The sequence below is a fragment of the Aquila chrysaetos genome, chromosome 4 (assembly GCF_900496995.4).
Source record: "Aquila chrysaetos chrysaetos chromosome 4, bAquChr1.4, whole genome shotgun sequence".
Classification (NCBI taxonomy): Eukaryota; Metazoa; Chordata; class Aves; order Accipitriformes; family Accipitridae; genus Aquila; species Aquila chrysaetos.
The window spans coordinates 15,585,248-15,729,426 of NC_044007.1; the positions used below are offsets into that span (position 1 = coordinate 15,585,248).

General features: G+C 41.8%; 1 protein-coding gene and 1 long non-coding RNA gene across 2 annotated transcripts in view; both read right to left on the reverse strand.

Annotated features, from left to right (window-relative positions):
* Positions 1–48,328: 48,328 nt before the first annotated feature.
* Positions 48,329–73,283, reverse strand: SLC30A8 (solute carrier family 30 member 8). Its single transcript, XM_030011954.1, has 9 exons — positions 73,199–73,283; positions 64,872–65,076; positions 60,818–60,956; positions 56,801–56,954; positions 56,097–56,286; positions 55,587–55,692; positions 53,157–53,291; positions 51,923–52,112; positions 48,329–48,997 (listed from the first exon to the last, which is right to left on the reverse strand). The coding sequence occupies exons 1-8, from the start codon at positions 73,276–73,278 to the stop codon at positions 51,967–51,969; spliced, it is 1,155 nt and encodes a 384-aa protein (XP_029867814.1). The 5' UTR covers positions 73,279–73,283; the 3' UTR covers positions 48,329–48,997; positions 51,923–51,966.
* Positions 73,284–140,902: 67,619 nt separating this feature from the next.
* Positions 140,903–144,179, reverse strand: part of LOC115340411 — a 5,111-nt gene continuing 1,834 nt past the window's right edge. The window contains exon 2 of the long non-coding RNA XR_003923046.1: positions 140,903–141,501. This is a non-coding gene — a long non-coding RNA (uncharacterized LOC115340411). The remainder of the gene's footprint in view (positions 141,502–144,179) is intronic.

Here is a 144,179-nt window from a genome sequence, read left to right on the forward strand (position 1 = left end):
CACTGTTTCAGCTCATATTTTCTTCTCCAGCTGTGCAACCTCACTATGAACAAAATTACATTCAAACCAAGGGGTTCTTAAAAGTAATGACAGTTGAACAACATTATAAGAGTCTTCCAGCAAAAAAACCATCAACCTTGGGAAACATGGGGACACTCTTTATCCAGAAGATTGGGATATAGCACTGTTTTGCTAAATATACAGGAATGTGTGCTTCAGGGAGCTGACGTAGCTGGATGCATTGGGAAGGCCCACAGTGAGTGGAAAGCGGTGGGCTCTTAGAGAAGACAAAGATGCTCTTCAGAGCAGAAGCCTGACTGAGGAACTCCAAATTAAGCTCTGGAGGGGTTTTTTCTTCTCATACTCCTCTTTCTTTAAGGAATTCAATTGATGCACCTAAATTAGGAGTTTTCTTGGGCTCTCCTTACACTCAGAGGAGAGGAGGCACCTGCAGAGGGGATTCAGACAAACTGTGAGGTTTTTTTTCCCTCATGGATTAAAGTGTTGAAAATTACCTGAATGGTTTTATGTTGCTGGCTTCAGTTCTGCTAAGCAAACTCTCCTCTGTGATCTCACAGTGAGTTTTGTAATATCCTAGGACTGTGGTACATTGAAAAAAGTACTTTTTAATAAAGTTCCACTCCTATGGTTTTTTTTCTTTTCTATCAGCTATAATAGGAATAAGCAGAGGAATTAAAGTACACTTGTGCATCAATCTTTATGGTGGAACATGGGGAAAATCCTATTTAAAGGGCACTTTTTATTTGAAATCACATTGTGGCCTTTAATAGACAGAATCTCCTAAGGAGAAAGTTATCTCTGATACAACTTGTGAAACCCAGGAGCAGTAAATCACATGGACTGACTGATACTCATCCAAGGATTTGAAAACAAACAAAGCATTAAACAGGAGCAACATTGACAATGATGTATTACAGTCTTTACAGCAAGGAGGCCTGAAAACTTAAAACTCATTAGCATGATGCTTATCTTCAAAATGAGGCTCGGGACCATCTGAGGCTTTACAGATCAGTGAACTTTATTATGATAGCAGGGAACCTGATTGAGGGTTCAATTAGGGATAGAATAGCACAATGCTCGGATAAGTATAGCTTCTCAGGATCAAAGCAGTACCGCTTCTCTAAGAAAAAAATATGTGCTTCTCTACCTTGTTAGAGCTCTTTTGAGTGTTAATACAGGCGACCCAGTGGAAACAGCATACTTGGATTTTCAAAAGACTTTTTGATAAGAGCCCTCATAAGGGACTATTAAAGTATAATTGAGAACCGTCAGGTAATGCACATTAGTAAAAATAGGCTAAACTTGTGATAGGCTGATGGGCTTAGGTTTTTCAAGGTCTCTCTGAGGAGAGAGAAATAAAAGTCATCATGCAGAGCTCTGAGCAGAGGTGTGCAGCAGTAGTTGAAAAGTAAAGAGGGGGCTGGAAAGAAAATCATACAAGGACACTGGGCTACACTTGGAAAACTGACACTGAATTCCGGTGGGTCAGACTGCTCTGTGCCCTCTTTCCTAATACACGTAACCGTGAGCCAAATTGGTACAAGATTGAAAAAATGTTTTCCCTGTTCTTTCGCTCCTGCCAGCTTTCCAAGGATGCGAATTTATGGGTCAAGAGGGGGATGTACATAGGGAAATGGGAGGAAGAACCAGGGAGCAGCTTCTGGGCTTGCTCCCAGCGGGAATGCTGGCCACGCTGTATTTAGAGCAGCTCCAAGGAGAATTATACCTCAGCAAATTGTAGGTTAGCAATAGGCAATATGATTCCTAGGAGTCTGTAAGCAGAAATGCTTCAAGATGTGCTTGCCGACTAGGCCAGAGTAGTTTTTGGCATATTTGTATCTCATGGTGGTCAATTCCACATTTCCAGGAGTATTATGTTTGTTGGCCCGTTCTTTTTAACAAGCTATGTTTTGTGCAGTTTAAGCACAGATTTCCATCAGTGTTTTTTTTTAACAGTGTGGGATCAAGGCTTGTGTTTCTTGTGGATTGACCATATTAAAAAATCATAATAATAACATATTGTTTATATATGACATTATTAAGTAATTCTGGGGAGGCCTGATGTAATAAGCAAGAAATCCAAGTGGGGAGGTTGGGAAAATTCAAATTAATTCAATGGCTTATTAATTTTCATTACTTTAAATAATAGCAAAACCAAATATCACTATTTCTTAATCAGTGTAACCCCAGTAGATCTTAAAATGCTTCTAAAGGAGGAAGAGCTCATTATCCTGTCTTACTGGTGGGAAAACAGAGGCACAAAATAGCAATTCCTACAAGTAGAAATTAAGCCTTTGTATTTTGGGTCCCAGGGCTGGGAGCTACCTGATAAGCTGTATCTCATAGACACTTTTCCCCCCAAATGTCTGTGGATGCAAGATACATTGTTAATATAGTCCTTCTACAGATGTATTAATTTGGATTTAGTGATGTTATATTTTTCTAGCTTAAAGCTGAAGTCTAGAATCAGGCAAAAATCCCAGCATCAATGGGAACTAAATGCAGTTTCCTGGTAATGATTTCTGGACAGGACCTCTGTTCAGTGCACTGCAAAGTCAAATGGTATTAGAGCTTGCCAAAACCCATGTTTCTGCATTGTAAGGAATTTCATTTGTTGAAAGTCTGAATTTGAAAAGAAACATTTAAATTTCCAAGCTTTCTGTGAATGGTGCCTTCCCACACCCTGTAGGCATCTAGTGAAGTTGGTGTGCTGCTTGATTTCAGCAGATAACAACTCTAATGAAGTTGTCAAAACTGTTAGTTTTATTGAACACCCTGATACCAGTGATGCCACAGCTTCTAAGATACCTAACCTGAGGACAGACCAGCAGGAATTAATTTGATGAAAGTCTGAAAAGCCTGAAATGTTTCAAATTAATTCTTCCCACTCCATAAATCTGCATTTTCTGATGAAAAGTTGTATTGCTGGAAAACTTCTGGTCAACTCTAAACATTCTACTGTCCCTTATGGAGCCAGGTGTCTGGAGGTTATGGTAAGAGACTTTGTTCAGGATGAAGAACTTTTTATGTCTTTGTTTATTTTGAAGTTTCTTTAATAAATATTTTTTTTTGTAAGCTGATTCAACTATAAGAAGTTAATCACAGTTCTAATGCACAGTAGAAATGTGTGGACTGAAGAAAAAAAATTCTCTTTTGCATGAGCCAAAATTCAGTTCATATGTATATACATGTCTGAGCATAACTCAGGATGCTATGAAGACTCAAGATATCAATTAGATATGGGATAAAGATCTTAAGGTGTTGCTTCTAAAGGTTATGCAGGAAAAGACTGGCCCGAAAACTAACTAAGATGACTATAAGAGTCAAATATATGAATGTATCTTAAAATTCTTTATATGTTTCATTTAATATAATGATCATCATAAAAATGGGAAAGAAAAGGCATCTCACCTAAATGACTTAAACAACTTTAGTCTCCCTATGATCTCCTGCTAGGCTGAAGAGAACAATAAATATTTTTCATTGTTATAGGATAGGCTGGTCCCCCAGCCTAGTACTTCTAATTCTGCCTGATAACCCTCTCTCCTGTCAAAATTCATTAAGTTACTTACTGTGGGTAGAAGTCTGCAATTCCCACATTCTTAGGTAGGGCTACTGTATCCTCAGTGTCATTTGCATGTCTCTCTCTGAATTTAAGAGGTTCTTCACCTGCAGGCAATCATACACAGCATGCAAACAGCCTCCTGGAAACCAAGCTAGTAATTATATTGCTACATAGGCAGAGCTTATTAAAAGAAAAAAGTTGTAAAAAATCAAAATATTCTACACAGTTTCCATCATGCTTGCAACCCTACAGTACCTTGAGGTGAGTCATAAATAAGTGCCATGAGTTAGAGGCCCTTTTCTAAAATGCTATAAAGTGTGTTCTGTTTTCCTGGGCTTTGAGCAGTCCTGAACACTCAGCAGGAGAGTAAGCTAATATCTCGGCATCCTCAACAGCTCTGAAAAGTTTGACAAGAGGCAGTTTTTCTCAAGACACAGCTGAGGTTGGATGGCAGCTCTGGAGATCGTCTAGCACAACCTCACTGCTCAGAGCAGGGTCAGCTACAGTGGGTTTCTCAGGGTCATGTCCAGTCAGGTCTCCAAGGATGGAGACTCCACAACCTCTCTTGGCAACCTGCTGCAGTGCTCAGTCATTCTCACAGTAGAATACTTTTTTCTAACTTTTAAGTGTAATTTCCTGTATTTCAATTTGTTGTGTTGCCTCTTTTCCTCTCACTGGGCACCACCAAGAATAGCTTGGTTTGGTGTTCTTTACTCCCCCATCAGATATTTGGGAAGACTTCTCTTCTCCAGGCTGAACAGTCACACCTCTCAGCCTCTCATCATATGACAGATGCTCCAGTCCCTTAATCATCGTCATCGCCCCATGTCTCTTTTGTGCTGGGGACCCCCAGTGCTGGACATAGCACCCAGATGTTTCTCACCAGTGCTGAGCAGAGAGGAATGATCACCTGCCATGACTGGCTGCCAATGCTCTGTCAGCCCATTTCTTCAGTCTGTCAAGGTCCCATCCTCGTGATGCCAGAAGTCAGCAGTTTCCCGCCTTGGTCATTGTGGGAGTCTCCCATTTCCCAGCCAGACAAGCTCAGACTCTCCCTGTGTCTCCTTCAGTACCGCTCCTTTCTTGGTGAGCAGAAAGGCCCTCCACCGGCACATAGCTCCTGCAGGCAATGAGCCCACGTCCCACCCAAGCCCCAGCCCCAGCCCCAGCAAGAGGCCCCAGGCACCCCTGCAGCCCCAGGCTGCAGGGCTGTGTCCTCCGTTGGGAGCTTCACCTGGGCCAAGACCCTGATGGTACGGGGACAGATGCTCCGGCGGCTGCTGGGACCCTGCCCTGTGACGCGTCACCACCACCGCTCAGCCCGCGGACGCTGCCCTCGGCAGAGCTCCCGGCTCCCTTCTGCAAGGACTGCCGCCTCTGGTAGCGGCATGCTGTTAGGCAGCTCTCCGTGCCTTTCCTTCGTGCTGCATCCCAGACTTCCCGCTATTGTACTAGCCCTCTGCAGTCACATTGCAAACACCTCGGAGGGCTAATGGACGCTATTCACAACTGATTGCAGAACAGCTCCACATTTATAGTACTGAATGAGTGGGTAGCACCCCACTGGGACTGCAGGAAAGGATTCGTCCAGACAAGTAACTGTCTCGTCTGGCCAATTTTGAGCTATAAAATGAGGGAAATGTTTTCTGTAAAGAAAAAAGGAAATCGCAATAAAAGAGCAAAATTTGTTAGGAGCGAACTTCTGATCATTCCGTTTCCAACAGGAGTAATGAAGGCAAAAGAAAACTTTATCAGACAAAGATTTGAAAGTGTTGAATATGAACAAAGGAAAACCCTGCAAACTTAAGTGGTACATTCTGTTACATATTAATACAATATGCTTGCTAGAGACTGAAAAAGCTTGAGAAACCTCCGTGAAGTGGAACAGAATGTGATTTATGCAGGCTAACATGGAATTTGCTTGAAAATTTCCTGACATGGGAGCTAAAGACGTTTTGAATCTTGGTTCATGTGCTCATGGAAAGTGGTGTAAGTGACATCTTATTCCAAAATGCAGTCAGAAAAGCAATGAGAGACCAGTGAAGTACAGTTGGTTATGTAATACACAAAATTGACACTCATTCATACTCCACAAAAGCTCCTGCGACAATTTTTAGAAGTTCCCATTATTAATATTTGGCTATGGGGTTCAGTTTTGAACTACGTTTTAGGATAACAAACTCTCACCTAACTGTCTATGGAAATAGATGCAAGGGCTGAAATACAGGAGACGACTTAGAGAGCAAGTAGGAAACAGGGATTGTTTAAACACCTAAGAAATTTAGGGACAACAGTCTGAGCAAAAACCTTTGTGCTCCAGATTCATTTAGCTTTCAGAACTGGAACTAAACCTGCTTGAAGCACTGGGGCGTCCTTGTTTTCTTCTCTTTATACCTGCTCTCCATTCTCAGAGGAGGTTAGTTTTAAATGGCCTTGTCTAAACCTAATTGCAGTTTTGTAATGGCTAATTCCCAGGCTATTTAGGCCCTGAAGAATCAATTCTGAGACATGTCTATGAGGGGTTTGTTAAGGGATGGAGGATGCTGCTGAGATCAATCAGCTTCCTAGTTTTTAAATCACATAGGAAATTCAGGTTAAAATCTCCGTTCTGCTTGATTGATCCCATGTCTCAGGGAAGTGCCTTCGCTAACTGCCTTTATTCTTGCAAATTTGTGACTCTGTAAATTAATGAAATGTGCACTGGGTGAGAAAGGAAGACTCGTGTTGAAACCCTGACTCACATTACCCTGTGGTGTGGGGACTAGAATAAGGACTTCTGCCCTGGTGTCCCACATCTCAGATGAGGGCTCCAGCCACCGGCAGTTCCAGGTGGGACACACATAACTTTCTACTGGTCATTTCAGGCACCACTACTCCGTGCACACACCTACGGGATTGTACCTAGCTGGGAGACAACTCCTAGTTTGAGAATCTGGCTGGAAGGTCAATGCCCCAAAAGGCTAGCTGGTGAGGGGGGAGCAGATGGATTTCTCACATCACCAAAAGCCTCTCCAGCTTGGTGGAGATGGGAAGACAGCAGGTGAACCACTGGTGGCCAGAACAGAGGAATGGGAATTGAGGACAGGAGAACATACGTGCTTTGCAAGACTGGAATCAAAGTGTCTTTACTGACAGCATGAAGAAAAGTTTGTGACTGCTCCTGCAACTGAGCCAATCCCTCCTGCATCTTACATTAACCTCACAAAATTACATTTTTTTTAATGCTTGAAAAATCAACAAGCTGAGGGTTGGGAGCAAGGAAAGAAAGGCTCAGGCTAAGGAATGTTTAAGTTTGGCTATTCAAAGGTAGTTATATTTGTTAGCATGTGTATTTATTGGATGTAGAGCAGGGGAATGGAAAATTGTTCAAAGCGGGATTCAAGATAACTGATGGCTGGGCCAAGATTCCTTCCTCGAGCAGACTGCCTATGTCAATGCTGGATTTTAAAGGAGTGATGGGGAATGCTTCACACATGCAAAGCTGGGCTAGAGAATTGAAATTCTTTGCTAGATTATCCTGAATTAGCCTAGTCACAAGAAGCTTCAGGACTGGTTAACGTTTTGTCTGTACTCAACAGACTTTTTAGGGAGAACAGGAAAAGAAAATTGTAACAGGGAAAAGTCAAGTAATCTGCCAAGAACATGGGAGATTTTAAAGTTACCGTTGTAATGCTACCTCTAGGAAGCATTTCTGGGGTCAAACAAGGAGGTGGTCAAACACTGGAACAGACTTCCTAGAGAGGTGGTCAATGCCCCAAGCCTGTCAGTATTTGAGGCATTTGGACAATGCCCTTAATAACATGCTTTAACTTGGTCAGGCCTGAACTGGTCAGGCAGTTGGACTAGATGATCACTGTAGGTCCCTTCCAACTGAAATAGTCTATTCTATTCTATTCTATTCTATTCTAAAATGTCAGTATGTTGTTCACTGCTCTATCAATGCTCTGCTGTTTACAAACATGCTGAGTACAACTGCAGCTTTCTGCTCTAAGTTAGGTACACACTGAAGTGACTCTGTAAAGGGATAGGTATTCAACGCTTGATTCAAAGTCAACCAACAGACATACTGCCCTTGAATTCAGTCAGAATTGGAATGGGGCCTGCCTAGAGATAACCAAGTGTTACTAGTCTATCACCTATTTACATTTTTTATACAGTTGAAATAGTTCATTGTACTATGAGAAACAAGGAACATTTTTACTTTAAATTATCTCTTTTCTTTTTACAAATGCTTCCAATAACTGAAGTCCAGAGGAATGATGTCACAGGTTGATTTCCGTCTGTCCAGCACTTGGCAGATAGTATGAAAGAAGGCAAATAACTGCATGATAACAGAGTAACTATAGAAATTTAAGTGAGACATGTCTGCAAGAAATGGATATCCACCAATCCCATTTCCATTTACTGCTGCTCAGTCCTTCATTTTTTAATTTGTGAGCAGAAGGCAATTCCCCTGTAACTGCATAAATTAGAGTGAAATAGCAAAATTTAGTCAGTCTTGCACTGCAGAGCTCCAGGTCAAAAGAATTCAACCATGTCATGTAAATCAACATGTAAGGAAATTCAAGTCCCATCAGAGTGTGATTAGATTAAGCCCAAAAGAAAAAAAGGTGCTCTCATCTCTTATCATAAATAATTATCCCTTTAAATATAGCTATAGATATTCTCATTAGCAATATAAATATATATCTAATTCAAAGCTCTTCTGGTAAGAAAGAAGAGAATAAGAGAAATGAAATCATGAAGCCCAGTTTTTAATCATTTTTCCCAGCCTCTGCCAAGAGTGGTTTCGAAGTCCACCATACCGTGGTAGCATATTCTGAAGGTGCTTTTATGATTTTTCTCCCTGTTGAGCAGTAGTCCCAGGTGTGTCCTTCTAGCCCTGCCTGGATAATTTCTGTGCTAGTTCTTGGCAAAAATTGGGCTGTACACCACAGAGAGTTTCTGGGGATGGATAAGAATAAATTTCCTTCAATTTATCAATCACTTCAGTCTTTTAAAGTAAAATTGGGAGTGAGAAAAATTTATCAGTAGTTTCTTAATAAAATTCCTTTCATGGTTTCCATGAAGAGCAGTTAGCACTGCATGGAAACCCAGGAGAATTGCTTCCATTTTAAAACTCTGACTGGCTCACTTGTTCATGCGTACACAGTATTCATTTACCACTAGAAAAAGTAGCAGGACCGAAAATCATAGAAGCCATCATATTTACTAGTCTAGCATGGGACTTGAATATAGTTGCAGGTATCCTGTTTGATCAAGAACTAGCTAACTGTTGCTTACTTGTTCAAGAAACAAAATAAGCAAGAAGCCATGAAACCTTAATGTGTGAGATACTTGCATCATTTGTTTAAGGAGAGAAAATAAATTGGTGAATTATAATTTGAAGGAAATATCTCATGAAAAACTAAAAAACTAGTAGGTGCTTTTCCCGTTCCCCATTTTCAAGGAAGAAAAAAAAAAAAGCATAGTTTTGTTTAGTACTGCTTGCACATTTTTACTACAACTAAGCATGGTGCTTAGCTCATACTGGGAGAATAGCTGGTTATACCAATTGCCTGGAGCTCTGTGAATGCTTTTCATTGCATTATGCGCTATACCGTGCCTCACATGTCCCACTTTCTTAACTCTGTGTTCACATTCTCAATATGCAGTAGGCTGCAGGCACATTTTTACACCTATAATGAGTTATCTTCTCTCTGTGAGAATAAAAGCAGTGTACAGAGTGTTCCTTCAGTCATGTCGCTAATCTTTCTGGAGAGGAGGAGAGATGATTAAACTTACTCTCTATCACCATATGGATGTTGAAAGACGTTCTTTTCTTTGACTTCTGGTTTGTCCCAGAACAAGCCAGCAACTGAATGTGAAGCTCTCTCATCACGTAGTTAAAAAATAAAAATCCACGTTGATGCTTCCCTAACATCTAGTAATGGGGTGGTTGTTATTATAAGGTTGTTTATTGCCTGCTAATCAGCCGCTTGGCTCCTGTAGAAATGCTTGTGAAGCAGAATTGTTAGTCTTTGTCAAATGGCTGTGTAAACTGTTTATTGAAGTGAATTCTTTTCCAACCATGAAAACAGCTATTTTTGCTCTGGTCCCTGTGACAGCATGTAGCGTTGCTCAGGTCACACTTGTGTCCATGCATGTGATTTCTATGAGTACGGTGTATGCTGGAACTGCTTGGTGGAAGTTTGCAAATGAAGCAGCCTATGCTGTAAATGATAAGAATGAAGTGGCTGAAGATAATTTTATCCTATTTCTGATTTGATGCACTTAGTTTTTCTGTCAGATTTCCAGAAATTCACACTGGCAGATTATTTGGATAAACTAAGTATTAAAAAAAATTTAAATCACAAAGCTATTTTTCTTCTTTGTAGAAGTGTTTGCTTCAAAGGTTACTGAATAACATCCAATTTTCCCTACTTCTGTGTTATAAATACTGATTTTTCCCTCCAGTCTAAAAACCCAGTCTCCAATCTTAAAACTGAGCTGAGCTTTTGTTCAGATTTGCAACATTATCAACAACCCCCAGTCAGCCAATTTGGTTTATGGATATGGTGTCAGATTGTACATATTAGTGTGGTTACAGTTTCTGTGAATATAAGCTTCCAGCCTGACTTTCAGAAATTAAGGGGAAGTTTCAATACCTTAACTTGGAACTTGCATAAATATGATTCTTCAAGACAGCGTAAACCCAAGACACAGAGGGATAAATTTGCATAGTCATATGTACTATCTCAAATCAGTAAATAGTCTAGTTTGAGACTGGTATATTAAGAAAAAAGGTGTTCCATTATAGGAGTAGTTAAATGCTGGAGCAGCCTCACTCTCCGGAAGAATTGTGAAATCCCATTCACTGGGGGTCTTTTAAAGCAGCTAAACCAAATATCTGTCAGGCATGTCTGGCATAATTTGCCCTGTCTCAGAGCAAGAGGAGAGACGAGGCGACCCCCCAGGGTCTCTCTCAGCCCTATGTATCTGCAGTTCTGAAATGGCATGTCATTCATTAAAAAAAGAAGTTTGTTTATAATGTACGTCTGCTATTTCCATAGACCAGAAACAGTGGCAAGTTCTCGAGGTCTGCTATACCAGCAAGAGGTTTATAATGATGTCATGCCTGTAGAGCTGACACCCTGCTGAAAAGCGTGCATGCAAAAATTATTGTAGCAGCAGACAAGTGTTCTTTCCAGCCTGCTCATGCAGTTTCAATTTACGATCAGTTGAATTGTCTTACTCTTAGCGATAGATATTTTGAATTCACTTGCAGGTTCTAATATTGTTTGCCAAATACAACAGTTGCAGTTCAATGTTCTTTTGACTATGACAAAGAAAAGACCTATGAGGGGATTTTCAGCAAGTATTTCATGCAGTTTAGCCTCTAGCACTTTACGGATAGAAAAGCTTTAACGAGAAACCTGTATTGCTTTTTTATATGTTGTGCCTTCCTGATACATATTTCAGAGCTTTGTGAAGTAACTCTGGCAAGTTAATTAGCTTTCAGAGTGACCACAGCACAACTCTACTATCTTATTTTTACAGTTGTGCAAGTGAATATTTTATTTTGTGCTGGCAGTTATTATTATTTGAGTTCTTTGGAAAATCTACAGCATTTATTCCAGGGAATGACAAAGTTTGGGGCTAGGTGCTTTTTCAGACTCCTGTATTGCTTAGAGTAAGAGTCACTTGTTCTGATTTCTTACACTCCCATATTTTAAACCATAGGGACCTATGGATTAATCAAGCTAGTGCAGTCAAGTAATGAATACTGCAATAGCTATGTGTATCTGTGATTAATACAGTACTTTTTATATGGTCATATCTAATTATCTGGAAGCTGATGTTTTTCTCTTTGTCTGTTTCAGTAGTCTCCAGGATTTTTTGATTTGTAGACCCCTGGCAAGCTACCAGTGAAGTTCAGCCTTCTGAAATAAGCTTCTCAGTCCTAACGTGGACCTTTTAGTTCCCAGCTGTCAGGGGGTCCTTATCTACTTCCTTATCTGCTGATTTTAGCTGTCCCCCTTTCACATCCCTGATGGAAAGGCATGGAAAGGAATCAGTTTTTACAAGAACTGCACAGTTTTCCCAGACTAACAACACTAATATTTTTCTCTCGTAGCACTGTTATTCGTAATACAGATAGAGGAAGAGCAGCACGTGGTTTCCACAGTCTGTCTAATAGCTGAGTAGAGGTAAGGAGTTTCCAAAAAACCCTCTAAAAGAAGATGAATTCTCTTCTCTCCACGATAAGAAGGCTCACAGTCATCCCCACTTAACTTTTCTTTCTGTCCAAGACAGTTTCTGACACACGTCTTCACTTTGCAGAGCTGGTGCTGATTTTATAGTTGTGTAACACTACTTACTCTAGGTTCTGGGGAGAATGCACATGCTCATGGAAGAGAAACATGGACCACATAGAAACCTATGTTTGGATTAGGATGTCCTGTGCTGACACTGCCTGCAGTCTGGCAGAATAATAGCGGGAAATACGATACATGCTTCCTGCGTTCTTACTTTTCCCCAAGTCTCTGTTTATGGCTGCTGTTAAAGAGAATATATTGGGATAGGAAGACCTTTGGTCCAACCAAACGCTGCTTTTCTTCTGTGTTTAGCAGTTGTGCCAAAAAAGGCATTACCAGTGCACATGTCATGCAATGTAAGAAGAATTTTTCAGCCTTTTTTTAGCAAAGTGGGAGCAACCTCTGCAAAAGATTATGGGCCCCAAACCTCAGGAGAATCTGCATCCTATCTTTGAAGAACCTAAATTGCATGCCTATGTAATGTTTAGATGCTGTCCGTAGCAGTGAGTGAGCTAAACCATCCAGGTGGACTGTCAGAGCAGGATCTTCCTTTGGGTATTTTGAGTAACCTGTGGAGAAGCTTTTTGCTTTTCACTAACTAGGGGGAACCTATGGGGCCTAATTGGGGCTGAGAGCTACAGGTGTGAATGTCCCTGTGAGGGCCACATTTGGCTTTCATGTACGATGAGACATTGAGACTTGCTTGCAACAAACTAGGGTCAAAGGGGCCTGGCTGACTCCATGGCTTGTGTGCAGAGAGGTAATGCAAAGTTAATGCTGAAGTCCATGAATCAAGGCAGTCAGAAAATTCCTTTCTGTTTTTATTTTGTCTTCTTTTCACTGCACCTTCTCTTCACCCTCCCCTGCACAGAACTGACCCCAGGACTCAGTCTTGTACCACTGAAATTAACAATAGGACTTTAATCAACTTCAGGGAATATCATGCCCCATGTTCATTTAAGTCTATGGCAGTTTGAATATCCATCCTGCCCTGTGAAATCATGTACTGTTTCCATCCAATTTCTTACAGAGGCTGCAGGGGCTCTTTCAAGTTGCTACTCTCAGATCCGTTCCATTTCATCTCTGTTTTCTTGCCACTGTTGAGTTCCTTTCCCAGAATACCACTCCAACACAGTTACAGTGGCTTTTCCAATGCTAATCCCATCATTGCCATCCAGTAAAAGACCATTGTAACTTTAAATGATAGAGTTCAGAGTGTGTCTGCTCAGTTTTTGTGTAAAGTATATCCAGAGCTCTTCTTTACCATAATGATTCACCTTTATGTCAATCCAATGCATTTAAAATCTGCCCCCAGATAATGGACTCATGGTGCCAGGTCATTATCTGGCCTCAGAAAGCCCTGATACTTCATATTCCAAGGGAAGAGTCTTTGCCACCTAACAAAACAATCAAGTCAAGTGCTTAAAAATGTATTTTTGATCCCTTGTGGTTCCCTCGCAGCCCCCATCCCTCTAGTTTGTGGTTTCACCACATGAGGTATGGAGAACGTATTGTTCTCAAACAACTCCTCGGATATCTGTTAACTAATTAATTCTACAGCCATAATAAGAAAATGAAATTATCTGTGGCCACAAAAGTCTTTCAAAGAGTTATCTGGATTTGCTACAAACACTTAGAAGAGATTTCTTGGAAAAGTTCACTGCAGTCTAAATCTCTCAACCTAAATTTATTGAAGCTAGCATTAGCCAAGACTGACCCTTTTATTAGAAACTGTGAGACTCACAATTTACATTGCTCTGTCAGGTCAGTCCTGAGAACCAACCATGCTGTTCAAACATCAGGCACTGAGGGCAGCTCCAGGCATGATGCTTGGGGCATCCCATGTGATAACATGTACCCCAGAACCCCCTGCAGTAGTCCTCATCCCAAACCTTGATTCTCCATCTCAAACTTTATGATATAGTCTCCCCTGCCAGGGGAATAATCTCACCTTTAAGAGCCTCAAAGGAGAAGGGGTGGGCAGCCCAGAACCAGAGCTCACACTTTATTCCTGGTAAGAACCTAAATATGTTAGTGTGTGAGGTCAGTCACATAGGCCATAGGCAAACAACAGACCCCATAGTCTGTCCCCAAAGAACAGCGCTTGCATAACCATAAAAGTACCCAAAGTCCTGGAAAGACCGGACTCTATCTTTTGGGGGTGTGTGAGGGAGGGTATGTGCAGTTGGGCATTGGGAGGGGAAAATCAAGTTAGGGTTCAGACATTGAGGTTTGCTTGCCTCCATATGTTCAGTTCTGTAATATTTCAGAAAGTTTCAGGGAACACCGTCATGAGAATACCTGTACCTGTGGCTGTACAGAAACCCCCAATAGAAGAGTTCTCTCGTACAGGCACCTGGAGAAGACAAAGACCTCTCACCGGGATACCCACACTGCAAGGCTGTGCCTCACTGGCAAGTCTTTTTCAGGAAAAGATGCTTCTGCAGGGAACCCTTGCGGACGCCAGGCTGGGGAAGGCAGGCTGGCCTCTGGAGGTGCGGCTGAGGGGAAGGCAGCACGGAGCGGGTGGTGCAAGCAGCCTCAACCAGACAATGAGCTGGCTCGGGAGTGGGGCATCTCCATGTGGGTCCTGGCTGTTTTCCCTTTTGCCTGGCACTGCAGCATGCAGGAAGGGAGAATGAAAGGTCAAGCTGTTGGCAGCAACAGAGATGGAAAGCTTGAGGCATCACGGATGTTGGGCTCCGAAAGAAAAATGTTTTCTGTCCTACTAAAGACAGATCCTGTTTGAAATATGTGTATTCATGAATTGCGAGTGTTATCTCTGTGCTATATAGTGCCAAAAGGGCAATATAGTGCCTTCTCCACCTGGCTTCTGCTCTCTGATGGTGGAGGACCTTGGTTAGTACTCTAGGCAGGCTGGAGGTTTGGTCTTGGGGAGTGGGTGTGGACATTGCCCTTCTGCAGAGATAGTCTGGTGTGGGATGCTTCCATGGTGTGGAGGACCTACCATCTGGGAGGGCTGCCTGTGTGATGGTGCAGTCAGACCAATATGAGAGATGACTGAGCACCCCGCATGGACCCTGTAGCTTTACAGAGAGCAACCACACATGGTTGCCAGGGTGTGATGTGACAGTGTGAACACGCAGGAAATTTGATCCTGCGGATACTTGCTGGAGAGCAGCCCAGATACAGTATGAACCAAAGAGTCCAGGGAATTAGACCACCCTCCTCGCTCCAGTGTTTGAACCATGTGCAGCCTGAGGCACCCATGATTACCAAAATGTGGGAGTGAAGAGGAAATACCCTGTGAGAGAAGACAGCTATGAGTGGTGATATGAGGGGAAAGTGTTGGCACAGCACCAGCCTACTTCTGTATCTGATCCTAGTCTTGTCAGCAGGACTTATTAGCTTGGGCACCGCGCCACACTAATGCTGCTTTTGGACCCATGCTAGATTGTATCTGGCCATTTCAGAGTGTTAGCAGAGGGAGTATGGTTCAGTTTGCTCCTTCCTGCATAGACATGCCCTAAGGGGCTTGGAATAGAGTCACTCCTTGTGGTGGAATTTGCTCAGGAGACTGTTAAGTTTTAATCACAGAAATCTACCAGATTATATTGACTAGTAAGTGGTATAGCTCACTTCTGACTGAAATTTAGTGGGGCTAGTATCTTTTTAGCAAGTCCAAGGACACTTCAGTTAGTTTCAGTCAAGCAAAAAGTTCATTAATGTCCAAGAACCACACACGTATGTGATTTACAGTGTGGTATATTAAGCTTGAATATCAAATGCTCTAGGCACATACTGAATGCAGCACTGAACCTTGCAAGGGATTGACATAAAACAGTACAGAGGTCAAGTAGTTATACAATGCAGCTCCCTAAGAACAATGCAGCTCACCATGAATTCTTATATTTATTTAAAATCTTCAGTCATCCATTCTTTAATATCTTTAAAAAAATGTATCAATCTGCTAGCAATTCTCCAAAGAATAAAGATGCATTTGTCTTAAGGCAATCTCAGGCATATGGTGCCATTGGGAGGGAAAGGGATCAGTTTAGAACACCAAAAGCAAGTGTTTCAAATTATGGGTTGAAAGACAAATTCACAGGGGGGAAATGTAAGAGGGCAAATGTGTACAATAGGGCAATTAAACAAGATGTTCACATTTAAAGAAGTAGAGGTAGTACCAATGTATTCTAGTCATGCTTGACATCTACATATCTGGGGTGACTGAGTTTGCGTCTAATGCCAGAATTTCATCTACAGTGTCTTCATATATGTAAATGTGCAAACAACTCTGTGTCCTAGTACCAGCAAACTCGCTAACCCTCTGGGACTGACCAGTTGTGCAACGGATCCAGCAGGAATTCAAGCAATGTGTTTCTATTTTAGAGGTTGCATTAGGACAGCATAAGTATTCCAAATCCAGTAACTGCAAGTATTGCAAGTACTCCAAAGGGTGCTGGAGATGGCTGAAATACAAGACTTCTGGTCCAGAAGGTGGTGCTGGATGAAATATGTCAAATTCAGTAAGTTGGCCCTTTTTTTCAGTGAAATGCTCTAAAAAATGCATTACAGTTAGCTTTCTGTTTTCTTATATCAAATACCAAGTTTTGGAATCCTTCCTCACCATCTTCACAGTGAGTGCCTTAGATAACTAGACTTATTCACTTATGTTTTCTGTATAAATGTACTTGGTAAGGCAGTCCAGAGGGAAACAACAAAAGATTTTTCTTCCCACTTTAGTTGGGGAAGGAGTCAAATCATTGTCTCTCCTCCAAGAAGGTAAACTCATTGGAAAAAAGCAGAACAAAGTGGAGCCACCACCCACATGGGCCACCATGGAGCCCAGGTGCTTACACTTCTCTGAAAATGTCCTTCAAGTAAGATAGATAAAGGATTAAAAATGTGGATCCTGAATGGGTTTAGAAGTGAGGTGGGCCTCAAGTTAAGCAGTACTGTCTGAACTGAGCTGCCTTTGGGATGAGGACTTTGGTGTCTAAACCATGACCTCATTCTCCTGGGGTCAGCTGGAATATGAGGTGGTCATTACTGTGATGTTCCTGAGAGTCACACCCTTCAGCAGAGCAACACAAGATGACAGGCAGGCCTGGCTTGCCATCTCCTTTTGTGACTATTTTACCTATTGTACAGCACTCTCATACTGTTTTCCAGATGATTCTGTGTTTTATCACAGATTTATTGTGGATCAAGTAAAGCATTGCTCCAGGGAGTATGTGTGGATTGCAGAGCTCTAAGACAGCACAGGGAACAATAGAAAGATTTGGAGACTGGTCTTTGGAAAGAGCTCACTGCAAGAATGAAATTGTTACTTAGCAGCAGCAAATAAACTAATAAAATGAACAAGGATACAGTTAACAAGCCAAGGCCAAGAAAAAGAAAAGATGCCAAGAACAGAAAACTTAAACAGAGGGAAACGTCACAAGAATCAATAAAATGGGCCAGAGAACTGTGTCTTTCTGCATTAAGTGATGCAGACAGTGTGAAACAGATGCTATTTCAATGTCATCAGCAACTTGACAAGCTGGATAAATAATTGTTGCCAAGAAAAATGAAAGCATGTGCTGTCAGTGTGGGTGGTTGCCATGATTGCTGTGGCCTTTGGTTCAAATGCAGTTACAGAGATGATGAAAAAGAAAATAAATATGGAAGTGGCTGAGGAAAAACAATTAGCTTCCCACAGATGGGCCTTCGGCATACCATAAATTGTAGCTGCCTTTTTCATCATGAGTTTGGGTGACAACCTGGGAAATAATAAAAAGTGGAGAATTATGGGTACAGCCATTTCCTGAGTCCTTCCCATAAAAGGGGAGACACTGTTGGTGTGGAAGGAGAATTGTTATGAGGAAACTGCAACAGGCATTTCAGCTGCAAAACAGCTAGACACCAAATTCCCACCCAGCTGCTACTGAAGATATCAGTACCTTCACTCTGCAACCACGTGCCCTGGGGTTACTGATTTGTTATCAGTAAGGTCTCTTAGGGACCTCAAAGTCTTCTTCCAGGCTTTTCTACACTTGAACCTAGCAGTGCGATGTGGTGAGGGGCTCGGTTCATGCATAAGCCCCCTGAGGATCCATGGAGAAGGTACTTCAATGCCTTAGGATATCCTTCTCAGACAATATGAGGACATCAGCTGTTCATGTAACACATAACAGGAGGAAGAACAGTAATTATTTTTTTTCATTGGAGAGCCCTTGCTCAGGTCACTTGCTCTAGAGATGTTGGCTCCATTCCCATCTTTGTCTAAGGAGAATAATACCACTTCTACAACCTCTTGGGTGAAAATAGGGCCATCTTCTATGCAGAATCATAGACAGGATCACCTGAATATCTCTGTTCATTCTCTATACACATCCTCTAAATCTTGTAAGAACTGAGAACCAGAGCCAGATTTATGTTCATGTCAATCCCACTTAAATCTTACTTTAGGAAGGTGAGAGACAGGAAAGATGTGCATTGAGTCAGTCACTTGCATGTCTTGTCTGTATCTCAAGGACAAACAATGTGTTTTTATACCTTCTCTGTCTTCATTTTCAATTCCTTAAGCATTTCAGCCATTGAAAATCTTCATCTCAGTCTCTGAGCAATTTCACTTTCATAAATACAGAAGTGGATGTCAGTATCATTTGCTACAGTCCCAAATAATCTGTAGGGTAAATTGTCAATAACAAAACAATCAGTGAGTGCTCATCAAATAAATAGCAACGTTGTTCTTTACTCATGACACTTTGTGTAAGAAATCAAGTCTGGCTGCAATTACTTGGGATGCTGATTTGTGATGTGTACTGAATGATGGGTGAAGGAAGAGAGTATAAAACTGTAGACTACCGACATGATTCATCCAGTTAAAATACATGCCTTGCCTACAACCTTATAAAAATAACATAGTAATAAGCATCAACAATGCTGACATAGCTAGAACAGTGATAGAAAAAGTTAAACTCTCTGCTTTAGGATTTGGTGTAAGACAAAATTTCAAGCTGTTTGTTGATTCTTGATCTGGGACTGAAATCCACTGAAGCTGGGTTTATGTATTTTGACTAGAAGGAAGCCCAACCACAAACCATACATCCAAATTGTCAGTGTGGCTTTGTCCTACATAGGACAAATCTGCTGGCTTGGCTGGGCCACCCTTGGCAAAAGAGCAGATGTGGTACAAGTATGAGCCCTGGTTAGAGTCTGGGGTCCCTGGCAGGATGGAGCAGCTGGCAAGTGGCTTGGCTTTCTGGTGCCACCCTGATGCAGGCAGGAGTGTGGTAGTGCATTCTCCCTTTCACGACGAGGAGGTGTAATTTTCAAATGTTCAAAAGATATTACCAGTTTTAGGCTTGTCTGAAATTTCTTAACGTTTACACCTTTAGTCATTTTTCTTTTTAAGAAGAGAGCTGAAACCTCTTATGGGAACGCTTTCGACCTTCAGCATCCAAAATCCAAGTTCAGGGTTTAGCTTCACCCCCGTTCCCACATGGATATGATGACCTTGCTCCATCCTCAATGTAGATGAAATCTCATATCCAAGGTTGGCTCAGATCACAGGTTTTGGTTTGCTCTCTGGTTTTGTTCCCAGACCAAGCAGAACTGTCAAGTGTTTTGTTTCAGAACTTTGCTCTAACATCAGTAGAATAAAACCAAAGCTCCAACAGTAACACCTATTGTTCTCTTTGATGATTTAAAAAGAGTAATTAATACTCATTTCATGAACAGAGCAGGCAAAGAGGCATATTTAGTGGTCAGCTGGGAACAAGGAGGGTCTCAGAAGATTTAGGGGAGGACAACTGATCCCTGTCTACTGCTCCTCAGAAGCCACTGTTTCACACAAGGCGGTATGGTTAATGCCTCTCCGATTCTTGAACGCCTGCCCAGTTTCTCTGTGTGATCCTATCACTAACGTTGATAAATAGGTCTGCCTAAAGCAATAAGGCCACAACATATTCGCTTCTTTGAACTAGAGTAATTCTGCTGCCAAACCAGAGCTCCTAACTTTTCAAGGTTCAGCTAGCAGTTACATGTATATTGACATTTCTTTTTACCTCAGGCCAGATGAGGGAAAAATGGTTTCTTACTTTGTAAAGCACTTTTCTTCCCACTGTGTGACAGCTTTTGATACTGCATTTGGGAAGGAGAGTGAAGGTGGTTTCCACAGAGATAGAGAGATCTTCAAACTTTTCTGTTCCCAAAGAGGCAAGCCACACTTCATTCAAATAAACAGGACTAGAAACACTTTTAAACTTGCTTTTTCAGCAACCTGCAGTGCCATTCCTTTGAGAGCTGCTTTCTGGACTTAATCAAGATCCTTCCTAGCCTGTTTGCAGATTCCTCCATGCAGGAGAACAGCTCTCCTTAATGCATTGCTTTGGTATACGTTACTTTTTCATATCAGATCATCCAAGAGTTTTTGAAAAGGACTTATGAAAAAAACTAATATGTGTGTCATGGAAACACAGAAGGAAACTGTAGTCCATTTCACCATCTGCTGTTCAGAGGATTTAGTCGTAATACTGCAGACAAAGGTTTATGTGTTATGAAAGCTTACAGTTTTGCTATGTTTCTCAACAGGTTTAATTCTATTTTATGCAACTTTATTTATGTGGAAAGAAATCTAGGTCAGGCTTCTTTCTCAGAAGAGTAAATTCTCCGTAACAGCCTGAATCTGATGTCTGCCTAAACAAGCATTTTTATCTTATAGTATAAAATAGATACTTATATGCCTATGAATTCTGGTCTTGGTGACAATGTGCATGATATGTTATATTCCCTATTATTCAGCAGAGCTAATTTCAAGTAGATTTACCTACCAAAGGTCTGACCTCCTCCCAGCCCTTACTCCCAGCAAAGCAAATACCTTTTTAATGAAAGGCTGATGCAGAGTGAACAGTGTTGTATCTCTTCACCTTTCCTTATCTCACTAGAACTTTGGGGATCTTCTTTTTCTTTTTGTGCATTTTTACTGAAACATTAGGGAATTAGGAATTTCAGCATTAGAAATTTTAAGCAGAGTCTGAGAGAACATGCATAACTATCAGAAGAACTATATGCTCTTTTCATATAAGCTTATTCACTATATCTATATTAAAGGTGTTCTATCTGAAATAATTTTGATCTCTTGAGTTTAATGCCAAGGCAGAGACAAGCAGAGTGGAGTCCACAGTGTAGTTCATTCTAGTCTCTGTCAGAAAGGGGATGCATCAGAGATGTGCTAATTTCACTTTATTTTAATCCCTTAGTTATAGCATATCAGCAGTTAGAAGTGGAATAGACCTACCAGGTCTTGCTTCTAATCTGTACCCATGGACCAACACAGGGTGTTTATAATACATTTCTCGAGTCTTGTCCTCTCAAATTTTAAATATAGCTTGATAGGCGGCTAAATGTTGTCACTTGTCACATTTTTAAGAGTTGTTAGGGGCAACAGCAATTACACAGGGGAACTGCATTTTAGAAACCTGCTGAAAATGCTTCTATTTTGGGCTCCAGTAGACTTTCTCCCCTAAAGAGGTAGAGGAGATTGGCAGTATGGAAGAACAGTTGTAAAGCCGGAAGAAGGTGTTGGAAGATCCAGATTTGTTCTTGTAAAACCTGTCAGTTCAAGAGATTGATGTTTTCTTTCAAAACAAGCTCCACAAAGCTGTTAGTAGTGTCTCTCTTTTATAGCATAGCCATGTGGTCTTGAGAAAGAAAGAGAACCAGTGAAACATGGAATATAGCTAAAGACTTATATACACTCCAACACCATGGCATAGTTTAGCTTTACACAGTCCATTCCTCTGCTTAAAGGGAAGAACTCAAAACTGAGTCAATCGATCTAAAAGTGTAGCCTTTGTACATGGAACTTTAAGGACTAAATAGTGCAATAGTTTTTCTGAGTAAAGACAGTTTCATGGACATGAATGGCACATTCTTAAATCTTTAGATGAATTATTTTGATTTATTTTGAAGTAATTTATTTTGAAATGTGACCACACAATCACACATCTATTTACAGTGTGCTGTTTTCTCAGATCTAAAGGCACAAGCATGACCACATAGCAGTGACTCTGCAAGGAACCCTGACCGAGGGCTATGCATGGGCATTTTAGAAAAGTTCATTTAGAAAAGAGCTTGAATGCTCTTGCATATTGTGAGCCCCTGTTGGGGGCTAAATAGGTCAGGCATTTTATAGCTGGTCTGTGTGCATCCCTCTGTAATCTCATGCCTCTCATGCCATGTTTCACAGACTCTTTTTGGTTCTAACACCTACAAACTGTCTGACAGCAACGTGATTAGCACTCAGTGCTGTGGCCAGGTTTACCTTCTGACGTGTGCTGGGTTTCTTGTCCTCTACTCAGTCAGAAAACACCTCCTAGGGTGTATGAGATGGGAGGAAGGATGTGGCTGGCTTTTCCCCAGGGCATCAAGACCTCACTAAGGCATGCCCAGGCATGGGAAGAAAGCTTCACTGCAGTTAATGTAGCTGTAACATCAGTCACTGGTTCCTCTGGGCTTTCCAAATATGTGCTTGGTTTTAGGGATTAAAGTAGAACTACCCTTGGCTTAGATTAAGCATGTGCTGAAGAGTGCTGTTGGTGCACAGAGTATTCAGTTCTCCATAACACCGAGACTGAAAACAGTAAGATATTTTAGCACGTAAGTCCAAAGGACTTCAAGGGACCCATTCATATGATTAAAGGTAGGTGCATGCTGAAGTGCTTTGCTGAATGAGGGCATTTTGAAATATTTTTTCATATCTCTTGCACTTGAAAAATTGATAAGCATAACTGAGAAGCCCAAGAAGTAAAAAGAAAAAAAAAAAAAAGAAAGAAATATGTAGGGATATTTGGAATTCTAGACATAAAGTATCTGTAGCACCTATTTTATGCAGCCGTGACAATTCGTGTGTGTATAAACCAGGATTTTTTTTATTGTATTTTATGAATTGACTGTAGACTATGTGATACAAATGGAACATAAAAGAATAATGAAAAGAACAAGAAATGACTAAGTAAGTCCTCTAAAAGTTTTTTATGGCCTTTGTCAGGAGAACAAACCCCCCATCCCTTACTTTCTGACTGTCATTACCTTCACATAAAGATGCAACATGAGAACAAAATCTGTTCAGAAAATTCTTTCACTCCATCCCCACAACAACAAAAACATTAGAATCAGTCACAAAATGAATTCAATGACGTTGCTTACAAGCAACACAAACTGACTATTCATATTGATAACTAAAAAGGGAGCTTGAAAGGGTAAAAAAATTAATTCTTTTCCATGTCAGGTATAAATTCCTGCACCTTGTTAATATTTTACTACTACTTTACTTGGATAACCCTGTAATGATGCAAAGATAAATGGTTAGAGTATGCTGGCTGATGAACATACAAAGAGCTAATGCTCTGAGAGGTGTACAGCTTGGGGAGAGGTTTGCTCTAATGCCAACTACCTTCTGTGGCATTTGTGTATAAGTCCATTTGGTAGAAAAAAAGGCCATCTTCACCACAAAGCCATTTTAGCTTTGCCGGATACGGGAGCAGTTGAATGATTTGTATGATATAGACAGAATACTCTATGATAAAAATGAGGTATTGATTCAAGGAGATTTTAATTTAGATTAGTTCACTTAAAATGAGTAATAAATTGAAATGAACTCTACAGAGATTATGTTCAGAATGAATTATCTTGCTACCTCATTGAAACCTTAGGCAAGGAATAATTCTAGTTATGGCCCTAACCCAAATCACCAATTTTAAATAAGAACTGTACAAATAATTTGGACAAGAGAATGACAGATGTGATATCTGATTTGTAAATGAATTCTAGGGAAAGGAAAAAGAAGAAAAAATTGTTTTCCTAAAATAAATCAGAAGGAAAAATGTAAGTAATTTCAGTACTATGCTTTAATATTAACAGTTTTTCATGTGTCAAATGCTGTGTTAATATTTAATAAAATCTTGCATATTGCTACTAGTATTTCTTTCCAAGAATACTTTTTTCCCCCTCTTTCCTCCCACCATCTTTCTGGATAGGATTTTTAATGAGTTATTCCTACACTGAAGCCCTTTACAATAGCTGACAGTTCTGTTTGCTGAGATGTCTTGTGCTATTTAACCTATTTTGCTTTACATATTGTTTATCCATGCATGTAAACAATAGGCATACTTAGCACCCACACTCAGGCTGTTGATGTATATAAGCATACATTCACACACTTCAATATATGATTTCCTCTTGACTCATTTTTAAAGCCTCCAGTTCCTTGCCCATTCTTTTTACTATAGTTCTGATTAAGATTTATTTTCTTCATTCACTTCCCTATATATTGTTGAATTCATTTTCTACATGGGTTAAATTAGGAATACAAGTTCTAAAATAGATAACAGAATTGAACGAAAATGGGATGTATTTTGCTTCTACTTTTTCTGTAATAATAGCTTGCTGTTTAATCTCCACCTTATTTTATGGGATATCATTTTTTTGTTAGCATTTTTAATAATAAGTTTTCATCTTAGAACTGGTGGTCTTTGTTCAAGGCTTAGCTTGCTAGACATTCTGGGGATCCTTTTAGGCATCTAAACTCAATGATTCTACACTCTTTCCAAGTGACTATGAGTTGTCCAGAGAAGATGTCTTGCTTACGATGAGCAGATCTTCTGGATTTATCACACACTAAAGTGTCCTTTGAATGGCAGCATTCATACTCAACATTTCAAACAAAGGCATGCAGATGTTTGTCTCTTAAGTGCTACAGAATATCTCACATAACAGGTAGGATCTTTGATAGCCAAGCTATTATCTACATCAAAACACAGCATTCTTGTTTAGATATGCAAAGCTAAGACCAATGTACATATTCCGCTGTCCATAGCACAGCTACTTCAGTCTGTTGTTGCCTGTGCATGGTCACCCTCAGCTCCCAGCTCATCTCCCTTTGTGGAGCTGCCCTGCTCTTGCTGCTCCCTGAAAATGGGACTGGAAGGTGATTTACTTTAAAACAAAACTGATTTCACTCATGCGCTCTCACACTCCCCCAAAACAAGCGCCAGGACATGTGTATACACAGGCAGCCTGTCCAGCATCAAAGATGCCTGAATTCAGGCCTGTCCGGGCTTCCTAGTGGAGGACAGGACACCTTCTGTCGAGTCCTCATCTTGTCTCCTGGTTTGGGAACCATGTGCTGATTTCTGCACATGCCTTTCTGTACCCTTTTAGGCCTGATGGTGATTAGTGTCTCCACCCCATCCCACCTCCATGAGCTGTCAGGACTTACTCACTGTCCTTTGTCTCTGACCTGGGTGTCCTGAGAAGCTACACTTCGCTGCATGCTAGGATTGTGATGAGCTGCTAATTGCCAGGTGTTTTCAAAACATGGTCAGACATTTCCATTCGTTCCCCATTCACACCAGTTGCAACATTGCTATTACTTTTCTCTACACATTCTGCACAGGTTTTTCATGCACTGAACGCTTCCGGTGGTGGTCAGTTCTAAACATGTATCAGCGTGCCCCTTCTCTTTCCAGGGGAATAAATCAAATAGTACTAGCAAATTTTAGACACTTTAATTTAAGAAGAGATACATTTCCAGAAGCAGAGATAAAGGGGAAATTAATACATTTTCTCCATGTCATAAAATAAATTCAGGTCTAGACTTAGAATTGATTGCATCTGGCAACAGAAAAATACCTGTCTTTACTGTCTGGTTCAAAGGCTAGTGGGCAGAAAGAAGCAAGGATTCTGGATGGGAAAAAAACCACTAGCTCTTTGATAGCAGTTTCTGTGCTGCAGATGTAATTATCCATGTAAAACAGCAGCGTTGCAAAGAAAGGCATTTGGAAAAAATAGGGCATTCACTTTCAACAAGATTTAAAATTGGGATCCAGTACAATTCAGTCCTTTCTGTCACCCTAATGTGTTTGTAGCTTCTGCAGCCAGTGAGAAGACCCTAAAATTGCTTATTGCTATCAGCCAAATTTACAGTTTGTATTATTTCTGGAGAGAGACATGTTTCCCTGAGAAGTTTGTGACCACACAGGTAAATTAAATATGTCCAGGACTGTTCTCCAGTGCTGAGGCCAACTGGTATGCCATAGCCTGCACCCATCAGTCCCAAAACAGGTTAACCATATGCAGACCGCCCATGGGAATGACTGTTTGGCCATGCCAACTTTTGAACCTTGCCTGGGAAATATTTAGGAGGGAATTAACTGTCTTGGGGCAAAATCATGCCAGGGTTTGTTTTAAGAGTTTACCACTGTAAATGAATGAGTTATCATTCCGAGGACCTTTGGCACAGTTTAATTTAGCAGTATGGACATAGCCAATGCAGACTAAGTTATTTGAAAAAATACAACATATCCCAGCATTTAGAGTCAGAGAGGGGAAAGACATGCACTGCACTGTCCAGATGTCCACACTTCTACTGTGTCCAGATGTATTGTGTCTAGATGGTTTTTCTTTTTTTTTCTTCTCCATGTCTGCTTCAGTTATATTATCTCCAGAGTTGGTATAACAGTATTTAATCTTCCTTCTAACTTTCTTCCAGGAGATTATGTAGATATTATTTAGATAATAATTAGATTTTATCTAATATTAGATCAGATGCAATGTTAGTAGATATAACTTTGATTTTAATAAGAAAATATTTCTCTTTCATAGGTAGAACCAGCTAATTAGTAGGGGGGTCATAAAGTCAATGCATTTAAGTCCCTTCCTCAGATTTGATTAAATGCTAATTGCAGGACTGCCATTTGCTCATGACAGTTAACAGGATATTTAACCTTGCATGTTTCCTAAAACGTTAAGCTTTTCTTATTTTTTTTCTGCTTCTTTTCCTTCCAGCCTGATTCTTAGCTACGGGCAGTTAATCTCCATTCTATTGCATTCATCATTTAACAGAGAAACAAGAGGATCTGAGATTTTTCAGATCTGTATTTGACAAGTAATTCTTTTTCCTGGTGATAGCCTGAAAAGTGTTTTGAGAGTGATTTGGAGACAGGGGCAATGCTTTGCCTGAGACTGGGGAAAGAACATCTGTTTTCTTTCTTTTTTCTTCCTTTTGTTCAATTGCTCTTTTTAAACTTCCACTCCTCTTAAATCACAAATTGGGGATTACTGGATTTACTCATCCTCCTGTCTCCCAGTGCCTCAAACAGTTCACGGATGTGCTTCTTAACAGAATAAATTCTTGTTTCGTGGTAGTTTTCCTCCAAAATTCACAACATCAGCAACAAGGAATGTATAAAGTCCTTGCAATTGCTAGGTTCCCGTCAGTGATGGGAGCAATAGGCTCCACATGTGTGGCAATTAGAACAGCACTAGAAAATGAGATTAGTTACAGAAAAGAAGATCTGTTCAATCTCTTCAAGCGGTGTGAGTTGCCAAATATAAAATAACTAATGCAGTTGCCAAGTTACCAGGATCAGGTCATGATTCATACAGCAGACAGCCGTATTAGGAAATACCTTTAGAAATAACTACAATCTGAGGGAGGGCCATTTTTATGTATACTTTAATAATAAAACAACTGGTCTGCTTGTTATTTACCCTGAATGATTTGCTAAAAGACTCCAGCTTTCTGTCAGAATAAAGCAGACAAAGTTATATATATAGTCAGTTCACAACAGTCATCCATGAATGGAAGACTGACATCCCATGAGGAGAATCAGGTGTCTGGATAAATCTAGTGGAATCTAGCACCTTCCTATTGATTCCCCTACATCTGGTAAGATTTTTTGCATGCATGTGGATATACAACTTCATAGATGTTGTGTCTGCACACCGAGATTCATTTGTACAAGATGTACAAGAGAAAAATAACAAGCCACTCTGATCATCCAAAAATAAAAGATACATATTGTCGATCAAGGATTTATAAATAATATGCCAATTCAGTGTTCACGTACTAGGGAGCAGATCCGCAGCTGCACTAAAGATCTGCTCAGCAACTTCTAGTGCTAGCTGTGCATTAACTAGTTTGAACACCTGCTGTGCTGTGCTCAGGGATTAACGGCCTTTTGGGATGGCTTCTTGCATTGGTTTGCTGCAGGGTCGATGACGAGTATGGTGACCACCCTGCAGGCAATGCAGTGGAAGGGCTTGTGGTGCAGTTGTATTTTGAGCCAGCTGAATTAGTAACTCCCAGACTTTGCAAAAGCAGCTCCTCAGCCGTGTGGACACTGCCTGGTGAGAAGCTGCCGGGCACGGACAAACATCACAACTGACTGCATCATTTACAAATGAGGCATTTAGGCAGCTGTGTTCTTCCCATGGCCAGTGGCAAGACAGAAGCGCTGGAGGAGGCTGAGCTGTGCCCTGTCTCTTGGAGCTCTGTCGTCAGAGGGGAGGAATGAGATGCTGCTCCTGGCCTCAGGAGCCCCACAGCCTCCTGGCTGCAGCGCTTGGGGAGTATTGTGGGCAGGTTTGCCCACTTGCTTGAGCTGTTCTGGTACTTTCCACTTGGCATCTTATGCCGACCACTTCTGGAGACACGGTACAGGACTAGGTGACCTGTTTGCCTCTCCCTGTTCTTAGATTTTCATTTACTTCCAAATTACCTTTGGGATTTCTGTCCGTTTCCATTGATTTTATATGGCATTGAAATGACTAGCTTAGACTAGATGCCTTAGTTCTAGATAAAGTTAAATTATATGACCTCTTCCTTAAAGTATTAACATTTCTACTTTGGCAAAAGCAAACACACAAAAGGTTTTCACCCCTTATCCTGCAAGTAAATCTATAACATCATTGGGACTCGGCATGCGTTTAAAGGTTCATTAGTGCCTTAATAACTAAAATGATACTGAACCATTTTGGCAATTATGATAACACAACGGTGCATGAATAGAATATTTTTCACCGCACTATGATGTGAGCTACTATATGCTTACAAAGTAAACCTGCAAATACCTGCTGCTTAGCCTTTCTTGTCTCTGAAATTTGTAATTAATTCAATCAGGGACTTTTCTGTTTGCTTGAACTGGCTTTGATTTGAACACTAGTTAAGATAGCATTATGCAAATTCATGGCAGATGTGCAGAAAATGATTTTTTTGTTAATAATTTTGTCCAATCCCTGTCTTCCTAGACAATGCTTCTACAAAAGATCTATTTCCTTTTTAAATACTACTTTTGCTTTCCTAGCCCCCTAGATACATTTGAAAAGAGTGAGAGGATTTGCTTTTAGCTAGGAAAATACTTTCCTCTTCCCTACCCTTCAAAACACCTGAAATGCTGGTCCCTCAGCTTCCTTTAAAAAAGTTCCTTGAGACAGAGCCCCCCTTCTCAACATTTGACATGGAGAAGAGGAAATTCCTGCAATCTGGTTGTCAGAGATCTGTCCTGCTTCTGCAGTTACAACAGGGATGTTGCATCATGACAAGAAATGTCATTTTCTATTTAGAGGTAGAACAAAAAGTCTAAATCCTGAGTTAGTAATCAAAATGAGTAGGTTAGAAACTCCTTCATATGATTAGTTTAGGCAGGTAGTCTTCATGGATTTGTATGCAGTTCATACTCACACTGCTTAGTAAAAAATTTCAGTCAATGGGAATTAATGCTCAACTATTACTATTAATTGGACACTTTCATTCTTTAGCTATTTTTTAAATCAATTCCCATATGTCTAGGTAATGAAATGTCATTCTGCCAACCAAAGCAGTTGTTATACTGCAATGCAGTGGAGGAAATATATAACACTCTGGTGTCAGGAAAATTTGTCTGGCTTTACCTTCCTCTTCACTCAAAGTTTTGAAAAAATTGCACAACAGTTCTAATAAAACTCCAGGGTTATAATGCAGATACAATACCTCCAGAGGTGCTCTCATTCCAGTATTACAAGTATTAATACATGTGAAATAATTGGAAATCTTGGAAAAAGAAAACCAATTGAACATGGATGTGAACTTACTTTGCTTCTATTGCATCTCTGCTCTATTTTCATCAAGCTGTTTCCTTGCATACTACAAAAAAAGCATCTGCAGGATAATCTTTTTCCCTGGCCTATTTTTTCCAAGAGTCCTGAGAAGATTCTTTCTGATGTTTCTCCTTTTTTAACAAAAACAGCTTTCTAGTACAACAGAAACATTCATGGAAAACATCTGCTTTCCCTCAAAGCCTGTTTTTTGTCAGGAAATGAAATCCACACTCAGAAACCTTTAATCCAGAAATCCAAAGTTCATCTGATTTATGCTGGCATATATTTACACAAAGTTAATATACGTAGGTTTAAGACACTGCATAAGCACTCAATATTAACATGTCCCATGGAATTAGCAGCCTCATTCCTGTTTATTCATGGCACATGGGAATGAGGCATCTTTACTTCTGCAGCTTCTGTCATTGTAAACTTTGATTGCTGCTTTCTGCCATATCTTCTTGTTATTTTCTTGCTGTCATCTATAGTCAACATTCCATCCATCACCGTTGCTTTGATGATTGCCAGGGCCCCTGCATCAAGACCACACTGTCAGCTTGACATCCTGCATGTGGAATAACCTTCCCACTGCAGTAGGGATTTCTAGCAGCTCAAGTGCAAGGGGACAGGCTGTTCTTTGGAGCTGATAAGCATGCAGATGAAAAAAAACTCTTACCTTTCCTGGTTTTACAATTTTTTTTTTTTTGATTGTCTGTTTTGATTTGTCTTTTTGGTCATTCTGATTTCTCTCCGATGCTTGTGTTGGTGCTTTGACACAATCTCTTATTAAGGAATACCTTTTGAGAGAACTGAACATAATTTTATTTACTCTGGTGGACCACAGTTAGCAGGAATGCATCACACTCTCTGTATTAGGTCTGATTTCTCAGTAAATACCAGCAAAATGGTGCTGTGAATGCTAACTCTCCTGAGTTTTCCTTAGTTTGCATCAAAACAGTTTTAAACAGCATGTTTTAAACTGGGAAACAGTATGTTTGCTTTCATCTTTTCCCATATGTGTAACCACCCCCCCACACACCTGTATGCACAAAACCATCGAGTTATATACATAAAGCAGGATAAAGCAAGTCAGATTCAAGGCATGAACAGAGCTGACGTGGAGGTAACCATGCTATATCCCATGGCATGGTATAGCTTTTGAAGTGGCTGTGTGTCCTTGCATAGCTGGGAATTCCTTGGTGAAGGAACAGCATGGACGCCGTCTCTCTACCAAGTTTATACAGCCTGGGACATGCAAGCAGGCTCAGAGGGTTTCTATTTTAATCACTCATAGTCAGTTAGTATAGTTATGTCTTTCATTACATTCTTTGATGAAAAAAAAACCACAGAGAATTTTTTTAACTTATATTTTGGTATAAAATGTGTCCTTTTTCTTCTCCCAAATGCATACTTGTGCTCTCGAGTGTCTTATCTTGAACAGCTTTTTCTTGTACTCAGAGACTTGTACTATTAAACCGCCTAATTGGTCAGTCCCACAGCATGGGAAAAAAACATCCCAGAGCATAGGATCCTGCAAAAGATCTGTTTCAAGAGCATCTTCCCTTGTTGCATATTTGTTGTATTTTTCATTGATGTAGTCCAGGACTGCTAAGGCAACAAAATGTTCCTGTTTTGATGTTTGGGGAATGATGTTGCCGCAAAGGATTTGCATATTCCCTACCGTAGCGGAGGTTTTCCTGATTGTAGTCAGCATGATGCATGCACAACAATGAGGAGACTTACCATTTTTCTTACTTCAGAGGAATCAGCTAATGCATGTAAAAAGCAAGGAAGCTTGAACATCTGCTCAGAGATGATAAAAATAAAAGTTATATTGGGATAAGGCTTTGCTTTCTACTTTCTATTATTAAAAATTATTGTATTTTTCATGAGAAATCAGGAGGCACTCTCCTCATAGTTACAGTAAATGGACAACTAGTAGAGCAAATACTTGCTCAGTTTATAGTTTTCCAGGTACAGCTGCAAATGGAAAGGCAAAGTCCTCCAAGTAACAGAAAGTGTTAAAGAGACTACTAAGCAGCTTCTGTACAATCTTGAAGACAGCATTTGACACAGCATAAAGATGAAAATGTCTCCAGAATTGGAGGAAAAATATTTTGGAAAGGAGCCTCAATCCAAATTTTGAAGGAAACTTAATTATACAAAGTGTTAATGAATACAATTTAATGCAACTATCAGAAAGGAAAATTACATTTAATATCTCCATGGCAGAAATTGCACCAGAAAATAAAGGGAAAACTGCACTTCATTACTGGAAAAATAAGCAGGCTTTGTTTCCTGAAGGCAATCAATTCCTGAACTGCCAGTAAGTGGTCTGCCTGTGCCCATGGTGTCCACACATGTCAGGAATTCATCAGTTCCTCTCAGAAAGTTTATGACTAAGTCTGCCATTATTTGGTCAGATAAAATCCAATTTTGGTAAATATGTGTCATTCAAACATATGAAATTGACAAACAAAAAAACCCAAACCCATAAGCAGCAATTAATTTAAACATGAATATCCAGAATCATAGCTGTCAGTTTTCAGTAAAGTTAAATGTCAGTCTCTCCCAATGCTAATTTTAAGCTGGTGTGTCCAATATTGGCTAAACCATCCGTTGTCTTATGAGGAAGGTTCCCAAAATAGTTTAGATGCTTTTTTTAGAGGCATGCAAAACACTCCCCAAAGGAGAGTGTTACACAGGCCTGGAGCAGGGATCTACACAGGTGCAAAGGGTGGGAGCAGAGATAGAAGTAATGAGATGAGGACAACCCCCCCCACCACAGCAGGAGCAGCCCCTTACTCTGGTCTGGCTTTGTGTGTAAGCAGAGCTGCATGACTACCAGAAGAAGGAAACTACAAGAAGAGAGGAGAAATTAAATCAGAAGAAAGAAAATGGGTATCTCCAGTGCAATTGTCTGGACTTTCCTGTTTCTTTTAAATATAATTGTTGCATTAAATGCCTCATGGGACAAGGATAGGCTGCCAGCTTGGAAGAGAAATTACCCTCAGAAGAACGAAAAGGACAGAAGGGCATTACCTTTTGTCAAAGACGACTTTATTATTGCCCATCCCCAAGCATTCAAAGGTCACACTCAAGCTCCAAATAATATAAGACTGGCTTGAAACTCACAAGATTGAATGAAAGGTTAGATTTATTCTATTTACTATCCAATTCCTGAGCCTGGTAGTAAGGAGGCATTTGTGTTGCATTTTCAAATTTCCCAGTGACCATTAGGGTTGGACCTTGTGGCTACTTTTTTTTCTTTTAGCAAAAGGAGCTGAGATTGGCACCGAGTCACGTATTTCCAGAGGTAAATTTCCAGAGATAAACCATAAAGTATTGCAAGAATCAATGAGATACTGACAGTTGTCAGCACCAGGTATACTAAAAAGTGGCAGTAATCTGACTTTGGCTTTGCAGAAATAAATAATACGAAGAGCAATTTCAAAGCAAGCAGGACTGGGGGCAAGAAAGGCTTTTGTCAGATTCATGTTCTCATTTCCCTATGGCTCTCTCCCACTGCTCAGATGGCTGCATTTCCCAATGCCTGTCTTAAACTCTTCTACTGGTCACAGGATTGTTAGGGTAGTTTGAGGAAGAATATTCTCCTTTATCAGCAAGTTTTTCTGGCCAGGTGTCTTTTGCTGAGGAATTTTTGCAATCTAAAAGTTTCTCTGTGTCTACAGAAGTTATCTTACAGAGGAAGATGTTTTGTTTTACAGAAATGCTACCATAGACTTATGAGTCTAGACTTAATTTGGTGTCTAGTAATCCGACAATAATGGTATTTCACAGCCTCTAGGACAGAAGACGGCCCTGACAGAGTAATACTTTTTTCCGTCCCCATTATTTACATTACAAGGGCATGTAGTGATAGGACAAGGGGTAACAGTTTTAAACTGAAAGAGGGCAGATTTAGGTTAGATGTAAGGAAGCAGTTCTTCACTGTGAGGGTGGTGAGGCACTGGAACAGGTTGCCCAGAGACACTGTGGATGCCCCATCCCTGGAAGTGTTCAAGGTCGGATCAAACAGGGCTTTGAGCAACCTGGTCTAGTGGAACGTGTCCCTGCCCATGCAGGAGGGTTGGAACTAGGTGATCATTAAGGTGCCTTCCAACCCAAACCATTCTATAATTCTATGATATGGCCCAGATACAGGCCAAGGTCTATTTTCAATGATGATGGTCTGAGGCCAAAACAGTTTTGCTGAAGTGAAATGCAGTGATGTGCGAGTGTGAAGGAAGGCATTTCAACTCGCTTCCCATTCATCTATTAATCTCTTGTTTTTACATTTCTTTGTTCTATTCTTTTCGGATGCTTGTCAGCGTGACTGCGGCCCTCGCAGAGTCCTGCTGATGCGCTGCAGCAGGAGTTTCACCAGAGCAGTAGCTCTGCATGGCAGAGCCCAGCGAGGCACTGAGGTCCACCCGCACGCCGGCCGAGCTCCCTCTGCCCAGCTGCTGTGGATGGGGTCAGTCAAAGGGCAGGGCTGAGACAAAAGGTTTATTAAAGTTTAAACGACCCAGTTGCTGTGAAGATATCTTTTATTTGTTCTGACATCTCCACTGTCAGGAGGAGTGACAAAGTGTTCATCACTCACCTGCTTTCTCTAGGGCTGAGGGAAATTGAAATCTGGAAGGGTTTAGCTGGGGCATCCAGTCAAGAAGAGCCACAGGGTTTGATGGTGTTATGGCAAACGTTAATGAACAGGCAGGGCAAGGGTTGCCAAGAGGAAGCTTAAAGGACACGAAGAGACCTTCACTACTGATGTCCCCAAGGTGCTCTTATTAGGGAAACTTTGCAGCATGTGGTGAGGGCCTCCAAGCAAGAATCCGTTTTGGACCTGCTAGGAGAGAATGAGCTCTCCAAAAGGCAACCTGGTCCCTAATTCTCACTGAAACCTGTGGCTCTGAGGATCAAGACCTGAATTCTCAGTGCTAGGACTGAGTTGCAAAAGGCTGACTGCAACTGTGACAGTATAAAACAATGTCAGGTTTTTTTCATGTCCTTTTTACACTTCCCTACATTCTTGGTTACCATAGTGTTACCTCATTCTCATCCAGTTCCTCACCAAGAGGTTTCCTGAGGTGCTCAAACACATTCGTCAAGCTTTCTGAGGTAGAAGTATAAAATTGAGGTCATCAGGATGGCCTTTAGGCTATGTCTCCTCTGAACTAAATAGAGCATCTGTGAAAGAGAAATTAATCTGCCTTTCTGTTAAGGCTCAGGGGCTGAAGAGGAATTCTCCTGCCTTACCCCCAGGCTTTCTCTCTTCAAGGGTTTGCAAGTCAGTAAGTACCACATCACTCCTAGCTCCAAAGTTTTTGCTAGATCACAGCAAGGACATCTGAGGACTAATAGGAGTTTCCTTGTCTCTAGCAAAAGATGCTTCTTGCTCCCAGTCACAAAAAGCTGCTGGCAAAAACATGTAGCTTCGGTAGATGGCCATCCAAATGCAGATGTCAGAGACTGGGTCTTGTAAGGCAGAGATCTTCATTATGGGCTTCTTTTCTCTTGTTTCTCACTAAGTGCCAGGAGTGAAACTACAGCCTTAAATTGATCGATATTTTGTCATCACCTTGAGGAAAGTAAAGATTTCACCTGCAGAGTTTGAGACTTTTCTTTTCTGCTAATGTGTGCAGAGAGGGCAAGGGTAGGCTTCCTGGGGAACCAAAGTGAAGAAAGGCTTTCCATTAAAAAAAAAAGCTTCATTTTATAAAGCTAATTTTAGTCTCCTGTTTGATACCCTGTCCAAGGAAAGGACAAAGCAGTGACTACTGTCTGTTTAACGCTGCTAGTTTAGAACTGAAATAACTTTTGTTAGAAGTAAGTGACTTTAGGCAAGGATTTTTATAGTGATAACAGAGTATGTACTAGTTACTTGGGATGTCTTAGAAGTAGATCAGACAAAGCTAGGATAATCTTGGATGTTGACCCTAGTTGTTTGGTTTTGTAAGAGTTAAAGACTTTAATACTTTTTTTATTATGTTCTAATAAATAACTAATATTTTGGATTGCATCACAGTTACTGTATGAGCATTGTAGATGACCTTTTATTTCTCTTCATTAAGACACCGGTCATATTTGACTGTAACTTATTGAGATCAATAAATGCTTAATGTGTTAACTTCTCAGTCTAATTTTATGTGACACCTTGCTGAGCCAGCAAAAGGAATGGAGGACAGATTGGGATGTGCAGTGGTATCTGAGAGGTATTTATATACAATAGCTATGGATTTGTGGCATGTTTGCCAGGATTATTAAACTGTTTTCACATCGGTACGTCCTCTACCTACCTGTCCATAAAATGAAGAAAGGGTCATCTTGCAGTTCAAATGCAGAACTTGGTTTCAATAGATCAGGATTTAGTTCCTATCCATGCCATAGATTTTGACTGTGACCTTGGGCAAATCACTTATTCTCCCTGCCTGTCACTTCTCTCTAAGCTGAAGTAGGTATAATAACTTCGTAAAGGTGAGAATGAATATGTCAGCGTTCATATGGCACTCACACGGTTATTCAGCTCAGAGTCCTACCTCTGCCTTGAGCTAAGATGGAGTTGATTAAATTGTATTTCACCAACAGTTTTTTCCAAAAGTGAATTTCTTGCTCTTTTAATGTTCAGACACAGTCATAGATGGTGACTGGGCTGAGACTGTTCCCAAAATGCTCAGTCTGTACCCTGATAGATTTGAAGACCTTTGTTCATCCCGTCTTTGGTGCGGAGTCCCCTCTTTGTTTGTCCTGTCTTTGGTGCAGAGTCCCCTCTACGTTCCTAAACATTAAGCCAGATTCTGCCTTGATCTAACTCATTTCAGAAACTGAAGGCTTTCTGGGCACCCAGCATTGCCACACAGCCAGTAGTATGACTTCATTTCATCAGTGTAACAAGGCACAGTTGGAAGGGAAAGACAACCCTGGATAAAGAATTTGTTGTTTTTTCTTCGAGGGCCATTATACATTGATAATGATTTACATAATTCAGTCTGGGCTACAGCATGCTAGGGGGCATGAGTATCTGCTTGTCTGCACAGCAGTTGGCCAAGGTAGCCAGCAAACACATAACTCAGTTATGTTTTGCTAACAATGAAGATCTAATCATCTTCCAGTACACTCTGGATGGCCAACAGTTTGCTGTTGAAAAGATTATCAAAAGGCCTTTGTATAATTGTGGTGTGTTATGCGTAATCACTAGGATACATTCAGTGCTGTGGTGTGGTTCTTTGCCATTTACAGCTGTTGCGGGCTCATCTGTCTCCCCTTTACACAAAGTTGTTTTCATGATCTTATGCATCTGGCACAGGACTTGTTTAGTGTCAGTACGTCACAGGGCATGGAAGAGACCTAGGAAAGGTCATAGCTGTGCCCTTCTCTCCCTTTCTTGCCCCATACTTGACAAATGGCTCATACAGATTGCTTCTTTTTTCCTTCCCCAATGGACATGTTCCAAGAGGCATTTGGGTAAAATCAGCAAAATTTCTCCGTGGCGCCGGGGTCCTAAACTCCCACCACATGATAGCTACATGGTACAAGCCACAGCAAACCCCCAGATTTGCCATATGCTATTGCCTATCAGCGATGGTTAGATGCAGTGATAAAGCAAATAATAGTATGTTGTGTTCTGCATTTAAAATCCTAGGAAAGCATCCAAGGCAGTAAGAAACATGTTGCTCTGATACTGTGAACAAAGTAATTGCCATCTCCTCTCCATCACAAATGCCAAACCACTCTGGTTACCCATTGGATCAGCCCTTATGCTACCTGAGGTGCTAGCAATTAAAATCACTGCACTCTGAACTGAAGTGAAGTTGCCTTTCTCTTAATGCCAGAAAAAAGAAAAATAAAATTTAAAAAAAGCAAAAGTCATACTGAATCTGCCAGCCAGCTTTTGAATACAAGTACACAGAAAATTCCCAGTAGACATGGGATCAGTGCAGAGAGCAGCACTGGAATTACTGAATATAGCTGGCAAACTATAAAAAAGAAAAATAGGAACCAGTTCTGTCTGCGTTATCTCAGATGAAACCATCTTTTCTATTGGAGAAACAAACTATCTTAAAATGAAAACAAAGATAAAAAAAAAGATATATTAGGCAAGAAATGGGCACCATTCTTTTAAGTTGTGTCAAGCGTACTTAATCCTGAAATGGGAACCATGATGAATAATTGTTTGTTACTGGCAGCTTAAGTTTTTAAAATAGAATCAAAATCCCATTTTGTTGGATTCATAAAGGGAAACAGAGAGCTTAGAGCTGTCCTGAGGCGCTGCCGTGGTCTGCCTCAGGGGAAGTCTTTAAATGTGCCCTTAAAATTAAAGAGAAAAATACTTCCTTGGAGAGGGTTTTTTACATTGAAGGGGACAAAGGGTATGTTGAAACTGTTCAGATTTACAGAATGCAGTGTAAAAGAAAAGGTCATGAAACCCAAATATGAACCAACAAGCACAGTTTACCAAGGGTGAATGAGATGTTTGGTCAGCTCCAACCTGTGCCAGGACTCTCAGAGAGGCAATCCCTACATCCTTTTGTGTTTCTTAAGCTGTAACACATAACAGTGACCTTGCTACTTGCATGTAAGCTGTACATTGATGAAATTGCTAATAGTATTAGTGAGAAAAGTCAAAACTGCATCTTCTGAACAAGTACCCTTCAAAATCAGCCTGTGCCTTACAAAAGCAGACACAGCATGCATGCTGCATCAGGCTCCTTCTAGTCCCATCAGTAAATTTGTGACTGGAAAAGACTCTGCCCTCATCTGTGAATAGGTTGCCTCAGTTAAGCTTGGAAGAATAGAGATAATGAAGCTCTGCATGCATGTTGTGTCCCCTGAGGGAGAAGGGCTGATTCACATAAGAGGATTAGAGAAACAACTTCAGTGAATTGATGTGGGTTACATTCGTCTTTGTATTAAACTTTACATTAAGGCCCTAATTTCAGCTCCAAGTGAGAATTCATGGGTAAGGTTGGTGTTTCTTGAAAGTCTGTACTCCAAAGTGACAAACTAATTTTAATCTGTAAAGATCTTAGTGCTAAGAAGGGTATGTCCTGATAGAAGACTAAAGAAAATTTTGACATGGGGCCCCAAAGTTCCTGCTGAAATTTCATTATTCTTTAATGGCTGATTCCTTTGGTCAAGGACTTGTTTGTGATTATGATTTCAGACTCCCCAGTACAAGAAAAGCATTGACAGACTGGAGCAACTCAATGGACAGGCCACCAAGATGGTCATGGGCTGGAGTATGTGATGTAGGAAAAGAGGCTGAGAGCTGGGTTTGTTCAGCCTGGAGAAGAGATGGCTCAGGGAGATCTTACTGCTGTGTGCAACTGCCTAATGGGAGGGTGCAGAGAAAACGGAGATAGGGTCTTCTCAGAGGTGCGCAGGGACAGGATCAGAGGGCAACAGACCCAATATGAAATTTGGGGATTTCCTTTCTGATATAAAGAAAACTTTTACCGTGACAGTGATCAAATATTGGAATAAGTTGCCCGGAAAGGTTGTGGAACATCCATCCTTGGAGAGATCTAAAAGTCAACCAGAGTTGAGCAGCCTACTCTAATTAGGCCTGTATTGATCAGTAGGTTGGACTAGGCGACCTCCACAAGTCCCTTCCAACCTAAATTATTCTGTGAGTTTATGAGTCAGGTCAACAAGATGTTTTCATTGGTTGATTCAATGGCTTGTGGTTTCCACACTTTGAGATACTGTCTTCCTGAAGTATCAGCAGAGAGGAAATCAGAAGGTGAAGAAGTAAGCCTTGTTCCCAGCTTCTGCTACAGTGTGTACCATCACAACCTGCTTGAGTCTTCATAGCCCTGAGCAATACCTGGACCACACTCAGGCAGAAGGAAGGGACTGAATGACACCACCATTGATGATGGCTAAATCCAGCATTTGGAACATAAAAGCTTTGTTTCTGTGCTATGCTCCTTAAGGTTGTTTTTTTTCAAGTGAAAGGATAAGGTCTTTGGAGGTCTTGGGAAATGCTGTGTGTTTCAGCCACAGCTGCTGGTTCAGGCCCTTAGGAGGAGCAGAGAAACTGATTAAGGCCATTTGGGGCAACCATAATAAAATAAAAAATTATAAAAACTCTTCTGTGACCAAACCGACTTCTTCTGAAGTCTGAGGGAAATACAACAGTGAGGTAAATGGGAGTAGATAAGGCCTGAGAGCATTTCACCTGGGTTTTCCTTTAAGAACTAAGCAATGCTCTGTTTTTCAGGTTAACCTTGGTGCTTCATCTCATTCCACACCAGCATGCTTGCAGCTGAAGGAAATATTTATACAGCAGAATAATTCACAGCACTCTTTTCCCTTCTATATGAACCTACTTCTTATTCTATTCTTTTTTTCCACACTCCCCATGCACATTCACCAGCCCAAATTGTGTTTGTTACATAAGCTGTCACGTTATCTGTGTAATGTTGTGTTAGGGATTTAGCCAGAGAAACAAATTCCCTTGGTGTGTGAGTAAGATTAGAACAGCATGTGTATGTGATGGATTTGTGGACTAAAAACTCATTCAATTTTAGTTTGATTATGAAGGCAAGGTTAAATGCGAACAATATTAGCAGAAGTATAGGCCTGACTCTTCAAAAACCCATGAACTTTAAAATCGCTGCAAAACTGTTTGGTGCAGCAACATCTCATTAAAGTTGGCATGTCTTTCCTCTTTAGTTTCTATTTCTTCCCTTAAGCAACTAAAATTACTAAATACTTCAGCAATCAGCTTTCATAGCCCCACTTATTTTTCTCAAGGCCAAATCTTCTGGATGCCCTCACAAGAAGAGTACTCCCAGGTTCATGTGCACTTTTTGGAAGAGTAGAGATAGCAAGACAAAACTCTCACTGACGCCACGACTAGGTGTGCGTGATACCACTGCCACAGAGGCACACCGAAACATCCCGAGCAGTGCTCCATGCTCTGCTGTCTTGCCTGGACATGGCAAAAACATAGGCTGGTGCAAGGGGCTATGCAGCAGCAGTGAGTCTGAAGCTCACTGAAAATGCCCTCCAGCCCCTGTCTCCTCTCTCTGCCTTTGGAGCAGTCAGGAAACACAAGCCAGGGAGGACAGGCTTAATGTCATGTTTCCACTGTGAGATTTGTTACCCACAGCCATTGCCAGACCAAAGGCACCCTGAGCATTGAGAGGCCACTAGGGCCAGCTGTGAGTGGGGCATGTGAGACTGAGTGCAACACACTTCCCATGCAAATCTCATGTCTATAAAGGAGATCAGTGTAATCACTGAGCCTGCCACACTGTATTTCATGGTGTTTTCAGACTCAGAAACAAGTTAGCTGGGGTGGTTTCCTAAGCCTAAATTCCTCACGAGTCTGCTGATGAACTGACTAAAATTAGAGGAAAGTCTGGATTTGATTTCACTGTAGAAAGAAGTAGGTATGGATAGGTCATTTTAAAGAGGCCCTTGCACATAACCAGCATCAATGAATCCAGCCTGCTGGCTGTTGCTACTTAAGTTACTTTCTCCTAGGTGTTTACCTCTAAATAGCAGCGTGCATTTCTCTGTTAGAGAGCAACACTACCACTGAAACAGACTTCAAACATCTTTCACATATTCCACCACAAGAAAAGCGAATGAATAAATCAATGTTTATAGCCTGACGGTGGCCCATAGCCTTTCCTGTGTGTACTCTTGTTATTAATCAACAGAATGATGGTAAAACAATTAGCAAGCAAACTGAGTCCTGAAGTCTTCTCCCTGCAAACCTTCTCTCCTAGGTTTCTGTGGGAACTAGACACACAAACACTGCATTGAGCAATGTGGCTGTTGGAATAAAAGCCAACACCATTTGCAGTTGCACTTCCAACCACGCCAGTCAGAGGAGTCAGCGAAGTTGGCAACACTACAGTGAAATGTTAGATCTGTTATATCTCTTTTATCTCCTGCTCTTGTGGTGCAAGGAATTATTTGTAAACTGGAATTGAACATCGGCAGCCCCAAAATTTCTGCCCAGTGTGCTAACTGCTTTGCCTTGTTATCTATATTCTGTGATGGCAGACATTTCAATCTCCCCTACTTGTCAGAAAGTTTGGTTGTCTGTAGAGAGGGAAAGACATGATGCATACGTCGGTGTGGATTTACCATTATGCTGTGTCACAAAGCGCTGTGTTTTGAAATACCACCTATTGGTCCTGGAGGTTGAGGGCAGATTCGCATGCCTTCATACTACAGATTGTGCTTAGGTAAAGCAGCTTTGTTAAACACAGTATTTTAGCAGAGAACATATAATTTATGACTACTACAGCTCTTCTACCAAGTGGGGTAAGTGTTAAGCATCAAGGGAGCAAAGCCTGCTCTGAAACAACAGCCTGTCCTCTGGCATCAGTGGGTGCAAGAGATGCAAGTTCCTTCAAGTTCTGTTACACACCTGGGGGATGCTAAAAGCAAGAGAAAGCTCTGCCTGATGTCTCAGGTACTGGCAATTGTGAGACAGGCAAAACAGATTTTCCAGGTCATCTCTGACTGGACACTAAAAGGTAGCTTGACACATAACATGAAGCTTCAGCATCATCAAAAGTGAAGCTACAAAAACATCACTTTGAGCAACCAAAGATCTAGAACTCAACCCTCCTCATCAGTATGGTTTTTCCTCATTACTAGCAAAACCCAGACCTCATTCGTGCTACGAATTGGATGAAGTTTAAGAAATGTTGACATCTCAACAGCTATTCAAGATTCTAACATTTAAATCATAATAAATTAGTCATGACATTTTCAGTCTCTTCTGGTCAGCCTTATATTCTATTAAGAGTATGAGAATTCAAGGACTCATCAGCAGAGCTTTTCAACAGCACACCAGGGTTGTGAATACCTATGTTTTTGAGTAGTGTGACAGAATTCAGAGACACAGGCTACTTTTTGTTTAAGAAGTAAGAGCAATATTAGGTTGTGCTTTCTCAGTTTATCAGAAGGTTTCTAAACCCCAGAGAATTAAAGGCAGAGGTGTTGCTGGAATGCAGCAGACTTTTCTCCTTATCATTTGTTTTAATAGAACAAAGCAAAGCCACAGTTTAAGCTAAAACTGCAAGCAAAAAATATCTCCCCCTTATTTAACCAAAGATGCCTCCTCTGGTACCAGTAATGTTATAATCCTGTTTATTCTCCAGTGAGTTTAGCTTGTAGGTTCTTTCAGGGAAAAAGACTTTCCTAAAGTAAAAATAAAACCAAGAGGGAAAAATCCACCTTTTTATTCCCTAAACAAAAAAAGATAAAAACCCCAGACTTCTCCCCTTTTGCAAATTGTCTTTGAAATAACCCAGTGAATTAAAAAGGTTTAATGGTTCAAACTGAGAACAAACATATACCCAGTTACTCTTTTGAATGGACATGTAAAACATAGCGCTACAGTGATAAGGTAAGGTTACTGAGACACTTTGTACTTACCAGAGCTTTAGCCTCTATTACTTGATGGACTCCTAACCAGCTTTGACTTTTCATTGACTTTCCTCACCTTTAATTTAAGACTGCATTGACTTTTCCTGTCACCTTAATCCATTTCTAGCATTGAATTGCTGCACAGCTAGCTATAATGCTACTCAGTATTGATTATATTCTTTCCTCTCAATAATGTTTTGTTACATAAATTGAAAAATAATCAAAGAAGCTTCCTAGTGCTTTGCTGCTTATTAGTAGTTAATAATTCCACTGATTTTTTAAAAAATGTTTTTTTCAGCGTTTCATTGCTCACTTAACCGAGGTCAGTGTTTTGGAGAAGGGAAAGCTGTAAACGAGATGTGGTGCAGTGGATATTCAGAACATATTTGATCACTGGGGTTCGCTGTAAATGACAGCTGCATGAGAGGAAGTCCTTACCAGGTCCTGGTGGTGGCTTTCCAAGAAGCTGAAATCTTGTTCCACAGCGGATGCCCAAGTTGTTTCCAAGCAGGGTCACCACAAAAGGAGGGGGTGATAAGGAGGAATGAAAGCTGCCTCGGTCTCAGGACTTCCCAGCTGTATAACCCACCAACAGGGAAAACAAAACACCCCCGGGACTGGGGGTTCATACTTAAGACAGTCTGAGCACCCTCCACTAGTGACCACCTACAGGTGAGCTCCTCAGGGATGCAGCCACGCCAGAGAAGCAAGACCTGTCCATGTGCAAGGTTTGCACAGACAGCACGTGGAAAGCCAGACTAATTTCCTCCACGCCCTTGCCCTAAAATGGTGGCAATATTTCCTTCTCACGCAGCTCTCCCTTGCAGGGAATGTGGGTTTTCACGCCAAGGTGCTCAGTAGGGGGTCACCTCCATTACAATAACCCAGGCCTGATTAAAAGGTATTTCTATGTTACAGAAGAATTGGAATTACAGAAGTGAAAAGATGAAACAAAATATAGTATTCTACAGGCAAATACTGTATGGAATAACACTGTATTAGCTGAGGCTTAAAATACTCTGGGGAAATTTGGAAGTTGCTTGAAGAATTACACAAGGAAAGATAAAATAGTTTTTTCCAGCCTCAGGATTTAAGCTTGAATTTATTGTTCCATGACAGGGTGTCTCCTCTCACCATTTAGTGGATCATAAAAAGAAAACTTCATTTTTCTTGTTTCTAGTAAAAAGTTACTCATGCTTGCAGCCCGGGCTCAGTAATGTGCCTGGCTGGTTAGGTCTTCAACATTTTTTTGGTAGAGAAGGGAAGGGACAAATCCATGGTAAATATAAAATGTTTTTTATATTGTTTGGATGAAGACAAGTACTGTGTTCATTCCTGTCTGTCTCCTTGACTAACTGTGTTGTCACTACGCAGGCTCACTCCTTTGCTTGGACTTTATACAGGAGATGTAACACAGAGCTCATGGAAAGCAAATCTCTTCTCCCGTAAGACTATCTTCTCTCCCAAGGCAAAAAGGCATGCCTTTGGTTGTCCTCAAAGTCAGCCTGCTTAAGTGGACACATTACTAAAGAATAAACTATAGACTTTAAAGAAAACGAAGGTGATGTGTTCCAATACACACTTCTAGTAGCAGCTTTAAAAGAAGCTTTTGGTTTTTTTCTCCTTGTGTCTTGTGTTTGGTGTCTCTTTTTGTTAAGGATGGGTCCTCTCTGATTTTCTTTTCTTCTTTCCCTCAATATTAAAGTAGCTGTTTAATGCAACCCAGTGTGTACAGGTAAGTGCTGACAGGTATGATTGTGTGTCTGTTCCTGGGCAGGGCATTAAAGCACGCACAGAGAAAGCTGGTTTGTGTAACAGCCTCCACCACAGACCTCGGATGTGTCCTCAGAAAAATCACTCTGATTTTCCCCATCACGTTGCCTCTCCCACCCCTCGTCTGTCCAGTCCTGGTAGAGCAGAGCCTTCTGGGGGCCGAGACCATCTCTTTCCACACGAACCTGAGCTGTGCCTGCTACAAACTCTACGTGCTAGCAGAATACAAATTAATGACATTAAACTACTGTTGAAAAGCTTTATTGACTCACGTCTTTTATACAGTATTGAAGCCTATATGGTTCTTAAGCCTCTCTGTCACAGTTAATACCAGCTTTCAGTCATATCTTTACAATTGAAACTCAGCAGGGGACTAATGGATGACCAACTATTTTCTGCTAATATACAGTAGAAATGAGTGTGCCTGATCAATTCTTAGAAACACTCACAGTGAAGAAAGTACTCAGAGAAAGTCAAAACTCTATCCTTTTTAAGAGAACATTTTTTTTTATGATCCCTGATTCTGCATTTAATTCTGTAAGAGTAGTTTAAAGGGCAGAGGGAGTTGTTAAATTTCATTTCACATTCACACTCGTCTCCAGTTGGCACTCCTGTGGAATTGTTACTGCTGCTCATGCATATTGAGGGGGAATGCACCCCTTTGCAGGCAGGGTACAGCTCTGTAGCTCATTCCCAGCCATTTCCCAGATGCTTGGCACTGTGATAGCATTGAAGCCCACAGTATTTCCCATTTATGCCCTTATCATTTTTTCTTGCTTCCTACAAAGTATCTGCTTTTGCAAAAACCGTCTCTGTGGCAGAAGGGGGCCGGATACGACGTCCTCATAAGCTCATCAGCAGTTTCTGCTGCTCCTTCAAAGTGCACCACATCCTTCAAAGCACAGCATATCCTTCAAAGCACTTCTAACACTTGCCTGTCAGCAAATGAGAAAGCAGGGCAGGAGCCAAAAGTTAAAGATCCAGGTTGCACACTGCTGCTGGGAAGCACGCTGGTTCCAAGCGTTTTGACATCAGAATTACTGCCTAGACTGGGAGCTAGCCCAGAGTGCCTTGTGCCTCTTTGTGTATTAGCAGGTTGTGCCATGATTAATGAATTCCTGCTCTTTCTCATTTAGACAGAAGCTACATGAACTGTTCCAGTCAGCTTCAGTCTCCAAGAGGAAAATTAGTACAGAATAGAACTACACGGCAGGAAAAAAGAAGTCAGTGCTTCACCAAAGCCCGGATGATCGGTCTGCCCATGAAATTCAGGAGGAGCCCCCATAGCTGAGAAGCTTGTAGCTATAGCATACAAGGAGTCATATGGCACATGTCACAGCAGGACATCTTTCATTGCATGCCGTGGCAGTTTCTATGGTCTGTGGTAAGGAGAGAGAGCACATCATGGCAGAGCATGTGGCAGTGCAGTTTGGGAGACAAAGCTACGGAGCCCTGCTGTTAGAGAGGAGTGCAAGCCGTGGGGTAAAATGCCTCTGATGCCACCAGGAATGTTTCACAATACAACCCTTCTAACTTCTGTTCATTCATTTCGTTTCATCCTTTTTTTTAAAAAAATCAAAAGTCAAACCCCAAGATTGTAGTGAAAAGCAGACATGTTTCTCATCAACATAACACCTGGGATGGAAAATTCTGAATGTGCACTAATAACCATGTAAAAAAACCCTCTGTTGTGTTTCCATTCCAGCCACTGTTCTCACTGGGCTGCTCTCCAAAGCTTCCTCTGCTGCAGTGCATTCTTGCTAGACACTGACTGTCTGACACAAAGTCCAAGCAGAGAGGAGTTGAAGGAGGCAGTTAAGCAACTGGATGTCTCTAATTCCTGTCTTGCTTAAACTGTGTGTACTCAGGTGGGAAAGCATTTTATTTTTCTTAGCTGAAAGAGATTATCAGCAGGCTTGAGAACGTGAAAGAGTACCTTAAGCTGGAGCCAGCTCAGATAATTTTTTGGCTGCGAAAGTTCTAAATAACTTTAATACAAAGTAAATATATAGTGGTGCTTGACACGGACCAATATGTGATCTCCGGAATGGCTGTTCTTTGTTTTTATTAAGTCCCTGTTATTATTGTGCTGTCAAATGAAAAAAAGGAAAAAAGATGGTTCACTAGACCATGTTTTCAACAAACATGGAGCAAAAGGCAGTTTCTTTCTGAGGACCTTTTATCTAACTACACAGGTTGAAGCAGAATGGGAAGGGCGGTAAGCTGAAAGGATATGTGATAAATATCATTCTGGCATTGAAATTTGAATAGGCGGCCGGTTGAGGGATTGCTGAAAAAAGACAAATGGGAAAAAAATAGAAAAGCAGAGACTAGAAGGAAACAATAGTTGAAGGCGATGAAAAAGGAAGGAAAGCACATCTGCTGTGGCTGCAGAGAAGGCACTGAGGAAGGTGTGTCAGAGCATGCTATCTTTTACAGTAAAGGAGAAAACGCTCAGAGCCAAATTTTTTTTATATAACCTCTTGACATTGGTAAGAATGATATTGCAGACCTACACAGTCCTTGTTGCTTAGGCCACCAATTGCTGCCATGGACAGGACAAGGACATCTTGTTTGGCCTTCCTCTGGAGATGATGAATTACTGTCATGATGTCTCTCACTAAGTGGGCAATATAATCCTTGGTTGCATGCACAATTCTCATAATCACTTCGCATTTCAAACAGGACAACACAGGATAATGTCTTCAACTATAGTTACAGTAAGGGACTATTCCATTGATGCTAATGACAGATTTGTGCCTTAACCGTTTCCAGTTTGGATAATTATAAATATTTCTGTCATTTTTGATGGTCATCTGTCCTGGTTTCAGCTGGGGCAGAGTTGATTTTCTTCCTAGTAGCTGGTATAATGTTGTGTTTTGGATTTAGTATGAGAGGAATGTTGATAACACACTGATATTTTCAGTTGTTGCTAAGTAATGTTTAGCCTAAGTCAAGGATTTTTCAGCTTCTCATGCCCAGCCAGCAAGAAGGCTGGAGGGGCACAAGAAGTTGGTGGGGGGCACAGCCAGAACAACTGACCCAAACTGGCCAAAGGAATATTCCATATCATATGATGTCATGTCTGGTATATAAACTGGGGGGAGTTGGCCAGGAGGGGCAGATAACCGCTCCGGGACTGGCTGAGCATCGGTCAGCAGGTGGTGAGCAATTGCATTGTGCATCACTTGTCTTTCTTGGGTTATGTTTCACTCTCTTTTTATCTTCCTTTTCATTATTATTATTATTATTATTATTATTATTATTATTGTTGTTATTATGTTTTATTATTTTGTCTGTGTGTCAGTTATTTCAATTATTAAACCGTTCTTATCTCAACCCTCCAGTTTTACTTGTTTTTGATTCTCCTCCCCATCCCAGCAGGGGACAGGGAGAGGAGTGAGTGAGTGAGTGGCAGTGAGGTGCTTAGTTGCTGGCTGGGGTTAAACCATGACATCATCTCAGCATAATATTGGCACTTAGGCCCTTTGTCAGTGCTGAATGAGGAAAGTTTAGCTTTGCTTGCCCATTTCATGGTTTCTACTCCAAAAAGCCTTGAGCTTCTACAAACACCTTATCCTCAGGATCTGCTCAATGTGTTAGATTTTGGTTGTGAAAAGTGAAAGAGTGCTTTTTGGGGAACAGAGAATGTTATAATTTACAAGCTGCAAAATGACTACATTAAAATTTAAAGGAAGATTAATATACTTATGTACATAAAATTTCAGTGTTAGCCAGTAAAGCCAGGTACTTGCCCATGTGAACTGAACTCCACCAAAAAACAGTCAGACATGGAAAACAGATAATTTATGTGACAAACACTTTTCTGTTTCACAGTAGTTCCAAGAATAATTTAGAGATAGCAATTTTTTGTTAATTTTCTTATAGTTATTCTGCAGACAATCAAAAGGATGTAAAGTTAATAAAAGCAGAGAAGTCTAGAAATTGTCTCTGAAGTTCTCAGCCCTGACCTCTGTGCATCGCAGTAGCATTTCTGCAAAAATCTTCCCCAGCCAGTCAGACAGTATTCAGAAAACAACCTTGTACCAAGATAATATCCCTGAGGATCAGACTAGACAGGAATGAAGAACAAATATACATTTTACATTCATATACATACCGGGAGCATTAAAGATTCAGCTCCTTATATCAATATTCATAACAACAGGTAAATATTTGCTCTAAATTCATCTTCAATCTATTATATTTAGGTAAAATTTCCTTACGTTTTCATAAGCCATTGCATTACTTTTGCTACAGTGGTCTGCTAGAGTAAATGCCACCACAGGAAGTAGAGACAATTGCACTGTCTCTAGCTTTTGCTAAAGATACGTGGTTAAATTCTTTCACGTGAAATACAAGGTCTACTGCTGCTAACAAACCCAAATTTCTCTTCTTCCTCCCCATTCCTGCCCTGCCCTTTACTACTCACATACCCAGGCTACCATTCTGAGAGTCTGATGGATCATCTGGATTCTTTGTGGCTGGTAGCTGCTACCTCAATTCCTTCTTAAACCTTCTTTTTTACAACTTTCCCCCACTCTCTTTCATTAAGGATCATTATTTTGGATTACCTCCTTCTTTCCTCATGTCTCTATATTTCACTGCTCCTTTTTCCAAAACATAATGAAAGACCTCCCCATCCTTTCAATTCATTTGCACAATAGCCTCATCAGTCTTGGTCCTGGCTGCTGAATCTTCTTTTTTCCAGCCCCTCTTGTGTTGCTTCCATCCAGCTTTCCACAGCTCTGCTACTTAGTGTAGCTTTCTTGGTAGATCATGTCACTTGTCTGTTTATATTTTTTTCCAAGATCAACACTTGGTCTTAAAATTCTGGTCTTTATCTCCACCTCAGCCTAAATCTCAGAACTGAACCTGTGTCCTATAGGGATGCTTCTGTCACCCACTCATCATCTTTTACATTGTCCTTGACCATAGAACTGTTCCTCAAAATTCCCTATTATATCCAGGTCTGTGTCCTCATCTTATTCAAAATATTTTGAAAGACTTTTTTTTCATATGAAGACAACACTATTAACTTGTCCTCCCCAACTAATGACAAAGATGCTCAGATTACTTAACAAGCACAGCTGAATTGTCTTTGGTAGGAGGCAACTATGCAAAATTATACCAGCAGAGAAACTGGCCAAAATACAAGTGAATTTCTTCATTTAGGGTTTCTTACTGTACTTTGATTTATGTGTCTTATCTTCTGGAGTTTCAGCTGTAAAGGGCAAGAATTGTCTTTATCACTGTACTGAATACCACTGCTATGTTCTCAGTTCTTTCAAGCCAGTAAATAATGAGATACTCATGAATTTCTTAGCGCGTGTTGTGTTTTAATACCTTATCTGATTTCAGTGGGAGGTTACCTGACTAAGATCTTCTGGGATGCCTCCACAAAGCAGAATAATTTCTTGTTACCCCTACTAGATAACAAGTGCAAGCTTAATACATCAATCTATCATCACATAGTTATGTATTATCCATAACCAAAAGCCCCTAATAATAAAATCTAATCTCCTTAGGATGATAAAGTAGAAAACTAATGTGAACCTATTGCAAATAAAACTGAATTCTCTAAATAGCAAGGCCTTTTTATACCTTAATAACACAATGCTCTTTCCAGCTGTCAGCCTAGAAACGCAGTACCACTCGGTATTGCATACTTTATTCTGTTCTAACAAACCTGTTAATAAAATGAGCCCTATAGCTGTGGGAGTGAGGATTGTGAAGTGGGAAAACATTACGTCTAGTTCTGCATGGAAAGTGAAGCTGCACTATAATGGCCAAGGGCAGAATTGAAGTTGTTTTGTGAAGAAGCAGTTGAGCATGCATTTTGAAGTGCAACCCTTGTTTTTGCTAACAGGTGAGAGTTTAATTCAGTTGATTGGACAAAAACAGAGGCACTGCAGCGAAACCTGACTCTTTGCTCCCAGTTCTGCAGTAACCATTGCCAGGTATGCAGAAGAGGAAGATTTAACACATCCTGTTAAGGAATCTGAGAATTAGCTGACTGAAGGGGAGGCACGTCCCTTCCCAGTACACTGAATGGCTGTGTGATATGCCAAAGGGTTTTTTAATTATCTGATATAACTTCAGGGATGTAGCATTACTGTGTAACTCCCCACAGGCCATACCATGAAGGACACTAGATGTGATGTTCACAATGGCCCACAGTCTTTTCTTGTCCTAATTATTTTTTCCTTTTCTAGAAGCACCTGGTCTGTTTTACTGTCACGACCCAGTGGTAACTTGTGACACAGACACCCAAAAATCCACTACAAATGTTCCATCACAACATATCATGATGTAATGCAATACAAGTTATGGGTTGTCTTGATAGTAGAAAATACTGCCCATGTCTGGCAGAAAAGAGTTTGGCTGAGGGCTAGCTGAAAAATAGATAGGGCTAGCTAAAAAACAAAAAGCTATTTGCCAAATGTGAATGGAGTGAATCCTCTTGTGATCCACACTGCAGAATATGGTGCACATCTGATACTTCCCTTACTATGCAGGAGGAGGAGTGTCTGCCAAAAGGCAGGGAAAGAACATGCCACCATCTCTTTCTTTCCCAGATCTCTTCATCCCATGTGCTAATTTAAATTTTCTCTTTTATCCTCAGTAAGTGTTGAGCTTTGCTAACACGAAACTTACATTTCATTACATTTTGTGATAATTGGTCTGCTGGTAATTTGAAGGTTGATTAGTTTTTTGTTACCTGTGATTACAAACAGGCATTCTTAAATGTTGCTTTAGTGCCAATCTGTTGCTCTAGTCAAGAATAATTTAGATACTTTCTCTTGTAATTGAAAGTAGCCACTGATGGACAGGTAATCTAGCTGATGGATGGGCCTAATACATGTTCTCTCCTGGTAGATGTTACCAACAAATAAAGGTCCCTGCACTGCTTGCAGTGGCAGGGCTTTTTAGTTCAGTTAATTACCATTTGTTGTTAATCAGTCACATACAACCAGCACATACAGCCTCCATTGACCTGTAAGAGGGGTGATCGTTATTTTGCATAGCAAACTGTTCCCTTTAATCCCTGGGCTCTTGACAGAAGAAGCAGTCTCGTTTCTGATCCTCTCCTGATTCAATCTGAATGGTGATGGAGTGGAAGCTGTAGTGCTCAAACAGGGCTTGGGTAATATCTCTCAAAATCTTCTGGCTGTCCACTGCATCTGCTATAGATAGCAAGCAGAAAATAACCAAAATGCATATAATATAATACTTCAAAGAACAGTAAGTGTTTACTGACAGAAACTATTCACAAACTTCTAACAAGAAGTTTGTTTGGAGAAGTGTTTTTTGTCCTTCTTATCCTCCTTTCAGGAACCTGCATGTCAGCAAAAGTTTGTTCATTCAAATGTGGTCGGAATATGCAATTTTGGCAAGAGCTGAGCTAAGAGTAATCACCAAAGAAATTCGGTTTGGCAGAAGGCTGGAGGAAAGCAGGAATACTTAATAAAGATTAGTTCATCCAGTCAGGGAGTAGCAACAGTGCCAAGTGATTCTGGTGGCTGATAGACCCACTCTTTTGGGGAAGCGAGGACTCCATGGAGGACTTCGCCTCTGAACCCGTTCTTGGCCAAACACAGGTGGAATTTTTTTCTTACATAAATCTTAACATGTACAAAGCAAACAGATAAACAAGAAAATTGATCTCGGTAGTGGACAGTTTGTCAACAGGGATAAGGACTACATTTAAAAATATATTTTTAAAGATGAACTGTTCCCCTGCACTCCAAGATACCTCTACACACTGTAGAGTTACCTCTACACTCCAAGCTATGCTTTAAAGATTGTTTTACAGCTAGAGATGCATCAGGAATGCAGATTTGCCCTGTAAGTTTTTCTCACAGGGAACAAGAGTTTTCAAGTTTGACAAATCCACTCCAAATTCTATTTAATATTGTGAGAAAAATCCAGCCTGGGTCTAATTCTTCTAATTTATTTAAAATATCTTTTAGTTTACTTCCTTGCTCCACAACCTCTGCAGTTTTCAAGTTTTGGGCTAAACAGAGGTCCCTGTTGTTTTGGCAAGATTTCTGGGAGGAGGATATGAGAGCTTTTGTTGTTGTTGTTGTTGTTGTTATTTTTCCAACAAAATGATGACATTTGTTTTAACAAGCAACAAATATACAGTCAGTTGTATCCCAATCAGGAGAGACTGACCTTTACTAGGCAGCAGCTGAATACTTACTCCCTGTTTGCAGAAATTTACTGACCTGTGGCAACATGAGCAGATAGAATAGTTTGATTCATTGTCAGAGACCAAAGATGAAGGTTGTGAACAGACTCCACTTTCTCAACTGCTAAAATTCTCGCTTTCACTGCATCATAAGCAAATCCTTTTGATATTCCTTAAAAGGAGAAATTGATGGGAAAAAAATATTTTGAAGAGATAAGAATGATGATTATCAGAGGAAAAATGTATCGTGAACCTTTGTTCAGTTAGATGTATAAATTTTATAAAAATATTCAATGCTTTGGAAAACCTGTCTATTTCAGAGTTCACTGAAATTTAATCCTATCCCTTATTTTATACTTCTCCACAGAAGAATGAGACTCATGCATGTCTTAGGAGATACTCTGAGAGTCCAGTTTACATAGGGAAGTGAGCTATTTAGCCAGATCATGTCCTAGTTTTGCACCAACATCTTTTGTGAGTGCAGATTTTATGGCATCACCTGAACACCTCTGAGGGATTCTGTCCTCAATACATTTACACAATAGAGAAGCGTCTGTTTAGTAGAGAGGGAAAGACAAACATAAAGATTAAAATGGTTTGACTCAGGAATATTTGATGAAATTAGATCCCAGGTCTAGTTATCGAGTACATCAGTGACTGTTTTCCTAGATGAGCCTTCTCACAAAAGATGATGATGGTGATGACCCTCGTTCAGGGTGAGGGCAATTGTGATGGGGTGAGTTGCAACATGAAATTCAGATTTTAATGTAAATCCAGATTTGACCAAGGAATTTAACTACAGATCTTCCCTGAAGTGAGACTTGGCAGTTTGGAAATGCAAACCACTCTATGCCCACGTGAACAGCTATGGTCAGCATGCTTCACTTGGATCAGTAAACTGAAAAATATTTTTAATGCCACCAGTTATGAAGTATAATAATGATAAGCACAGTATTGGTTAATTTTGTCTGATAATTATTTGTAATCATTAATGACCTCAGTGTTGTATGCTTTGACCTATCTGTTTATTACAGGAATGATATGCTATATGGAGTACCGACTTAGTAGAATATGACACTGACATGCACATGCTCTTTAGAGAAAACCATGGACAGTCAGTGCCTGCATGACACAGTCGGTTGCAGGGGCTGTCGGGCTGGCACCCCGGGACAGACTGGATGCACAGGGCAATAGCCACCTCCCATACCAGCTCAAACATCCAATTTCTCTTTAGAAAATTCTGGGCAGTATATGGTATTAGGAGGTAGGAAACTGGCTTTAGAGACCTCCCCAGAAGGACAGTGTAAAAGGGCTTGCAGCAGAGGGGATCAGAACATTGCCAATTTTGGCATGTCAGCACTGCTTATGGAAGCTGGGAATCACTGCTCTGAGAAAGAGAGCTCCGAGTGTCAGGGGCTGCCAGGCCTTCCTGGTAGTTTGATTTTTTTTCAGTAAAAAAAAAGATCAAGAGATCTTCTTATTTTCTGGCAGCCAAGATACAGCCAGATGCCGCATTCTGTCTAGGTACACTTCTACACAAATGTATCTCTACCTCACAATCACTGAAAGCAAACCAACCCCAGAATGAAGCTTTACTGTAAAACAATATTGGAAATTTTCTTTCTTGAAATAGAAGTAGGTGCAAAGTGAGAGAGAGAAGTAAATAGCCATGCAGACAGTCACAAAGTAAATTTTATCAATTCAAAACCTACACCGTTAGAGCTACTTTTCCCTTTAATTCTTATGTCTTCATAGCTGAGAAAGAGGTTGCATTATATTATTCAGTGTAAGGAAAGCAAAACCATGCATCTATGACTGCTCAAGTCATTTGGCCTTGCAAATCAAATGTTCAGCCCCATAGCTGACAGGATTAAATATTGCTAAGCCTAGTCCTTCTTGCTGCTGATGTGTTGAGAATTGTCTACTCCCTTGCACCTGAACGTGACTGGAAAGCTCCATCAGCTTGCTTTTCTGGACTGGCATAACTAAAAATCTTTTAAACTTCTGCCTCTTGCACTCAGCCTATTTCACAGACACAGTTCAAAGCACAATCTTTTTCTTTGGGTTTTTTTTGGCAAAGACTTGAATTTCACATGGGTAAAAGAATTACACAATGAACAAGGTGAGTAGACATCTCATACGCCAAAGGGGTGATAAAAAGCAATGTTACACATACAACATACAAAAGCAACTCATTTTTAGGAACACATTGGGAGTTCATTAGCAAAACACCAGTACACAGATTTTTATGAAAACTGGCATATGTATAAAGCTTCTGGTGCAGTGGGGGGAAACAGTTTTGATTAAAATTGTAATTAGGTTTAAAGTATGATCAGAATTATAAGAATATTGGAAACTGATACAGAAGTGTGCTATTATACTTTTGTCAGCGAGTATAAGCATTATGGAGAAAAAAGAGAGAAAAAACCCAAAATATAACTGTATTGATTCTGGAATCAGGTCCTACCTTCCATTAACACAATCAAAATATCCCTTAAAATGGTGATGGTGGTTGCCAAAACAAAGATGGAAAACACAAATGTGCAGATTGGGTCAGCTATTTTGTATTCTGGCTAGAAAAATATGAACACATCACTTTGTTAATTTCATTATTGTTGGTTATTGCCATTTTTAATTAGTTAATCTCAAAGAATAATATATTCCATTCATCTAGTACAGAATGAGTGCTGGCCTCCTTTGCCAGTTAGGGAGCCTCAGCACAGGGAATGAAGGTGCTACAGATGAAGAAAGGGAGAGACACCAAAGTATCCTCCTTGCAATTGAAACACCAAGAAGCAAGTGTTGCACGTTCAACAGCCATTTCAATTCCCAAGAATAAGTATAATTGTCTTTCACTAAATTACAATGTATATCATTAAGACAGAGAAAATATTTACATAGTACCTAGTGTCACAATGCTATGAAAATAACTGTTATCCTTAATTGCAAGGAAGGCAAGTGAACTAATAAAACTAACCTTAAAGAAGATGATAAGTGCGCTAATTAGCACACTAATACTCTGGAACAGATCTCCGATGGCGTGCACAAAGGCTGCCCGCAGACTGGCATTGCTCAGAGCTGCCTTTTCTGGAGGGGCCGACACATGTTCCCTGGCTTGTGCCCCATGGCTGTGCTCGTGGCCAGTCTGGTGCAGGATCAGGCTTAATCTGCAAGAGACGTAAAGCTGCAAATATCAGCAGGGTTACTGCATCTCTGAAAGCAGTGATGTCACACATGTCATCAATTCTTTCACTTCTGAATGCTGAACAGTAAAATCAGGCAAATTAGGTTAAAAAGAGTGGATAAGCAGATAATTCCCAGGTGATTCAGTGTTTTTTACACAAACAAGAAAGTCTGTGAACAGGGGAATTAATGAGGCCTCATTTTCTATAGAGTTCTTGAATATTCTGACATTTGATAAAAAGTGAGATGGAAATTAATCTTTTCCTGCAGTTTGTGCATTCATAATTTCCCTTCCCAGTGTGGCAGCTGACAGAAAGGAAGAGAGCAACTGCAACCTTCAATGAGAAGCAGGATCTCTTTTCTCTACCCCTTTCCATATCCTCATGAAACTCATAAACACAATATTTTTGAGGCCAATATCTCTATCATTTTTTATTGAAATATAGCAGCAGGTTCAAGGTTCAAAATTTATATGGAGAGGAAACCAACGTAACTTACAGGATGTTGGCGAGCACGGCACAAGCAGAGGTAATGAGCATCACTGTAGCATCAATATCATAATCGGGGTGTAGCAGCCTCATGCTAGCCAAATATGTCAACACACCAGTCACCATCCAAATGATTACCATAGACATCAAAGCTCCCAGAATTTCTAGGAATTAAAACAATCTGATTTTAACAGGAGTCATAACAGAAATGCAAGAAATTTTAAGAGACTGATGGTAATAGTTCCAGGTTTGTGAGCTTTATAGCCAGGAGATTTACTTCTTGTGTGTTGGCAGCCTTCATGCTCACAAAGAATGGGCCAAACCCCTTTCTGGCCATAGCAAATCCAGTGGCTGCCCAGGGCAGCCCTCTGCGTGTGGTGGCCTGACCCTGTTCTACCTGCTCCTACTTTCCAGTGTTGAGTTCATGCGGCATTTGGAGAAATTGGAGAGATGGAAAAGATCATTTGGGGATTTTGGGGAGGAGCAAAAGGAGCTGTAATGGGAAGAGAGCATAAAAGAGCAATTCTTTTACATCTTATGTAATTGCCTGACTCTGCCAGTATGGTGTGAAGACCCCAGGAACCAGCCCTCTTTCCCCAACAAGATTATCTTGGTCACAGGAGCACAGGTTGGAGGGAAGGAGAGAGGCACAGCTCACCCAAACCCACTGGCAGACATAATCCCCTCCAATAGCCTCCCTTGCTCCTGCACACCTCTTATCCCTTCACACTTCAGAAAGGCAGTGACAGCCCCCAGCGAGGTCCTGCCAGCAAAACCTCTCCTTCCTCTCTCCTGGGACTCATCCTGCCAATGCCACAAAATCATTTTTGTGCCACCAGCAGTGATGAGGACGAAAGAAGTTATTTTTTCCTGGGGCAGCAAAATTTAATTTTGTCTCTATTGGCTCTGAGCTGGGCTCAAATAAATCCAGTCCCCAAGGCCACCTTTTATTGCATTGCCATAGGAGAGGTCCGAGGACGTTTGTATGAACGTGCAGCATACTTTTAATAGGATGTGGGACTAGTAATTGCCATGTGACTTGACTGGGTAAATGTGGCACTTTATGAGCACAACTGAGACAATACCAAGGAAAATGAAAGCTCACAGTAAAGTGAAAGGCGGTAGATAGCCAGAAAGAGCAAAGCACTTGCACAGACCTCCACTGTCAGTCCATGAAAGCAGATGAAACTTAACATATGATTTTGAATATATTTTTATGAGGGTCACAGCTTTTGCAGCAGTCCAGGCTTCAGATGCCTATCAAAATAAACATTTTATGTAAAGCTGACAAATAACAAATGGAAGTGCACTGTCAGGGAAATCTAGTTTTGCTTAAAAGTAGATAGAGAGAAGCTAACATAAAGCATACCTGGTGTTTGTATTTTCTGCAAGTTACAGGTTGAAATCCTGCAAGCTTGGCCCAGCTGAATGTGTTGATGGCTATGCTATCATTGGCGTGAAAGGAGCCAACAGCTTTTCTGAACACCTGTATGAATATCTGCATGCATGTGTGCGCATACTCCACAATGGAATATGTAAGAGGTCATCTTTACCTACATAGGTGAAAATGCATATTACTTTTCAATGTCATATCTTAGCAAAAGTTTAGCTAAGCTTACAGACCAGTTCAGTAGTCCTAAATGTTTAACTCAAGATGTTCTCGGTTACGTTTCTTCAGAACCACGAGCACTAACAAGGTGCAGCAAACAATAGTGTAGGGTTGTTTGGGAATCTCTGAATCATACCAGAGATGATAAAGAAATTGAGGTTGAAGAGAGCTTTCCTACCTGGCAGTAGGTCTGGCTCACACTATCAGTCTCATTCAATATTGTGCTTCAAGCCATGGTGCTGAAAGTAAGCTGCACACCCAAGGGATTGCATTGAACTGCTGTCTCGACTGGTTCTGCTGCCTGGTTCTGGCTTAGAGGACAGGAGGCATTCAAATGGCTTCTGCTAAACCTAAGCCCTGTTGTACACAGTCTTTGTGTGACAAACCCTATCTATCAGTCTGAGCGAAGCACTGAAAAAACAGCTTCCAGTGTCATGGAGGGCTGCAGCTGCAAGACCTTGGTAGTCAGTGCACAGTGATTCTGCCACCCACCTGACTGCCCTCAGCTACTCTATTAAGGCACCCACCTGCATATTAAACTGGAAATATATCTGGGAAAAGAAGCAAGAAGCAGCATAACTATCATGGAATGCAATTAAATAGCCACTGACATTCGATGCAAGGCTCTCTTTGCTACCAGCATAAAAAGGTAATAAAAGATTGGGTTTGAAGTTCTGCACTGCAATGACAAAAAACCTAAAAAATCTAACAGACTGAGGGTGAAGCTACATGATGTGGCTGAACCTGCCAACGTCAGCAAGAGAGAAGTCTCTCTTTCACTTTCCTTTCTTCCCAGGCTAAGAGACCATAAACAAAAAAAGTAATTATGGATCAACTGATGGTAAGTAGTTTGCTAAGGCTGCAAAATTCAGCTGTGTGTTGTCTACATAATTCCAGCCACGCTTCAGTCATACTAAACCTCCCCCTCATCCAGCAGACTGTTTCCAGCAAAGCTGGTAGAATATGCTTAGGGAGCAATATAAAGATAGGATGAGTATGACATATGTCTTCCCCGGTACAATCTGCAGCTACAAGCAACCTTGGCCTACAGACATCCTGAGTCAGAAGCTGCTTCTGGACCTTCATATTGAACATCCTTGAAGCATTTATCATGTGAGTCCTCAGTTCAGGTGCATAGGTGTCTAAAGCCATTTGAGATTCACTGGTATTACCATGTATGGCTTGATACAAAGTGTATGGATGACCCACAGACTTCCAGAGTGGCAGCTGGAGACTTTGTGGAACATGTTAGGGCATTTCAAACAGCATTAATCACTTACATATAAGCAATTAAATTGAGCCCTAAGACACCCAGCACGGGATTCATTTCCAGACCGAGACAACTAAATTAATATGCCTACATGTAAGTGTGAACTAAGTGTCTAAGCTCCCTTTGTGGACAATGGACATCAAATTAATGGTGATTCACACAGCAACCTGTTCCATTCACTGACTGGGAACACATCCTAGTTTATTAACTTGGAGTGTCTGGTGGCATTTGAGATGCCCTGGTCTTGTGCTTGGCATCCTGTGCAGCCTCCTGTGGGTCTCGTGCAATAGCTGCCATTCCCATGTGTAAGTCTCAGACACCCTAGGGATGTAGCGCTAGACTTTTATGTTTAGGTAGCTGAATGGAGTCTAGATTTCTGTTGAACGTATCAGAAACTTGGACCCTGTGCTTATATGTGTTCATGTATGTGTAGACATTGATACTTAGGTGTCTAAATCTTGAACGGAAACACAAACCCAGAAAATTTTTCTCAAAGTTAATATTTTGCTGGTGTCTTGTCTTTTGTAAAAGCACCTGTGTTTGATTGTAAAGCTTTTGGTATTAGGTGTCATCTGTAAATATATTGATTTTGGTTGAGGACAGAGAACTTTAAAAACCTGCCAGTACTTCCATCTGATAAAAAACAGCAATGATAAAGAGATATGCAGGGAGAGGATTTAGAAAATGGTAAATGTTAAAGGAGCTCACTTTTCTACAAGAATAACATAATTTTTTTTTAATTAATTATTTGCTTTCTCATTCTATAAATTGAGTAGACCCTCATTTTTATGGGTATTGCTGCTTTTATAGAAACTTGTGTTTCATAGTAGATTGAGGACTTGGTCCTCCTCACACTCGGGTCACTGAGGGAAGTTGCTGTTATCTCAACCAAAGCTAGCACCAGCCCAAAACTATATTAAATTATGAACTGAAAGAGATGTTTGTGGATAAGAGATGACTGTGCTCTTTACTACTTTGAAGCTCACTGGCTTGCTCTATTTGTCATGTATCCCGGGGGCTTTGAGTGCATTAGTGCGCTATCTCTAAATATCTGCACACCTTTGTCGGACATCAGCAGTTTTCCAGTCCCTGGCTATGATGACTTCCCTTTCCCATTCCACATGTTCATACTGTGACACATTTGCTACCTGCTCGGTGCCACCCGAAAGTTAACTGTTTGGTGGGAGGTTTGGAGCCAAGCCACAGTGAGAAGAGGCTGATCAGGAAGCTTGTCAGGTCCACCAGGATGTGTGCCGCATCGGTGATCACCGCCAGGCTCCCGGCAATCTGCCCACCTGTGTGAAACACATGTCCGTATCAAGGCTCTGGTCAAAAGTTTGAGTCGACTAGATCAAACTTGAGACCTGCTTTGCTGTGAATCAAAGGGGACACTCAATTTTCAGTGATCATACACACAACTCAAAAGTCTTCTGCAAAGATAGTTTCATTTTGTACCTCATTCATGCAGTGAAAGGTATGAATTAATAGAAAGAAATAAGCTAAATTTCTTTGTCCGAGAGAAAGACAGTCCTAAGGACAATAAGAGCTGTGATACATTAGTGCTGTGGTTATACTACTATTGGACTGTTTTACTGTGACTATTTTAATATCAGATTTCTTCGTGAAAAGCAGTATTAGGGATCACATTTCCAGTATCCTCCCACTATCTTTTCATGGATCACTGATATTTTTATGTATGTGCAAAAACTCAGAGACTTAGCTTATGGGATTAATTTCCTGTTTGTTATAGGAAAATATGCATGTTATTCCTGAGTTTTGGATGGCTGGATGACAAACTGTTTATTTGTCACAGGCAACACTAAAACAAGTATAAAAGGAAAGGTCCCAGTAGAAGAGCTGTGATAACCAACCATTTTGGTGAGAGCATAGAGAAAAATGTTCTGTTCACAGGACTAATCTACTATTTTGCATCTGTAATGCATGATTTAATTTTCCTGCTAGAGCTGGAAAAAATGAGTCTGAATGTCATTTACTTTGGGGGGTTTTGGTTTCATGTGAATTCTGAAAAAAAGCCCAAACCCTAACCATTTTAGGCTATCTGAAACCACATTTCTTTTACCCAGTAAGCCAAATATCATTAATTTGCCAAATTCTTCTAACCATGTCTCAGGGCTAAAGGCAAATCCAAAGAAACTAAAAGATTGCTTTAAACTACCCCAGCTGCTGGTGGCTGTAGAAGACAAGGACCACAGACAGGAAGCTGTCCTGCCAACTTGTTGGGGAATCTTTTCATTGGAGTGGATATGTAGAAAAATGGAAATGTGAAATAATAGAGCCAAAACATCTAGTTTCTGCATTTGGCAATATATTTCCATCCTTCATCAGTTGTTTAATTAATTTCAGCTCACCTGTTTCTCCTGACCACAACCCATATGAGAGTCAACGAATCCTGAAAAACATTGTAAAATGCTTCATTCAAATCTTTGACAAGATACCACTGCCGAAGGGACATATCTCTTGTTTCCTTATAGATGGAAAGTCTTCATGCCAGCAGGATGGACTGTCTGTTTAATTTCCTCCCATATGCAGAATTTAGATTAGAATACCTAATACTGTATGATTTGTCACCGCAGGAGAACGTATATTGCACGTATAGGGCATATATTATTTTCCTCTGTTGCCTCCCTATACATCCCATTTACAGCTGCCTGAAACTTACTTCCCAAAAGGGATTAAGCATGACTGCAGAATTTGGGTGCATCTCATTCCTTGCAGTAAAATGAAAAATTCAACAGAAGAGGGATTTCCCAGAGCATGTGCAGGTGTAAATGCATATAAACTTTTTGGTCATGACACAGCTTAGACTTTCACTGTTTGCAGGGTAGCTGTTTCTCAAGTTGGAAGCAATTTTGCATAGCAGAGGGAAGCAGGCTTGTCTGACAGTGCACAGATGTTAACAACCAAGGCATCAGCTATCTTTCAACAAACAAATATGTAGAGCACAAGCTGCCTGCAAAACCCTATTGCATTTCAGATACTGTATTTCCATGTTCTGTGGGACAGCATTACAAAAGCTTGCTTCTAGCCTGCTGTCTTTGAAGAATATTGGCAAATTATTATTTTGTGTATTGCTGGCATAACTAATGCCTTGGGTGAGTTTCTGAGATATCGGTCTGCTTATCTTAGCAACCCAGTGAAGTCTTTACATTCCTTTTTGACGTGAGGACACATGCGGCGTTTTGTCTCTCTTTCTAGTGCCCCAATGGATATAAAGTACTTTGAAATCCACATTTGGTTCTTAGCCACTAAAAATCGTTGGAAAGCGCTTTTATATCAGGGTTGTACACAGGGTGTCATCAGTTTGACTGATATCTCCAAACCTATGGAGACTGTGATGGATCTGCATTAGAAGAAGAGAAGATAATTGTCTTTCGGAGGCAGTTGGTGCACTAGGCTCAGCCAACAGTGCCCCTTTTGGGAGAGCAGTAAGGGCCAGCACAGATGGCTTGAGCAAAAATATCACAGGAAAATTCTAGGGATTCAAAGAAGCACAACTTTTCAACCTCTTTGAGAGTGGTGCAGCTTTGTTTCTTCTGTTTAGCATAATAATGCCCACGGAAGCTGTTTGCCCTTAAGAGGAGAAGGAAGGGGAACTTATTCTTTATTTTCAATAGTAAAGCTTGTGTAATAGTTATAGGCTTTTCTTGCTTTGTATCAATACTCCCAACAAGAGGCCGTTATGACTTACTGTTACCCACAATGGATGTTTATAGCTTTGTATACCACAAAACAGTAGAAATTGTCAGTCACGCAATGGTCAATCATCAGGCATAGGCAGTCTAGCCTAACGATTAAAAAAATTAAATGTATGGTTCATAATTACAAAAATCTCCATAGACTGCTGTCTGTAACTGCAGTTAATAACTGGTTTGTCAAAGTTTAATGGTCTGAAGCAAAATGGTCTTCAAGCCTGTTACTTAAGCTGTCACTGCAAAAAAGCTGTATGATTCATTAAGCAAAATGAAACATTTAGTTAACATATCATCTGTCCTTCCAATTATCCTCTAGCATTGCCGCATTCACCAAACTTAAGCCTACTGATTATATGGTTTTGTTAATAATGCATTACTTCTGGCACTGGAAATTACTGCATGGAGATTAGTGGTATGCACCGGTTTTCATGGGGGAAATGCACGTGACCTACAAACAACGGGGCTTCATGCAGATGAAGCGCGTGGGAGGGAAGAGTTGGAGAAGTCCCTGCTGGGTCTGGCAGGCAGGGGAGTAGGCAGATATGCAGCGGCTCTTTCAGTGCCTCCGCTTCTTACCTGTGGGGAAGACGAAACCTTTCTATTTCATTTTCATGGGGCTCCAGAGATGCTGAAACTGGGAAAACCTGGGTTTCGGAGGCCTTCCTGGCTGATTTTTGTTACCTCCCCTGGGGCACATGTGGCAAAAGTCTGTGGGATTCCTCATGCCTTACCTTACCTCACCTCACTGCGGAGGAGGGGAAATTAAAGAGCCAGGTGGGTATAAATATCACAGAAGCCATGCGGAGAACAGATCAGTGGGACAAAATGAAAGCTAATGCTCTACAAGCAAGCCAAATACTTAAATTGGATATTGTAGGATGGGTCCAGAAGTGAAAGCTAATTAGACAGGGGGATAATCTTCCATTGATCCAGAGACACACCAGCAGGCCAGTTTAAAAGATAAACGTGCCCTGATATAAATACATTGACTTAGCTGAAGAAAAGCAGATGGTGAATCTGGCCCTGGATTTCCCTGGATTTTGTAAAGACTGTTGCATTTAATATCAGATCCTGCTGCTAGCAGCCTTCATCAGTGCCGAGGTCTCATTGGCCTGGATAAACATGTAAAATCTTTTAATCTTTTCCAAAAAAATGTAACCCAATTTATTAGAAACCTTTTGTGACATGATGCTAAGACATCCTAACCACTTTTAGCCGAGCTTAAAGACCTGGGAGAACAGTTCAGACCATTAACTGATCTTTGTATTCCTACCCAGATGCAATCCTTAAATGGATATGTAAAAATATTTTGATAATTATTTCACTTAAAAAAACCCCACAATTCTTTTAAAGGCTGGAGAGAAAGGAGAGTGATTTTATCCCAGGTGGGTTCACCTCAGTGCATCGTGGGTCCCTGCTGTCAGAGTGCGTACAAAAGGGCATGAATACGGCTGTGCTGGGCACCAAACTGAGATCTCTTTGAGCAAACATACTCCCCTGTAATCTCAGCAATCATGAAGAAGATGCAAATTACTGATGCTACACAGAGCTTCCTCCTGGCTTGGTGCTGTTCCCTTTTTCTGTTCTCATAGGCCTGTGAGTAGCCGTGACAGTGATACGCTGGATTAGCTTCAGTAACTTCTGCTTCCTGCTGCTGCCTCTCTTCATTTAAATTCTTCTGATGCCACCTCATCCTTCGGGATTGAAAGAAACAGAAGGTTAAAAAAGAAAAACCGTGGTTATATGTGCGTCTAGCCCTGCAGCCCCAGAAACTATGTAATTAATGCTTTTGAAGGATAAAAGCAGCGTTAGGAACAGCGGAGCAGGTCATAGAAGAGGCTTGCTTGCACAAGCAGGGCTCTGTGGGGGGAGCTGCACATGAAATGACAGCTCTGGCTGTGTTTCCTAGCTCTTTGGGCTCTCCTACATCATTTAGCAGTCTATGAAGCATAGGGTGACCTTCCTAGGCTGTGCATTTTATGCATACCATATGATTTTCAAAAAGTTACACCTCATGCAAATAGTGACAAAATTCAGCATAGCATGGAGACAATTCTACCAAAAACTCCCCAGTTTTTTATTCCCAACAGCTTTGTCAGGAAGACTATTGGGAAAAAAAAAAAAAAATCTTCTTTTTCTCAAATATAATTGAATAAAGATATTTCTCACCTCTCTTTGCATGCAGAACTATTTATCTTAAATTTCCACATATGTACAAAAACTATCAATTTTCCAGCATGGCCTGAGCATAGAAAATATTAACCCAAAATTTTCAAAGGCACTTAAAAAATCAAAGAAATCAATTCTCCATAGTATGCTGACGCCTTTGTGCCACTGATTTCATAGAAAGGCGAGAAGTTCAGCAGAAGTGGCTCATTGAGTATCACTCCATCACAGGGTGATTTCCGAGCCAGATCTGCTCTGCCACAAAACCTCAGTGCTGTCCTTCTCAGGGCTCCTGCGTAGAAAATGTGGGATGGGGGTAGAGAGGTCTGGGGCCGAGCACATTGCATTGCAACTGCAGGAGCTCCTGGATGACCATGACATCTGGCGCTTTCACTACAGCATCCCAGAGACTCCCCCGGAGGAGGGCCTAAGGTGGTTTGGTAACCAAGGATGTTCCATCCTCATTATCTCTCAACTGAGATGAGCTTAAATGGAAAAAAAACCCCTAAACCCTAAACCCTGTCCCAGGAGTCTTGACTGAAAACCATTATGTCTCTCCAGATACAACATTTGTTGCCACAGCTGCTCCAAATGTGATAACCCTGTTGGTAAAACATCCCCTGCCGTGTACTGAGACTTGTGGGAGTGCACTGTGGCATCAAAAGGTGAATTCTGCCCAGATGCACATACATAACATGCACATAACCATGTGTTACAGCTATTTAAGGCCTGTGTGTGCACGGCTGTAGCCCGCAAGCCTACCCAGGCACGCAGCAAACTCCACTGCTGTTTCCAAGTCTGAAATTAGCCTGGGGGCATGATGTGGGGCTGGGCTTAGCTGCCCCAGTAATACCAGCCTCTTTTCCCCCTTCTGACTAAGGACTTTCCTTTGCGACCAGGAAGAACTGTTTCTTCAGTTGCGTGAAGGAGACACATGCTCCGGGAAGTACATGGATCTTGGTGACTTTCTGTAGCGTTTCTGCACTGTTTATCAAAGTGTCAAGATGCCTAAAATCTCACTAGAAAGAAATCATGCTGGTGGCTGACAATCTGCAGTAGTCAATGTCAAGAAAAAAAATGCACTGAAATCACAAGCTTTTTCCAGCTGCCTTTTTGGGCAGCCTGTGTGGGCTGCAGCTGGTCAGTGGGTCCAAAGTCCCCTCAGGCCCGCACCCCACACCGATGGGCAAGAGGCGAAGGCAGCCCCAGAGCTTAAATGACTTGGAAATATTCACAATTTGTACATCGGTTGAAATCGGAGTGGTGCCAGCATAAGGGAGGTGACTATGGCTTTGATAAATTTAAGCTTGGTCCCTCGTGTTCATCAGCACTGTGGAGGTACTGGTGAAAGGAGAAGAGCTGACCCACCTTGGCAGCCAAGCCTTGCAACTGTAGATAATCAGTGTGGGTTTGGTTTTGTAAATATTATTGAGATGTTCCAAGGATGCGACATGTTCCCTGAGTCAGCCTGTTTCTCAGGCAGGTTAGCATGTGGTCTCTGTTTGCTCAGTGGAGGTGACTGTATGTGAGGAGCTTGCGTGAAAGAGCAACTGGTCAGATTTAATGCCTGACGCCTGGAGACAGTGAGTTTTCTTAGTTCTTTTGTCAGTGTTTTCCTTTATTATCCCCACAACAATAAATACATGGGAGCTGGGCCGTCTGGGGAATGGGCTGCCCATCTGGCAGCCAGGGTCCCCGCTAGCCAGTCCTTCTCCAGTCCTTTAGTTTTACATTCATCAGGCTCCTCATGTGCACTGTGTCACTTACGTACAATATTTTCCTGATGAATTAGACTCAGAAGGTACCACAGACTGATTCCTTCCAGATGGCTGAATAAAATACTGTAGTTCTCTCACTCTCCCCTGGAGATCAGGGCATGCAAGTTTTTCTTTCTTGTGATCCCTCTCCGGAGTTAACTTCCAATGCTTTTCTATAGTTTGCATGTAAAATTAATTTCCCTTTAACTCAATTTTCATCAGCTGGCATTGAACGTTAAAATCATCTTAACGACATGAGTCATGATCAGCTCAACAGCCTGTCAGGGCAGGGATGCCAAAATTACCCCTGCAGATTTCTGAGCCACCAAATCCTTTCCTTACTGTTAACAAAATAGGTCGCTTTGTGATCCCCCTCCCTTTTTTAATCTTCAAGTCTCTCCATCGGCTAACAAAACCTCAGAGTACCACTGAGGGGTAGGAAAGCACTGTCCACAGATCTTGTTGAACAGATGCAAAAGCAAACAGAGACAGCGTAAACCCACAAATGTCACAGTTTTCCATCTAAAGGGTACCTAAATAAAAGTGGCCTGGTTGTCAGAGGTGGCAAGCATTTGCTGCTCCCTTTGAACTCACAGAGCAGCATCTGGCCCGACGAGTTAGGAAGACTCCTGCCAGTTCTTGTGCGTAACCATTATTTTTTTCTTCCAAGAGCAACCTGCCACTAATTAAAAGAATCTAAGAGACAGATTTATAAATGTGTGAATCAAAAGCTTAACGTGCAGAGATCAGCTCTGTCAAACCATAAACCCCTTTTGAGTGTGTTAGAGCAAGATGTAGCCTTTGAGCATCAGATCTCTGCACCAGCACACTGCATGCAGACTCCCAGATTAAAAAATAATCTTTTCTCCATTTCAAATTCTCTTTCCTTTGTAAAAAAGATAGTCAGGGGAATGTCACAGAAAGGCTCCTACTGAGTCATGCCTGGAAGGGGGGAAGTAGAAAATATTAATACATATTGCAGATTCCACACAAATCATTAGCAAAAGCTTTTGATTACAACTTCCTTTTGCTTGTTTTCACTTGATCTGTTGGGTGCCTTGATCTGCATGCTGATGGGAATAATTGCTGTCCTCCTAGACCATTATGAGATCCCCAGTCAAAAGAGCAAAATGTGGAAATGTGGAATCGCTGCACTTCCCACAGGAGATCATCTCCTTCACAAGGGAAAATAGTAATTTTTTGGTGCCTGAAAGGATAATGAAACTGCCCTCAGAGAAAAATTTATCAAAGCCATAGTCACCTCCCTTATGCTGGCACCACTCCGATTTCAACTGATGTACAAATCATGAATATTTCCAAGTCATTTAAGACCCTGTTTATAACCTGGCTATCTGGAGGCTGGGAGGTGTCTGAACCAGAGCTTGTGTCTAATAGCCCTTTACAGATCTTTCTTCCACAAACCTGGCTGACTTGAAAGTGTTGGGTTCCACAGTTTAATTATGATTTGTGTAAAAATAATGCATCCTTCGTTACTCTTAAGCTGTCTGCCTGATATTTCAATTAGTTCTTGTACTGTTAGAAATAATGAATGACCATTCCCTGTTTACCTTCATCACATCATTCATGATTTTATGTATCATTGTTATACCCCTGAACCATCAATTTTCTGAGCTGGTATCCTAGTTATTCATTTTCTGTTTCACATCGCCTACTATCTCGGTTCTAATTTTCTTTCTGAGATGAAGTGGGCATAACTGAAGTGGGCGTAATGGAGACAGTGTGTGGCCAGTACTGGGCAGATACAGTCCTTTCTACAGGATCCTAATGTCACCTACAAAGAGGGCAAAAGCAATGGGATGGGTTTTGCTGGGTCCCCTAACATACTGTGTGCTCCTGGGACCAGCTGGCAAGCCAGTACAAAGGAGACTTAACCACAGGGCCCACAGCTAAAACCCTTCAGAAGTCACAAGAAACACCTAAAGTTTTCCCAAGCATTGACTTCTGCAAAGCACAAGGAGTGGTGGAAAGCCTTTATTTGATGAGGACTCTTTGATCTCATAAGAGTTTTCATATTGCCTGCAGGAAGGCAGAAAAAGAAGAAAATATTCCCTACACCCTTGTTACAGAAAATCAATCTCCACCTGAAGAAATCATCTGCCAGGCTCACTTCAAACTTTTTGCCTATGGTATAAGCCTGGCAGACAGGAATCAGTTACAAGCCTAGGGCTTCACTGATAGATAGGAATAACTATGGGTCACGTTAATGTCCTGTGTTAAAAATTTTTACATGAAGATAAACCCTAAGGTTTTTACACATCTTTCCTGCTTTCAGCATTGCCCCCTCCGCCCTTTTTTTTCTTGTCTCTTGTCTCAGAGACAAAATAAAGACAAAAACCTTGAGACTAGAAGCCTTGAGTTTCACTTGTGTGATGGTATTCAAAATCCCACTATAATGACATATAAAGAACATAATCAGAAATCCAGAAATCCGTGCTGGATCAAGCCAAAATCTAGTTCACAGTGTAGCTGGTACAATCTGATGCATATCCACTGATTTATGAAGTGGGATATTGAATATTTCTGGTGAATATTACACAATTTATTGTCAGCAAGAAATAAAATCATCTGGCCTGTCTTCATTAATGGAAACTTCAGGAATTTGGTCAAGACATTCCCTAGACTTTGATAAGTGGTTATCTAGATCACTAGATAGGTAATAACAAATAAAAAATAACATAACAAATGATTAATCATCTGAAGAATTTATCCTCTCCCACCACCACCATTGACTGTAAAAAGACCATAGAAAACTATCTTAGACACCTAATTCAAACCTAGTTTAAAGAGAGATTATATGAAGCTCTCTTGCTATGACTTACAGACAACACTTTTTGCATAAAGCAGGAGGTTCTGAGTGCTCGACTTCAAAACCTGTTACCATTATGGTTCATACCCTTCCTGGAGGCTGGTGAGAAGTGGTGTCTTACCTTGGACCAGTCCTGTGTAATTCCTTTGTTACCTGGAGGAGGAGGTGGAGTGCACCCTGATCAAGTTGGCAGATGATGCCAACCCGGGGGTGCAGCTGATACATTGGAGGGCAAGGCTGCCATAAGCAGGTTGGAGGAAGGGGTCAACAGAAGCCTTCTGAAATTCGACAAGGACGAATGCAAAGTCCTGCACCTGGGACAGACTTTTGAGACGACATCTAGAATATTGTGTCCAGTTTTGGAGTCCCCAGTACAGGAAGGATCAATAAACTGGCACAGGTTCAGCAGAGGGCGACCAGGACGTTTGAGGGCTGGTGCACTTCTTCTGTAGGAACTGGACTTGTCCAGCCTGAGCACCAGTTCATGAGCACCTAGCAGCAGCCTGCCAGTTATTTTTGAGGAGGCTACTGGGAAGATGGAGCTTTATTGCTGTGCATGGAGGAAGGATGAGGACAATGGTCATAAATTGAAACAAGAGAGGTTCAGACTGAATTTAAGGTAAAAAAATTGACTGTGAGGATAATTCAGTATTGGAGCAGATTGCCCGGAGAGGTGGTGCAGTCTCCATCCTGAGAGATTTTTTTCAAGACTAGTCTGGATAAAGCCCTGAGCAACATTGTTTGAACTTTTGGCTGACCCTGCTTTGAGGGGGAGGTTGGACCAAAGACCTCCTGAGGTCCCTTCCAACCTGAATTACCCTACCAGCCTACAGCTGACCTGGTTTTCAGAGAGCTCAGTTAAAGCCCACGCCCTTGTAAGCACTTCAAGTTTGGCATGAGAAACCTCAATGAATCCAAACCCACTAGTGACGGCAGACAGGCCTGGCATGTACAAAACACTCTCCCCCACAGCCTTGTGTGCAGGGAAAGGGGTCTGTTTTCAGACTTCCTACTCACGTGGTTAAGATAAAAACAGTTTTGTTCCCTGTGTATTGTAATAATGGCATTTATTAAACAGAAAGAGCCTGGGGGATAGCAAAGAAATAGGCAATCTATGTGCAAAATAAATTCTGCTGAAAGCATTAGAGCTGTTCATTAAGCCTACACACAGGGAACGGAAAAATGTGGTAATTTATACCAAAGGCTAAGATGAGCTTATTGCTACTGATCGGCTTAAGACACCTGAAGCTGTGCACGCAGCTGGTCTGTGCAAGCCCAAGCCCAGCAGGCTGCATGCCCCCCACCCCGCTGGCTCCGGCCCCCAGGCTGGCACCCCGGGTCGCTGGGCTGCGAGGGGGCGCGGGGCGAGGGCTTCCCCGGAGCTGCCAGCGCTTCCGAACAGGAGGGAGAGCCCGGCCCTCAGCCCCTGTTTCTGCTTACTGCTGGGATGGAGCAATTAGGTCGCGCAGTTAATCAAATTTCACCTGGCAAAAAAAGCTGAGAGGAGGTGCGGCACAAAAGCCACGTGCCCGGACGACAAGTCTTCCTCCTCCTGGAGAGCTGCGTTACCGCTGCCGTAACTCAGCCCTCTCAGCACCTCTGCTACCGAGCCCTCCTGGGACTGGCCCTCAGGCTCAGGGCCCGTTGGACGTACCTCCAGCAATCAGCCCCACAATTGCAATTGTTGCAGCGATTCACCCCAACTAACTTCAATCCTAAATTGAGAAATAATTATCAGAAAGAAATCAACCCCTCTAGAAGGTGAGTCAGCTCTCAGATGGGAGGATCAGCTGCGAAGGACTCTTGCCCCCAGTGTGCACCCCACCCCTCTTCTCACTGGGGATGTTCCCTGTTGCCGGTGATCCAGGGAAAACGAGGGCTTCTTCATGAGGCAGCCTAACAACTATCCCTGTCTCAGGGCACCCTTCCCCGCACCGTGTAAAGGGTTTGTCCAGAGATGTCCTTGTGTCCAGAAGTGGCAAGGGGCCAAAGGACCTCAAGCACTGAAGCTGTGCCCACAAAATTGCAAACTATCAAAAAAGCTCTGAGAGTCTTCAGTAACTAAAATGAATTGCAGAATTATATGGGATCTTTTTAAAATATAATTATTACCACAAAAGTCATTTTGGGCAGTGCCATATATATTTATGGAGCCACGTAATAATATTTAAATAATAACCCAGACACTCAAATGACTAAACTATGATGGCAGTGACCCCAGTATAAGAACATGGAGACACAGATTTCCATTTGAACTGACAGTGTTTACGCCAAGTTTCTGTCCCACGCGTTTTAAGAGAGCCAAGCAATAAATAAACTGAAAACCAGTGAGATAATGGAAATGTCAAGAGGTGCTAAGCTGTTACTGAGCAGCTATTTTCTTTTAAAAATACTTGCTGGTCTGAGTCAAGAGGAAGAATGAAAATAAGTTCAACTGCAAAACCATTTTGCAATAGACATTTATACTCATTTTTTAACCCAAGCTACAGCATATCATATGTTTTCAGAGGGGCTTTCCTCACTCAGGCAAGCATTTACTTACAGGACCTCTGGCACATCAGAGGTACATCAGCTCCAAGTCTGATAGACTATCCACATGAATAAAGTTTTGCAGGACCAAGTCCTTAACAGAAGCACATTTCTTTCTGACCAAACAGATAATTTAGACATTCAAGTATGAAAGAGCCTTGAATCAAACATGGTGTCAATAGCACTAGTATAATTCAGTCTAAAATTGCAGCATAATCCATGAGGTTTTGCATCCTACAATAAATCTACTAAGCTTATAAAATCCATAGCAGGAGACACTTGCTTCAACACTAGATTGGTTCAATCCATCACAGATGCAGACACATCAGGCTGCTGTCTAGTAAATGCATCAAACATTTAATAAGAAATTTTGGGAAGGAAAAAATCAAAACATTTTGAAAATAGTGAAAGATGTTCCCTGTACACACTATGAAACTCCCCATACTTTGACTTCTGCAGCCCATCGGCAGATCAGTGATCTCGTATTGCTCTCAAAGACAAAGCAGTGGCAGTGAAGGAAACGGAGAGTTGTGTTACCTGTCTAGGACCAAGGAGTACTTCTTGGTGTCCCTCTCACTCACAAGGCAAGCTCTTTCAAGACCCTTTTTGGCAGCCATGAGGAAAGTCGGTGAGGTTTTGCTTGGGTTTTTTCCTCCCTTAAACTCTCTTTTCTCTGTTGGAAGCGGATTTGGGTAAAAACATCCTCCCGACTTAGGCAGAAGTCTCTGCCAAATATTTTTAAATGAAAAGGTTTTAATAATCTTCTCAATAAACCCACTGCGAGAGAAAGCTGCTTTCCCAGTGCTGGTGGCGTCACTAACATGCCAACCAGCAACTTGCTGAGCGTGTCAGATTGGAGGTTGCGGGCCTCCTTCCCTGTTTTTCTTTTTTTCCCCTCCATGTTTGATGCTGTGATACGCTCTTTGGTCACGCGGCGGGTGCGTGCTCTCCTGCTTGCTGGCTTGGGTCAAGCCCAGCAGTGCGCACACCGATGTGAGAGAGAATGAAGGTGATTAGAACAGCCCGATTTGCCTGGAAACAGTCAAACCGCTGTTTGCCTTTCTGCTTCCTCGGCTTGGGAGGAAAGTACACCTCCGTCACCCCAGCTCGGTGCAAGCCTCTTTAATCTAAGCCATCGCTCTAAAGATTTATTGCTAGCCCTGGCATATTTTCTCCTAACGGTTCAAACCAGAAGAGACTGCTTATTATTGCCATTTGCAACACAGATTATTGAACTCTTCATTTCACCAGGAAGGACTGTGGGTTGTTATTTCTGCTTTATTCAGTTTGTTCATTCTGTCGACAGCCACTGTCCCTGAAGGGGAGAAGACCTCCAGCCTCATGTCTCTCATAGCCTGGCCTCAGACACTCTCTTCGGTGCTAATGGGAAATTTTGCGCCGGTGCTGTCTGTGTTTTACCATATTCTGGGCAGAAGCAGACTGTGATTGAGATTCCTACCTGTGCACTGCCTTTACAGGAGAGATTAGAAATAGGCAGTGAACAAATGCTGGGTGCTGCATTTAAATTCTGCAGCTTTTTTTTACCATGAGTAGCCTAATATGTATATGATGAGCTGCAATCTCCCCTCCCTTCTCCCTGCTTGCAGAACACATACTCTGTATGAGATTCATGGAGGCAGGGGGACACATTTGTACATCATATAAATGAAAAAAAAATGGTTTTATGCCATCAGAGATCCACACATTGCCTCCCTTATGTCAGCTGTGCAAACACTTCCCTGGAACCTGTGAGCGAAGGAGCTGATGGTATCTCAAACACCTTTCTGAACAGCAGCTGGCAAGCAGCAGAAATACATGTTTTTTCCACAATGCACTGTCACCTCTGCCTCTCTAATGTCCTTTTCTCAAGAGCCTTTTCCCAGGTGCTTATACCCACCTACGCACCCTTATAAGCCCCTTTGGTGGAAGAGATTGATTTTCTGACTCATTCCTGGGACTTCCTAGCTTTTTCTGGACATTAAAAAGTTGCTCTTTAATGTTTTTTAAAGTTGCAGCCACTTACTGGACCTGACACTTAATGTGGATGGCTGGCAAGGGTGGTTTGAGAAGAGGCTTAGGTCCAAGGATTAATAGTTTGGACCCAGGGCATTTGCAGAAAACTTACAAAACAGGATTACCACATTACTTACCACCCCAGACATGCCATTAAGCAGCAATTTTATTCTGCCACCAAGAGGGAGGAAGGAAGGACAAGGAAGACAGCCTTTCCAGCTGTGCACCCTGGAACCTGACACAGGCTTATAATTCATACCCAACAAGGGCTTCTCCTGGCTCCCCATCCCATAAATACCACCGTTACTGCAGTGTCTCTGTGTGCTTCTCAACTCATCCTTCCTTTAGAAATTACCAAACACCAACACCCTGTCACAGACCGGGGATGCCTGAAAAATAAACTTGGCCTGGGACCTGATTTACAATGGATTTCAGTCTTTCTAGGGTGCTAAGCCAAAGTATCAGGTCTAAGCACCCTCAACTTCAGGAAAATTTAAAATCCACCTCAGAAGATTGCAGATAAAGCCTGTTTCTCTTTCACATCACTGGAAGCATGTAACTTGTTAGTGAGACAGATGAGTTTCCATCATTTTGCAAAAGGGTCTTGAGCCTCAGGTGCATACCAGCAAAACAAAGCCATAGATCATTCCCAGCATTTAATCTAGACCTTTGTTTTGTGTTTATTGTAGTCAGTGCTGATGGTTGTGCTTCTCAGGAGACAGGCTGTGAGGCAGGATAGAAAGAAATCTCTTCAGCGCTTTCCACAAAGACTTGGGTTTCCTCTTTATACAGACTCTGAAACTCATTAAGACAGAGACAGCAGCTGTCTGTGGAATTTCTGCTTCAGAGGAATTATTCAGACCATCTCAATAAATTCATCTTCGGCTTTCAATAATAATATAGTTTGTTTCTGAGTCTACATTAAAAATGTCACATATCCAAACCTACTGGTTCTAATGACCCCAGTCAAGGACATTTCTCAAGATTTGCATCCAATGCAGACATGTGAGGCATCACGCTGGCTTTTGCAAATGAAAGCTCCTCGTCATTATTATCCAGAATCTCCATCAGTAAAAAAAGCATATCCTTGATCCTATTTCAACTTTAATCAGCCACACTTTAAATATGAAAAAAAAAAACCCCAAACCTCCCATCCTGTCATTATGGGAGTAGATACTGACAGCTTAAATGTACAGAGGGAAATTCGCTGCATCTATTAATTGAAAATGCCAGTGAAGTCGGTCAATTTTACCAGGCATGAGACTTCTTAGATGTCATCTGCAAAGTTCTTCTCCACCTTCCTCTGGTATCAGCTTGAGTATCTCTGTACTGCATTGCCTGCAACCTAGGGATCCAGGCATTTGTGATTTCTGGGGCTTGATTATTACAGTTTTTGTATTTATAGTGAGAATATGCTTTTTCACCCAGTGAAACTCCAGTGCCTTGGACTGGAACCTCTCCAGCCACCTCTCATTTTGGGATCCAAAGCTGGACGCAAGACAAACTGAGAGAAAAAGCACTTCCCTCTTCTTGTGAAACTAGTAATGCAGTAACCTTTTATAAGTGACTGTCAAAAGGAAAATATCTACCCTGATTTAGAGCCAATTTAAAAATCATTAAAAGGATGTTAATGTTCAATATTTTAAAATACTGAATTTTTAAACTTCAATATTTTTATCTTGGGTTTGAGGCCAGTATTTCAAAAGAATGGAGACTTTTGATAGCCACTGACTATGTCTCTACTGAGGGGTAGAAGTCCTCTGCAGTGTCTTAGGTGGGTATTTCAAATCACACGAAGTAGTTGGGGAGAAAAAGACTTTTTACTTTTCAGGCCCTTGTCAAAGAAATTCAAATTTGCATTAGGAGTGGGGATCTAGCAGGCACATAGCATGGTACCATTTTGTGGTGTACACCACCACCTCCAACAGTAAAAGTCTATGCTGCTACCAAATCAAGTGGGAATACTTCTATGGAGGCTGGAGCCTCAGGTCAGGAGTGTCAGATGTCTACTGCCCACGTGGGGAAGTGTCCAAGCTCAGCATTTCTTCTGGTGAAGCCAACAGTGTGAGACAGCCCTCCCCAAGACGGGTGTCTCTGGAGGAGCACAAGACCTTGCTATGGACAGCCAGAGAGCCCAGGTTGCCCAGGCTGGGCAGGGAGCACACTGGTAAGTATGTGAGGAGATGTGGAGTGAATCTAGACCACAGCATGGGAGTCCTTAAGGACACCAGAGACACGAGCCTTGCACACCTACAAACTTCATACGGCCTGTGCCAGGCTTCTTGAAGGTTTTCTTTCTCCAAGGTGTGATGTGAATATGAGTCTAATCTGTACGGTCACAGAAAAAGGAAGGTTTAGCACTTTTTGTCGTTTTTTATTTTATTTAGTCAAACCTTTTTTTTAATCTTATTTTCTTAGGGCCAACATTTTGGAAGTGATTCCCAGCTTCTCAGCTCTCATGGCGGAATCCACATTGTCCAAATAACTCAGCTCTCATTAAGTTCCTTGGAGGCACCAGACCTTCAGAAGTAAGTAATGCCAAGAAATTTTATTTTGATACAGCTGCTTTGCTTTTCTGAGAGTCTGGCAAGCTACTTTGGTGTCTGAGTGTCCCTAAAGTCCTGTTCAGGAGTAGCACAGAGTCTACCCTTAGAAGAAGTTTTTCATTCTAGGCTGTAGCTTAAAAGAAAAAGACAGTACAGTTGAAAAACAAATGCTAATGACTTCTCAAATGTTATTGTCAAAGAGTGTGTCAGCTTTTGTTATAAAAATATATTATTATCTTTCTCTGAACACTTAGTGTTTTTCTGTCTCTTTTCCATTGCTGTTGCAAAGGGCTTCTGCTTGTTTTTGTTTTTATGATGTCTGAAGTTGGTTGGGGAATTAAGCCTGTAATTGCATTGCTAACAAGTATTTCTTAGATACATTTATTTTTCCTTGGGGAAAGAGACTGTTAGGAAAAGAGTACACATATTTTGGCAGCAAAAGAGACAGCTATGACATTTGGTTCCTAAGTTACTACCTGGATATCATTTTAATTGTTTTCTTCTTCTAATAAAATATAGTAACTTTACTGCATTAGTTCCTTTATTACACTTCCAACATACATTTTGTTGTCATGTTCTTCCGAAGTATATTTGGGTCATGAAGATACATTACAATATATATTGAGAGCCAGTTTGTTAAAGACACAAGGAGTTCTGCATTATTTCTCACCGGTGCAAAACTAATTGGTTTTTCCTAGCTACTGCATATATATTTGTTTTCCATTTTATCATGCCTGTAATTGCAGTTTGAATTAGGAGAAGGACAGAGCAACCTGGTAAAAGCATTTGCAGGGACATCCTGCATAAAGGCTTCCCAGCAACCAGGATTTCTCAAACCTGTCGAACTGCAATTGTGTTTAAACAGTGCTCACATCCTTCTTGCCTGTGCCATGCAGGCACTGGCCGTTGCTCAAGCACTTTTTCTTTCCTCCAGGACTTCTAAACTCTTCTTTGCAATAACGCATAATATTACTGGGAGGTCAGGACACCAGAGCTGGAAATTCAAACATTCAAGAACCGTGAGGCTTTGGAAAAGTGAGCTGGTTTTGTTTACTCCCTTTCCAGTTTCTGGGTATGTACAATGTGCTCGTGCACCAGAGCTGGGTGCAGCCCAGCTGCAGCGCGGGGGCTCCCAGGCAGACGAGCATACCTGTGTCATTGCACAGGGATGGCATGCCTAAAACTTCTTGGTGAAATGCAGCCCACATTGCTCTTGTCTCCTGCAAATTGTTACCTGAGTAAGGTTTTCTCTGCAGTACATATTTTCTCTCTCTTTTCTGCTAAAGAAAAACTGGAAAGTTCAGTATAAGTCCAGGGCTGGGACTTCAAAGACTGTCCCTCTTGCACTGTATTATGGCATGTAGCAATGTACCCATGTAAGGGATCCAAATGGGTCTCACCGGCTGTGTTTCAAGGCAGACAACACCACAGGATCCCGGACGCTGCATCTCAGAGGTGCAGCACATTCGTGATTGTGCTGGTTTTGGCCGGTAGAGTTAATTTTCTTCACAGTAGCTGGTATGGGGCTATGATTTTGGATTTGTGCTGGAAACAGTGTTGATAATACAGAGATGTTTTCGTTATTGTTGAGCAGTGCTTACACAGAGCCAAGGCCTTTTCTGCTTCTCCCCCCACCCCACCAGCGAGTAGGCTGGGGGTGCACAAGAAGCTGGGGGGGACACAGGTGGGACAGCTGACCCCCACTGACCAAAGGGATATTCCAGACCATATGACATCATGTTCAGCATACAAAGCTGGAGGAAGAAGAAGGAAGGGGGGACATTCGGAGCAATGGCATTTGTCTTCCCAAGTAACCGTCACGCGTGATGGAGCCCTGCTTTCCTGGAGATGGCTGAACACCTGCCTGAAGATGGGAAGCGGTGAATGAATTCCTTATTTTGCTTTGCTTGCGTGCGCAGCTTTTGCTTTGCTTGCGTGCGCAGCTTTTGCTTTGCCTATTAAACTGTCTTTATCTCAACCCAGGTTTTTCTCACTTTTACCCTTCTGATTCTCTCCCTCATCCCACCCGAGAGGGGTAAGTGAGCGGCTGTGTGGTGCTTAGTTGCCAGCTGGGGTTAAACCACAACAGTGATCCCCAGGCAGCGCCCACCCGGACTTGCAGCCAGGTTGAAGGGATATCGACTTTGCAGCCTTAAGCTCAACCTGGCTGAAAGGCTTCTAGTTTAGGGAAGCAAAACACACTAGATAAGCTATAATTTTAATGGCATTTTCCACACATGCATACTTCTGAGCTGCCTACCATAAGCCTGTTTCCTGCCTGGGTTCTCTGGATACCTTTTATATGGTGCATATACAGCATCTGGAAATTAAATGAAGAGTTAAATAATGGCTCTCTTGTGTATGGAGCACAGTAAAAATTACGCAGTAAGTTTTTATAACTTTTTTAATATAATAAAGTTAAAGAGACTGAATGCTGGTTTTATGATATGCGATTTCCAGATTGCTCCCAAGTCAGCAACAAGCTATTCATAATCTTTTATTATAGCATTGTCATGATGACTGTAATCAAGTCCCTGAGCTACCTGATGATACCAGGAGTAGCATGAAGCTGGTAAATACTGATAAGTTTGCATTTAATATGACATTTAAAGAGTCTGGCTCTTGCTTTTTCTAATATTAAAAGCCTGATGACATATTTGGATCTAGTTTCCTCTTTTAAAAGTATCTGGGTTTTGTAGATATCTTTAGGATACCAACATATGAGCTGATTTGGTAAAATACAAGTTAGTGTTCCTTCTATAAAAAAACTTCCTCAGCCTCCCTCCGCATTCGCCCACTGTCTAGAGTTTTCAAACACCAATTAAAAATTTGATCTAAGCAAAATCTGGCAGGAAGGCATCTAAGTAAGAGCATGCTGATTATTACAAATGTTTGTCGCACTATTCTGCTAGTCTTTTTCCTGCATATAAATACCAGTACATTGCAGTGTCAGCTGGACCCCAATTCCTGCAGAACATCTGGGCTACCCTCATACCAAGGGGTGAATCAGAGGGCTTGCTTTGATGCCCTGTTCTGTGTGTTCCTAACATTTTGAGGTGCCATCTGTAAAAACAGGCCTTCTATTGGGGTTTGCGCACATCAGTAAATGAAGCACTGGCTCCAGGTCATCTGTGTGCTAGTGCTACACAGACAACAGCATATCACAGGCATGAGATTTCTTTTAGAAAATGTAAATCTCCACTTGCTAGCACCAAAATCAGAACAGCTCTTCCCCCTTTTCAGCCCCAAGGCTGGACTGCCCATTCCTGTACAGCTTAAACACATTTTTCTAGCCTCCTCTTAAAAGCCTCCCATGATGGATATTCCTCATGCAATCTATTTCTGTGCTTAATTACTCTTGCTATTAGCAAGCTTTTCCTAATGCCTAACTTAAACCTCACTGTAATTTAAGCCATTATTTCATAATGGAGAATTAATTCCTTCCCTCTCTACAGCCACCTTTTATGTGTTAGAAGCCGCAGTCGTGCCTCTCTGTTTTTTTCCTTTTAGCAAACAACTCCAGTTCCTTCGGGCTGTGGTTTTGGACTGTTCTACTCTGGACACTCACCAGAGGCTGCATTGCTTCTGAGCTGCATTGGCCGAGCACATGCTCCAGCTGGGGCCATGCCAGAGCTGAAAGAAGAAAGATTTCCACTATGTGTCACATAGACAAAATCCTGCTTATATATCTCATGGCAATAGATACTTCTCTGGAAACAGTATAATGCTACTGACTTTGGTTCACTTTGTGATTTACTAAGTGCCCTCCCCCCCAGCCAAATCTTCTCCTGTTATACTGGTGCTTACCCCACTTTGGCTATTGCATATTTGTGTTGATGACTATCACTACCTGTGTATAAATACTTTTCACTTGGTCTGATTGAACTGCATCTTCTTTTTTTGTTTTAATCATTTATTCAATTTGTCAAAAGTATTGTAATCCTATTTTTCAGTTCTGCAGGTAACCCTTTCCAGATTGGGGTCATCTGAAAAATTAATAAACATGTTCTCTATGCCTCTGTCCATAGCAATAATAAAAATACTGAATAATGCTGGTGAAGGACAGACCACAATGAAACCCCGACTTAATGAATTAAAGTGCATTAAAGTACACAATATGCAATTGATTTAGCATTGAACTCACAGACGTGGATACCTACCTGCATTTCCTGTGATCGCTATGGCGATGCTGTAATACGGTAATATATGGCTGCAAGCCTGGCAGAAGCAATGATAGCACAGTGAAAAACTTTGGAAGTTATCCTTATTTTCTACCAGGAGTATAAATGCTTTCTGGTACCATACTTTGGCCAGGGTAATAGATGGTGTCCTGGAAAAAGTTCTCAGGATTTTCTTTAACACCTGTGCCCAAGAACATGGGAAAATGCTGGTCTGTATCTGATATTTGTCTGAAACTTTGCCCTTCACATTTGCCACATAGAAAGACTTAGGTCAAGGGCTCGAGAGTGGATTAACTGTGGGGAGTCGGTAGCTGCAGCTCCGCACTAGTAACCTGCCTGCTAGCGAGCACACGTTCCTGCTCGCGTGGCCCTGCAGGGTCCCCATTTACATCAGGCTTCCTTCTGCCCTGAAACTCACAGGATCCTTCACCTTTTCTACAGGGTCTGCAGTGAGATTTATTTGTTTTGAAAGGATTACACTTTAAACTGACATTAAAAATCCATTATTTATTTTTACATAACATGAATTAGGCAAAATAAGGGGAAAAAATCTCTCCTACACATTTAAGAACTTTTTCTGTTGAAAGAAGTGAAAGAGAAAAAAAAAAATTAAAAATTGCTATGAAAACCACATCTGTTTTAGTTGCAAGGTTATTTTTCTTTGGAAAAAAATCCTTTCAGAAAAAAATTCCAAGTGATTCTATGCAATGTCATGTCCTCTGCCTCTGAAATCCCTGTAATGACCTTTGCTGTGGCAGTCTTGATTAGCAGACAGCATATAATGGCTTAATACATGAACTGAAGCTGTATCAAAATCAAAGAGCAATCATCTTTGGAAGGCAAAATGTCACAAGGAAGGCATCAATCAATGGGAGCGAGTTCAGCTGAGAGCCACCGAGATGCTCAGGGTGGGAGAACCTGCCCTGTGAGGAGGGGCTGAGGCAGCTGGGCTGGTTCAGCCTGGACAAGAGACAGCTTGGGGGGACCTAACAGCAGCCCCCAGTGCCCACAAGGAGGTCATCGAGGAGGTGGAGGTGGAGCCAGGCTTTTCTCAGCCATGCCTGGTGGGACAATGAGCGACAATAAACATAAAATGAAAAAAAGAGAAATTCAGGCTGGATGTAAGGAGAATCTTTCTCCCCATGAGGACAGCTGGGCACTGGAGCAGGTTGCCTGGCGAGGTCGGAGCATCTCCATCCTGGAAGCATTTCAAGCCCCAACTGGATACAGCCCTGAGCAACCTGTCTGACCTCAGAGCTGACCCTGCTTTGAGCAGGAGGCTGGGTGAGAGACCTCTTGAGGTCCCTTACAGAATGAATTTTCCATGATCCTGTTATTCGTACACTGACCAGGACAGGCCATGGTAGTGATTTGAACTTCCACTTTGAATCTACTCACGCCTTTAGCTCTGGATCACACATGTAGTCACATACATTATTTAGTGTTTCTCACAGTGTAGATAAGCTGAACAGCACCTATGTCACGCAGTGAGGAGACACAGGTTGTATTGTAGAAGTAAACAGCCTGCTTTAAGAGAGAGAAATATGTCATGCAGTCTGAAGAAACATCTGCAATTAAAATAATTGCTCTGCTGGAACATGGCATTTATTCAGGAAGAGCCATAGGTAAGTAGAAACAGTCATAATATATCATTTTCTCAGCACTAAATCTACGGTAGTTTTACACCACAGATTTGCAGTTTAAAACTTTCGAGTGCAGTGAAAGATGATTTATCTGATCTATATGGTACAGTTCAACTGTTCTGTGATAAAAATGAGCTATTGATCTCAGGAGATTCTAATTTAGATCAGTTCACTTAAGAAGAGTAATAAACTGAAACAGTCTGGGAAGCTTATGTTTCGAATGACTTATCAAGGAGTTAAAAAATTTAGTAACCTGAGCCAGCAATAACTTTAACAGTAGCCAGAGTCCCAGATTTTACTGAGCCAAACTTTTTTGGACTATTCACACAACTATGTGGATAACAGCTCTTTCTATTATGCTGATGTCCAGAGAGATGCTCATTTGTAGTAGATGTTATGAAAATAAATAAAAAGTAAAAGACATTCTGGAGAGCTCAAAACATAACCTTAGCAGTGATACTGAGTAATGGCTTTTTGGGCATAAAATATTGTAAGTAAAGTATGAGGAGGTCAGTCGTATTTTCCCATAGATTTTCCACCACTGAAACCTGACATTTTGCCAAAGATTTGGGAAGATTTCTAGAAAAGTCTTGACTAATGTTTTTTTGCTAAAAATCTGACTAAATGGGTACTTTAGCCATCCAGTTCCTCACAACCACAGTTTGGTTTTAACTGCCTAGTCTGTGTAGCTCCATTTTTTTAATGAAGTTTATGAAATAAGCATGAATTGAGTGGATTAAAACACTCTAAAGGTGAATGCACAAATTGCTGTAAGATTGCACTCAATTTTCAATAACTCAGAACAGGCTGTGTCCTGCACAATTAGGTGTACTGTCCGATATCCCCATTAACGCCCTGGACAATGGAAAAGCACAGACGTCCTCAAATGTGAAAATAATGAGCAAAGGGGAACTGAAGCACTTGAGGGGGGTAGAATTTAAAACAATACATTGGAGAAATGATCTGAAGTTGGGAAGATGAAGTGCAGCATAGACAACGGCAAAAAGTGCTACACTTGGAAAGAGGAACAAATCGAAAAAGGAAAAAGAACTGGGCAGCAGCACAGCAGAAAAGATGGTTGTGGGGAATCATACTCTAAACATGATAGAACGGATGTCATGCTGTTGCCAGAAAGGCATCTTCTATCCTGGAAACTGGACAGTAGTTCTCCTTTCATCAGCACTTCTGAAGCTTGACAAGGAGTGTCACGTCCTGGTTTAGATGTTACACATCCACAGAGATGAACACCCTCTGACTGATGTTAAGAAAAGTGGCACTTAGAAAATAGTTTTTGTAGGGGATGACTGAAATAAAATGGGTTTGACTTAGCTTAGCAGACTGGTGGGAAGGCAGAAGAAAGGTGATATTGCAGAGGTTGTACAGTGGGATGGAAGACAAGAAGGACAAGCAGTGGATTAAGATAATTTGCAGCAAAAGAGAGAGCTGGGCAAGAAAACTGGTTAGTTAGAAGAATAGTTAATCAATGGAACAATTAACCAAGGGCACAAATCCTCTGACAGTAAAGGTTTTGTGAAATGTTTAAAACAGATATTAATTTCTCCTTCAAAATGTACCCTATAAAGGAAGCCACGAGTTTCTACCTCTTAAGTAGACTCCCAGTAGTAGCTAAGGGAAGTCCCAACAAGATGGCAGAGGAGATTGCAGATCTTTCTTACTCAAAGTTACAACAGACTCCTGGGATATGAAGGACCCATGTTTAATTACCCATCAAAAGATTTGATTCAATTCTCCCTGTCAGGAGACTGTCTAATCACTTTGATACCTATAAGATGGCAGAAGATCTTTGTTAAAGACATCCCACTTTCAGTAAAATAACAAAATACACATTAGCACAAGAGCTGAAGTCCAAAACAGGAGTTTCAGGAGTAAGATACAGGCTCTATTTGCTATCTACACCAAAGGAGGGCTGCTCCAAGGGAGGTGAAATCATGTTTCTCTTTTCTGTGTCTTGAGTGTGTCAGTGGCTGCTGCTATGCACGTTCTCTCAGTGCCCCAGGAGCACTGCACCACTAGTATACTTGTTGCACAGACACTCACAGACAGAGCTTTTGTTAAAAATAAATAGATTTGAGGGGTTGTTTCCATAGGGTAATGATCCAATCCCTCAAACACCATGGTTGTTTACTGTCCAGATGGTGATGGGAGTCTCTGTTGTGAGGGTCATTGCCGCAGCATCTTCAGCTGGACCTGGCGAGACTCCCCAAACTCTGCTCACTTGTTATGATCCAGCTGGGCCATGATCCTGCATGACCACTCCAGCACATGCATGGTCTGTTTCTATTGATAGCACTAAATTATGCACAAAATATCTAACTATCTTGACTGTGAACAAAAGGCTGTGCTATGTGCCCATTTCTGCATCTGCAAGAACAGTTTCCACTATTTACAAGTACCTTACCTATGTGCAGTCTGGTCAGTTCTGTAGCAGGAACTGCCTGGGTGAGTCCCTTGGATGGCCAGGTTCTTGGCCAGGTTAATCAACACATCTAACACATAAATAGTGCTTGTCAGTCAATCCATCCAGGCACAGCAGGAGCTCTCCAGGGGAATCTCCAGGCCAGGCTGAAACTCCACCTGGGGGGCTCCTGCAGCAGATGGCCAACAGCTTTGCTGTGCAGGGGCTGGGTGCTCAGGCAATCACCTGGTCACAAGGCAGTCTCTTGTCTTGGGTGGATCCCTTGTTTCATGCATGCAGAGACCAGCTGGGAGCTCTGGAACCAGGAATTAAGGATGAAGTGTGCTGGGTGCACACCCAGGCACAGCCCTGATCCCCAGCTACACCACAGTTACGGCTGTAGGACAACTTGAATTTCAACCCGAGATCTCACTTATGACTGAAATTCCATGGCTTTTGCCCCACACACATTCACAGAGCAAAGGGTACTCGCTAAGCTCCAGAGCAAAGCCCTGCGTCCGCCAAGCATCCTCTGCACCAATTATCACCTTATTAGTTTCCATGGCAGTGCTTTTACTCTTCCCTAAAAGAAGGCATCCTCTATGTTTTCATTACTTGTCAGTGTAGTACTGAAGCTCTTTGTTAAAACTTTCACTTGCTAGACAAATTTAGAAGTACATAAACCTGATGAGATAGCAAATAATGGCCAGCCTGCATCAGGCAGTAACAGAGATGTAGTGTAAATGGCTGTTTCAGGATTGGTAGATAAGACACTTCATCTCCTGTATGCAAACTAAACTTCCTGACCCAACAATAATGGCTGTCTGCAATAAGCACAAAGTCCTGCTTGTATTTAATCCTGATACACATTTCCCAGACTGGGGAACTGTACATTTTACTACATCCTTGAAGGTTCTTTCCCCATGCCTTTTCCTACATATTTAGTGTAGAGAACACAATAATGGTACAAAATTCAGTTCAGACGGTTGCAGCTCCCCCTTTGCAACTCCACCAACCTCATGAGACCTTTGATACTTCTCTTAGCATTACCTGTGAAACTAAGTTAAACAAATTACACGTGAAATGGTTACATATTGTGACTGGTAGTTTCAAAATAAATTGGCACACTTTATTTTGGAGGTTTTGTGGGGAAAAAATAACATGAAAGATATTTCAAGGTGGGGGAGAGAAGAAATGTGCCTATAACATAAGCAAATATAGAAATGTCTACTCCAAGGAGGTAACAATAGATTTTGGGGTCCATGATCACCTTCTTCATCCAGTTCTTGGCTAGACACAGAATGGAAGCTCTGAATGAAGGAAGAAGATCCACACTGAGGAAAATTTAGAAAATCAAAGATCAAGTAATGCTCTGCTTTGGACATAAAATAAACCATAGCTAACTTCTTCATTATTTTTCCCTAGTTAGGCAGCAAACTAAATAGTGGCTATGACTTTCCTGGAATTAATTTTTCACTTACAAACAAGGATACAATTCCCCACTGCTACAGTGTGAACCTACTAAGAGTTTGAGGCCAGATAACACATCACCAAGGACATCAGCGACAGCTCTTCTGAAGAGATAAAGCACCTAAAGGAATTCATTTCATATGCATCCACTGGGAAGTGTGGTGAGACAAGGGTGTACAGCTAAGAACTTTTCAAACTGAAATATAGTAGGTCCACGGATAGCCCATGGGGATGAATTTCTGAGGATTTTAGTTTCTCTAGCTATAAAAGCAGAATAATGGCACTGGTCTTCTCTGGAAAACATTTTGAGATAAAAGGAACCTGATAGCATTGTAGAAGAAAAACCAACTGGGAATCATGAAGTTGCTATACTCAAGTGGATAATCCATCAATATAAACATCCATTGACTGCTGAAAAGCTGTTTTTAAATAAATGGAAATAATGCATTTTTGCAGTATTGTAAGGGAAAAAAATCTCCTTTTTACTGAACAGCCTTACTCTTTATATGAGCCTAGGGTATTTCTACAGCTTTCAGCATCACAGCATCTGAATGAAGGATTATGTTTATAGTCATAAACACAAAGAGCCCCACAAACACTACTCTGCTGCACGCTCAGGACTTCACAGACACAACCAGAAGAGAGCTCCAAAGCCTGCTGGAAATGACTATACTCATTCCAGCTACTTCGGTGGCCTCCAAATCAGACCAGAAGGGCACGGACTGCTTGAGCTGAAGCAGATCCCTCTTTCGTTATGCCATCGTTTGACCTTCATGTTGAATCTACAGTGCTTTAGGCCTCACATGATGCTATTAATAAAAAATTCTGTATGTAGGACTTGTGTAACGCTACAGCCACAATGCATGACTGATAGATGCTTATAGTTCCAATAAGGATTGGCAGAGAAATGGGCTAACAGCCTGCATGAAAGCACTTGAAGATAATAATGTGCCTCCAGCCACACAGGCATCTGTCTTTCAACCCATCAGGGGTAGTCACAGCAGAAGAACTTCGTACCAGACACAGACTAAAATGTTAGACTTGTTGAGCTATATTCATTAGCAGTCACTTTCGTGGATTTTCAGAGTATTTTGGATGCCAAGTTTAGATATCCAGCATCTTTTCTGCTCATGTAAAACTGCTAGATTTTTATAAGCACAAAAATACCAGTGTTGATATTTACATAGCATAAAAAAAGCCATGTTGTTTTCCCCAGTTATCAGATTTTGAGAGGGGAAATAACTCCCCATGGATAGAAACCAGATTTCCAGATTTAAGGATTTTGGCCACTTCATGCATGCAGGATATGTGCAGGAGATCCATGCACTCATGGCTGGGTGTCTAAATCAGCCTGAATTATTTTAAATGATTCCTAGTAGGAAGGGACCCAAATTCAGTATAGAGATTATTTGAACTATGTTATGCTGGAGTAGATAGCCTGTCCCTTTTCCTGCAGTTCCCACCTGCTCACATTTGTGAGCTGTATCGATGCCACCCTCTGTTACTTGCTCTGCCATATTTTGTCAAATGGCATTTCCTCTGTGCTTTGCTTTCTCATTACAGACCAAATTTTACTCTAACAAAATGCTACTCACCTGACATCAGTGCAGTAACACAGGTGCAAGAGGAAACTGGTTGTGTTTATACTCACTCTGCTGCTGACTATTTTGACCTAGTAAAGGAACCTGGGAAAAGACTAGGCAGTCTATCAGCTATTAACTTACAGAGCATTGCACACTTCATATGCCTTTTTTCTACTTTCAGAGCTGTGTTTCTCAAAAAGGCTTGTCAAATTTTAGTGACTTTTATAGCTTGTGCTCATGCTGCCTGCATTAGTTCACTGAGTATGGATTTCCAATATGTCTTTTACATTCTTACAGTTTTTACACTTATGCTTGTCTTCTATCATCATCTGAAATAGCAAGATGTCAATTTTATTTTGTCCTAATTGCTGCTAATGACTTATTGATGCAAGCACTTCCTTTCTGTCTCCTATTGTCTTGAAGGTGTTTATGTATGGGTCTTTAATGGAGTATCAGAAGAAATACTTCGTGGTAAGAGCTAGGCTCTGGTATAATTTTCTTGATTCTACTTCAGATCTACTGAATACCTCACGAGATGGTGGAGGCCAGAATACTTAAGAATTACTAAGGACAAGATTGTAAAGGTATGGAAACACCTGAAAATATACATAGCTGACTAATGACAGTAAAAAATGCCCAGGCACCTAAGCTAAACTCAAATCAGTGACAATGACCTATGATAGGGATAACAAATGAAAATAGAAAGTATCAAAGCACAAACAAGATACATGTTCATTGTAGGCTTTTAATTCTAATAATTAAATGTGCAAATAATAAAAAATGGAAATTACTGTCCCAAGAGATAGCAAAATTAAGACAATTTTTAAAACAAGAGATTTCAGAATGATAGTAATTGGATCTGTTTAGGCAACACTTTTACCATCCTCCACAAACTGATATTTCAGACATTTTTCATATTCTGTAAAGCAACAATAGAAAGACTCTGAAACATTTGTTCCCAAATGACCAGACCCATTCCCTTAGTGTGCTTGTGTTCATAATAAGTGAGCATGTCAATACTGAACATGCTAAAAACATGTTACACAAGTAATATACGCTACTCTATGCTTATGACGTTCACTGTTGGAACTCAATGTTATTAACAGCATTATAAATGAGACAAGCGTAAAACAGGACCCAATTTCATGACCACACATGGCTCCTGTTGTACCTACTGCACAGCTCCACTGACTTTACAGAATTCTCCGTCAGATCAGGTAAGGCAAGAATTGGGTCTGTGATGTCTAAAGCTATTCCTAATCAGGTCACTGATTTGCTGATTTGTAGAAGGCTGTTATCTTTCACAGAAGCAAGTTCCACAGGAGCAGCTCTACAGCAATTTCCACAGCTTCTTACTACTTGCCCATAGTCTCGCTGCTGGTGCAATTAGCTGTGTGGGAGGTCCTGATTGCAAGATGATGTCTTGGAAAGCTATGATCAGGTTTCTGGAGGACCCAGCACATCACCACAGAAAATCTCAGTTATGCTACCATAGGAGGAATGAATGCAGAAAGTAAAGCAAGAATCTGAGGCACTTGGAATAACACTTGGCTGGCCATGTGTACCAGGGAACATTTGGGGTTCTTGCTCTAGACCACAGAATAAGCTGTGATAATTATCTTGATGAATGCAGAGATGACAGGTCAGATAGGGCACAATTTTCTGCTCTTAAAACTAAGAGTATGTCTTCCGTTTCCAGGACTGTAGTCCTTAGGAAGGAGCTATTTAGTGATATTTCATGTTATTGGTATGGCACTGGCTTGGAAAACTCTTTCTAAATAGTTATCTATGCTTCTAAAGAACAGTACTAAAAGTAGATATTAAACAAGTTAAACTCAGTGAGTGGTTAAGAAAGGAAGTGGGGTTTTGGCATGCATGGTTAGTGCTTCTTTTGTCAATTTTACACCTATTTGGATTAGTCTCTGGAATTCAGCAACCCACACAACACACCTTTAATGCAGAATTTGTATTTTAATAAATTCCCGTTTCATTTTTAGTTTCTGGATTATATTTTTTTTTTACTTTTGTATTTCATTAAATACAAACTCTGATAACAGCTGTTTTTTTCAAGTTATGTTTAATGTTTTAATGCTGGTTTAAACAAGGACAGTAGTAGCATCTGTCAGAGAGATGCTGCCAATAAAATTCTGCGTATTTTGTGCAGCAGAGACTATAAAGAACATCTCTTACTATAATATCATTCAGAAACATGGTTGTAAGAGAGTCTCATATCTTCCTGTTTGCTCTCACCTTGAGATTTATCATAATGGAAGTTCGTGTCATAAGACAATTCAAGGTTGTTCTCTTCTGAGCACCTTGTGCAAATTGCATTGAGCGCCAGGAGAGAATTGTTTTTAATAGTGTAAGAAACTGGAAGGTGAATTTTGGAAGCCTTTCAAATATTCTACCATTCAATATTGTCCCTTTCTGTCAAGCATATGGTAGATATTCCTGATTGAAACAGAAGGGCACAATCAAGTTCATATTATTTTTAATGCAGTGATTGGTGCTTAAGCCAATTGTGTTAATAAAAGGACAGCTCTGAAAAAAACACATAATCATTTCTGGACTACAGCTGCTCACTGATATAAGTCTGAGAATTTCCATAGGGGAGGCACTGTTTAATCTCAGACAGCAGAAGGCAAAAAGAGAAAGTTATCCTTTCATAGTCACCTTTGTTATAGACATAGCACCCACTGAAACATTCAGGGGAAGAGTAGTACGGGTTAGTATTTGTATCAGTTGTTGAGTTCCTGATAAAGGCATACACACAGAGGTTTCCCCCTTTTCACACGTTCTGACCTCCATTTCTGAACTCATCCTTTGTTGTAACAAAGACTTCATGGGTGGGTCTCAGTTTGTGATAAAAAAAACCCTAAAATTAGGTGTCTGCAAGTAAAGGTCTATATGTGACCTTGGTGCCTAAACTATATAGTCAGTACCCTCTAGTGGGGGTTAGGGCAATCCAGATGCCAACCTGGTGAGTGCTGAATCTCTCTACTGACTCTCTCTATGTTCCTCAATCTAATAGTAATTAGGGTTCTATTCAATTAGTAAACATAGGTGTCTAGTGCTCTTTGAGATGACCTAAGATATCTACACAGAACTAGCAGATACAGCACAGGACCTACAGGACACCCATGCTCTTCTGGACTTGTAACTGAAGGCCAAACAAGCATCTCAAAGGGATCACAGGAGCATCTCGAAAAGCAGTAGGCACCTACGTTTAGGCACCTGAATCAAGCCCTTACATTTAGACACCTTAATCATAGAATCATAGAATCATTTAGGTTGGAAAAGACCTTCAAGATCATCGAGTCCAACCGTCAACCATGCCCACTCAACCATGTCCTGAAGTGCCTTGTCTACGCGCTTTTTGAATACCTCCAGGAATGGTGACTCAACCACTTCCCTGGGCAGCCTATTCCAATGTCTGACAACCCTCTCAGTAAAGAAATTTTTCCTAATATCCTATCTAAACCTCCCCTGGCACAACTTGAGGCCATTTCCTCTCATCCCATCTCCAGCCACCTGACAGAAGAGACCAGCACCCACCTCACTACAACCCCCCTTCAGGTAGTTGTAGAGAGCTAGAAGGTCTCCCCTCAGCCTCCTCTTCTCCAGCCTAAACAGCCCCAGCTCCCTCAGCCGCTCCTCATAAGACTTGTGCTCCAGGTCCCTCACCAACTTGGTTGCCCTTCTCTGGACACACTCCAGCACCTCAATGTCTTTCCTGTAGTGAGGGGCCCAAAACTGAACACAGTACTCGAGGTGGGGCCTCACCAGTGCCAAATACAGGGGAACAATCACCTCCCTGCTCCTGCTGGCCACACTATTTCTGATAACAGGCCAGGATGCCGTTGGCCTTCTTGGCCACCTGGGCACACTGCCGGCTCATATTCAGCTGGCTGTCAACCAGCACCCCCAGGTCTTTTTCTGCTGGGCAGCTTTCCAGCCACTCTTCCCCAAGCCTGTAGCGCTGCATGGGGTTGCTGTGACCCAAGTGCAGGACCCGGTACTTGGCCTTGTTGAACCTCATACAATTGGTCTCAGCCCATTGATCCAGCCTGTCCAGATCCCTCTGTGGAGCCTTCCTAGCCCCAAGCAGATCAACACTCCCACCCAACTTGGTGTCGTCTACAAACTTACTGAGCATACACTCGACCTCCTCACCCAGATCATTGATAAAGATATTAAACAGAACTGGCCCCAATACTGAGCCCTGAGGAACACCACTTGTGATCCACCGCCAACTGGATTTAACCCCATTCACCACAACCCTCTGGACTCGTCCATCCCGCCAGTTTTTCACCTAGCGAAGAGTACACTTGTCTAAGCCATGAGCCGCCAGCTTCTCAAGGAGTATGCCATGAGAGACAGTGTCAAAGGCCTTGCTGAAGTCAAGGTAGATAACATCCACAGCCTTTCCCTCATCCACTAGGTGGGTCACCTGGTCATAGAAGGAGATCAGGTTGGTCAAGCAGGACCTGCCTTTCATGAACCCATGCTGGCTGGGCCTGATCCCCTGGTTGTCCTGCACATGCCAAGTGAGCGCACTCAAGCTGAACCGCTCCATAATCTTCCCCGGTACCGAGGTCAGGCTGATAGGCCTGTAGTTCCCTGGATCCTCCCTCCGACCCTTCTTGTAAATGGGCGTCACATTGGCAAGCCTCCAGTCCTCTGGGACCTCCCCTGTTGACCAGGATTGCTGATAGATGATGGAGAGTGGCTTGGCAAGGACCTCTGCCAGCTCCCTCAGTACTCTTGTATGGAAGAATTTAGGTGCCTCAGTCTTGAGCTGAATGCTTGTCCTGCATACAAAGGATTTTTTTATCTCAGTTACCTTTAATCACTGAAGAAGTCTGCAAGAATCACATGTTCCTTGGAGGGAGGTAGGGACTCCCCCTGTAGCACCAGATTATGGGGACGATCTTTATGGATACTAAATCTTTCCATGTAGAAAGCACTGCTGTTAAGCTTAAGTGGCTAAAGAAATCCAATCACAGAACTGGGGAATCAAGAGTGGCAATATACAGTTTCATCTGCTCACACAAAGAGAAGATATTGACTGTTTCTATTAGACTAGGGATTAGATAAAATATCAATGCCACAGTTATTCTAAACAGCCTTAATAAATTTTTAAAAATTTAGATGAGTCAGTAAGTGGGAAAACAGGTTTCCAGACCACCTTTAGCAGAATACTGTTGGCATAATAATTAACAGCTAACAACCGACATATTCTTAGTGAATAAAGGTTTACTGGAGCAAGACAAATAAAAATAGGAAATGTCTATTCAAATTCCAAACGACTATGGGCTCCCTTTTCTCATAGGAACTCAGAGATAATTAGCATGTCTGAAAATTAGTTCATTGATTTTGACGGCTACATATGGATTCAGGTACTTCACTTCAGCCTAAATTGAACATTTTGTTATCTTTAGTGGTTTCCATAAAATACTACCATGGAAATAGAAGAAAACCATGTCTGGGTTTCCTGGAAGTGGCAAGATAGATAATTACTCTGATTAATAAACATTTTGGCAGTACAATTCAGTACTTAACCTCTATTGGGTCATGGCTCAGACAAGGAAATGCACTGGATTTGTTGAATTGTTATACCATTCTTACTGCATTAACAGTATCTTCTCCTTTTTAGATTGTTTTCTACTTTTGAGCTCTGTTGTAAATCTTGATAAGTCCCCAGTGACAGTGGAGTCCCCAGTTTCAGCCCGATTGGGGTTAAAACAGACTTCACCCCGGGCTCTTTTCTCCACCAGAGCTGAGAAGTTGCAGTCAACCAGCTCTCCACTGGCGTGGGTTGTTGAGTTTGTCTTGCCCCAAGTCAGAATTCATACTAGTGGCTTCAGTTTTCTCTATCAGCAAAAGAAAGGAGAAGACAGCAACTGCTTCCTTTACTTAATTTGCTGCTTCATTTTTTTCCCAAGAGCAGCCACAGTCTGAAGGAAGAGGTCACGGTGACCAGTTCTCCCACACCTAGTGGAGGGAGAACAGCTGAAGGAACAATCCCCTCACCCATTCTTCCCAGGAGGTTTTTGTGGTAGGAGCATTGAAACCAGTATCTTAGTAGCCATCTCTCTCACTGTACGAATGAATTTCCAGAAGAAACAGCCTCTCTTCTCTGAGCCTTCCATGCAAGCATATTTCTCCTTAATGTAGTGGTGAGCCAATGTGTGCGTTTGTGCAATGTGTGCTTAAAGCACTTTGGGTTTGGTTAGTAGCAAATCTCCAGTGGGACCGGTGGTCGCTCCATGAATCAGGAAAAGCAAGGTCATGCAAAGCTCACTTCTTCCATCTCCAGAAGATGGAGAGTAGCCAAAGAGATGAAAAACATGTTGTATAGGAATATGCAGCACATTTTCAGGCGATGTTCACAGGTCTTTTGGCTGTGGCATGACTGACATTGAGCTTCATGCACCCACATTGTGGAGCACTTTTGTTGTCTGAGGAACGCTGTCTGCCCTCCATCGTACATATCAATGGAGACCTGGTGAGCCTGCTTCATGATCCTGCTTAGCTCTGATCCTTTCAATTGCAAGGATTTCAAACTTCAGTCATTTTCATAGGCCCAAGGGACAGACAGGCTTGGTGCAGTTTTGACATCAGACCTGAGGAGGACAGTTGCTTCTGGTGCATGAGGGGGTGGTGAGCCATTTTAAGTAAGTAGTCAGATGTATTCCTGTCTTATTGAACCTGCACATTGACATTACAAGAAAGACTGTGTTAGAAGTATGCTTGAAAAGGAAAGCCAAGTTTTGAAAAACTCTCACAGAAAACAGTCCATAAGGAATTCTGAAAGTTAAAAAGAATTCAGAGGGAAACTGTAGGAAGGATTTGTGACCTGGAGAGAGGAAACCAAAGGAGATGAACTTACTTAGCCTTTGAAAGCCAAAGAATATTGCAGAATGGTTAAAGATATCTAAAAGACAAAGATATCAGATAACAGCAAGATCTCTAAAGAAATAGGAAGTCATTCTGTTACAACAACGTCGAAAGGCTGGAGGCTGAATTTCGAAAATAAATTGAAGAATTAATTAAACTGCCAGTTAAAATAATTGAAAATAGAGTAATTCTGTTTGTTTTCTAAATAAATGACTTTGCAAACAATAAGTTTTCTCTATGGAAATTTTAATGTTTTCTACCAAAATCATCTAATACTCCAAATATTCAATTTTCAGCCAAGACTGATTTTCAGTGTGAATATGCCTTTGTGGTTCTACTTACTACCATGTTGCCCTGTTGTTACAAAGATTACATCTTGCTTTATGTTCCTTTGCAAAAAGATCTTATGATGTATATAGCTTCGCAATAAAAAGGGAGGGACTAGTTCAACAAGACAGACATAAATTAAGCAGATTTGATTATGGTAATGAATTGGGTTTGCATGGCAAGGTTTTGGTAGCAGGGGGTCTACAGGGATGGCTTCTGTGAGCAGCTTCTAGAAGCTTCCCCTAAGTCCCGTGGAGCCAATGCCAGCCGGCTCCAAGATGGACCCGCCGCTGGCCAAGGCCGAGCCCATCAGCGATGGTGGTAGCGCCTCTGGGAGAACAGATTTAAGAAGGGAAACCTGCAGGGGAGAGGGGAGTGGAATGCGAGTGAAACAACCCTGCAGACCCCCAGGTCAGTGAAGAAGGAGGGGGAGGAGGTGCTCCAGGCGCCGGAGCAGAGATTCCCCTGCAGCCCGTGAGGAAGACCATGGTGAGGCAGGCTGTCCCCCTGCAGCCCAGGGAGGTCCACGATGGAGCAGATATCCACCTGCAGCCTGGGGAGGACCCCACGCCAGAGCAGGGGGATGCCCCTGAAGATGGCTGTGACTCCATGGGAAAGACCACACCGGAGCAGGCTCTCAGCAGGACCTGTGGACCCATGGAGAGAGGAGCCCACGCTGGAGCAGGTTTTCTGGCAGGACTTGTGACCCTGTGGGGGACCCACACTGGAGCAGTCTGTTCCTGAAGGACTGCAGCCCGTGGAAAGGACTCATGTTGGAGAAGTCCATGGAGGACTGTCTCCTGTGAGAGGGACCCCACGCTGGAGCAGGGGAAGAGTGAGGAGTCCTCCCCCTGAGGGGGAAGGAGCAGCAGAGACAACGTGTGACGAACTGACCCCAACCCCCATTCCCCGTCCCCCTGTGCTGCTGGGGGGGGTAGGTAGAGAAAACCAGGAGTGGAGCTGAGCTGGGAAGAAGGGAGGGGTGGGGGGAAGGTGTTTTAAGATTTGGTTTTATTTCTCATTATCCTACTCTGATTTTGGTTGGTAATAAGTTAATTTTCCCCAGGTCAAGTCTGTTTTGCCCATGACGGTAATTGCTGAGTGATCTCTCCCTGTCCTTATCTCGACCCAGGAGCCTTTTATTATATTTTCTCTCCTCTGTCCAGCTGAGGGGGGGAGTGACAGAGCGGCCCATCCAGCCAGGGTCAACCCACCACAGGTAAATTCAAGCAAATCACAACTACTGTACTGGGAGCTGCTTTCAGAAGCATTCTGAGAAGAACACTGATTTCAGGATTCAGAATAATTAAAGGGGAGGGAAACATTTCCTAAACAGGTCTAGTTGGCACATGCTATGATTAAGTACTTGTTGCTCAGACCCTTCTTAATCAAGACCAGTGATCTTTTTAAAATATATACTTCAGTTAAGAAACAAACTTGTGGTTTTTTCATATACATTAAATTCTGGTTAAAACTGTAACCATGCTCTTGAAAATTAGGCGAGTAGTCCATCTGGCCTGCCTTTAATTAAACTATAAAGATATTGGAAAATTGTGAGCCTAAGTAGAAGACTATTGCAAAACTGACTGGATTTTTTTTACCTACTTACCCGTGCAAAATTTTCTGTCAAATATGCTTCTGTGGATATAATAAAAGAAGTTTGTGTTTGATGATATTTCAGAAAGACAGAAACAAAAAGAGTGTGAAGACAGGTCAGTTGAACTTTATGAAGTATAGGGAAATTTGCAAAACAAAAAAAAAAAAAAAAAGAGAAAGAAAAAGAATAAAGAAACAAAAAAGAAAATTGCCAAAGAGAGAAGATACCAGTTACATGAAAAACTGGTTAGGTCTTACTTTGTACTCTGCTGAAATTCCTTCCTTTGCACTATTTAGGTGCCGTCTTTGACTTAGTTCCCAGTAATGCTCTAGGGAAAAGTTACACAGATGGCAGAAATTTGCTACAAGAAGAATTTACTGTCATTCCTCCCATTAATAGATGGGAATGTAATATTCATTAAAAAGATTCCAAACTTCAGTCATCCCCTAATGATCATGCAAATTCTCTCATCAATGCATAATAGAACAAAAGTGATCTCTGCATTAAGAATTACTTCTACCACTTTCTATGGCATTTCATTAAAATGTCTTATTTCAAACAACCTTTTTCAGAAGCTACTTATCAGATTTGCTTATGGAACACAACAGAATAAAGGGGAAATGGCAGATGCTTCCCTGCAGTTCTGTTTTGCTTTGGTTGGTTTGCCCAGACTTGGATGTGCCAAAGGTAAAATCCAACATAAAAGCTTTATGCTTGTTGTTGATTTTTATTGCTGCAATACAAATGAAACATCAGGACCATTGCTCCCTCATGATGTGGGAGGATTTTGTGACAATCTTTGCAGCTCCAACAACAAGAACCAAGCAATAAGAAACTGTGCTACTCAGGCCTACCCTCTAGCTTGAGTAATGACAGGAAGGTATCTTTGATTAGTTTGCTGGTTGGTAGTAATTTCCCTGTCTTTAGGTTACTTCACATGATATTTTCACTCACAATAGTGCAGATCGCCCCCAAATAAATCAGGAATTATATGTATCTCAAGCCCTGTCATCTGCCCAGAGTTATGGACAGTGGTGAGAAAAAACTGCAGTGAGTTATACTCAGGAAGTAGATGTTGACAGGGAGACTGTCAAGTCAGAGTGAGGCTGGGAAACTGGGCTGCCAGTAGGAGGGAAGGGTAAGAAGGATGGACACCCTAAATTTAGTCCAGTTTAGCTTCCTCCTCTGAATTGCTCTCAGGATGCTCTTTCCCTTGATTACCCAGGGAGTCTGCAGACTAACCTTGTAACTTAGGTAAGGTGTCTTAAAACTCCTCGCACTGACTGAGACCTCTTCTTTCAAGCACATTTCAGCTATTACGTGCCTGGAATAACTGTGGGAAGATCATATATGATTGCTGCTTTCCTTCTGCTAGAAAAACCTAAAATTTAATTCACCATGAAATAAGACCATGTGCTTAAATGATAGCTAAAATGACTGTGGAGCTGTTCAAGCTTTGTGAGCTCCGAAAAACCATGAAATGCCTGAGGAGATTAGCAAAACACCAGGCCCCTGATGGTGCATCCTTCTGGTCAGTGTACCATGCTCAGGGCTTAGGAGAGCATCACTCGGGTCACGTCACACTGGAAACGACCCACCACTTAGAAAGGGCTGATCTGATCACTGTAAGAAGGTGTCTAGAGCAGTTCAGTGAACAGCAATAATATTTTTTAGGTGAGAAATGCAAGGTAAAACCCTTGACCTTGGTGTGCTTATTCTCCTTTGAGGTTATGAATTTCATTTTCTCTTTGCCTGTAACAGCGGGCTGGAAAATAACAAGGCAAGGCTCTGGATTCATCTCAGGTGAGGTTCATTTATCAGGTACAAAGCTGCTCTAAAAACAATTCAACTTCTACATAACAGAGAGTCAGTAAGCATTAGATTTTTTGCTAACTTTCTGTCAAAGTCTGTGAGTACAAGAACATTTCAATATCAGGGTTTTTCTTTATCTGATGATGACACTATTCAAAAGGGAGTGGGGTTGAAGGGAGGAATACAAAGTTATGCTTGAGTAACTTTAATCATTAATAACTTGCTCATTTATAATTGGCTAAAAAGCCTCCCAGGTTTCAGTTGTTAGTTCAATGGATTAACAACACAAGGATGCTGACCCGTCGTGTCTTTGCAGGACGAACTTGCTGAGTGGAGATGCAGGAGCAACGAGCTCATTATGCATCCTGGGCAGGGGAGGATCAATCCTACTTCAGAGAGGGAAGACGGAGAGCAGCGAATGTGGTAGAATTAATGGAAAAACTTTTTTTTCTTGCTATGCTTTCTCTAAAATGTGGGGAAAAAAAAAAAAAAGAGGGCTCTGTGTTACGTTTGAAAGCAGGACTAAGTGTAAAACCAGCTTGTACCATTTTAAGGGAAAAAACATCACTCAGGATTATTTTGGCTTGTCAAAAATGTCAGGCAGAAAAGAGGGCACAACTGAACAAGCAATGGATTTACATCATATCAGATTTGGGGAAAGAAAGGATCACTGCAAGAGTTCTCCAAGAAAGGAGATGCTTTGCTGAGTAAATTATTTACTTCAATTCCTGGTTTTGACAAGTAATAAGAGAAACTTGATTTTCACCATCTTCTTGCTGTAGTTTAGATAAGTGATATATTGTGGCAAGGTGTTTGCTGTGAGGGACCAACACAGCTCTTGTGGATCAGCACACTCATTCTCTGAACCATGAGCTAAAGTTGAGCAAATAGATTATACTAATCCTGGCATTACCATTGCAGGGCTTAAAGAAGTCAGGTTGGTTACTGACTTCCATCAGCCAGGGCCCTGGCCCAGAGATTAATGACCCTACAAAAAATTAAACTAGAAAAAGTTTGACCAAAGCTCTGCAACTCTAACCCAGTTAGATTGCTGTCAATTTTTACTATTCCTATTGGCAGGATCAGACTTCTTAAGCTAAAGCCAGCTGATGGATCAGTTCTTCAATTGGGAAATGCAGTTGTATTAAATTTTGAGAGTACAATTTGACTGCATTTTTCAAAGGGGAAAAGTCCAGCTGGCTTGTTCTAACAGTGTCAAAATGCTTTTTGTGTTTATGTTCCAATTTTGTTCAATAAATGAGATATTGTGCATTGTAGAAAACATTTTTTTCTGATACGTGACATTATCACAATGAAAAGATTTTGTTGCTTTGACTCAAACTATCTGAACTTCTACTGAATGGGAAGTTTCATGGCTGGCTCTAAGTTTTTGTTTAGAATTGAGAATAATGACAGAAAAGTCACTATTTCCTAGAGAACAACAACAAAAACAAAACCACTTTTTTCAGTTCAGGTATACCACTGACAATGACTGGAGAGAAACTGGGGAGAAAATGGAAAATATTTGGAAAAGGTAGGCAACATTCTCAAAGCAACAATATTTATGACATATTTCTGTTAGTATGATAGCTCATTCTGCTCTCTCAGATGCTAGGTTGATAACTTACTGGAAAGTTGCTGCCTAGTAATGAATAAATTTTCTTATCTAGCATATACAGACATTTCCATCCCTATGGCCTATTTTAGGGTTTATACCTTGACCTACGCTCATATCTGAGCAATGCCCACACAAATCAAGCCTCAAAGTGAATTCCCTATTGGAATTCAATTTTGGGATTTTGCCCATCAGGCTCCCTGGTGTAAAGATTGTGGTGGTGTTCTGCCCTGACTTTGGCATTCAAAAGTTACATGTTTGAGTCTAACCTTGTCAGACCAAGCATCTTTGTCACTGGAGACAAAAGGGCTCAAAGGATCTACCAAAGGTAGATACTTACCGCTGACTTCCATTTCATCAGGAAGAATAAGGTAAGTAAATACTGATCTGTGATAAAAATGACCTCTGAAATGTATCGTTTTCTTGAGAAAAGTGCAAACAGCTTTAGTTTTAAGCAAATCCAAAACTGTTTTCAGGGTGATGTTTGGCTGAAGGCCCCTAAATGGTGTCATTGATATGTTTTACCTGGGCACACACTTTCTGCTCTAAGGAAGGAAACTTTGTCCACTTCCAGAAGACCGGAATTTTGCACAACAGAACCAATATGACAATGCCATGATTTGCAGGCTATCACCATGAAGGACCATGGATTTATTATTTGATATGCAAAACTACTGTCTACTGGATTCAGTTTCCCCAAGTCTATAGACAGCTTCAAAGCTCTAGGTTCAGCACTTGTACTTACAACAGTATTACAGAGCTTTGGCCTTCTACTGAGTCAGACTTCCCCGAGAAAGACTTACACGAGGACAGATTGTTTGTGCACATCCACCACATACGGATTTCTTCCGCTTTCTATATTGCTGTTACTCATAACGTACCTTACACAACACTCACTTTAGCTAGTTTGATGCAAAGACAGTTTTGCATTTGTTTGTGTACAACCTACAGTTTAACCACAACTCACAATTTTCAATACTTAAAGGGAGCTTATAAGAAAGATGGGGACAGACTTTTTAATAGGGCCTGTTGCTATAGGACAAGGTGTAATGGTTTTAAACTAAAAAAAGGGTAGATTCAGACTAGATATAAAGACGAAATTTTTTACAACGCGGATGGTGAAACACTGGAACAGGTTGCCCAGAGAGGTGGTAGATGCCCCATCCCTGGAAACATTCAAGGAAAGGTTGGACAGGGCTCTGAGCAACCTGATCTAGTTGAAGGTGTCGGTGCTCATTGCAGGGGGGGTTGGACTAGATGAACTTTAAAGGTCCCTTCCAACCCAAACCATTCTATGATTCTATGAATTCACCTGAATCCTGCTTTTCCCCCATTTATATTGCTACACCTCAAAACACTTAGCTAAGGACGTAATAGCTTTTGAGGAAACAGAAGCATATAAAACCCAACGTGACACAGTCACCACCACCCAGATGGGAAGAGGCAGAGTCTAGCTTGTCCCAGGCCTGTGTGCAGTGGTCCAAGCAATGCTCCATCCAGTATTTATTTGACTGCTATTCAGGGCTTTTTGGAAGAATAAAAATAAAAAAAAATACCAGAGGGTGAAACATGAGCTGAAGGCTGTGAGGCTGTTGGAGATGGTCCGAATTGACAGTGACTTTCTATAGCACAAGAGGGACCTATATCGTTTCTGTGGGACAGCAGCTAAACGGGGCTGAATGGCGGCCAATGAACTTTCTCTCAAATATATTTGCCATGTGAGCATATAACATGGCCTTGCCCCTGGTACATGTCTTGCAGCTGTATTTCTAGCTGTGATTTGCAGCCAGTCCACTTTTTGTTTGTGTAAGCAGAGCAGAATGATGAATATTTCCAAGTGTGTGTCACACCAAGAAGAAACAAATGTGTATTTATATTTATCTTGCTTTGTATTTATGGATAAAATTCCTAGGGACCCTCCTCTGTAACAGAGAGCTGCAGGTATATACACAGGAACCTGGCAGAGAAGAAGATGTTTTCCTAACCTCAAAGGTGTGCTGTAACAGCATCTGTTTCATTGCAGGGCAGTGACGCTGTGGCAATGAGTGCATCCCACCGGTATGCAGTGACAGAGATGCTCAGGAAAATGAGGAACAGCATCCGAACAGCATTTAGGGACTTTCAGAAGTGTTAGTACTGATCGGATACTGCTGATCAGGAGATATCCCACGAGAATACAGGAGTCCATAGCTAACAGTTCATACTTCACCTAAGAAATGATTTTCAGCCTTCCTCCAGCCCTGCCAAAGCAAGAAGCAATAGAAAGGGTGGAATTACATGTGACCTTAATAAAGTTTGATTTTGGCTGGGGAAAACCATGGTGAGCAGTAATAAGGGCCAATGTCAGAAAGGCCCCTGTAAGCTCCAGGGACAGGATTTTCAGGGGCAGAGCTGCAGCTCACCGCATTGCAGAGGCTCCAGGCAGCCTTCACCTGCCCGTGCCACACCAAGGGCTCTCCAGCCCTGTTCAGATGATTTCCCTGTGCTGTTTAATTGCAAGATCTTTCTGGCTCCTTATGCACTCCCATTGCTTCATTATCTGAGCCCTCTATTTCCCCAAATTCTCTTCTCTGAGGGGTCCCATACAAAAGACACACTAAACATTCGCAATAGCACCAGAGCTCTTTTTATACTCGAGCCAACAAGCACCCTATAAAAAAGTCACAAATAAATACAGCACACACGAAATCTAGTTATAACCAGGAAGTTGTGAAATAGGTGTAGTATGAAGGGAGAGGAAAGGAACTGATTTTATGAGTACATTAGCAGGGAGAAACACCAAACAAGGAACCCTCCACAGCAGTGACATTTGGAGCCTAAATCAAGATGACATCCACAAAGAGACAACAGAGAGATCTTGCTGTTCCTGTGATTGCTGCAACTGCTATTAGGACTCCTGCCATTCAGCAAAGCAACTGCTGTTGTCTTTGAGAGCACCAATTCAGGATCCGCTTCAGTGGCTGTAATTTAATAGTAAAGGCATCAGAGGTTGAAACCGGGAACTTGGCAGGCATGTCTGGGAGAAGAGGGCTTTTTGTGTGCGAATCACTAAACCTTCAAATTCCTGCTGCAGCTCTGCTTCCCTCAGTCTTTTTTTTTCCAGGAAATGTACAGCCACAGCATATCAAAAATGAGAAGCATGGATAACCAGCCAGTGTTAAAATCACAGAGGTTTATATTAAGCTGCAGAGCCAATTTGAGAAAATTAGAGAGCCAAAGGAAGCACAGCCCTCCCTTCTGGCCTTTTCACGGATGCTTCTGTCGAACTGGACCCTGGACTGCAGGCTGTGCACTCACACGCTTGATTACGGATTCAGCCAGCAAACTTCAGGCTCGGGTAGTCTGCTGAAACTCACGGCCTCTTATCCAGGGCTCATGGAGATGCTGTGCCTCTGCTGAGTCACAGCCTGTTTGCATTCCCCGAGCCCCTGGCGAGCACGAGCCAGTACGGGTCAGCTCCACCAACAAAGCGTTAGGCTGTGCAGAGCCAGAGCAAAGCCTTTAGCACCTGTGAGTGACTTAGCCAGACTGCACAATACCTATGCCAGCAGGAGCTGAGAGAGCCACGCAGGCTCCAGATGAGCTGGCACTGGTCTGGATGCTTTGTAGGTCACTACTAAATGCCACACAGACAGCAGCAGAAATCTCTTCTTCATCATCCCCTAATTCACATCTGAATTTGGCACATTTTTTATTGCATATATTTTTATTTTATCCAGGCTACCACTCTGCCCATCTATTTTTCATTGGTGATCCAGCTTTGGGTGTAATTTTTGTTTGCCTGTGGACTCTTTGCATCACCCATGGACACATGGCAGCTTGGCTGACCACTGAGCCCACAGCAAAGCCCAGTGCAGTGAGCTCTGCCGGGTCCCAGGGAACATCGTCCTCTTACACTCATGCTCTTCCAGTTGTCATTTAAATAACAGCTCTGGCAAGCCGAGAAAGCACTAGTGCTGCAGAGCTTTCCCAAGGCTCCGCTGTCAGGCTGACAGTCACGATGCAATTAATACATTTTCAAAAAGACAGCGTATCTTGCTGGTGTTTAGCTGGTGTTCAACATGTTAGGATGATGTGTTTCGGCGGGATGAGTAGTGAGATTAAACCTTAGCACTTAGGTCTGGTGCCTACAGTAGTTTTAAGCGCTGAGTTGAATGCAGGATGTAGCCATAGCTGAGACAGGTCACGGTGCTGAGTTTCACCATGAACATAGGAGACAAAATTCTCCACTCCTGTGGACAACCACATGAATGCATCAATAGAGCTGCTGCTCCTGAATTTTGCTATGATGGAGTTAAATCCTTGCGATAAAGATGGAGAAAGGGAGAGGCTTGAATGCCTATGTCCATGTAAGCCTCAAGTCCATCCCAGAGTACCTGCTGTAGGGGCAGGATCGGGGCCAGGCTGGTTTCCAGCAGTGCTGGCTGGGGCCTTAAGCAGAGCCCAGCTGATGAAGGACAGGGATGATCTCTCCAGCCAGAACTGTTGTATTCCCCGTAAACAACCTGTGTAAAAAAATCTTTTTTGAAAAACTCATTTTCCAAAGAACCCGGTCTTCTCTGAAAAAAATCCAGAATTAGCTCTCTGACTGATGCTACTATATATACAAACAACAGAAATGCATCCCCCCTTTCTCCCAGTTCTTTCTCTTCCTGTGTGATCCATGGAAAGGAGGCAGAGCTCTGCAGACAGAACCTACTATTCAGTTTATACAACCTTTAAAATAAAAACAAAGTACCTTCTGGAAGGGCTTTGTAACACAAGGGTGCCTACGGCTGATGCTGTACCATACTCTGCTGAGCTTTAAGGAAAAGAAAAGAAAAAAAACCAGAAGTGACTTTGAGCACCACTGCAACAGTAACTGATATTCTATTTGAATTAAACATTTCATTTACTCTGTCACAGTGACTGTGACCTTTTCAACTGCAGTTTGGCTCTAAATGACTGATGTTCTTCACGTTACACACACGAGGCGCAACAGACTTGTTCTGTCAAAGAATGAAAATAGCTCCGCGGGTATTTTGTCTCCCTGTTTTGCCGAGATATAGGAGTGAATGCAATAAAAAGTAATGGTGTGGAAGAGATCATGCTGCTGCTTTCCAAGGGTCATGTCTGTATGGCTGGTGAGGAGCCCTGGCATTTCCACCATTTACTGAATTAAAAAAACAGTGATGGGCAGCAGCCACTGTGCAACCTGAAAACGTGCTGCACAGGTCCTGTGTCGTCAGAGTCAGCGTGACCTCTGCAGAAAACTCAGGTTATACTCCTAGGGGTGAACTTCCAGAATAAATGTGCTCTGAGTTGGGTGAACTCTTGAAACCCTTGGTTTTCTTTATCATCTAGGCACGGTTACTTACAGGGGGCTTGAAATGATTTTGTGGGGAGAATGGCCCACCCGTCCCCCTGTTCCCAGCTGTGCACAGCTCCCCGTCAGAAGGGTGCACTGCCAGAGCTCTGAGGGAGTTTCAAGGTGCTTGCCCACACTCTGCTTAGCTGATGCTAGTGATTTGAATTCTCTCCTCTCAGAGAACCGAGGCGCCTTCCTCCAGAAAAGAGAAAGAGTGCATATTTTTAAGTATATCTGCATTAGTGAGCACCACGGGTTATTAGATTGGGTGGAACAGTAATAAAAACCATTTTCATATTGCACTTTTCTTATTTCTCAGATTATCGCCTTTCCAAAGCACTTTAAGGAGAGAAGCATGGCCCCTCCCTGGATGCCGTATGTCCCTGCAGGACAGGGAGAGGTGACACTGGGTGCCTCAGGGGGACACAGACAGCCCGGAGCGCCTGGGAGAAGAGACCTGACAGCTGGAAGAAAGGGCACAAAAGCTGTCACTGCCTGGTTTCTTCAGGGTGCCACAGGGTCACCTGTGGTCACCTGTGGCACGTTCTTGATCGCAGCCAGCAAAAAGCAGAGCTGAATGCAGCTGGACGGCTTGGGGCTGGGATTCAGCACAGGGGAGGAGATAATGTGGAGGCAGAAACGGCTAAGTAGGGATGAGAAGGGACAATACAATCTCTTTTAGTAGCTCTGCTGGCTTTAAGTGCTTGTTGAACTATAGCCTGATTTTAACACACAGAGATACACCAGAGATCGATCTGCTGTTCAGGAATGAATGGCCTCAGAGTGTGCACAGACTAGTGTCAGATATGCACGGAATCATGCAATCAGCAACAGAAAAGTACTTTATGGTACTTTGCAACCTTGTGAAATCCCAGCTTAACCCAGGAGAAAAGATCACTTCTGACAAGAGACTGCTCACTTTTCCAGTCAAGGACTGCTGCTGTTTCTGCAAAATGAACCAACTGGAGAACACTACCTGAAGAACAGGGTCAGGAAATAGAAATCATTGGGGATGGTACATCTGATATGATATGCACTGCCAATTCAGTCTCACTGCAGACGGTATTATCCCATGGATGTTCACTGAGCATCAAAAGGCTTGGCTATAATAGTCGTGAGACTCTGTACTTGTGTGGATAAGCTAGAGAGATGAGAAACTGATGGGGGATAGTTCACGGAGATCCCACAGAGGAAGAAGAACAAGACACCGAAGCAGCCGAGAGAACGGGGAGGCCGAAGGCAGCCTTCCCCTACAACACTGGTGGTGAAAGCCAGAGGTGTCTGATCAGAGGTGAAAGTCCAGCCATTAGCTAGACACAGAAATAATGAAGCAGACTAAGCTGAATTATGATGTGGGCCATAATATATAGCTTCATACTCTGGAAAGCAGGGGTAAGAAAACTGAGGAAACTCAGGACTAGAGGACTCAGTCACATAGCAGGTTGGCATTAAAAGGTACAAACAGGATCCAGTCAATCTAACATGGGCCCCAGCCTGTACTTTGAGAGACTAGTCCTTTTTAATGGACTTAATGGACTAGTCCTTAGAAGCAAGCACCCAAATTCCTCATCACACATGGGGGCAAGGATGTTCTTTCACAGATTTCCAAAGGGACAGCCAATAAGCCTAATATATGTACCTAAATTCATAACCCACTTGGCTAATTGCTCATTACTGATATGAACTCACAGCTACCATGGCTGTTCACTCCAGAAGGTCAACAACGGCTTGTACCAATACTGACGGTGATCTGGGGATGGAGAGCAGCGACCCATACCACAAAGGTGATGACTGATGGCCAAGGCAAGCCCCATCAATGGGGTCAGCTCTCCTTTCTCACATTTATTTCTGTTAGCACCATGCACAGAGAATGCCCACACACAGTTAATTCACCTGTCTACTTCAACTGGAAAAACTATATATGCTGCGGGTGAATAATGTTTTATATTAAAGCACAGAGTGCGAGGCAAGAGCCAGGCTTACCTCCCACGCACATATCTTGTGATATCAATACATGTGACTCACCCTTCAGCTGCTCCTATAAGAAACCAAGTGATATTTCATACAAAATCTATTCAGAGACTTATTTGTCTTCAGAAGAAAATGTTGTCCCATGCCTCCTTCCCATTGCTTTTTTTTTTTTTTTTAAAATCAAATACTTTATCTCAGAGTAATGCATTCTGCGCAAAGCTTTTCACACACTCCTAAATACCATACAGGTATGTGGATTCAGTGAACACCTACTCTTTGTGCTTTCCTATCCATTTCCTTTCTCTATTTGCAGAAGCAGTTTTCTGTTAGGAAAGACAGGGATAGTTAAATATGGCCATAACCCTTCTCCTGTGCTTTGCAAGACTTTCCGTCTTTATTCTTGTCTCTTCACAACTTATTCCCCTGCACCAAGAAACACGGGCAAGAACATTTTGTACCCTGTTTGTAGCTTTCACTGATCTGCTCTTTTCCAATATTGTGGGTGTTTTCCTTCCCAGGAAAGAAAAGAAATGTTTTTTTATTTTATCACCATTATCGTAAAAACTGCCAGGAACTCCTTTGCGGACTGTAAAATCCACAGCTTGTAGATGTGCAGTCAGAACTTGCAATGGTTATAAGGTGATTATCCATAGCAATTGTGAGCTTGTTTCAGAATCCAGTTATTAGGCACGCAGACTGTTTATTTAGTGCATATTTGCAGCATTTTGTTAGGTTTTGCCAGTAGATAATTGCTGCTGATTAGTACTGTCTTATCTTGTCTAAAGAAAGACCATGTGTGGGCCACTTGCCACAGATACACTGATTGCTATAAAAAACCTCAGCATGAGTTTCAATTATTTATCACTGTTTTCCCACATTTAGAGGAGATGAGATAGCTTTTGACAAATGAGGGCTCTCTTACAGCTAAAAGATAATTCAGTATTTCTCCAGCTGTATTTAAGTTAGTTAGCCCTATTGCACATGTCAATTATGCTCTCAAATTTTAGACTGTCATCACAGTTAGCATTTTGCCTGGCACTTTGCAGAACTGCAGGGGATCAAGATCCCTGTTCCAGAGAAACTTCCAATCCAAGAGCTAAAATGGGAGCAACCAAACAGCGTGACACTGGTTAAGTGGGGCAGGCCACCCTCGTACTGCAAGGTGAGATTGGAGGAGATGAGGAGTCCTTGGGCATGTGGAAGCTCATGGGTTTGGGCTGATGAGAGCACAGGAGGATGCATGTGTGAAAGGCTGCGTGATGCTCCAAGCGGTGAGCAAGCAGGACGAGTGCTTCCAATGTCAACACCAGTTTGCTCATCTGATCGCGCTGCGGACCCGCGCTAGTGCTGGTGGCCTGACAGGGAGATGTCCCGGCTGAGTGTGGGGAGATGATGTCCTGGCTGAGTGCGTGCCCTGGATGAGGTGATGCCTGGAAGCGGTGCTGAGCCAGTCGCTGCTGTAGCAGCACACACCTCACGGGAGCACAGGCCAGCTGGCGTGCGCGGTGGCTGTGTGAAATGCACGGCCTCCCTCCTTAAACCAAAAGAACCTTAATAGCATAAACCATGGGTGAAGATTTTTAAGTCAGTGAGATTTGGCACCTGAGACATTGCTTGGGTTACTAAAAAGGCGCAGAGGAATCAAACAACCCCCACAAGACTGCCAAGGCACTATGCAGCTTAGGTTGGGCTGAAGAAGAAGGCCCGTTTACCCTTCCATCACCCTTTCGTTATGTGCTCGCACTTCCACCATCTCCTCGCTGTCAGCAGCTAAACCACGCGTAGGAAACGCAGCCTGTCAAATAAAGAACCACGTCTGAAGCTAGAAGCGAACAAAGGACGAATCGGCAGCGGGAATAACCACAAAGAACCTTACATTATTTTCTCACCAGGTTGTTTCGCCGTACTTTGAGGAGCGCTGCTGGCAGGAGCCCCCCCGGCCTCCGCGGGGGCGTGGCGCGGGGCGGGGCCGGGCGGGGCGCTGGGCGGGGCCGGGCGGGGCGCGGGGCGGGGCGGGGCGAGCGGGGCCGGCTGTAACACGAGGTGGCAGCAGCCGCTCACGTTTGGGAAGCGCTGGGTTCTCCTGCAGTGCGGGTCACACCCGTGTCATTTGTTTTTGAAAGGTGTTCTCCACCTCATTTGCCAGCCATTTTGTGAAAATCAACGTTCAGATAAAGAGGGAAGAAAAAGGCCTTTTTTTACTCAGCCTCTGTACTTCACTGTGTTGTTCGCTGGGAACAGAGCTGGGGTCGTATTCCAAGCTCCGTTAGAGCTCTGCTCAAGTCAGTAATGTCACTTAAACGCGGCATAGTTAGATATCAAATTAAAATCCCATTCAGGAAAGCTGTTCAGCTTCAAAAGGCAGCGATCCGGGGGGACGTGCCGCTTGTCAAATACCATAGGCAAGGTAAATGTGACTAAAACTCAAGGATGTGTTTCTGACGTGAGAGCGCAGAAAGCATCGCTGCTCCTCGGGAAGGCAGCAAAGAGAGCTGCGCTGCAGAAGCAGACCCTACCCCAGTGTCATCTTTCTTGTGCCCGCTGGGGAGGTACTGCTGGTTTAATCTTCTGATGTAAATTCTTCTTTCCTAAGAATTCTGATTTAATTACCGTGTCAGAGAAGACCCGCATCCTCCGACTTCAGTGGAATTCAGTCCATGTTTTTGTACCACTGTCCAATTGCAATATTGCATTTCATTGAGGACCACTTTTCTAATTGGAAGGGCATGTGAAAATATATTGTATTATACAGCTATTTCCAGCACAAACAACTCAACCGTCTTGTAGAGTTTGAATAAATCTTTAGATCAAGTTCACCTCCTGAATGACCCATAGATCAGTGCTGAGCTGTGCTGTGGTATTCAATTATTTATTCATGATGTTTTCCCCATTCTCATGACAAAAGAAAGATTTAAAGAGCCATTATGGTGTTTATGGAAGTGTTAACCAATTAAAAGCTCAAGGTTGCATACTATTTCTTCTGAACAACAAAATAAAAAAAATTAGGAGAATGATTGATACAGTTAATATATTTATTGGCATTAGTACATTCTCTTTTATTGCTGGGATCAGGGTGACATCATTCATCATAAAGACAGCATAATTGTCTTTGAATGTTATAAAAGGTGAAATTCATTCTCCTGGAAATTAAAGAGAACATTGCAAAGCTTCAGTAAAAAAAGGGGACTGAATGATACAGATGATAAAATGTACTGGCTTTAAATTTCTGTCCATAAACCTGGAATAAAGCTGCTGAGAATTAGTCCGAGATGAAGATTGTAATGCAATAAACTGAAATTAGTTTAGGCGTTCCTCTAATCTCGTTTTTCATGGTGTAGGACTATTCATCATAAAATCTGTTTTCCTTCATTGGCAGTATTTCAGCTGTCTACTCACTGAATGAAAACAGTAAAGGAGTGAAGACACCAAATGAAATATATATTATTTGTTCTGGCAGTATTAGCTTACTGTCAGCAAAGCAGAGCAAAGCAGATGGGACAGCATCTTCTACCTGGTCTTTGCTCCCCACACTCAGAACCACTCTGATCCCTTACTCCCCTTTTTCATATTCAAGTTTTGCTTTAGGAAAAGGCCTTGACTCCCTGATAAAGTGTCACTCTCATGGGATTTTAACTTTGCTTAGATTTTGCTTTTATCTCCCTGGGTAATTTCTTATCTACAAAGAGACTCAGAAGACCTCTGTGCTATTCCTTTGAAGATCAGCTCTGCCACTCTTGCCTGCATCAAGTAAATCTCGCCCTGTGAGTCCAGATTGGGTCCTCTCCCAGTCTGATGCTGCCTAAGAAATGGAATGCAAAAAGAGAGAGGACAGGGAAAAAAAGAAGGCTGAAGTTTCTTATTCAGGGCCCTACAGGCTGCACTAAAGCTACGTGTTTGTCCTTGCCTGAGCAAACCTTTCCAGACCTGTCTCACTTTCACCTTGTTTACTGTGGGAGTGTCATTCAAACAAGTTACCCATGGGGAGGGAACTTCCCATTGCAAGAGGGACAGCATAATTTTTCATGTTATAAATCAAGGTGGACATTCCTAGTGACTTAGAAGAACTAGCCTTCTGAATTATGCAATAGCTGTATATGCCTGGCTTAATCCAAGTATGTTTAAAATTAGCCTTTAATCTTATGCAAGCCCCGATGTTCCCAAAAATGAAATTGTCAGTGCAAACCAGACCAACTAAGCAGTATTAATTAACACCAGAAGGAAAACACAAAGGATTCTCTTTGATCATTGCTTGAAGACATTTTGTGCTTACCTTTAATTTCCTCTCCTGATCTGAAATAGCAAGTTCGGGTTATTGCTCTTTGTGAGAATAATAATTAAAACAATCTAGTCTGTGCATATACATTGTTTAGCTAAAGGACACTAATTATGTGCATATGTTAAGGGACTAATTGAGGTTAAACCTGCAAGGGAGCAGCTCTTAGATTCTTCAGGATGCAAAAATTCCTATTAAACATGACAGTGTCAACCCAAATCTGTACTTTTCATTGTTTTCTCTTTCTTCAAAGGTATTAAGAGAATCTTTAAGTCTGCTTCTGAGTTCTCCTGTCAAAAGCTATAGCTTTTTAAACACTTCTGTGAGGGTTTCTCTGCCCTGTAGGTGTTCAGAGAGTCACAAAAAAAATCAGACCAAAGGAGCTTCTCAGTTGGTGCTCACGGCAGGGTGCCCTGATGGGACTGACCAGCTGGAGGGGACAGGGATGCTGCCCCTTTTACGTGTCCAGCCCCTGAGCTAGAAATGGCAAGAGGAATGGGATGCCACTGGCATTTCCCTTGGGAAATTCCCTTCACTGATCGCTGTGCCTCCACTCTTTGGACTTGAAGTGGAGCCAGGCAGGCCAGCTGTACAGCACAGTCCCTTGCCACTGAGCGGATAGGGTATCACAGCCATGCTCCAAGCCTGCTCCTAGGTTTATCTTTACATGTAAGTGAGAAGTGTAAGAAGAGTAGCGCCACGGATGCACCAGAGAAGGCCACAGCATTTTACCCTTTTATGTAAAAAGTGAGCAAAGGAGACAGTCTATCGTCAAAACTAGAGGCAACTAATTTGGAGTGAGCAAAAGGGAAATTGCCCTGTGTCTACTCTGTATTACAGCCAAAATTTTGAGATGTGGAGAAAAATCACAGTGCAGTCTCAAAAAAATTAGCTAATCTGGGGTCAAGTCTTTCCCCTTCTGAGAAAATTTGGAGTAATTGCATTACCCAGTGCAGCTATGCCAGGTTTTAGCACATCCAGTCCCTGACTAAACAGGGACTTTGCAGCTGTCCTAGGCAGGATAATGACTACAAGAGATAATCTTTATGTTTCAAGAAGCATTGCTGACAGAAGTCAGGGAGAAATGCCTTCTCTCTCTCCCACAGTAGTCAGTGTATTTCATAGCTATCCAGATGCATTATGAGAACTTTATGTCTTTCTCTGAAACAAATGGTGGAAAGCATTGTCAGAGAAAGCACAGATGGATTGTATTTTTCCCTGCCATATATCACTATGGTTAGCTGGAGATTAAGTTTCTCTTTTGTATTTAGGCAATCTTGCCTTTATTTTCTTACTAATAGCAGCTGGAGGGAAAACGCTATAAATCTGTTTATTGTGTATGCACCACATGACTACTCGGTACTTCTTATAAGCAGCACTAGATCTGCTGTCGTTTAAATCAAGAATCAGACTCAGTGTTAGTTAACAAAGTCAGGATTTGTTTGATGGTCCTCCCCCCATCTCTGTCGGTGATCACATTGCAGAAGCGCAGGGCAGGAGGAGACAAGGTTACAAATACTGGCACTGCTTCATATTGACTACTTTACTGCCTCTGTGCTTGTGCGCAGTTCTTTGCGAACTCCTCAAGATTTACATCTCAATCCATCCAAATCACTGTGCAAGGCTAAGTTAACCTTGACAAAGCTGTATCCTTCGGTGGCAAATTTAAAGTTAGAAAAATGGCGTTTCTTCTTACACAGCTTAGCGATTTCTCTTCCATATCTGCCACATTTAATAGCCAACACACAGCAAAGTTTCCTCCTGTAGACATTACCAAGAGGAAGATGGACAAAGTAAAGTGAACTCAGCCATTGAAAGCACTTTAGCTTTACTCAGACAAGAACCGATAAGGGTGATTCGAGCCACAATTGAAGGGAGAAGCTCAGGTGTAGGTGCACTGCCTCCAACACCGAATTGATCATGTTCTTTCTGTTAAGTCAAAACCAAAGTAGTTGGTAAGCTTCCTGTGTTCGCTGCCAGGCAGAAAATACATAGCCTCTGTTGCTTTCATTATAAATAATTAATTATCCACCAGTTCAAACCACATACCAGCTGTTGATTATTTGAGTTCTGTTTCAGTTTCTTAACACTTACCAGCCATTAATCTCAAATAACAATAACCATTTAATAACCATTTATTACCAAAGAAATAGATTAATGGCAATTTCAGGAAACTTTCTCTTCAAGGAGGTCCTAAGAAGTGCTGTCTCGTGGGATGCAAGTGTTTAAAAATGTAGGTGCTTGTGACAAAGGCTATGAAGTTATATTTCTGTGTCTGTGTTTGCAGACAATGCTTAGCGTTATAATACGGTGCCATCTCTGTCAAGAGCCTCTAGGTGCTGCCACAGTACAAATAAACAGGACCTAGTGCTGCATTTCTTTCATTGTTCAGAAGAGACAGTAATCTTTATTTTCAAGTAAACTGGTATTCTAGCAGGGTTTTAAATAGATACTGAGGAGCAGTATTTTTCCTTTGCAATTCTTTGGTCAATAGTTTAATTGCAATCATTTCTCAATTAAAATCAAAACAAAACAAAAACAAAAAACAAACTTCCATGCATCGAGATCCCTTCTGAAATGAGAAACCACTTAAATACATGGTACGTGGAAATGTCAGTGTGGTTTTTTTAAAATTGTAGAAAGGTTAAAAAAATAAAAGGTTAACATGCAACTTCAATTTGAAGCGCTTCTGCTTTGTTTCCTCACCTACCCAATCCTGTACACACAGAGATTTGGTCTGCTCTAATTCCTGCAGGGACGTCTCCCTCTCTCTCCTACAATTTCAAACGATGATCAGCTACAAGGACTGGAAGCTGATGGAAATCATTTCAGTCTCGAAATGGAGGCAGGTTTAATGCAGCTGTTTAAAAAATATCTTCCAGTGGTGTTTTTCATTTGCAGACCAAGGACTTCACAAAAAAAAAAATCTTGCCCACCAGCAGATCCCAAGGATTTTGCTTCCGTGCCCCTATCTTTCACATGGGGTAAAGCAGCACAACTTCAAAGAAAGCATCCTGATTTGCACCTAGGACCGGGTCTGAAAACACTGCTCAGGGAGCACGGAGCTGCTCAGCATTCGGATGCAGCTGTGCCCCAGGCCCAGGGGCTCAGTACCCATCCCTGTGATCTTTGGTAAGGCTTGTCCCCATGCTCTCAATACACAAGGACACAGAAAATCTATAGGAATTATTTTTGTATAAAAAAACCAACCTCATTTAAGTATACACCAGTCATAACTATAACTGCAGCAGCGTAGCTTCAGAGATGCTAAGGCTGGGTGACTGACATCACGCCAGCATCAGACTTTCCAGCCTGAAGGCAGTGTCACTGTGCCTTGCTCCGAGCCCAGCACTTTCACTTCCAGAAAGATGCCCCAGCACTGGCAGTTTCACGTGGGAAAGGCCGGTTGCAGCGACAGTTCCTCACCGGCACCATTATTATTTATGGTTCAGCGAGGGGGAGAGGGACGCCTTGTTTCTAATTTGAATTCGTCTGCCTCCTGGTAAAGCCCCTCTCCGTGAGATTTAGGAGTCTTTTGGAACCTGCTGAGGGGACGGGTGTAAATTTGGCCTCGAACAGGAATGCACTTCAGCAGCTACTGATGTGCCTCCCTGGATGGCGGCTTAAATTTTTCCTCTCCACGTCGGAGCTCCTGTGTCTGAAGGGACGAGGAGTTTGGTCAGCAACTAAGGCCAGGAATTGGCAGTGCAGAGCTGGCAGGACAGAAAACTTATTTCCTGATATTAACTTATGAGAAAAGTACTTAATTTTCTTATGTCTACTAATACAAGGAATACCATTATTAGATGAAATTATTCTTATAATTATACCAAAAAAAAGAAATTAATCTCCCACCTTTCACTCCCAGACATAGAAAAACCTGCTGTAACTCCTCACTTATCTTTATCAGCCTAACTACAATGTGTCCATGCAGAAGATAAATGCTGTTATTATTTAAAATTCCTAGCACCAGCTCCCCAAAATACTGACAAGTCACTAATCCCAAGCAAATGTATGGTAGCTAATTATAAGTGAAGCACGCAGAAGTCATCCAGTAGATTACAATCAACAAGATTCACTGAATGAACACTTTGTTCTTCACCACTAAGGAGGCAGGTTGTTCTCTGACCCTTCCTCCTCCTCTCGGCAGGACGTTGGGATAATGATGAGCACAAAATAAAACAAATGAACAAATGAGGCTTCAGCCCCAGAAACAAATAAATCATCTTTCAGAGCCGAGCACTTGGAGATTAACATTTCCACCTTTTTCAGAGCTGTCCTGCTGGCCAGGGAGGGGTTTTGCTCATTTTACCTAACCTTGAACTGAATACCGAACAAACCGAAACAAACTCCCACTAAGCAAAGGGGAGTGCCTATGCACCTGGAGGCACAATGGGGTGACCCACACCACACGGTATGGAGCTGGGGACAGCCCGCTCAGCAAGCTGCCTGCCAGAGACCCTCTGTGAGCCATGGGGAAGGAGAAGCCCCTCAAGGGAGTCCATTTCCCCAACACTGGATGGGGATGCCTGGGTGTACTAAGGCACAGCATAACATCGACCAGAGATGGTGTTGGAGTGGTCTCCACATGGTTGCTGTGGCGTGCCAGTGCCACCCTGCTGCCGGCACAAGGGATAACCAGGTTTTGCAGACACAGGGGGACATCTCCTCCGCCTTACTGGTGTTGGCTGGTGCCACAGGGAGCAGGACAAGACCTTCAAGGCAGCTCACAGCAGAGGGAGTGGGCAAAAAGGGAAAAGGGCCAGAAATGAAGCTGCCATCTCTGGTTCATTCTCCCCAGAAACCCTCCCAGAAAAGTGCAAAGGTCCAGTGGCTAAAGTCAGCCCTGAGGAAACCCAAGGTCCTCAACAAGTTTATTGATGGCCAATGAGGCAGACTTTCGTGGGTTCTGGTAAAACACTCCATTTCTTAAGATGTCTGGATGCAATAGATGAACGTCTCCATGTGTGTCCACGAGCAGGGGTTAGCAGGCACACAGGGCTCACCCATGGTGAGAGAGGACATCACCAACATCATCTCGGAGAAATAGGATGAAGCAGAGTCAACGGCTCCATATGGGACCTTGGGAATGAAACGAATGGAGCATCAAAGCTGTTGTCACGCCAGTGTGGTGGCCTAGACAATTTTGAGCTATTTGCTACTTCAAAAGCAAAGCTTAGTGGGAACACACAGCCACGGTTAGGACACCTGCAGATGTAGCAAGGGAAAAAAATGAGCAATGGATGGCCAAACAGTGCACCCATGAAACCTTCATTCTTGAATTTCCCTTACAGGGGTCCTACCTCTTCTGGCATCCACACCTAGGCATGTTGTTTGGTTTGGGGTTTTGCAGGGGAAGGGGGTTTTAAGATCCATTATCCAAGACCGCAAACACGTATCTCATCAAAGCAGCAGCTTGTCATGGTTTTTTATGTCAGTTCCAGCCCATGGAGACAAGAGTACCACTGAATTGTGCAGAGCAGCCTTGCACCTTGGCTGTCTACTTTTAGTGCTGAGATCGTTTTCACACAACAGGCCTAGCATGGTGTGGTAGGATGACCCTGGCTGGATGCCAAGTGCCCACCAAAGCTGCTCTATCACTCCCCCCCCACAGCTGGACGGGGGAGAGAAACTATAACAAAAGGCTTGTGGGTTGAGATAAGGACAGGGAGAGATCACTCAACCAATTACCCTCACAGGCAAAACAGACTCGACTTCAGGAAATTAATTTAATTTATTGCCAGAGTAGGGTAATAAGAAATAAAACCAAATCTTAAAGCACCTTTCCCCCACCCCTCCCTTCTTCCCAGGCACAGCTTCACTCCCGAATTCTCTACCTCCTCCCCCCAGCAGCGCAGGAGGACAGGGAATGGGGGTTGGGGTCAGTTCATCACACCTTGTCTCTGCCGCTCCTTCCTCCTCAGGGGGAGGAGGACTCCTCACTCGTCCCCTGCTGCACTGTGGGGTCCTCCACGGGCTGCAGGTGGATATCTGCTCCACCGTGGACCTCCCTGGGCTGCAGGGGGACAGCCTGCCTCACCATGGTCTTCCCCACGGGCTGCAGGGGAATCTCTGCTCCGGCGCCTGGAGCACCTCCTCCCCCTCCTTCTTCATTGACCTTGGTGTCTGCAGGGTTGTTTCTCTTACATGTTCTCACTCCTCTCTCCAGCTGCAGTTTCTGTGTGCCCTGCAACTTTTTTTCCTTCTTAAATATGTTATCACAGAGGTGCTACCACTGTCGCTGATGGGCTCAGCCTTGGCCAGAGGTGGGTCCGACTTGGAGCCGGCTGGCATTGGCTCTGTCGGACATCAGGGAAGCTTCTAGCAACTTCTCACAGAAGCCACCTCTGTAGCCCTCCCCCAACCACCAAAACCTTGCCACACAAACCCAACAGACGTAGAAAACATAATTTTTCTGAGACTCATTTTATTTCTTTAAACAAGGTCATTAGAAACAGCAGATGCTGTTGATCACACCTGATGTGCTTTGGGGAAGTAAATTTCAATGCACTGTTTGTATAAAGTGAGGACAGCATTTATTAACTCAGCTGAACCACTTCACCCAGCAGAAGCTGGATTGCCTGAGATGCCATAAATTGCAGGGAATGGGGAGCTAAAGCACTGAAGTTATTGTGTTCCCATTGGATATCGCAAATGAAACTGTGCTTCATAATCCTCCCAGCCATAATCAACAACTTCCCCAGCAAAGTGGTCTTGTTTTTCTAATTATAAAGGGAAGAAGGCAGGGTTTCCATCATATTTATGTCTAGCACCCTTTCTTCTAGGAAAATTGATATGATTTCCAGGAACATTCTTAGTTTAGATTGAAATAATTTTCACTAGAATATTTAACATATATTGTTATAGAATGATATAATTGTAAAGTATTTCATTCCAAATTAGTTTATGGGTGCTCTGCAAAGGAAAACATTCTGGTTTCGCTATTCAACTTCAAATCGATTTTCCTGCTCTTATCCAAAACAAATAACTAATGCATGTGGGATGAAAAGCATTCTTTGGGTGGAGCAAAGGCTTTTTCAGGTACCACAATTTCATCTCTACACTTTCCTATTATTATTCTGTTACTTATGATTTCTCTCCCATCAATAACACTCTCTGGTCTGTATCATAATAGCAGTTTCTTCCCAAATGGTTTATGTCCAAATAAAGATAAAATGCACTGGAAAATTCGGAAATGAAGCTTTATTTTTGTGGAGTTTTGGGAGAAGAAAGATTTGTTCTATTTAGATACAGACATATCTCTGAGCATAGACATAAAAACATCTCCCCTGACATTTATAATGTTTTTTTGTTTGGCGTTATGGAAGACTAACTAAGGCACAAACAACAACTTTGTGACCTGGAGTTCCGAGGTCTTTCTCCATCAAAATGGACAAAAACGAGTGATGGCAGCTAGGGAATTGAAGAGCAAGACCAGCATATCATTACTGACAAAGAATATCTGTAGAATAGGAGGCATACGACAGAGAAAAACTATGTTGCATTGGTGAAAGGAAAAAAGTTAAATATAACAGAGTGTGCAGAGGAAGTTAATATCCATGGCAATGAGTGATATGTTTAGACTGACAGCTGAGAAAGACAGTTTTGACAGACACATATTAGATGAATTAGAGTAGGATGATGCAAGTATATATGGGATTTTTTTTAACCTTCCTTTTTCACGTCCACTATTTTTCAGCTAAGCATAGTTTTCCCTTACACAACATTTACAATCCCAACTCCAGTTCAGCAAGGCTTCCACCAAGCTCTGGACACTGGGGCAGGTGGGGAGCTGGAAGATATTTTCTAAGCTGGGCAGTAAACAGATTTGCATTGCTATTTCCAAAGACAGGATGGATTTGTATTCAAAATCCTGAAATATGAGACTTGTGGCAAACATCATAGTGATTTTTGGAGGATTTTTGTGTAAGCTTGATGACATGCAGGATTTCCAGTCTCTCTTGGGCTTAGCAAAGTGTGCTAACTGTGCTGTACCAATGATCTCTTTTGAAGTCCAAAGCCTTTGGCAAATCTTTACAAATAATTTAGAGAAATTTTCCAATAGGAGGCTGCCTGCTGAGTCCTTGGGGATTCTGCAATGACTACTGAGCAAGCTGGGCACTAGAGAGGCATGAGACCATGTACGAGACCATGTGCCATCCCTAAATTTGGCTTGAAGACTTCAGAACCAGATGGATTTCTCAAAATTTCTGAAAACCTGATACTCATAATGTAGCAGTTATTCATGCCAAGAGTCACACTAACATCACCAGAAAAGCTTAGTAAAGCTCGGCGTGGTGTGGATTGCTGATTTGAGCTCTGTAACCCAAGGAAATCTTCACAAATAGTTTTTTGAAGACAGAAGGACTTAACTTCAGGTATGGGGAAGTCAGAAATCACGTCCTTCCTCTTGGGCTGACTGCTGAAGTTTCATTTGACACAAGATAATACAGAATTATCATGAGGAAATAACAAAATTTGCCTTGCCTCAGTGGGGAGGCAAGATCTCACTCTTACCCTGGGGATGGATGTAGACTGATCTCCCCCAAATGTCTCCATTTCTAAGTAGGACCTCTGAGATTTAGGAGGCAGAGATGTGTTCACCGTGACAGGTGCTTGTTGCACTTGTCACCCTCCTCATGCCCCCAGACATCCACAGAGGTCCCATGCAAGCACTGGTGTTAGATTTCTGCATGTGCTCTTCTTAAACCTGATGGCACAAAAAGCCTTCCTGAAGTGAGGGATTCTGTATAGCTCTGGAGAAAGGCAAGGCTGCAATAGCTGGAAATCATTACAATTATGCCTTCTAGAGGTTCTTAAAGTCAAAACCTTCCCTGAAATGTCTTAAATAACATTACGCCCATTTAACTGGATTAATTTAGAGATGGAAATATAACAGGATGCTATGCATCCAGCTATAGAAGATAGAGCTGCTGTGTGCAGTGCAGGCAGCAGCATAGCTTTCCTCCTGCCCACTTGCCACTGCCCAGCTCTGATGGCTGTGCCACGCTTGCTGAGCCTGCCATTGTCGCTCCTTGTCCTGGGGTGAAATCATGTCCCACTGAAGTTACAGAGACATTCTGCCATCCACAACAGCATCACCAGCGCTGCCTTCTGCACCTTGAATTGCCTCTTGCAACTTTTCCCGAGCCCCGGTTCCCAATGCTCACATTTGAGATCTCTGAAATTAAGTTTCTGACTTTGTGTTTTCCTAAAGTCATTCATCTAGACTGCTGCAAATTCTTACAGCCCAACAGAGTTGGGAAGATGGCTGTACCCTTTGTGAGACTGCTCATTGCTTAGTAATGGGAAGGACAGACCAGGCACCATCCGGTATCTTCCCAAGTACAAGCTATTCCAACTTCCCCTGCTGAGCTGTTAAAACTCTGCTCAACACTCACAATTTCTTTCATGGCCCTGGGCACAGCCAACTCACAAATATGCAGCACTATGAAAATTAAATTGAATTTAATAGCTAACTAAATATCACCATGGGCATTTTCTGATTGCATTGTACTGGGAGGGGGACAGCTGGTGCCATGTGCCCTGTAATCTCCTGTGCTGAATACAGCAATGGCCCTTTGAACAGACATCAGTGACAGATCTAAAGCTTGGCTTTACAAAGCCTAGATGTCATATACTTTTTTCTGTTTAGATTAATGTAAGAGTGGACAGACTCCTCTACCTTCATCTTGCTGATCCTGAACACCTCTCTTTGGATGCGGTAAAGGAGTGGGTAGATATTTTTTTAAAGTACTACAAGCTTTTAGAAGTGTTGAAAGTCTAAGTGATTTCTGCTTTTAAATGTCTGCAATATCTTTAATTTTTTTCCCTCCTGTTATGAGGAAGTTGGAGGGTTTTTTATATATGACTTGTTCTTTCTGCAGTTATAATGTCCATACAGTCTCTTGTTTTTCTCTGTCCATAATGAATGTAGTTACAGCCTGCAAATAAACCATTATCTGCAAGAGCTCTATACATTTGGCAGAGAGCTCTATACGTTTGGCAGAATAGCTCTAGGAAGAAACAGAGAAAGCATTTAAAATAATGGGGAAGGTCTAAAAATTAATGCTTTTCCCTTGATCATTTGAGTACAATAAATTCTAGAGCAGATTGTCTGGAGAACTCCCACTCCCATCTAATAGAGGGTCATAAACCTAAAGAGCAACTGGCCTGTTGCAGATCAGTTGCTCAGGACAATAAAGTTTTGAATGTTCAAAGTCAGACAAAGATCCCAGTCCAGTACATTTCCTATACTTCTGCATTCCAGAAAAAAAGATAAAGGGCCTTTAAAGTTATATGTTACATTCCTGACTGTTCTTTTACTTGTGGACACAGAGAACACACAGGGATTTGAAGGTTCTCCTAAGACTGAGTAAGCGCCAGCTGCAGATGTGGACCTCTCCCATGTAGAGCCTGACTGACTGCTGCCTTCTGCAGGAGATAGGAGAGCTTGGGGCATTTGTGTCTTGTCTCATGACCACTGCCTCAAAATTCCCCATTACTTCAACTCCATTACTCAAAGCTCTCCTCCCTGCACCCCTTCATTTTTAAGCTAACTCTTCAGGAAAATGCATTAAGTGAAGAAAGTAAGCCACAAGGTTCAGAGCATATATGAGCCTCTGCAAAAAATAAAAGTGGGTGAGGTCAAGAAGAGAGCAAAGAGGATAGCACTGGGTTATGTTAGGAGCTCCCAGAATGCTGTTTGACTAGAAAAACTAAACAATTCCAAACTGGTTTTGCCACCAAAGGAGATATAGGATCTGCCTGAAGAACTTTCACATACATCCTTTCCAGACTGTCTTTGCCTATCTTGAGCATTTTGGGGAATTTTCCTTTTGAAGTCCCTTTTCATTGTACCGCTACTTCAGGCTTCTCCTGGTCACGTTACCTCTTCTCAGACCTTGTCCAACTTCCCTTTACCTTCCTTAGCTCAAATTGCATCTGCTCTCTCATTCTTCCAAATTCTGGGTCTGTAAGATAAGGTTTTTGCGCATTGCTTCTTCATTCCTTCTCTGCTAGGATTTTTCCACAGCCTTAATGCCATCTCACACAAGCAATCTTAGGAGACCTGCTGTTTTCCTGTGCTGCATCTCTCCCACTGTTCTACAGTGCTTGCACTCGAATCACAGATTATCCAGGTTAAGAGTCTCCATTTTTTGTGTCAATCTTTCCAACCTAAATCTGGAGACAGAGACCCTGTTAGGAAATAGCTGATTCCATGTTCACTGAACCTACACATTTCAGCTCGTAAGCTTTTTTTTCGGTCAAGGGCATTGAGAGCTCTGGTTCCCAGCTAACGTTGGTGTGCAAAAAAAATCTGTCTGCAAATTAGATATCATAGAAAAACTCTGCTCGCAATTTTCTTTCCTTTTTGTGGCCAACTTTACTGGTGGCCACACCATGAATGCTTTGTTATTATATTAATAATCTAATACTGATAATGTGCTTTTAAGTATAAACCTGGCTTATGGTATTTACAGATACAAAACCTTCATAAACTCACCAGACCTCATAACTTTAACACACACAGATTTTCCAAAGTGTCACTCTGGGCGTTCAGGGATGTGTATGGTCTTGTGGCATCTTTTTGTGCAACTAGCACAAATATTCTGCTTGCCAAATAGGACCCTAACGTGCAAACCGAAGCTTAATGGCTGCACTGCAGTGGAACAGCACAAGTTGCTGCATTTTAATTGCCTCTTATTGAGGAAATGGCACAACATAATGAAGTGCTTGGATTCTGGCCATGACTCCAGTCTCCTGTGTGGTTCTGTCCTCAAAAGTAGGTATCAGACCTCAGAAACCCATTCTTGCTATCTTTTAAAAAGACTTGCAGCTACTGTCTTAGGACAGCACTGCTTTCAGGGGCAAATTTTCAGATGTTTGTGGGTGCACAGGGCACAGAGAATTGCACAAGCACCACCTGTACCTGCAGACAGTTTCTACACACACGTTTCATGAAACTGCTAATTGACCTACCCATAGTTGAAAAGATATCCTTTACCTTTCTCCTTTCTCTTCCACAATTTACATCTCATTCTATGATATGTTTTGCATACATGCACTCTTTCAGTGTGGATATTTTGCAATATCCCTTGCTGAGGTTTCACAAATTGAAAAGCATCCATCTCCACGTGCCGGAGATGTTCCTGCTCTTACAGGGTGCTCAGCTACCAGGACAGCTGTCAGGCAGCACTCATCCCTTTTCTGGCTTTCTGCATAGGAGACTTTTCTTGTCTGCAAGTCAAACTGTCTTTCCTTGGCCTCTCCAAGCCCTTTTTGACCTAGAGACCAGACCAGTGTCCCTGTGCCTGCAGGCACTGGAGAGATTTCCTTTCCGATGCTGTTGCCTCCCTTCCCATGCATTGTATGACAGGAGTTGTGCCCTTGAGGCTACAGCAAAAAAAAAAGGAAGTGCAGACCTGAGACAAATCCAAGTTATTAATTAAACCTCATAGCGGCTGTGGGAAGCAAGCGGTTATTAGCTTAACTGAGGGATGGGGAAATTGAGGCAGTCTCCCAAGGTCACACTGTGAAAGAGGTTAATGAATAATCTTGTAGCTCAGACCTGAGCTCTCATTTCCAGACCATTTTTGCCTCTTAAGGTATGTAATAGAGCAGCATCGGAATTACGGTGTAGAATTCTATTAATAATCACTAGTCAAAAATATGGTACATCTAGCAATAACAGCTGGGGGAAAATTTAATAATTTCCTTTTTAATGTATTTCCTTCTGTACTGCAGTGTTTGATATTAATTAAAAGAGACCCCTGAGCAGTGTGGAATAATAAAAACCTCAGTCAGTCATAGCTGAGAATATGCTAAAACTTTGTGTGTTAAACTTTCAGGCATGGCTTTTGGTTTAGGTTGAGGGTGTGCTTTGCTTTTTGTTGGCCTGCTTTTAAAATTCACATTTCCTGGCAAATCAACTGAGTCACCCAAGGGGTCTCAAATCCAATCAAAGAGCGAGTGATTTCTTCAGGCTCTGCTGTCTTGTTATTTTTTAATTCCGTATCAAATAATTTATATGGAGCTTTACCTATATTATAGTTCGCTGATGCAAGTAATTTCAGAGGTTTTTGGCAAAATAAACCTCTAGTGAAAAATATTCTTAGTTAATAACTAACATAAAAAAGACAGAAGTATTTTACTATTGCTATAAATTGTGAGTTAATTTTAGAACTCTGCTGAAGTGAAAAATAATATTATTTCAGTTCCCAGGCCCATCAACAGCCATGGCTGTCAAGTGATAGGACAGGTTGTCTGCTGTGAGACTATACAGTTCTTGATAAGGCCAGTTGGTCAGGAAAATGCAGCATCTCCTTTATCATGGTCAACTTTGGACTCGCAACTGATCCGGAGCTGTAGCCTACCCTGAGGACCTCTAGATGAACAAACTTTCTGATGGACCATCAGCTCGTAGGCACTCCGATCTTCCTCTTCTAATTTGGGATCCAAGCTGAACCAAAAGCTTCTCTAACTCAAACAAACTTGCCCTTCTCGCCATGCCACTCCTCTCACTGCTCAGCATGGTCCCGTTTCACAGATTCAGTGTGACCAGAAAAGCTCCTAAAATGTGTGGTGCTTATTAGAGTGTCATTGCTTTGGGAGATAGTTGACTCAGACCTGGCCTGCTCATAAGAAGGCAGCACCAACACAGTCTCTCATGATGCTCTTGGAGATGTATGCGTGTTCCCTCTCCTCCTCACTGGCTTCCAATAACCTTCGTCCTCAAGGCAAGAATGTTCATGCGGTTATGGTGATGTGGTTCACAGTGGTATCTGCTAAGGACCTCCTGCACCGGGAGGCTGTACATATAGCTCACATCAGCAGCTCATATCTGCTTCTCCATGCTGATCCTTTACAATAGGGATGATATGGCACCTTTTAGGAGTGGTAATTTTCAGAGACAGAAAACTAGGGAAAGAGTTTAAAACCTGCAGCACTATGCCAAACTTACAGAGATAACAGCTAAAGTGATGATTGAATTCCAAACTCCTCCTGATTTCAAGTGAGATCCAGGCACATATTTCACACTGCTGTGACAGAATGAAGCAGAACTTCCAAAACTTAGGAGGATTATCTGTTCTGGATGCTAAGACTACACAAAGTAATTCTCTGTACTCATTTATTCACCTCTACTCATTACTTTCAAAGACTTTGAGACAGTGTATGACACTGATCCAATAAATAAGTTTCTGTGGCACTGCTGAAATCATACCTCTACAGATGGAAATGCATTATTTGGACCAAGTGTTGGTAAGACAGATAAGGGAGCTTAACACTGGCATCTAAGACCTGAAACAGGAGCACAGTGACAGGATGGCAGCAAACTCGCAGGGTGCCACAGCCAGCACCCCTTCCAGCTCTGCATAGACCTGCCCTGATCGCCTCTTATCAGAAGCAATCTTTCACGAGTTGCCTCCCTGGAAGATTGCCTACAGAAGTAGTTCAGTGCCATGAGATATATATTCATCTCTATATATACACCTACATACATATATATGTACACATAATCAATAGCACATCAGTTATAGTTTTGCACATCTCAAATCAGTAATCTCACTCCATTGCATAATGTTCTCACTCCAAACCATAATGCTGCCAAAAGCCTAAAATCGCTGTTTTTAACTGTCTCATGTTTTTAGATGTATAATGACAGACAGATACTTCACACAGGCACAACCCAAAAGAAGAAATACAAGACCACAAACAATTTAAATAGGCAACCAATACAACAGAGCATTTACTCTGGAGATCAATATAGATTTCCATAGGAAACTTATGTGCACCCGCAAATATACATAACTGATAGAAGAAAAAATTGAAGTACTAGAATTTACACAAGCAGCAGGTATTCAGAATTAATGTTATTGGAGTTACTTACTGGGTGATACTTGGTTCCTGGCGAAAGGTACTTCACTGTGGGTTGGACCCATTGCAATTTAAATTTTCAGACCACTTTATTTACATTAAATTAATCTAAATTAATTAAAGGAGGCTAGGACCATACCATAATTAAGTAGGCATTATGTGCTCATCAGCAGGAGTGACCCTTCATGCCATGGATCGAAAAGGAAGATGGTGACTTACATTTTCTCCTTCCTGACAGTGGGAGCTGGCAGAGGAATTTTTGGTAGCAGACCCCAGCAGGGTGGAGCAGTGCTCAGCTGTGGCTGGGAGAGGCTCCAGACCAGCAAGGACCAGCTCTGCTGGTCTCCAGCATGGCGCGCGGGTAGGCTGACAGCCAGGCTGGGGACAGCTCCTGTCATCCCGTCTGAAACTGTCCTCTTGCAGAGACATACCCTGCAGCTCTTGAGGTGCAGAATTTATATTTTTAATAACATAATCCCAACACAGTAAGATCCTGATACAAATTACACACTCCTGCTGACTTCTGGAAATTCCAGAGTTTTAAAAATCTTGCCATATTCTCCCAAACTGATATTTTGAAAGGTGCTTTATTTGATAACAGTATTTACAGCCTGTCAAAGGGTTCAAAAATGCCTGTCCACACCTTCAGTGACAGTCTACCCCTAAATCATGTGGCCAAAACCACTTCTCTCTGGCTAAGGCGTTCTCCTGGCAATGTGACTGAGAAGCCTTTCTCAGCTGTCAGGCTCCCAACAGCCCCATTGACACTGTGGTGTGCATTTTGTCCTCTGGAGGGTCAGAGGAAGACCTCTCTTTATTACCTATGAGTCACTGAATTACTGAAATCTAACTGTTTCTCATTTCTGCATAATTCTTTAGGCATAATTTAAATTTGATAGAAAAGAGGAAGATGTCCCATTTCCATCTCAGTTCCTCCAGATATACAGTTCCCCAAACATATTAGGCCTCTGAGAAAAAGACTAGCTTAAAACAGAGCTTAATAGTTTCTGGAGAAATAAAGCCTCTTTCCTGCAGATTATATAATCGGTAACTCATTCTAATACTTAAGTCTTTTCTTTTTTCCCAAGCAGGCCAGCTGCACCAATCCATTTCCAAGATAAGCCCTACCCACAAACATGACAGATGAACTAAAAGAAAGGAAGTGCTTTTTCTAGTAGTTTGGATTTTGCACACACTATTGTTCATGAAAGTTCAAGCGAACTCAAGAGCAATTGCTTAAATCCCAAAGCACAGAAGGTGTAGACATAACTAAAAGTGAGAACTAACTACACAGTGATACCAAACCCAGCTGTTCATGGACCTGAAACAGCCTGCACTATAACAGAGAACCACACCTTGAATGAAGCTTTATTTGCATATGTGTACATTTCTGATATGATAAACAAGGACAGAAGAGAAGACAGAGGACCCATGGGAGTTTTGCTTCACTCTGGAGTGGCAGCTGAAGACCAGGTGAGATACCCAAGTAAGCCAATATGTCTGTGGTTAGACAACGCATTGACATCCTTCATATTTTATGGATGATCATGAGTTATTTTTCCGCACTCCTTCACAATCCATATTTCCACTGCTGAAGACAAAATCCTATTAGTTTGTTTTACCCTACATCCCTTTTCACAATCTTCCATTAAAATAAGTGAGAAAGAAAAGAAATTATAGGGGAGGTAAGATGCATAACCAAGAATTTCTCATCTTTGAGGTCTGCTGTGAATTATTTGTTCTTGTATCTCATTTGAGTTCTGGGACTCTTTCAGCAGCCAGATGTGTCCAGCAGTTAAAAAATCAATAGACTCCTACTGAGGAGTGAGTCTCTTCCCATCTTCTGTGCTGATTTGTTCTGTAACCCCTGACATGACCACTTTCCTCTTTGGCTCCCACTTTGTCTGCTTGGGAGACAGTATGCAATAACAGCCCGAAGAATGCAATGGCAATTCCCAGTGCTGGGGAGCAGAGTGTCCCCTCTGCTGAGCAACGTCGTGCACTTCTCCCAGTCTCTGCGGCTTGCAGCAGCAGCAGATTAGAGACATTTACCTCCTTTGGTCATCCTACCCTTGCCCACCTTGGCCAATGTTTTCTTTTCATGAGGAGCAAGCTCTGGCACATGTACTGCAGTGAGACCCCCTTCCCCTGCAAAGCCTTGGTGAAACTATGAGCTGAACAGGCATTTGCCAGCACAAAACTTGCTACAGAGCTAACCAGGACCTATGCTTATATTATCACTGTAATTTAGAGCCAAATCTGTACTGAAGTATATGGGTAACTGCAAGCCTTGCTGGCTTTATAATCACAGTATTTCTGAGAACTGTGACAGCTGCGTTAAAAAATGGGATCATTTACATGGATCCCTATGTAAGATCATAAACCAGGTTTCTTCCAGACTTAATACTGCTTCATAATCTCTAACTGTTAGCATCCATACTGTTTGGGTTGCAAGAGAGCTAATTTGTCACCCTTATAGCTTCCACCAGCAGTAGGGTAGGAGCAGCAATTTTAATTAAAAGTTTATATGCAAACATATCTCACAATTTCTGTGTGACAAATGATTCTCCTCACCCTGTGGGTTTCCCTGCTGCTGGTCAGAACAAAATGCTTGCCTTTGCAAAATTGCACATTTTTGTCAAAACACACACAGGAAAACAGCAGTGATTCTCACAGCTTTATCTTGGACTTCTGTACCAGAAACAAATTTCTTTCTGTCACCCCTACTATTTTAGCTGTTTAGGGCTTCATTCCACAGATGATTCTGCACGGAGTTAAGGCATTCATATCTTCATATCATTAGTTTGTAATTGCTTTAAAAGAAGGACTATTTTCTTCTGCATTCATGCCTAGTACAACAGATATCTCAACATTAATTTACTGAAAGAATCATGATAAATCTTGAAAGTATTTTCTTTGTAAGTCATTTTACAGCATTATGACATATAGTGAAATAAAATGTCCAAAGCTGTAATTGTAAAAGCTATGCTAATGGTCAAATAATGGGAGAAATTATACAAATAAATACAAGTCTAATTTTAATGCTCTGGGTCTGTCTGCTGTCTATTATATTTCTACATGCTTGGTTTTTTTTTTTTTCTCATATTAGCTTCCATTTCTGATTCTTCCTTTCCCATGCAGCCCTCTAAGATGAACTATTCTCTTTCTTACTGTGTGGCTACCTAAACCATATTCTCAGCAGGCAGTTGCTATAATTGCTGATGTAAATTCTTTCCATAAACTGAAAGAAAGGTTTGGAGTGATTTTCTTCATATCAGCATATTGCAGTAGATCAGTCCATTATCATCTGTCGCTCGTATCATTCTGTTCAATGCAAATTCATTACCATGTAGTCTTGGACCAGCACAGATGAAGTCTATTTAGTACAGTTTTCTGCATGCATATGTAGGAAAAAGCTCAACGTCTCTAAAAAGCCCTCAGATTCTGTGCTGATATGGGATCTAGTGATACTAACTCAGTGGGAATCTTTCTTGTAAGAAGCCTCTTCATTGCATGGTAGAATATTGTGTTTCACTGAGTTTCAATGACATTAAATAATTATTCTAATGGCTAATGGCCAGGAAAAGAGGAAAAAATACCTGTTTACAAAGCTTGTTCACATTCTGAAAGTTGAAAGAATGGCTTTGAAAACCACTGTATGTAATTCTAGACTCCACAAGGATGAAGAAACAGGGAACAGGGAATAGAAGCCTTGCGGGAACACAATAGCAGCCTTCCAGTGCTTGAGAGAAGGTGACTGAGAAGACAGAGCCAGGCTTTACAGAGGTGCCTGGCAGGAAGATGGGAGACAATGCTCATCAACTGAAATAGGGGAGATTTTGACTGGGCATAAGAGTAAACATTTTCATCACAAGGACAGTCAGCACTAGAACAAGTTATCCAGGAAGTTGTTTGTGGCATCTCCTTCCCTGGAGATTTTCAACTAACTAGACAAAGGCCAGAGCAACCTGGTCTGAATTCAGTGCTGAACCTGCTTTGGGCAGGAGATTGGGAGATTGCAGGTTATAGTACATAGTGATGGGGGAAAAGGGTTGGTAAGAAAAAGAATATTGTTTACTCCTTACCGGAAAAAAGGTAATGCCAAGCATTTTCATCAAAACCAAAACACTGAAATTCCAGCTCCTGCTCCAATGACGTTTTACACAGGCTGGAGTAAGTCCAGTGGAAGACAATGAGGAAAGGATGGATTCCAAATATTTTTTTGTGAAATATGGATGTTTTCCAGCTCCAGACTCCACCCTGAACTGCTCTCCTCTGTCACCAGGTGCCATGCAGCCCTTCTGCCCAGGCAGTGGTGAAAGATAAGAGATGGAGGTGGAGACACATTTGCCTCCAGCTGGCCTGGCTCTTCTCCTCTGCTCTTCTCAGGGCACTCTGGGTACAGAAGCTGGAGTTCATGTTCTCCTGATCTCTCATGTCCTCTGTGAGTGCTGATCCAGAGAGCTATTGAATAAAAGGTCACGGCTACTTCTCTTCTAGTGCTTTCTGCATTTTTTTTTAATCCAGACCAAAGAACTCTTTTTTTTTTTTCCTGTGGAAATTAAATGCAACACTTCACTTTGGACTTTTTACAAATAATGTGTTGAAAATAATTCCCCTACTCATAAACACTTACCAGAGAGGATTGTGTGGGCAAGGTCCTCAGCCAGCACCAAACTCCGGGTTCCATTGCTTTTCATGGAGCTGTACCCCAGCTGAAGGTCTAGTCTGAAACATGAACCTGGTATCTGGTCTGGCGGTCCACCTGAAGCATCCTCCTGCTCATGCCAAAAGTGCCAACACCTGACCTCTCTATAGTGATAAAGTTCACAGTCAAAAATCACACACACAGCCCCATTGCATAATGTACCCAGACGTCTGGAGCCAAACAGTGGGACATCTGTTTTCATCAAGCAACCTTTCGTAGTTAGTGGATATATTTGGCTGCCTTGTGTTGTATTCAGGTGCAGTGCTTCAAATATATACAGACACTAATGTATTTATTTCAATGCACAATTATTTAACTGCAAGCAGCTGTGACAGCCAAAAACTGGCATGCACAATCCTCTGGAGTGCCACATCTGCATTTATTGAAAGATTCCCCATCAATATACACAAGCTAGTGTTTGCATATGTTTGGAGCTCTGCACCTGTATGTATACCAAGATATCCCAAAAAAAAGAGTTATAGATTTGTTGCATTTCTCGCTCTTTAGTGATTGAAAGGTAAGCCCATATGGGCAGTCCTTTTCTGTTCCTCTTAGAAGGAGAAAGAAATATCACATTTACCCTTCTTGGCACATCAAAATCAGCAAAAAGGAACAAGATATATGTTCAAGAAAATGTTTTCCTATTCTTAGCTCTCAGCATACATTCAAAGCTCAAAACTTCGACAGTTCTTGGTATAGCAAAAAACTCCCAATGTGAATCTCTCCTGATAGTTGTTAAGGTCTCCCCTTACTCTTCCAAACTATATCAAATTTCCATCATCTTATTTCCAATTTGCCTGTTGTTCACCTCTAACAGCCTTGTTGCATAAGTTGTTTTTGCCTGAATAACAATGATGAACGAGATTCTAATTCTGTTAGGAGATGTTTCCTAAATGGTTTGTTTTATCATCTCTCCCACTATTTTTTTCCTAAGCTTTTCCATTGCCTTTGCCTTAATTTGTACTTGTGATCAAATGACTTCAGTATTTAGCAAGCTCTTCATCCTCTTAATTTGTGTATGCTGTGTTTGAACTTACTTACAAAATCTTAAATGATTCTCTGAACAGCCCTTTTGCCTTCCACAAGTGTTACTCCAGTTGCAGCATATAACTGCATGCAGTTATTAAATGAGTAGCAGTTCCATTGATCCTTGCAATGAAGCCGTTTCCCTCTGCATCCACATCTTTCTCCTCAAAAGTCCAAGGAATCATCATGTTTGCCCTATAGTTGGTGGTGACCGTAAAACTTGCTACTTAAACTGAAGAAAATAATAATTTTTCTGATCTGTTCACTGTTAATTTATAAGCATGGTTTTAAAAAAAATCTTTAAAAAAAGTACATTTATTTTAATGGCCTAAATACATGTTTAGAGTTCATTAAATGTGTGGAATCCACTAATCACCTTAGATAGCTGGATGGACCTGGGAAAACAGTAATAACAAATCAACCAGTTATCAGATTAATAATATTCCTCTGTATATAGGCAACGTTGACACTAATTAACACAGAAGCAAAAGAAAGTGAAAAGACAGAGAATCAGACAATGTTCCTGACTGACAAATACAAATAGGCCATTAATCCTAAAATACTCTGTGGTATTTACAAAATACTTAGCCAGAAGGCCAGCTATTGTGCTCCCGGTCTGCTTTTATTATTTTTGGGAGGATGCACCATTATGTCAGCAATAAGGAAAAAGACGCATAGTTTCGGGATTTGTCCATGGAAAGAGAGGAAAGCAGCAAGATGTTACAAAAGGGCCACCACAAGCTGCAGCTGTTTGGTGCTGCCAGATTTAAAGACCCAGCTCCAGAAGCACCCGCCAGGAATAAAAGCCACAAACAAATGTAGTTTTGCCAGCAAGAAAGTCAACAGGTTTCAACTTACACTAGCAAAACACTCCCAAAAGATTCTTTCCCTTGCGGTTTGATAGAACCACGGTGCTATATGTAATGATGTAATGTAACAGTGTTACAGGTTTCTCCTTTTTTGATGAAACTGCTTTGTTTAGGAGCGTAATATGGATAGAAGTTGACATACAGATAACTAAGAGGCACAAGTTTACTGCATGGGTCGATAAAGATCTGCAGTCCAGAAGAGCACACAGCCCTCCAGCTCCGTGTCTGGTTGAGAGCCACATGGTGCAGAGCCCAGTCCTGACGAAGGCTGCGTGTGCCCTTGAATAACCTGTCTTAGAAAGTCTAGACAAACAGCTAGATCATTCCAAGGCACTTGCTGAAATCTGTTCTAATAACTGAGAGCCTCAAGGTGTTGCTGTCCCTTGTTTCTTATTTATTCTCATTTGCAAGTTCTCTTCACTCTTGTTTTAATTTCAAAGAAATTTTCTGCTGAATCTGTATGGATGTGCAGAATGGTGTAAAATAGATAAATGTGAGATGAGAGCTAGGAGTACCAAACATTTCCTGCTGCTCTCTGGGTCACAACATAGATGGGTGCTTAGCTTCAAAATTGTTGCTCAATTCTTAATAGTTCCTCTTCACTGTCCCAAACTGTCCTTTACAGCAACTCGCTGACAACAAAGTGGTGTTCCCCCTGTAACTAACTTAAACCAGTAGATTTGCAGCATTTTGGAGCTGCCATATCTCAGATGCTATCACATCTTTCCTTCTAGCAATAAAGATCCTATTGAAACAGAGTCAGTCAGTTTCCCCATTTTTAAAGCTAAATGGAACGGGAAGAGTACAAGATGGAGCTGGAATGATATTTGGTGTTTTCGTATGTTAGTGGTTAATGGAAGAAGCCCAGAGGTCCAGTCCTGCAGAACCGAGTCACGCAAGTAAATTCTGTCAAGAGGCAGTTTTGGTGCTGATGGGGTCCATCTTGCACAGGCACAGTGGAAGTGCTCCACCGCAGAGTCCTTACCCTGAGGGAGGGCTCCATGGTTTAACTGCATATAGCTCCATCCACTCACAGACTGTCAGCCTAAATCAGGTCAGTGCTATACAGGCATCAAGGACAACAGCTACCTAGTATTACAATACACATATAATAAATTACTTTTTCATATGAAAATTCGACACCTGTCCACTCTAATGGAGAAACTCAGACTTGCATGTAATTCAAAACCTCCTTTGAATAATAGAAAGAAACTCAAGTATATTCTTTGATCAGAAAACTTGAATATTTAGTTTTGTCTTTACTCCTCAAGGTGTTGTCATAGCCCAAACTTACAAATATAGGCAATAAACGAAGCATTAAGATTTCTTTCCTTTTTTAAGGGTAAGAGCCATTTCAGTCAGAATCAGACCAAGGGCAGACACATTTTTTGTGTGAGGAGGACACTACTGGCGGACAGGGATTCCATCCCAGGCATCCCACCCCTCCGATCTGCTGGAATAGCTGCTTGCATAATTGCTCCCCATAGATTTTGTCAAAACTCGAACTAAAATTTACAGACCGGGTTTTTTTCTAACCGAGGTCTGAACTGGATGACAGAGTTTTCACACACTGAATATACACCAGCAGGCCTGGAAGAGCAGTAGCTTCTGAGGTGGGATGGTACCTGGCTGCCCAAGACAAGCAGAGGGGTTCGTTCTTACTGGTCTGTGTTGGGTCTGACCAGAGCAGGATACTGCCCTTGCTGTGAGAGCAGAGGCCTGGGCACAGCTGAGCTGCTAGCACCATGCACTGGAGCACAGGGCAGAGATCATTTGGCTTGTGCTCAGCAATCTGACTTCGGAACGGGATGTCAAAGAGCTGCATCATTTGGCCTCAGTGACCAAGTGTGGTGCTGAGCTGTGACAAATAGATGTAACTACTCCCTTGGAGACTGCTTTGGCATCTTTTATGTGGAGTTGCATTGCAGACTGTTTTACAGCCCGCACATCTCCTGAAGACCTGGTCCGTTCGTTGGTTACTGTGCCATAACATATTTAATTCTTGCAGATGATTAGCATGTCTTGAAACTATTTTTCTAAAGCTGTCTCTTGCACAAGCCTCTAAGCCTAATAAAGCTCTGTGTTTTTGTTAAGCGTGCATTGCTGTCTGCTTAACTGTGAAAAACAGAAACGAAAAACAGAGAGGCTGCTGTGACTTTGCCAAAAGGTTTCATGTAAGTATTAAAAAATCAGCAAGCAACCAACACATGTCCTCATGTTCCCAGTTGGAAAGCAGAGAGTTTTGCATGTAAGTGGTTATTTAATATAGTGAATAAATCAATCCTCCCAACATATTTCATCAGATTAACGAGGTTCAATACACCTCTTGTGAATTACCTGTTTCCTCACATCAGGAGTTTAAAGAACTGAGCAAAATTAGCACTGAAAACACTGTAAAATATCAGTGGAAAAAAAGCCCATGTTCACTGTCCATGAACAACATGTTTTAGCAGCTGTTCCTTAAAACAGAACTGACATTATTGCCCTTGCTTTCTTTCATCCTGGGCCCAGATTGCTTTCATGGATATCTTCCACTCATGTCAGTGTTTGCACTGTTTGGCGCTTACTTTGTGTAAAAGCAGTGCTGTGAGTGTTAGAGGATTTCAGCAGACTGCACTGAGCCACATCATCTACATGCCGCTTCTGAAACCTGCATTCAAATAAATTTGAGAAACCAACCACCCTGGTTTTTTTGGTGATCACCAGCTTCTGCCAGTGCTGAAAGTGCTGGTAAATTATCTGGGCACCTCCCCTGATGGCCGAGTTTGACAGCCTAATGTGTGGGAAGATGTCCTGTCCAAACGAATGAGGGACTACTAAGAGCAGCACCACTGGGAGGAGGTCCTGGGGCACTAGAGGTGACTGGGGTGAACTGCCTTCAGTCATCTCTATCTAATTTTTTCATGGAGAAGTGTCCTGGTTTCAACTGGGATAGAGTTAACTGTCTTCCTAGTAGCTGGTACGGTGCTGTGTTTTGAGTTCAGTATGAGAAGAATGTTGATAACACTGATGTTTTCAGTTGTTGCTAAGTAGTGTTTAGTCTAAAGTCAAGGATTTTTCAGCTTCTCATGCCCAGCCAGCCAGAAAGCTGGAGGGACACAAGAAGTTGGCACAGGACACAGCCAGGGCAGCTGACCCAAAGTGGTCAACGGGGTATTCCATACCATGGGATGTCACATCTAGTATAGGAACTGGAAGTGGGGGCAGGGAATCGCCGCTCGGGTGTCGATCGGCGGGTGGTGAGCAATTGCACTGCGCATCATTTGTACATTCCAATCCTTTCATTATTGCTGTTGTCATTTTATTAGTGCTATCATTATCATTATTAGTTTCTTCTTTTCTGTTCTATTAAACCGTTCTTATCTTAACCCATGAGTTTTACTTCTTTTCCTGATTTTCTCCCCCATCCCACTGGGGGGGAGGGGGGTGGAAATGAGTGAGCGGCTGCGTGGTCCTTAGTTGCTGGCTGGGGTTAAACCACAACAAGAAGTTTTGGAGCTATTGCTGTATATCTCATCTCTGCAGAGGGACTTGATCTCACCATATCACACTAGTTCTCTTCCAGAAATGCCAACGTGAAGCATGAAAATAAGGTACCAACCACAATATCCATTGTCTTTCATATCTCTCTGTTTCTTCTCTGCCACCAATCCAACACCCATGCATATTGCTGCAATGCTCTGATGTTCTTTCAGACACTCTTTCTCTCTAAAAAATGTCAACACATCATAAACACACCACATGGTGTTAGGAAAATGTCCTCTAGTGTATTGAAGTACTTTTATCACCTCTACACATGGACAAAATTAAGCATCATCCTGGGCAAATAAAAGTCTTATGCTAACATAACATCAGCCGAGGAAATGTCAAGGCAAGGCCAGGAAGGCAGTACTTCAGCACTGCTGCTGCATAGAGGGCTTGGAGATGTGGGGTGTATTGCCAGCAAGCCCAGCACTACACACACATACAAGTATGCCCCGTGGACACAGGCAACCAAAGCTTTTAACATGCCAGAAGAGGCGTGTGCACAGAATTTGATTTGCCTTTTCAAAAGCACAGGACGGATGTCAGCATCCAGTAAGGCAGACAGATGTGCCAGGGTAATATTTCAAGCAGGATATGAAGCAGTGACTGGAGAGATAAGCCAATCCCACATGAGCGACTTTTTGGTACTGAGAGAACAAAGTCTGGACTTTTAATTGGGAAGAGTAGAGCTGTCCTGGCTCCAACAAAGTTAAAAGGGTTGTTTTGCCAAGGCTGCGATCGAGGATTTGAAGGATTCTGGCCAGGTCTTTACTAGGAAGCTTTACAAGCATAGCGGTGCTGGCTACGAGCGTGGAAAAATCACACCTAGGAGTGCCAGCAAAAGCCCTGATCTGGGCAAAACTGTGCTTTCAGAGAATACTTCAGTTCGTTTAATTTGTGTCATTCGGGACAGGCTTGAGCTGGGCTGGAAGCAAGCCCTGTCAGAGAGGTCCCGGCCAGGTGCCCCTGCTGACACGGCTGCGGCGGGGGGACTGCCAGCAGAGGCCAGACAGACTTGGGACACCTAAACAGCGCTCAAGTCTCTCAACACGAGGTTGTTCAGATTGAAACCAGCTTTCTCCCAGGGCCAGCCAGCATGGACTGGGTGGTTCAAATCCTTGCCTTCAGAGAACTCCTGCCATTAGGATTAATAACGTTCAGACACTAGATGGTCGCTTGGTGCATGTCGACAGTCCCATCCCTCAAAGGCAGAGCTGCCAGGACTGAAAAAAACCCAGATGGGCTGAGGGAACCTTGTAAAGAGAGAGAGAGGAAGAGCAGGAGGGGGTTCCTTCAGTGGGACAGGGTGACTGAGCTACCCGCAGCTCAGCAGCTCGGGACATGCTCTCCGGCAGAGCCAGGCAAGCAGCTGGCCAACAGCCAGTGTGGGAGCCACATCGTGCTGGTTTTCCCCTGTTCCTTTTCGAACAAACGGGACACACTTTAAAGAGAAGAGGAGGAGTAGTAAGTTTAACTGCCAAGTAGATAATCCACGAGGGCAGAAAAAGTAGTGTTATAAATATCTGGTTACTGAACTCTGAAAGCTCAAGCACTTCCTGTTATTTACTTTTAGACTATTTTGATATCGTGTGTGTAAGACTGATCATCCTGAAAACCATGGCATTACCACTTATGCAGAGGGCAAGACCAGCAATGAAAATAAAAGATGATTCTGTATTTATTTTACAGGTTAATTAGATTGCTTTCAAGAAATGCATGAGTTTCTTTAAAGTAGATGTCAACAAAAATCACTGAGCGTTAAACGCAACTCTTTACAATGTGCACAAAACTGATGATCAGCATCCCCCCATGCTTAGAACATATGATTTTTCATATGTTTTTAAAATATATTACATATACTTTTACATATTTTTACATATGTAAATCTTCTTTACATAGCATCCTTTATTAACGTGAATGTGGTATTGAAGACGTTGAAGTATTAAAGGTATTTAAACACTGCAGTATTTAGCAAAGGACATATACAGTAGTTCTAAAGATGCCTGATATAAGTAGCAGGTATTTTTCCTATGTACAGAAAATGTTGTATGTGCATAGCACAGGGCAATACCATCTCACCCAAATGCCATTATGCTAAATGTAACCAGCCACACTGCAGTGAGACCATGAGTGGATCTTACATCATCCCATCCTCACTGAAGACACCAGAGCTCAACCATCCAGACTATAATTTCAGGTTTTCTTTATCATATTAATTTTGCCATCCAATCTTCATCATTTTTATTATCATGATATCTGCATTTCTAAAAAGCCTGTCATTCTAAGTTTTAACCATTTGGATTACATTTTTTTAAGTTTCCCCTATATAAACAAACACATTTTCCCTGCTCTCCTTTTTGATGTTGATTTTCATATGAAGTAAGGCTCGACAGCCAGTTTTTTATTATGGAAGATACACTGATATGCCTTCCAGTTTATTTTAAGGCAAAATCTTTTGCAAAGACAAAAGCTGCCTTACACTGTAAAGCAATTACAGAGATCTGTGCGATACTCCTAGTAGTTTAATTGCAGCATATAGGAGGAGATGCGATATTACTGTCACTGAGTAATACTCATCTAGCTTTCTTTGAAGCCAATGGTAGACTACTATTGCCATCAGTCAGAAACAAATTGGGCCTTGAATACATACCCATTTAAGCAAATTGCTTGTTAGCTTCACCCATCAAAACTGCAGTTGAGCCTACCATTGCCAGGCTGAGATAAAACTCACATTCATTTAGAGAGGCATCGCAGAAGTGTAACGGTCACAGAATACAAATTGTTTTGGCTTCTCTGCTTCCTTCAGCCACCCCCGCAGAGGGGAAGGCAGGTAAGGCAGGGCAAAACCAGCCAGCACACAGCTCTGGCTGATACGAAGTAATGGTCTCCAGCAGCCCAGCATTGCCATTGCTGGGCATGCACCGAGTTTGCAGGGTCTCAGAACAGAGGCTTGCATGCCTTACTCTGCCCAAACTTGTCTTGACCTGCCTTGGAGCTTTGTTTTTACTTGGTTTTCTTGTTTTCACTTAGTTCTCTTCTGACATGCAATCCAAGTACTGGATCATAAGGTGCAGCTTTCTTGTACCTCTACAAAAGCCCAGAGACCTGCAAGAGAATCCCAGAAGCGTGGGAGCATGTATGAACTCAAAGTGCCAAACTGCCTGCCTGTCCTTGCTGCCCTCTCTGAGAAACAACTGAGAACTCAATACAGAGTTTCTAATAGATTTTATTCCTGGAGAATACAATATGGTCTTTCCTCGGCACATTTACCAAAATGAATATAAAATTTGCCTATTCCACAAACCTCTTAAAAAGCCCTGCATGCAATAAAAGGGTTAATAAGTCAGCTTCTCCCGTGCCTGTAGACATTAGTTTTTATGGCTAAATGTTAAATTTTACAGTTACATACATTTTATATGCACTGATTTTTATTGCCTAGACAATTCTGCATTTATGAATCATCCTCAGATCCCTTAGCTATTTGAGTCTAGGAATGAAAGTTAAACTGCTGGATGGTACTAACATTGTTTTTTTTAAAAAAAAAAAAAAAAGCAACTTGCAAAGCATTAAATCCAAGGCACAGTTAAAAACTCTCATTTTCAGGAAAGAATGTTTAAACAAATGAATACCTGAAGTGACACGTATCCTAGTGAAATCAGCATAGACATTTAAAGAACTAAAATTTGTACAAAATTAAATGTATGAAGAATAACTTGAGAATGAGACAAAGACCCTTTCCTATACATACATACTTCTTAGACACTTTTTTTACAAAGCCAACTCTTCTCCCCAAAAGACAAGTGAAACTGCAAACTCTAATATAAACATCACTTTCCCTTACACCCTCGCTAAAATATTTCTGTAATTTCCAAACAATGCCATGTGTTCTGCTACCAAATTGGATCAAGAAGCTCATGCAGCTTATCCATAATGTTGTTGTCAGAACCGTTTATGGAACGTATATTTCATCCGCAGGGTCTATGTCTTGAAACACAGCTTATTATTCTGGGCTCACGGCAACGTTCAGCGCTTTGGATTCAAAAGCTGCTGACAGTTCATTTTCATTTCTCAGTCTCTGCATTTCTGTGTTTAAATCCAGTCGAGTCCTGGCAAGCTGACGACTCAAGGAGTGCACCTCCAGCTAAAAACATGGAGGAAAAGATTTTTATTAGCAGAAGATAACCATCAAACTAAATTACACCATGACTCTTTAAGGACAGATAGATACATTTGGGTGGAAACGTAAAAGTAATTGCCATAGAACTCATCACAAAAATAGGCACTTCTCATACAGTTTTTCAAGTGATATGGCCTTCTTGCTAGCTACAGGGCAGCCAAAATAATCCTTCACTGGAGAAGCAACCACTGGATGTATATTTATTAGCTACCTAAATAATCTGAAAAGGAAGCAAAAATAATTAGGATCAAAAAGTGAACAATCTGAAAGCTGAAATATACCTTCAAATGCAAGTACGCAAATTAATACAGACTTAATATTGTACAGTGTTGATCTCTGAACGAAGCCCAGCAAGTCGCTTAAGCACACTTTCTAACTACAAACACATCACACGAGACCCATCGGGGTATGGCTGCAGGCAGTTGTTTTAGTGTGGCAATGAATAGAGACACAGTACCCAGCATCTTGCAGGACTGCACCCTTTATGCTCATTTTGTGTGTCCTGGAGTGTAAGATTTAACTATATACCTTCCAAATATACAATATCTACAGACAGACATAAGCATGTAGATCCTGAAGTCTGCTTCTCTACTTATATAATGGCTATTATAATTTAAATGTTTGTATAGCCACAATTTAGAGAGAGAGTTTAAGATTAAAGTACACCATTTTTGTTAAAAGCACCTCCAGCCCACCCATCAAGTTGTAAATCCTTTTACAATTAATTCTTCAACCTCTATGAAAGTTTTGAACCTAAACAGGTACCTTTTCCATCATTCTCTATTTTCTTTAACGTTTTCTTATTAGCAATAACTACCACATCTTGCCTATTATGCAAAGCTGTTAGAAGAGAATTACATGTCACAGAAAATGCTGGACATTTCCTAGGGATTATTGCATGCCTTTAATTTCTTAGTAAATTCAGGTTGATTTAGGTGTAGGCAGGAGTTCTGTTCCAAGGATAAAAGTTGCCGACTACTATGAGTGTCTCAGAAAATTCAGAGATGAGGTACAAGAGTTAAGAGACATCAAGTATGACTAAATTCTGGCATTCCCTAATGTTTCCTATAAATGCAAAATGAAACCATAATGTGATTTCATTACAGTCGACACCAATTTCCATTTTAACCTTATTAAATGATCAGTGGATCATGATAGGTGATACTGGTAATTCTAGCTGTCTAATGTTTTCCCATGAAGTTCTTGTTTTCAGTGGCTTATATTTTGCCAAACACAACCATTTAAACTACATTTTCCTTCCTTACTCTAGCTGGTTATGTTTTTATTTTAATTTTTAGGTTTTGGTAGAGCCAGTTCAGCTGTTTCTGAGAACTACGGGGAAAAAAAGTCAATAACTTTGCAAGAGCTTGAACTAATATTTTAGATGCTTTTTTTAGCGTGCTCTTTACATTTACAGATAATGGTAGGGAAATGCAACTTAGCAAAATTTGTCCTGTGGCCATGAAAAAAAACCTAGTCTGGGCAATTGATGAGATTCTAAAATATATATATTTTTTATATTTATTTATATTATATATATTTTCTATATACATTTTCTGTATATCCATTTTTATATTTATATATAAATACAATATATATCAATATTTATTATATATATATAAACATTTGTACACACGTTGATTGGTGGCACTTCATGGAAGTTTGCTGAAAATATCACTGGGCATCTCATCTGCACTGAGCATGCTTCGTCCCCCCTAAGACAACTTATAAATGCCAGGTATAGCAAGCATACCATCAGGAAAAGATGCATAGCTCTAAGTGAATTTTCACTGCAGAAATCACCCCTTGACCAGGGAAAATAAACCATTAATTTGGGGGCAGAGGGGAAACCTTCTTAGCTCTAAGGAATTTCCTCCTGATTCTCTGCTGCTCCAGTGCAAAGTGCACTTCCTTGAGCTTCCTAACCCCGACCCCCTCCTTCTGTCCTGACCTGCTGGTTTTTGCCAGCCCACACCACTCCTGGGTGGTCCACAGAGGGCCAGTGCAGAACTGCAGAACCCAGCTCCGCTATTCCTCTATTGGAAAGAGTTGACTCAGTACCATAGATTGCAACAGAAATTAGTCCACATTGCTAAATTGCTAACTTAACACCCCAAGTGCACTACATGCCTATCCGTAAAAATCAGAGTAAGATTTGCTTCAAGAACCAAGAACTGAACCCACAGTTCATGATCTACATTACTGTCCTACAATTAACACACTGATCTCAGCAACTCCCAAGGTGTCCTTCAAACCTTCCAGGTGTCTGTGTCAGTGTTACCAGCTATTTCTTGGCTTCATCTCGTGGAATTCTGGGCTGTATAACTAAATGTCTTTAGAGCAGTGTTACTGACTCTCCTTTGTGGATCTACTAAATGGAATTAGATGTGGTAAAATAATTCTTTTTTAAGAGATTTTAAAAGTGTTAGAAGACTACATTGTCTGTAAGACTGAGTATTTCAAGTTAGGAAATACGAAGATTAAGGGTACTCCTTATAAATTGTCACTTTGGAAGAGATGTGCTGGACTGATGAGCTCTAACTGTGGCATCCCTCTTATCTTGAAGTGTCTCCCTACAAGTGGGTTTGATGTGGATGACATGGGCAACAACAACTATAGCCTGAAAGGCTGTAACTACATGA

Coding starts and splice junctions, on each gene's coding strand:
- SLC30A8 (XM_030011954.1), bottom strand. CDS start 73,278: ATGGCTGCCAAAAAGGGTCTTGAAAGAGCTTGCCTTGTGAGTGAGAGG. Junction 65,077..73,198: donor TACTCCTTGGTCCTAGACAG/GTAACACAACTC, acceptor TCAATCCCGAAG/GATGAGGTGGCATCAGAAGA. Junction 53,292..55,586: donor TTTGATTGTGTTAATGGAAG/GTAGGACCTGAT, acceptor TCTCCTTTTAAG/GAATATCAAAAGGATTTGCT.